Raw genomic sequence first — 144,179 nt, 5'->3', positions numbered from 1 at the left:
ATCCTCCAACTTTCCTCTTTTCCTTCAATATTGAGTTGGCCCATCTGGGTCTTATGTCTTTCTGTATAAACTTCAGAATCAGTTTGTCGATATCCACAGAAAATTTGTGAGAATTTGATTTGAATAATGTTGAATCTATAGATTAAGTTGAAGAGAACTAGGTTTTGACAATGTTTCCTCTTCCTATCCATGAATTTCCCCTAAAACCTCACTTTTCTGGTGGATCAAAGAAAGTTGTTGATTTTTTAGTTTTTTAGCTTTGCTCTTAGGACTTCTAAGCTTCTTACATTTAAACCAGAAACCAAAAGCCAGAAGCTCTCAGTAGTCCTTTAAAAGGCTAATGTATTTATTTCTAAGCACAAAATAAAAAATTCAAAATAGCAAAGCATTACAGAAATACTGTGGAGATATTGTGGGTTTGGTTCTGGATCATTGCAATTAAGCGAATACCACAAAAAAGTGACTCAAATGAGTTTTTGGTTTCCCAGCACATATACAAATTATGTTAATAGTATTAAGTGTAAGTCTATTAAATGGGCAATAGTACTATGTGTAGAAAACTATGTACACACCTTAGTTTAAAAATGACTCTGTTGCTAAAAAAATGTTAACCACCCTCTGAGATATATCAGTGAGCCCTCATCACTGATCACAGATAACTATAATGAAAGAATTTGAAATATTGTGAGAATTACCAAAATGTGACATAAAGACACAGTGAGGAAATGTTATTGAAAAAAAGAAATGTTACCAACAGACTTGCTTGATGCAGGGTTGCCACAAAATTTCAATTGTAAAAAACTTCAGCTTGGGGGGGAAAAAAAAACAACACAGTATCTTTATTGTGAAGAACAATAAAACAGAACACAACAAAACAAACGTGGCTGTTTTATAAATTTTGCCAAACATATTTTTCAGATTAAATTAAAGTTGAGGAGACCAGCCAAAGTGTGGTGGAAAACTATAGGCTGTTTTAGAAAACCTGTAGGAATTAGCTATACAGAATCAATCTTCTCCATGAATTTTGTAATTTAATCAATACTAGCGACTGTGGTGATCGTGGTGATCGTTGGGTAAACTTTAAATGATGACCTAATTACTTTCAAATAGTTTCAGGTTAACTGAAATAAAAATATGTTGAAAACAATATGTCAGTGAAAAAACAAAAACAAAAACCTCTCGAAAAGAAGTCATTTAGGGGAAAGTGTCTTAACTTACCTCTTATTTTTATTTTTGTTTTTGCTCTTGCCAAAGAAGATACCATCATGAATCCTCTTCATGCCTGAATTAATAGAAAATTAATACTCAAGGCTCTCAAATACACCTTTTATGATAGGCAGTACATAAAGCATATTTCAAGATGATATTGAAAGCTATGGAAATTCCTAGAGCAGTGCTTTTCAGATTCATAGATTTTAACTTATATATTATCTATCACAGAAAATTTCTGGAAGAATTAGCACCCAATTATTACTGGAACTCTGTACTAGGTAAGTCTCTAAAGGTCACCTATTCCACTGTTCTACTCTATTAGCCTCTAAGTAAAATAATAAAGACAGATGTAAGTAATATTTGTTTTCAAAGAGCTCTAGAATTTTCAAAGAAAATTCTCCAGCCTTTTTCAGTACCACATACCTGATTTTGACAATCCTTGCCAGCAAGAAGGTTTATCAAATACCTAAACTAAATCATTACTATGATATTAATGCAATTCTTTTGCCTACTTCCACGGTGGCAGGGGTGTGTGGGGGGGCTATCCCTACAAGAATCTTTGACAACCAAAGAGAACTTTAATGTCAGCTTCACTTATTAATTTGCTCAGGCAAGAGCTTTGAGGAATCAGGTTATCTTTGACTCAAATACTGACTCTCCCACTCTTCTGCTAATGGAACCATGAACAAGTGATCTGGTGTTTCAGAGACTCAATTTCCTCACCTGTAAATGGGGATAATAATTCCAAAGTTAGCAGATTGTTGTGAGGAAGTAAGACAAAACATATGTAAACTGCTGAGGTGATGTCTGGCACATGGGAAGCACTCCTACATGCAGTAGCTTCTGTGGCTGTGTTTATAACATTGTTTGATTAAACCATTCATCCATTAAAATTGGCAAACACTTATGTACCTTCAATGTTACAGTCATTCTGGTAACTATTATTGTCCAGTGCTGCTGAATTGGGCTAAGTTAACATAATCTGTTATTTATTTTGTTAAAAAAAAAAAATTGTTCCTGGTCCTGTAACAGTATCTACTCTACCCCTTAGGAGTATGCCAATTTATGTTCACAAATTTGTTTTCGTCTGTTGCCTTAATTCGGAATTGGAGCTTCTTGCTCAACTTAAACACTATTTTATTTCCCTTCTTTTACACTAACTGCATTGTGTCAGTTTATTTTGTTGGGAAAAAAACGCATGCTTTGAATTCAGATTGACTTGGTTTCCAGTCTTCGTACTAGTACTTATTACTGAGAAACCTGGATTATTGTGCAGCCTCCTGAAGACAGTTTCCTCAGCCTTTGGAGACATAATGCCAATTGCAGCAAATGGCCCTGAGACATAAATACATAAGGTAATGTTACCTAGTTTAGTGCCAACTTGGCTCTCAGTATATGGTAGTTATTCTTATTCAATGAAATAACTGAAAATCAGGCAACAATTTTAATCTGAATGTGTGATTTCTTCTATATTTTAAATTTTTCATTAGAGTTTTATTTTGACAGTTCTCATAACTTTTTAAAATCATTTTTGCTAAAGAAATTGCCTATTAAGAGAGCAGCATACTACATAATCTTAGTATTCTATTCTTTGTCAGATGAAGACTTTGTGAAAAACAGTTGAGAAAAATTTTAAATGGAAATCAGGTGTTAAAAGTTTAATTAGAAAAATTCATCCCTTATAGATGGGCTAATGTAGGCTATGGCAAGCTGCTTAATTGTTGATTCTAGGGCTATTTTTACATTGTCAATATTCTATTTAGTAATCTTGGGGGAAATAGCATCAAAAGCAGACAAAGAAAAATGTTTCACTTTCCTGCAGCTGATTCCCGTGATTGCCTGACGTTTAGTTACATTTGGGCATCTGTCTCAGGAACTCCCATTGTCTGGAACCATATGCAAACTGAAGTGTGCATTGGGGTATAGACATGAGAACAGAATTTACACTTGGATATGCCATTCGACAGCAGCGGGAGAAGCTGGACAAGGCTGGGATACTTCATACAGTTCATTTAATGAACTGTTACTTTATTATTTTGTAAAGCTTCTGTAATGCACATTTATGATATAAAAAGTGCCTTGCATACTGCTTCATCGGAAGGGGACCTCATTTAGATTAACCTGTGACTTCAACAGCAGGTGGTAGAATGAACCAACTGCTTCAATTACTGCTTTTGCGCATGACTTTCATGTGTTGCTAAGATTATCAGAGGAACCTGATTACATCCCCTTAGACACTATTGTTGGCACGATGATTAAGCTGTTATTTTTTTTTTTTTTTTTTTTTAAGACTGGAACCTAAAAAGCTTTTTGGCATGAGGCAAAAGCACTGTGTATAGAGATCAGTAAGATAGTGTGTATCATTGCCCTGTAGCTTATCTCCACATATACAGCTCCCTGGTGGATCCCTATGATAAACATTATTGGAACAATTAGCTGCTGCTGACACAGAATCCAGACACAATAGCCATGGCCAGCAGCACAGAGCCAAAAATTATGGAGCCAAAAACCATAAAAAGCAACACCAAGCTAGTCTCCCCATTCAACTGCTGTCATAAAACCCTCCCAGTGCTATGTTTGCATAGCTGGCTTCACCGATATGGCACTGTTAACACAAAAGAAGAAGCTGCAGCACTTGTCTTTGTTTAGCTGAAATTACAAGTCATTGAATTAGTATGTCATCTTTATTGTGCTGTCATGCAGCGGAGGTGAGGAAGGCTCTGTAATGGATGGGAGAGTTTGATGGCCTGAAAGACAGGCTCACAGATGGTTGTCGATATAAAACAGTTTTCCCCCCTTTAAAAAAAAAAAAGGAAGAAAAGAAGGGGGGGAAGCAAAAAGCCTGCTTGGAACGGATCTTTGGTGATTTGTGTGCAATACCAAGGAATATTCATACCAGTATCATCTGTAAGAACTTTGGTGGTCTACAGTATATGACAAAGGCATAAATGCAGACATTCCTAAGGAATGCAGTGCCTATTTAAATAAAAGTGATGCAAATGTTTTAGCTTCTTCTAAGCTGGTAATTATTTTGGGGTGGGGTGTTGTTTGTCTCATAATATTTCTAAACAATTATACATGATTACAGATGAATGGGAAGAGTTAACAGTGTTGTAGAAATTTTAAATACAATGAGTGAGAATTTTGGCCATTCCTATTAAATGATATTTAAAGTTCTGTATTTGTATGGTTAAATATATTTTGTTAGGGATATTATGCTGTCTAATAATGAGAGAGAGTTTAGGCTGAATGTAGCTTAAAATATCTTTAATTTAGTAATTTCTTGCTTTTTCTCTATATTTTAGTTTTATTCACAGCACATCATTTGACAGTTATACTATATATACCTACTTAAGATCAGTGAAATAACAAACTAAATTTCAACTTTAAAGGTAGAACATTCTGTCCTTTTTGTCACAGTTATGAAAAAGTTTGATCCAGTCTAAAAGGCACTGTTCTGAATCTAATTCTTTAACAAAGAACGCATTCTTCACCAGTATTTCATTTCATGTGGGACTATAATCTGCCAAATATCCAGGGCAATGTTTTTTTCTTTAATTTTAATTTTTTATTTTTTATAAACATATATTTTTATTCCCAGGGGTACAGGTCTGTGAATCTCCAGGTTTACACACTTTACAGCACTCACAATAGCAGGGCAATGTTTTAATTGAGGAGCAAACTAGTTACACCTGAGTGTGTAGAATTTTTAATGCATCGGTAGTTATTTTTGGTTGTTTGTCTTTTATTTATTTTTTCCTCTTGTGGGCAAGAAGAACCAGAGAAAAACTTAAGATCTGATTTTCCGTGATAAAATTGAGACAGACATGGCTATATACAAAAACTTCTAATGGGGGAGCACCTGGGTGGCTAAGTTAGCCGTGTCTGACTCTTGATTTCGGCTCAGGTCATGATCTCAGGTTCGTGAGATCATGCCCCACCTTGGCATCCAGGCTCAACACAGAGTCTGCTTAAAAGTCTCTCTCTCGGGACGCCTGGGTGGCTCAGTTGGTTGGGCGGCTGCCTTCGGCTCAGGTCATGATCCCAGCGTCCTGGGATCGAGTCCCACATCGGGCTCCTTGCTCCGCAGGGAGCCTGCTTCTCCCTCTGACTCTGCCTGTGCTCTCTCTCACTCTCTCTCTCTTACAAATAAATAAATAAAATCTTTAAAAAAAAAAAAAAAAAGTCTCTCTCTCTTTCTCCCTCTCCCTTCACCCTTCCCTGCCCTAAAGAAACAAATAAATAAAATCTTAAAAAAAAAAAAAAACATTCCAATGGGAATAATGCAAATGTAAATATACATTTTTTTATTGGTAAAATTTTTTTTAAATAAACATATATTTTTATCCCCAGGGGTACAGGTCTGTGAATCACCAGGTTTACACACTTCACAGCACTCACCAAAGCACATACCCTCCCCAATGTCCATAATCCCACCTCCTTCTCCCAAACCACCTCCCCCCAGCAACCCTCAGTTTGTTTTGTGAGATTAAGAGTCACTTATGGTTTGTCTCCCTCCCAATCCCATCTTGTTTCATTTATTCTTCTCCTACCCACTTAAGCCCCCATGTTGCATCACCACTTCCTCATATCAGGGAAATCATATGATAGTTGTCTTTCTCTGCTTGACTTATATACATTTTAAAAATACACTTAATCACATGTAAGAAAACTCTGAAAGCTGAAAGTCAAGAATAGCTTAATGGCAAATATTAGATCTGTTCATGAATGTGCATATCTTTCTTGAAATTGAAAAAAAAAAACACCTTCCTGAATATGTCTAAAATAGTATTTACATCTTCCAAATAAGGAGAAATAAGGAATTAAATGCCTAGTTGGGGCTCTACATTTATCTATCTATTCAGCAACATTATTATACTTATTGACTTCTAGTTAGTGCTTATTTTATCCTTATTTGAAGATTCTGATGCTGACTCTTGCAGTTTGTTAGGAAAACCACGTTTTCTGGAAAATATTATTTGTATGTGTGGATTTTTGTGAGAGTTAGAGGTATGGCCTAAGATTATGGACTTCACAATTAATCAGATCTGGATTTGAATCTAGTCTTTGCCACTTGTTAGCTGTATTACCTTGAACAGAATATAAAAACCCCTGGCATGTCACATTCTCATTTCTAAATATGAGTGAGGATGACTGAGCAAGGAGTGGTGATGGAGGCAGCAAACATCAAACATGAGCAGCAGGAGACCACAGCTTGGAAATGAGCCTTCATGGCTACAAGGTTACAAGGTGCAACTCACTGTCCTCTAGTGTCCAAATGTTACCAGTATAAGGGCTAGGACCAACAGACTCAGATACTGGAACAGGAACCAAACATGGGGGGCTTGGGCACAGAAAAATATAAGTTCAGAGCAGAACCAACAGAATGACAGCCTGATGGTACCTATAAAATCTAACGAGAGAATCTGCCCGAGCCGGGTGAATTCTAGTGCCCAGAGACTGGGTTGAGGATTAGGAGGTCCCAGCTCTTGGTAGAAGTGAATTTTGTAGCCCAAAATGAAGCAAATCATTAGAGTTATGATCGTCTGCAATTTAATATGACTGAACTAGGGCAAGGGAAGTATTGAAAGGGGTGAAGGAAGGAAGAGTATGAGGCATGAACAATTAATTGAAGAACTAAGATTTCTCCTTTGTGGAGGAAAAGATTAAGGAAAGAAGAAGTTGGGACAATCAGGGATGAGCTGCTCAATCTTGTATCGTTAGAGCTACCTATTTTGTTACCCAAATAGGGAAAGTGTTTCCGGGCAACCACTAAAAAGCTCTAGAGCTTCCCACTTTAGGTCCTCTATACTAAAGATTATTTGGTTCAGATGTAGTGGCTAAAATAGTTTCCTATGTGGTGTGAAATTTTAGGGATTCCTATTACTCCTTCTATTGTTCAAACATCTCCAACTGTTCTAAAATCTCTCAAATTCTTCTATGAGTTGTGTAAAAACTTTTAGTCAACAATTAGGCTTATATTATAACCCAAGTGTCCATTAATAGATAAATGAATAAAGGAGATGTGGTATATTTATATATACATACAGATCTACAATGGAATATTACTCAGCCATAAAAAAGAATGAAGCTTGGTCATTTATCAGATTTATGGATGGACCTAGAGGATATTATGCTAAGTAAAAGAAGTCAGACAGAAGAGGCAAATACCATATGATTTCACTTATATGTGAAATCTAAAAAACACAACAAATGAAGACACATACAAAAAAACAAGCAGACTCTTCAATACAGAGGACAAACTGGTGGTTGCCAGAGGGAAGGTGATAGTGGAGGGGGTGAAATAAGTAAAGCGGACTAAGAGATTCAGTCTTCCAGTTATAAAACAGTAAGTAAAGAGATGAAAACAGCAGGGGGAATATAGTCAATAATATTGTAATAACTTTGTATGGTGGCAGATGGTAGCTACATTCACTGTGGTCAATTGTATGCGTGTATGTACTGAGTAAGTATAGAACTGTCAAATCAATATGTTGTACATGTGAAACTAATACAACATTGTATGTCAATTATACTTTAATAGTAATAAAGAAATGAGGCAGGGACCCCTGGGTGGCTCTGTCAGTTAAGTGTATGTCTTCAGCTCAGGTCATAGTCCCAGGGTCCTACGATAGAGTCCGGCAAGGAGATCCTTGCTCAGTGGGGAACCTGCTTCTCCCTCTGCCTGTGGCTCCCACTGCTTGTGCTCTCTATTTCTCTCTCTCTCTCTCCGACAAATAAATAAAAATAAAATCTTTAATAAAATTAAAAAAATAAAGAAATAAGGTATACCTAAAACCTAAGAAATAATAAAAATGACCACAGAGAAAATCATTTTCTTTTTAATTCACAGTTTACAAATCTAGTGAGACAATATTTATGAAAGGCATGAGATCGGAAGAGGCCAGTGTCCATGAGAGTAATTAGCAACATCTCATTTAATCTGTACAAAAGAGGGAATGAGATTAGAAGTTAGTGACATGTTCACTTGAATTTGCATAAAAATGCGAATGACAGAGATCAGACCACTACATGTGAATTGGTGTTCAGCCAAAGAAGATTATATGGAAAGTAAGGGGCATCTGAGCAGAGGGAAGTGAGAAAGAGGGAAAATGCAGGCATGAGGCCCAGAAGAATGAAGATAAATTAGTTTTCAGTTGTAGCAAAAAGACCAAATTACCTGGTGCTTATAGATGTCCAAAACATTTTATTATGTACCCTTTTTTCCTCTCTTCTTTGATTTCATCCTTCCCATAAATTTTTAATTCATTTCCTGGTTGAGGACAAGAATAAAGCCAATGAACAAAAAAGCATACCTATTCATTATATTCAAAGGGGAATATTTTTTAAATGTCACACATACACATATTTATATTCAGCTGTTCTAGAGTTATCCTAGACTAGTGTTCCAATGTTTAGGGCACAGGTTCACATATTTTGTAACATAAGCTGATTTCAGCTGAAACATCTTTTTTTTTTCTTGCAGCCTGCAACTTGTTCTTTTCGAATAAATGTCACTTACCATGTTTAAACTGCCTTTTGGTTCTCTGTTCTTCCCCTTTTTTCTGGGCTCTGCATTTTGCTTCACTGTGTGATTAAATGAGAATCAGATGATAATTTGAAATGATCACAGTGTTATAACCTTGTCAAAATCAACCAGAACATATTTGGCGATTATTTTAACAAACAATACTACATAAATAATTTCATCATTTGTAATTGTTATTTTTATTCAACCAATGTGTAAACAGTAACTGAATACATCCTAGCCCGTTGTAAAATTGAATTCAGGTTATCTGGCTTGGCTTGTGTATATGTCCCCCTAATTCTACCTTTTTCCTTCTTTTTCATCTCTGTATTTTCTCCCTCTGGATATTGTTACAGCCTCCTGTGGGTTCATCCCTATGCAGATAAAAGCTTGCAAATCTAGCCCAGAGTATTCTCTGTCTTCAGCCTCACTTTTATCATCGAATATTGGATTAATAATAGTCACATAAAATTCAGATTTTCTCTAAATCAGAAGTCACTAATTTATTTCTCATTCCCTCTGTGTAAGCGATGACACCATAATTTTCCTACAGGATAATATACTGGAGTAGAAAGTTACTGAAAACTAACTTTTTAATTGGGGAATACACTAGCACTGTCACTTCACATGGTCTATTAGATTCTTTGCTAGTGTCTCACACTCGGTATAGCCAGAACACCTCCTCCATCATCTCTCTCAAACCAGTACCTCTTTCTGCTTTAAGTCATCAGTCACGGGGCTTCAGAGTCTCTATTTATACCTCCTTCTTCAGTTATTTGCTATGTTCCCTAGAATCTAACTGTACAGTGTCAGTAACTTCTCCCCGCTGTTTTCTCTCACACTGTTAGTCTCCTGAATGGGACCTAAAAATTTTTTTTAAGATTTTATTTATTCATTCATTCATTCATTCTTAGAGAGAGAATGAGAGAGAGAGAGAGAGAGAGAGAAGCAGGGAGAGGGGCAGAGGGAGATGGAAAGAGAGAATCTCAAACAGACTCATACTGACCACAGAGCCCCACGCAGAGCTCAATGTCAAAACCCTGAGATCACAAACTGAGCTGCAACCGAGTCACACCCTTAACTGGAAGAGTCACCCACGCACCCCACTGAATGGGGCCTTCAGACTTTCTTGGCACCCCCACCAAAAATTAGCCTTCTGAGGAGTCACCCCACCTTTCATTTCTCATCCTTCTCTCCTTTACAATAATTTTCCTACACATCATATGTCTGTTCTTCCCAAAGGTTCCAAAGACTCTTATCCCTGATATACAGGGTATGTTTGTTCTTAGCCTGGAGCCTAGGGTCTTCTGTGTAATGGCCAGTTTCATTTCCTGCAGATTCTTTGAACAGAGCCTCTATTTCACAACCTACCTGCTTTTCTTGAAATCATGTCACCCAATAAAATCCACTTCAAATGCCATCTCCTGCCTCTGATTCTCCTACCCCTGTGCCATCTTTTCTACTGTGAACTTTACCCCCTTGGATTTTCTAACTATTCCGTGGTGCTAATTATATTACAGATACTTGGAGATTATCAGAGCCCTTCTTTCTTCACCATGTTTGCTCCCATTCAAGTGTAAGCTCTCTCTGGGCCAGATCTGGTCAAATTGTCTTTACATTTCCAGGACCTATCACTGCAGTTCCTATACCCAGTATTCAAGAGTAATTATTGTTTTTGAAAGGAAGCACCTACTTGAAGTTTATGTCCCTTGCTGTTTGTCTTCACAGATGCATCTCCCCAAACATACAGAATTATAATATATGGAATTCCAAGGATCCCAGTCAGCTGACTTAAATTGTGTGCTGTGTGACTTTCTGAGGTGATGAAATGAATGAATCCTTATAATCCTGGCTTGATCGTTGGGACTTGCATTCTGTGTACTATTCTTTAGATTTACATTTTGGGACCCGGGCTGGTATTTGTGAGAATAGTTTAAAACGGTAGTGTTAATAAACTTCCCAGTTAACAGGTGAGTTTTCAGTATCTACCCACTCTGGTATAATTCCTGAATTATAACGATAGTTTCACATTTTACACTAGAGGAATTAGAAAAATACTTCATGGCTTTGACATCAACAAAATCTGAGTTTTGTATGACTGTTCTTTCATCAAGGGCGAAGGGCACAAAGAGTAACTCTGAAGTGATGCTCACAAGTACCTTTGTTTATAGGGCTTCCATCCAATCTTCCAGATTCGCAGGAGCGGGGGGAGGGGCAGGGTATTTACAGCACGGCAAAGGCCTTCTTCACCCCCTGACTTCACGCTCAGCTAAACTTGGAAATGCAATTGGTTTATTTTGTATAAATAAGCAAGAATGCTGGAAGAAACTAAATATCTTCATAAAACAAAACATTATGATACCAGAAACCCTTAGGAATAGCACTAATGCTTTTAAATGAAGGTTTTATTTGTCTCAGAGCTGCAAAAAGGAGTCACTAATGAGATGTCATTTAAATTCTAACACCTGTTTAATGGCACTTTTTTCTCTATCCCCAAAGAGTAACTGTTTATGAATGTTTGCAGTTTTCCAAGTGTATCTACAAGAATTGTTTTTTCATAAACAATGTGATGCCTTTTTCCTCATATGCTACAGTCACATTACAACATATGATGAAAATTGTTGGTTGTGGCATATTCGTATTACATAGGTTTCAAAGGTAGTGTTATTTTATATATGGAAACGTAAAATTTTATAATTCATGTAGTGAATATTTTATCAGAAACTTCATGTTTCTCAGATTTATGAGTATATACTGGTACAAGAAAAATAAAATCTCTAGTTGTATTCTTTACTTAAATTTAAATAACATGTGAAAAGACATTGCTAAAAAATGTTTGCCCCTATATTCTCTGTTATGAAAAGAAAATATATTTATAAATAAACATACATGCACATAGGTATCGGAGAGTTACAAAGAAGAAATGCTTGTTGATTTTTTTCTCAGGTGATAAATAACTGAAAAAGTTGGAAATGAAACTGTGCCATTTCTTTTGTGATTTTATTTTTCTCATGTAAACAATTTCTTATTCATGAAAGAAATCTCCAATAACTGGATTGCCATTTTTTTTTCCTATGATTTCTCTAGAACTTGCTAGTGAGGAGTAACAGACACTCTATGGATAAATATGTGAAATATCATTTATGCTTGGAAATATTTAGGATTTCCTAAATATTTAGGATCTCTCTCATTTAATATCTTTAGGATCTTTCTCATTTGGTATTTATAGCATTTTATATAGGTCACTTTCATGTTTAACCTCCTTTGCTAAAACTACTTGTACCTCAGGAAAATAAATGACTTCTAAGTTTATTTTAAATAAATTACCTCTATCTTGAGAAATTCAAGTGTAATTAATTTCTCTGGATAACAGAGACCTCAGGCCGTGGATTTTTACCAAGATGATTATATGAACTCTCAAAACTGCTGGCTTTTAGGCAAGCTTCAGGGAACTCATATTTTAAGGAATGTATATTTCTGAGCTGATGTGAGCCATAGTTTTGTCCTGTTAGCATGCCGGAAGTGCGACAGAGCCATCCTTGTTTGTGTCAGGAAAGCAGGAGCTGGTCTTGAGGAAAGGTGAGACCAGGGCCTGTGGTCTAAACCTCCCTCACAACTCTTTGGGATTTCAGCTTAATGCACTAGGCTTACTTACTGCAAAAGAGAATGGCTGAGCCATAAAATGTTCAAAGTGTGGACTTGAACAGTTCTATAAAACCTAAATGTTCTGCACATTAAAGGAGGAGAGAAGAAAATTGTTGCAGATGTGATTGGATTTCTCATTATGGAGAAAACTATTCTAAATTTCTTCCTCATGATCATTATTCCTTAGATTTCTTAGTACCAAATCATTTCTTTTCCTCCTCTTTCATGACTCCCCCTTCCATGAGATCCTTGACAATTTAAGGTACTCTTCTGAGTGAACAGAAGGGCTAAATTTTTTCAGGTTTTAGTATGCTTTCCTTTTCTCTCTCTCTCCCCAGTATGTATGTATATATAAATATATATTTATATTTATGCTTTCCATTTCCCGCTCCCCAGTATATAGATTTGTATGTATATAGATACAGTATACATGCACCTATATATGCTTATATATATTTGCATATGTGGGTAGATACACAGTATATATATATACACACTGTAAGCACATATATATACGTGTGTATACAAAAGCACATATATATATGTGATGCACAAGCACATATATATGCTTACAGTGTATACGCTAGCACACATATAGTATGTAAATTTATGTTTATGTACACTGTGTACACTTATGTATATAACATTTATGTAGTGTATATATATATATACTTAAGTGTGTATATATGTGTGTATATATATGTTATGTATATAACATTTATGTAGTGTATATATATATGCTTAAGTGTGTTTATATATATATATATATAAAACACTGAAGAATTAGAGAGTTTTACGATTGCTTCTGGTTTATATAATTTTTATTTATAGTGGGAATTCAGCGCTTAATCAGTGTGTTCTCTAATTATGCACTGGATTTATTCACAATCGGTTAACATATACCTTGCTCTGAGCTGAGGGAAATAAGCATATTCTTTTTTCTATGCAGTTCCTTCCTGGCTTATGAAAGCCAAATATCTATTCTGTATGGAGAGATGAATCAGCAATCCATATAATATCTATTCATCATACATATTTCACAAGGAGGATATTGTGGTGACTGCAAAGTTCTTACAAAAATAATATGGAAATCCGGAACTTGATGTGGAGTGTCAGAGAGCCTCTTACTATTATTTACCTTATCAGCTTTTGCTTTCTGAAATCAATGGAAGGGCATCAAGTTCAGCTAATCCATATTTCTGAGTATGAAATTGAATTTATAGTCTGTAGTATGTTGACTACCGCTCGCATTTAAGGCATAATTGATTTTTATTGAAAAGCCAGCAGGCACATCAAAAATTTCCACAAACCACAAGGATGTTAAATTTTACCCTGTTTAGATAATAGTGTGGCTTTATTTATCCTTTAAAATGAAGCTTTTATATTTATATCAGCAAATGCTATGGAAGTGTGACTGATACCTTATGAAACCATCAATCCATGGTTCCATAGAGCTGTACTGCACAGAAATAAGCAACTTAAGATTTCTAAGGTAAATGTCTATGGTTGGCTTGTTTTAAGAATAAATGGATAAATGGAATAATAAATCTAGCACTATATCATGTCATGTGGTGAAGTTATTTTTTTCCATTGAAACAACTGCTTGTACCATTATTTCTTTTCCCTCAAATTCCTCTGCATCTCATTTTTCCCTCTGATTTATGGATTGCATTTTTGTATCTGGGTTAATTCTTTATACATGTGAAATGTAATTTCCAAGGGGAAAAAAAAAAAACTAGTCTTTCTATTTTTAAGTTAAGTAGTCAACTTTAGCATGCGTGATACTTCATGAAGCAAGTTTCACTCAAATGTCCCCAATCAATGTGTTAAGTCCATTTATTTTTAACTAAAAGTTATCATCAGAAGACTTTTGAGTACTCCTGCCACCGAATATAGAAACTTGGTGTTATTTGCATGGTGGAATTTAAAAAACCAAGCTTTGACTCACCTTAGCAAAAACAAAACAAAATAAAAACAGAAAGATCCTGGTACCATTATCTGTTTTAGTCCTCCTTCTGTAATCCTACAGCAATTGTTCTCACTGGGAGAAAATATTGTACCTTAAAGAGAAATTTGGGGATTTTGTGAGTGAATGAGGCTTTTTAAAAAATTGGATGGAGTGGCGTTGGGACTGGCTTGGGTGGAGCCCAAGATTGCTAGACATTTACAGTTTGCAGGGGGGTCCAGCATATTATAAAACTGTTCCTTCTTTGCAAGACTTTTGAGTCTCCTATCAGATATTATTGTAGTTAAAAAAACTAATTATCTGCAATTAAAACCCATTTGTATTTTACATGTACCGCTGAAAGATTTTTTTTACATTTTTAAAATATACATGGAATTTTCCAGAAGCCAAACTATCATGTCAATTAAGAGAAAAATGTTAGTTTGAATTTTACCAGTTGTTGGTCACAATTTACCAATTAGTGGCAATTCTATAGTGTCTGCTGCATCAATACACAAATCTTGTTTCAGTTTGCATTGGTAGCTGATTCGCTTACAAATTTACAAGTTTCTCTGCATAGGTATTGCACTCAATTTCTTCCTGTCTTCATTATGTAGCAATTACCTTTCAAAATATGTATTATTGTGTGATGAAGAACTTTCCTTTTTATTTCTCTTTTATTCTATAGTTGCTGTACTGTATTGATTTTTTTAAAGTGATGTACTTAGAGTGGCCATAATATCTATGAATTTTATTTTAGTATGGTAAATGGGCTACAAAATATTTGTTATAAAAAGGAGTTTCTAAGTCTGCTAGGGTTGAAAACAATTGCCTTATGGCATCAAGGCAACGAATGCATCTGTTGGAAAATTTTCAAGGATAAATCTAGAGATTATTTTAATAGAACAATTATTTCCAATGAGGAAAATAGTATCTCAGGGATTTTTAAATATGCGGTGATAAGCCCTTAGTGCCTACCTTCTTATGTGTATGGATGAAGAGTGTTCAAAACAATTTGTCATATGCACAGAAATACAAAAGATGAAACCTAAAGAGATTATACATTAGTCTCTTAAGAGTAAAACTGACGGAGAGAAGCAGTATACCTTTCACAGAGGCTGATATTTTCAAAGCAATGTGTGACAGGTACAGGGACAAATCCCGTTAATAAGTAAGAGGATTTGTGCTTGGCTCTGTCACATGCCACTTTGAAAACCTACCCTCAAACTGTCTATAAATTTTCATGCCCATCTCTTTCTCCTTGCTTTTTCCAAAGCGTCTGATTTTTTTGTGCACCATTTTTTCCTGCTTTATCTCATGGTATCCTTTAATAATTTCTCAGAGGTTGGTATATGTACTATGATTTTGTGGCTACTCTACTGTTAACAAAATAATATTTGCTGTAGCTCTTCACTTTCACTGTCCCTTTTGTTGCTTTGTTATGAGACATTTTTATATCACTTATGACTTCTAAATATGAAAAAAATCTTCCTTATTTAAATTAAGGAGAAGAGGAACATTTATCACATTTTTAGTTTTTCCTCTTAATATGTAGTTTTCTTTTTTAAGGAAAAAGAATATTTTTAAAATTAGTGTTATGCAATATGAATAGTGCACTATCTGAAAAGAAAAAGTTATTCATTTCTTTTAGTTACAAGTTTTTTAAAAAATCAATTACTATGCCTGGAGATATATAACTTTTTACAAAGTAACTTCAAAACAAACTTCAATCCTAATGATTACCTCTGCTTTTCGATATTGGCCTTGGTGCCTCATTGCATGTGAGAATGCTGATGGAGGTAGAGATACACAGTATTTGGTAACATATCTGTTGGTCTATAATTTGGTGCTGGGTGATGCTACACCCTTTTATTCTCACCAAAGATTATTTACTTTCTGGCAGTACATATTTGATAATTTGCTATTGAAATAAAATAATTCTATGGAACTTTTCTTCTCTAAAATATTTAACTCTAAATATGAATCCAGAAATTTTGCTGGTAGGAGTTAGTTATTCAAATTTCAGTATTATCTTAAGATGAAAAGTTTCTGAAGAAAAATTTATTTACGAAAAGTGTTTTAAAAGTGGGAAATTCCAGAGGTGCCTGGGTGACTCAGTCCGATGAGCAACCGACTCTTGATTTTGGCTCAGGTCATGATCTCAGGGTCACGGAATGGAGGCCTGTACTGGCTCCGCATTCTGAGTAGAATCTGCTTGAGATTCTCTCTCCCTCTCCCTCTGCCCTCCCCCCTGCTCATGCAGTCTCAATAAAAGATAATACACACACACACACACACACACACACACACACAAGTGAGTATTTCTAAACAAAAATCATCGCTCTATGGCTTGTCTTTTTCTCACTCAAGAATGATGCTTTAGAACCTATTGAAATGAACATGTTTTCTAGAGGACTAGCAACATACAGCTGACACCATTTTTATGTTCATCTTTAAGTGCAAACTTAGGCTGTCCTTCTGTAATACCGAATAGCTGATGAAAAGTAGAGAACTAAGCTGATATGCCAGATGGTTTGTCTACATTAATATAACATCTGGATATTTTTTAAACATTTAGATGATTGGCTGAGCTTTCCATGTTACATCTGTACATTTTTGGCACTGTGTTGCTCAGTGCATGTGTGTGTATGTGTTTGGAGAAAAGATGCCACCACTCATATGAAACAATCTAGAAAAGAGAGCAATGGGCTTTACATTTCTTTACCTCTCTCTGAACATTCAAATCTGGACTCAAGGACCAACTAGCTCAAGTTCAAATTACAGAAAATTTCTGAGAGTCAATGACAAAGTATGAAAGACAGGATTTTGTGGTATTCAACTCAGTAATGTCAGTAGATAGACACAAGTCACTGTGAGACAGAGGCTACCTGGCTAGGTACAGAACTTACCGGTTGGCAAGGCAAAAAGTCAAGATAATATGTTTCTAATTTTAGCACTTTTTCCCTTAGAGATGAGTTCAAATAAAACAAATGCAGAGTTGAGCCCTCAACATAAAATGGCACTTATTTCTGTGAAACCATAATCTTAGAATGCCAAGCAAGCATGTCCATACTGGAGTGATTATTCATCTAATGAATAACAAACTCTTATATTTACAAGGACTTTTGATTTTTTTTAAGCTCTTTTATAACCATGGTCTTATCATCCCCATTTGTTAATAAAAACCTTCCTTGAATACAAGTCTTCTCATTCTTGATTTGGTGTAATTTCCAGTTATCCATGAATGGAAAACAAAATGGAAAGGGAAGGAACATTTGTGAAGCAAATATAGTCTGAGATACACTATATTGGGGAGATTGCAAATGCATCTTTTTATTTGTCACCATTTCTTCTGGGGTAGGAAATACAAAAGCAGAATTTGCTTTATCTCTGAAAAGTTGGGTTTGAATCCTGCCTTTGATACACAGAAGCTAGCTGTGTGTCTTAGTCATGTTATTTATTATAATTTCTGAGCCTTGAGTTCCTTGTGCATGACATGGGAATACTAATGACTTAATATACTTGTCATGAAAATTATGAGATAAAGTATGCTGAGTGTGGGCTAAATACAAAACATAGCCCATGGATAATGCTCAATAAATGTCGTTTGACATTTTGCAGATGAAGAAACAGGCTTAAAAAGTTGGAACTAGAATGTCCTTTAAGAAGGGACCAAATCTATGCCTGTCTCCAAGGCTTCTTATCCTGTACTCTTTCTTATATTGCTTATTTATAGAAACGATAGTTTCCACAGTTCTGTTGCTTTTATAAGATTCATCCCAAGATAGCAACGTAAATTATATAGTAATTTCACATGTCTTTATTACTCATCTTGAAGTGTTATCAAAATGAAATAGATGAATGCATAGCGATGGTAATATTGATGACATATTATGGTTCCTATGAAAACCAACATAAACATTCCCGTTACTTTTACGAGGCTTTATTAGCAACAACAACAGTCCTGAAGGGTGGTAGGGTCTAGCCTTCACTCTGCCACTACCTCTCTGTATGACTGCAAGCTATGGCGTTAGTTGTGCAAATATTTACTATGAACCCGCACTGGGGAACAGGATTCTGGGACAACCCAAATACAGATCTTGCCCTTAAGAAAAATATCAGACAAGCCATAACATATGCAATGGAGTCTAACAAGTTAGGAGTGCACATGTGTTGTGATTTGGGAACATGAGTGAATGTAAAATTCTGATTAAGGTAATCCTAGAAGTTCGTGGAGAAAGTACCATTAAGAGGACCTCAAGGATGGGTAGGATTTTGTGAGCCTAGATGAGCAGACAGCCCAGAAGTGGAGAAGCACAGGAATGTATTTGGGAAGCAACTCTACATTTTGGTCAGCACATTGGGCACATTTAGATGACACTCAAGTTACATGTTTGGTTCCCTCAAGTCCTAGAATGCTATGTTAAGGAGTGTGAATTCTAAGCTTTGTCAGTGAGGTAATCCTGAGATGTTTGCCTATGACATTATATGATGGGAGCTGAACAATGAGAAGTTAGGTAGGGATTAGGGGAAAATGGATTATATGATGAAACAGACTCAAGGAAGCTGATAAAGAAACTAAAACATGTCATGTTTCATGAATCTGCAAGACATCTTCTCTATGTCTAAGTTTACTTATCAGTAATATCAGTGGGCTGGACTTGATTTATTTTATAGACCTGTTCCAGCTTTTGTTTTCTAAGTCAAATTTCCTAATTTGTGTTCTGTCAAATGCTGTTTCTCCTAGATAACAATGTGTGCTGTGTTAATGCAAAGAAGAAGAATTTGAACAAATTTAGGAAACACTGAGTAAAATAGTAATAAGATGTTTTTGAAAGGACTTCTCAAAGCCTTATTCTATTAATATCTGTTAATGTTCATTGTACATTTCCAAAATGGAGAGTATATGGATATTGTTTTCCAAGATTATGTGACCATGGAGTCCTTCTCGCTTACATGTTTTGCTGTCAGAGTTTATGACACAGATTTATTTTAATGCCTGACCCATTAGGCACATTAGAGTCTCTACTTAAATCATAATAGGACTTGGTTCTCTGTTTTAAAAGAAACCTTAGTGACTCAGGTGGTACAAGAATGTCAGTGGGAATTATTTTCTCCTTGACACTTTCAGAGCTGTGTAGGGCAGACAAACATGTAAGGCATGCATTCAGGTCACCCCACATTATTTGAAGATAGAATAGTTGTTTCTTCAACTACCCAAGAAGTTGGCTGTTTCTTACAGTGAGCTATCATGGTACCTAAACTCTGGAGTAAAAGAATTTTTCCTGGGAGTTCCTGGTTGGCTCAGTCAGTTAAGCATCCAACTCTTGATTGGGGGTTGTGAGATAGAACCCTGCAGGCTCTGTGCTAGGCAGGGAGCCTGCTTAAGATTCTCTCTCTCCCTCTCCCCCTGCCTCTCCCACCAAAAAATATTTTCTCCTCTATCTGGAAAGATAATTCTCTGACTTATCACGCACCTTTTTGGGAGGGGGAAACATACAGAGTAGTGAGAAGGAAAGTCTCAACTGACCAGACAGTTGATGAGTGCCATTAACCCCTGGCTCTCAGTGGGTTGGTAGACCTCATGACCAGAATGCTCACACATCTATCAAAGAAAGCTTGAAATTATCTCCTCAGAAGAGAAGAGTTTTAAGGAGAGTCTTAAGTAAGATATGACACTTGTCAGAGGAAAATAAGAAAATTGTTCCAGATGGTTGAGATTGTGAGAAGAAGGTGAAGAGGTCAAAGGAGGCAATGACTGAGAGAGAAGGAAGAGGAGTGGTGAAAATCCTTGGGGGCTTGGACAGGTAGCTTAAACTTCATCTGAATGACAATGAGATTCCAGGAAGGAAACTCAAAAAGAAATTCTAAGTACTTTAGAATGCAAAGCCAATGTTTTAGAGATATCATTCAGAAATGACTAGGAGTTGTCAGGTTTGGAGAAGCTCATAATAAAATGGCATAACATTTAAGAGGAGAAGAGATCTAAGTGCATTGTACACTGGTTGGTTGCTTTCCCCCCTTTCGCCAGAGTCTGTTTACACCTTGCTGCTGAATGTACTAACAGTTCCCTCTGCTGTCTACTAGCAAGATGGTGATAGTGCAGTCAACACTGCCTGATTTTGTGTTAGCTATTTTAACCATCTTAAGGAAATACTGAAATGAGGCATATGCTTTTTCCATTAATGACTCTTCAGACTTGGAAGCATGACAAGTTTTCAGTTTATTGGTTTTTAAAAAATCAAAATATATCTCTTCAGCAACTGAAAGTATTTAATTCTACCTAAACCTTATCTTCCTCAAATGAGCTAAAATAAAACAAAACCAGAGATCTGGTCTATTTCTGCTCCCACAAAATATTGGAAAGTGGAAAACTTGGGATGTCGAGCTAGGGCATCTCAAGCAAGCTAAGCACCATTGCACCATGGTCATGTGCATATCCTGGGTGCAAGTTGTTCTGGCCATTTGGCCTTGGCCCAATTATGTATCCTTCCTCTTCCTTGGTTTATTCATGTTTAAAAGCAATATTTGCACTATGGAGTTATAGTTACGATTAAAAAATATAGTATATGTAGAGACCTTGGTATAGTTCTGGGATCATGGTAAGGTTCAAATTCTGCTACTTTAGCCCTTGGATTTCTTTCATTCATTTATTTATCCCAAAAGAAATTTATTGATTAGTTTCTAAATGCTAGGGATACAAAAGTTCTTGCTGTTATGGAAATTACATTCCAGTTGGAGAAGATGGATAATAACTAAGCAAGGAACATACAGAATATAGGCTATTGATAAATGCAGTGGCATTAGGAGTCAAATTAATAGGTTTTTAAAATCATTGTTCATTTTCTTGGATAGTAAAAACTATGCACAGTGATTAATTTATCTACAGGTGTATGGATACATTACTGAATGAATATGAAGGCAGATGCCTTACAGTCAGGGTATAGCAGTATGATCATATAATTTACGATTCAATCCAGGACTCTTTTGAGAGTGAAAGGGAAGCTTGGGTGCCATATAGGCACAACAGATGCAAACTGGGACTGTCTTGTGCAAACTAGGGAACTGTAATTATACCAGTAATCAGGGACTGGAGCAGGGATATTTCAGGCAGGTGATGTTGATACCAGCATCACCTGCCTGAAGTAATGTGGCAAAAATGACATAGTCCAAGCAGTAAACATCTGGATAGGGTAAGATTGATAGTGTCCAAAAGCTGAACAGGATTCAGAAATAGAGTGGCTCAGTGTCAACTGAGATGTTCTTGTCCTGATGGAAGGAAGCTGCTTCCATCTTGGGCTGGTCAGCTGCAAGCCAGGCACCTCCCAACCTAATACAGGTCCTTGTGGGCTCTGGAGCCTGGCTTCTGTTGGTCAGGTAGCTGTCCTTTATGGAAAAGGAGCCTCCAAGAGCTCGCAGTGAGCCTATCCTAATTCACGAAGAGAATAATCTTGTGCCCTTTGAGATTTAGTGACTAGCAGGAAGTTGTTCAGACTCCTAGGAGACAGGGTGAGGTGACCTTGGGGCTCTCTGGGTGGTCCCTGTTGAGGTCCTGTCCTTCCAAAGGCCCCGTGTCCCTTCTCATGAGCTTCTTACCACCTTTTAAACCCCTATCTACCTTGGATTAGGGAGACACCCCTGATAATTCAGTCCTCTGAATAGAGATGAGAAGGAAAACTTTATTTGAGTCTCACAGGAAAAAACAAACAAACAAACAAACAAAAAACAGTTGAAAGTTTCAAATAAGTGAGTGAATCATGACAGACTCTTGGGTCCTTTTCTCTTTGCCTTAAGTCAGGTACTTGTTGTCAATTATTGCTAAAAGTCATCATATCTGCAAAGTGTATAGTATTTTAAATTGTCAAAATGCTTTATGTTTTTAAAATCTACTTTTGATGATGATAATGACCTTGTCAGATATGTTGTTAAGTATCGTCATCATGCTTTTCTGTTTTTACTGATAGCTCTGTTTTATAGGCATTGGGTAGTACAAGATTACACAGGAAAGTTAAAAGAGCCTGGTCTAAAATTTTGGACTGTTCTGATCCCTAGAGGTTTCTCTACTTTTAACAAGCACTCCTGTATTTAACCATACTTTAAGAAACTGCTTGCACAATAGTTTTCAAAGTATTGTTTATGTTTGCAATCTTTTTGTCATCTATTCTTTCTTCAGCAAAGCACCAGTCATTCCTTCTTTCTTCCTCCTCCACTTATCTATCTGCCCAACACGTAAAGATCGAATGCCTTTAGAGAAATGGTACATGTATGTAATTCAAAGAACTTCCACACAGAAGATACTTCTGGCAATTATATATTTTATATTCTTTGGTAAAAATCATAATTACTACAATGACAGTAGCAATATTTGTACTCTTCTAACCACTATACATCTATCATATTATTTAATGTTTACAGTATATCTATGAATCAGGTATGATCACAACCTTCACTACAGAAATGAGAGAGGTTCGGGACACCTGGGTGGCTCAGTGGGTTAAAGCCTCTGCCTTTGGCTCAGGTCATGATCCCAGGGTCCTGGGATGGAGCCCCACATCAGGCTCTCTGCTTAGTGGGAGCCTGCTTCCCCCCTCTCTCTGCCTGCCTCTCTGCCTACTTGTGATCTCTGTCTGTCAAATAAATAAATAAAATCTTTAAGAAAAAAAATGATGGCGGTTAAGAAACTTTTGGGAATTTGAACCTCGCTCTCCTCTGATTATCTCATAACTATTTATTGTTGCCTAATAACTGTTGCATAGTAAAATAATGCAGAATACCATGGAGAGGAGTATGGACCTGAATCAGAGATGAATGGTTTCACATTAATTTCTGGTTCTATAACTGACCAGCAGCATAGTTTGGACATTCCCTTAGTACCATCAGCTTCTACATCTTTAACTGCAACCTAGCAAAATAGTGGTTGGTTTGGGTCATTGTGGGGACTAATGTCATGTATCTCTTAATTAATTACAGTTGACTGGTGAACAACATGGGTTGGAACTGCATGTATCCACTTATATGTGGGTTTTTCCCCCATAAATACAGTATGATGCCCTAAATGTATTTTCTCTTCCTTATGATTTTCTTAATAACATTTCCTTTTCTCTAGCTTACTTCATTCTAATAATGCAGTTTATAACACATATATCACATAAAATATGTGTTAATTGACCCTTGTGTTTTTGGTAAAGCTTCTGGTCTATAATAGGTTATTAGTAATTAAGTTATGGGGGAGTCAAAAGCTATATGTGAGTTTTCTACAGTGTGGGGATTCAGTGCCCCTAATTTCAGCATTGTTCAAGAGTCTTCTGTGATTCATCTGATTTTTTTTTTCACCACCTTTTATGTTCCAGCCACCATTTTCGTGTTGAGGAAAACATAGGTGAACAGACTGCTCATCCCCAAGCAAAAGAGAGAAACAAAAAAAAAAAAAAAGAAATGTAAGCAAGCAGGAAAAGTAAATTACATCAATGGACTAAGGAGATCAAGAATAGAAGGGTCATTGTTGGATTATCAATTCTTTGGGTATAGTGATTGCATCTGCCCTGTTTCATCACCATATTCCCAGTGCCTGTAATATTATGAACACTTGATAAATACTAATTGAATGAATATACAAATAAAAGAAGAAAAAAACAGTAGAAGTGTCTTTAGAGACAGCTTCTTTAACAAAGTAAGCTATGAGTTAAGCTCTGAAATATAAGAAGAGTTGGCCATGTCACGCAGAGGAGAAAAACACTTTCTGGGTGAAAGTCATGGGCGAAAGTCCAGAAGTGAGAAGGGAAGTTTACCTTTCCCTATCTTGGCACCAAATGGAGAGAAAAATGTCCTGAGAGAATGAGTAATCCCTGACGTGGGGTCCCAAGCTAGAATACCAGCCAAGAAAATTTGCTCTGGAAGGACACTTCCTTAACCCAGACCACACAGAATAGGCACAGAAAAAGCCCTACGGATGAGAACACTTTTTAAAATTACACAACAACATGTACTGTACTCTGAAGAAGAATTCACTCGTGAAACACACAGAAAAATGAGAATCACAACAAATTCAAACAATATTATCAACTGATGATACACTAATACGCATGTTTCAAATAATTAATGATATGGAATGAGACTCAAATAAAGCTATACACCAATAGGAAGTAAATATTGTAATATAGATTCGAATACCTTTTACACCATTTTTGTGAATTACTGTTAAACTTATACTAATGTCGCCAGGCTTGCAGCCATTTATCAACAGGAACAATTCAAAACATAAAGCTCTGACTTTACGAATTGGACTTCACGGTAGTTGTCCATTTTCAAACGTCAGTAGTATACGTTCCTTCCCTAAATTTCCAGTTTTGTACTGCTCTATCTCACGTGCAACCTGGTTCTTTCCCGTGCATGTCCCAGCATACACGCTGGTTTATATTAGGATTCTTTAAACATATAAAGGCAAAAGTAGAGGCAGAGGCCTATGATTGATTGTACATTTAAATAAATGCACTACAGATTGAGACAAATGTGCCAAACGTGTGTGTTTCAATCACTGTATCGTCACACAATTGAATAAACACACATGTACAATACAATGTTTAATTGAGTGAAGCAAGTACATTTATTTTAGTGATTGCACCATTGCATATTCAAGCGAATGTACTGAGTTCACTCTGGTGAGCTCAAGTTTGGTACACATACACAAGTTTTAAGTCTTTCACTCAGTTTGATAGATTGCAGATACCCATATACTTCCAAGTGATTGACACGTGTGTTTATATCACAAAATTCGCTTTTAATGGATTTGAGGAAATTTGAAAAGAAATCTAAGGAGAAAACAAACTTAAAAATCTCAAAACATTTCTTCCTCTTAAAATGTCACTCTGGTCTCTCCGTGAGGAGGAAATAGAATATTTCCTCTGTGCCCGAGTAGCTTTTCTATGACGATTGCATCGGGAAATTGCAGTTCCAATTCTTTAGGCATCAAGCATTTGAGTCATTTTGCTTTAGGACTGTTTGCACAGCTTTGGTCAAATTCAGTATTATCTCGTGCATGCACGCACATCTGAGGTTCCAATCTGGGCTATTAGGTCTAAAGACCTAAATGAAGCTTGCTAGATTCTTCCATACTTCCATGCTCTTTTACATAGATGCTCTTTTTCAGAAGTGCTGCCATGCACTGATTTCTATGTCATTTCCATTAGTAGCATCTCACAAGGAAGAAAAAGAAAACGGACGCTAAATAGTCGTGTTTCCTTTACTCTGTCAGCGTTCTAACATCTGTTTCCTTTGCCAGGTGTGAGGGACAGGTGGTCATGAATGCTCAGGACCAGGTACCCAAAAGCAAGTTGTTCAAGTAACAAGTTTTATGGCTTGATCTTTTTATCGTGAATGTATTGGCTTTAATTTTAATTATCTTTCTTTAATAGGTACTTTAAAAAAAAATTCCTGTTCTTAGCATCTTTTCACATTGAGGGTTTATCGACTGGAGAGATTCTCCAGTAGATATTCCTAACCATAAAAGTTTTTACAATGTTAGGGTCGGGTAATGTTTCCAAGAGTGAGTTCTGCAAATCTGATTCCAAATAATGTTACTTGGGTAAAACATACTTCCCCAAATATGTTTGGAAAACCTATGCATGCTAACAATATTAGCTAACTTTGATTTTTTTTACTCTTTGCCTGTGTTAACTGGTTTTAGAGCCTGCTTTTTCCTGCACTTTTCAGATGAGGAAACAGAATTTAAAATGTAAAATAATGTCCTCATGTGTTTCCTAGTTAAGGATGTACAAAATTCATTAACTAAGAAGTCCTGTCACAAATTAACCTGGTTAATTTTATTTAGCCCAATTTCTACCAAACTTAAACATGAGGAAACAATTTGAATGTAAAATCTTTGAACATCCCACAGGATACACTTTAGGACACTCTAGACTGGAAAATGTAAATAAATGAGATTTACTACCTTTGTAAGTGTTAGCAACAACAACAACAAAAAATGCCTGCTGTGCCCAAACATAAAACAGTATGATTTTTAAAATAAATTTGCTAATTAGTTAGTTAAACGGAAGATCATTTTGATGAAAAATCAGCCCAATTGGTTGCTTGATGATGGCTATTTTTTAAATGGTTATTCGCATCTTTCCTTTAACGCAGAAGGTCATTGCTGGATTATTCCAACATAATCCATTGAAAAATGAACAATTAAGTCAACCAACCAGTCATGATGCCTTGTGACTGATTTTTCTTTCCACTAAAGTGAATGAATGGAATAGTTAGTTTACCTTCAAAACATTTAATGTTATTTTTCTTGCCAGTGATTCTCATACTGTTGTAGATTTGCATTAGAAGAAAGTTTGTGTTTGCTTATTATCCACAAATAATTTTGTCCAAAGGAGACTATTTAACCACTAGATAAGTTTTCATGACTGGGAGAAAAATCACTGTGCTTGCTTTTAAGTAAGTAGTGAGAAAAAAAAAAATTAAGCTTAAAAGCTTAATTTTTTTTTTTCTCACCTTCTTGGTGCAGCATCTTCTTTTTCTTGTCCACACAACAGAGAACATATATGATAATAAGACATACATAAGTTTTTATGCATTTTATATCAATTAGATAAAAGCAAGCTAGAAGAGCATAACCCCTTAATGAACAACACTTAAAGGTATAAAAATATGTACATATTTTTCCATATGTACATATGACAGAGAGCATATCTGAGATAAGCCAAAGAAATACGGCTAAATAACATCACAAACTTTTAGAGAGAACGAAATTAGCCTTCAGCCTGCTTGTCCTGCGATGTTTTTATTGCCATTTTACCCATCCTCTGCTTAGCTTCTGCTAAGATGTTGGGGAGATGATGAAAGCTGAAAAGTAAATAGATGCTTCAAAAAATGCAAACAAATGGGTGCTTTCTTAGCAAAGAATCACGGAAAATCAGCCTTTCCTCTGAAGCTAATCCCTCGACAGCTAAAACTGTGAATTTCCCCCCTCAACATGCACACAGATGGGTTGCCCCTGTGGATGACAGATGAGTTGTGTTTGGCGGGATTAATGCGCATTATCATGTTAATGGGTGCTTAGGTGAGGTCTGAGCCAGTCGCAGGCCTGGGCAGAATTACCGGGGTTTACAGAACTGTGTGTGCTCATGCTCCTCTTCTCTCTCTTCTCCTTACTAATAATTAACTTGTAATGTTTAACATTTTTAGCCCACCAAATGATCCACAGCCTACTGCCTTCTTAAGTACTTGGAGCATTTATAGATCCAGCATCATGTGCTCTGTCCTTTGACATGCAAAACGCAGGCAGTCCTGCCTGATTTGTCCTTCTATTGCCTTTGTGCGTTCAGATCCCTCATAATCCGGGGTCTACTTTGTTGCAATCGCTTTTGAAATCTGACATATTGATCAAGAGTTACCCTTAGTAACTACTGCACATATATCAACTGTTGTTGAGCGTGTCGGGTCTCATTTGATGGCAAGATGATCCTGGACCCAACTGGAGGGGCTGCTGCAGTTCTCACGGGGGTTGCTTCTGGTAATCTTAGCTGGCCAGAAAGGTATGTTGTGGCATCATCGCTAACGCACCAGAATTTCATAGCCTCAGTGCAGGATGACTATGTAAGTGTAGAGGCAGTGGAGATAACACCACGGAGAGAAAATTACATATTTTCAATATCCTATAATGGCCTGCATTTTTAAATGAAGACAAAAATCACTAAGCATTAATGTCAGACTTTTATGTTCCTTTCAAATTGTCTAAAAAATGGTGGGGTGTTTTTCCGTTTAGTTTAATTCTGCAGACTCCTTTTCCATGAAGTGTATTGATCTTACCCAATAACATGAGCAAACTTATACCAGTCTCTGCTTTAAAAAATACCATTGCAGAAAATGATCTCCGTATCCCAGAGATGTCCATCACACCCTAGAGTGAGGGGTATTTATTTAACAGTCTAGGTAGTTCCTTGAAATTCACCCAAAATCTTTTTTTTTTTTAAAGATTTTATTTATTTATTTATTTGACAGACAGAGATCACAAAGAGTCAAAGAGGAAGGGATAGAGAGAGAGAGGAGGAGGAAGTAGGCTCCCCGCCAAACAGAGAGTCTGATTCAGGGCTCGATCCCAGGACCCTGGGATCATGACCTGAGCCAAAGGCAGATGCTTTAACCCACTGAGCCACCCAGGTGCCCCTCACCCAAAATCTTTTAGACAGAATTTCTGCCTCACTCTTAAGTGAGAAACATGGGATGAAGGGGGAAATATTTCACATGATATTGGCTTTGTGTATTAATTAAACCCAATAGCTCACCAACAGAGTGAGATCAACAAGTAGGTGCAGCACATGTCCCTGTTTGCTAGAGGGAACACAGGGTTACTCCTGTTGTCACAGAGCGGCTGTCAGCAGTTCCCCTCTTTTATTCCCAAAAGTTCCTATTTGCCCGATAGACCTATAAACCAAAGTAATGGATTTCTAAATGAGGCTGTCCCATATTCAGAGTGTACCAGAGAAGGAGGCTATCACTTGGCAGGAAGTTCCCCACTGCCACAAAGCATATCAGAACCACTGAGTCTAAGGGGGACTCTGAGACACAGGATTTCCTCCTGAGGAGAACTGAAGGCTGAAACGCCCATACCCAGATAGCTTGTGTTTTTTCAAGAAACTTTTTCAACTTTCCTTTCCCCAAATAATCAAGAATGTTAGATACACAATCAATCAATACATAATTTCAATTTTTTGAAATCAGCAATTTTTGTCTCCAATAGCTTATTTTAAATAAAATGAAAATAGAAATTAATTCAGTACAAAATCCTTAGTTATCTGAGTTGGTGCAATTTTGGCTACACGCATTGTCACATTAATCAGTTAATTCTCACACCAACTTTATGGGTTAGGTGTTAATATAATCATTTTATACATGAGGAAACTGAGATCAGAGAGGTCAAGTAGGGTAGGATACCCACAGCTAAGCAGTGGAGGATATGCTAAATATGCAAATATTAGATTCTGAAAGGCTCAATCTTAACCCTTATGATGTATTAACTTATATAAACACAACCTACATATACATTTCCTTAAAGTCTCAAACATGTTGTTCATTTTGATATGATTCTGAAAATATGTTTGGTGTCAAAATATGTTCACACTAACAGAAATACCGAACTGTTTCATCAGTACCTTTGATTCCTTTTATTTATTTTTTTGTGGGTTTTTTTTTTTTTTTTTGCTATTTTCATTTTATTGTTTCCTCATCTGTTCTTATGTGTGGCTGAATTTAAATAACTGACAGAACTATAATATTCATGCTGAATGACCGATTAGCACATTTCACAAACACCTCTGCAATTCAGACACAAGAAAGCCAGACTGGGAAAGATTCTTTATTAGAAAATAAAAAGAATTTAATAGATCAACAAGTAAATCTTGAGTGCTATGAATAACAGGCATCTGTTTTTTTGAGAATAACTACAGGCTATGTATCAGAAATAATCTTTGGTAATTTTCCCAGGGTTTGACGTTACTCTGCAAAAAGCAAAAGCTACTGAAAACATATGAACAGAATAAAAAGCATTCCTCTTAATTAATTAAAACATTAATTAATGATCATTAATGTCTTACTCTAGTTTCTCCACTTAAAACCTTGATATTAATATTAACTTCTGTCCCACATCATAAGTTTCTGAGGAGGATAAATGTGGCATTACTATAAAGGTGCATTTAACTCAAGGTAATCCTTAAGGACTCAAGTAGGGGACTCACCATTTCATAAATTTTTACCAAAACGCCATGAAAAAAAATGTCCCTGGTCTAGCTGTACCTCTTTAATACCATTCCAGGGTCAAAACCTGGTTTTAATATTGTTAGTTTTTAATGTTCATACTTTTTAGTAAATGTTAATTCATGAGAATCTTTCACACCTCAAGAACATAGACTTAATTTTCATGACCTAAAGGTGAAATGCTTTTTCATAATAGCTGAATATGGAGTGTAAATTTCATAGAAATTGAAAAGTGAATTTCAGTATTTGTGTTTTCAAAAGGTTCCTTAACCTCAGATTACAGCCTTTGTGGTCGGTTTTCTAACAGAATATATACATGTGTTGTTGAAAAAACTTTTTTAATCTTCTGAAAGATTAATTAATTCAAATTCATTCAAGTTTATTAAGCTACACAGTATTATTCCTTGTGGAGCTGAGCTTTTCACCCTCTCACACATCGATGTCTAAAGAAGGGAAGGGGGGAGTAAAGTCTGCAATTTTTTAAAAAGTCTTATCCCATTTTGGTGAACAAATGTTACCACTGCTGCCCTTAGACCCCATGAAAATGTGTGGCTTCCTCTAGGTCTTCCTCAGATGAGCTGAAGCAGAGGACAGCTTCAGGCCTGCTGAGTTTTGTACTTCTGTGAACATCCTTCAAGGCAGGGAGGTGAGCTCTGTGCCCTGAAAGACTGTCCAGATTAGGTGGGTGAAGGTCTTTGGGAATAAATCCTGAGCAGCGAGGATCCTCCGTCCACATATATAATCTTTTCCTTTCATCATCCGAAGCCTGTCAATGCCTATTGCCAAGGAATTAGAAGAAAAAGAAAGGCTTACTCTGCAAAATTTCTATACAGGAAAATGTGTGAAATGAAAATTATTTGAAGTGATGCACCCATTATGCATTCTTGAGTCAGACGATATGCAAAAAGACACTCCTCCCCGCATACTCAGTGCTTCAGCGAGATCTGAATTTAGCCTTTTGATGAGGGCACCCTTCCAATCTGTTTACCTCCTGCGATACCCTGAGTAAATAATTACCATAACAATACAGCTGGCATTGCAGGGGTTAACTCACTTTCTCCAGGCCTTTCTCAGAGCTCTCCTCTTTGGAGTGATGGCTTATTTGTGTGCTCTGAAGGCTATGTACCTCTGTTCTGGATGGACCGGAGCGGATGAGACACTGAGCTCTGAGGCACGCACAGAGGGGGCCCGGAGAGGTCCCTCTGGGAGGTACCTCCTTTAGGTGATGCTCTTGGAGAACAGAATTTGTCGCTTCAAGGAAAATTATTTCTACCAAATCATTTCAAATGTGTTGTTTAGTTAAGTTCTCTTCCCTTTCCTCCTTTTCAGATGTAATGGTGTCATTTTATCTCCACCCAGGAACTTGTGTCAACAGCTCCCTCCACGGACCATTCACTAGAGTTGCAATGTCACACAGTGTCAGAATCCTGTGTGTGTGTGTGTGTGTGTGTGTGTGTATGTGTGTGTGTGTGTGTGTGTTTTCTTTTTTTAAATCTAGAGATGATGCTTTAAAAAAAAAAAAAAAAAAAAAAAACTTCTACGGATCTCTTTTTTCCTTTGATGTCTGTCCTTAGCTGAGCTCTTTGCGGGTCATACTGAGTCCTTACAATTCCCAGTCACATGTGCTTGGGCAGGCCTGGCCCTCCCTCCCACTCCCCTTGTGCCCGTTGGGATTCTCTTTGTTACCATTTTAGTACTCTGTTTAAATATATTTCTCAGCTCCCGTGTCCCTTAAGATTAGAACTCTAAAACTTTTATTTTCTCTAAAATTTGATTCTGATGTGGAAGAATCTTAGTAGCATGCACTTGTGTGTGTGTTCATGGGGGAGGGGAGAGGGACGCTTGTGTGTGTGTGTGTGTGTGTGTGTGTGTGTGCCTCTTCAATTTTTGTTTGTTTTTTTAAACATTTGGGACCAGAGTTGAGTATTTCCTACTTAAAACCTGTTGCTCCTATAGGCATCAATACTTGAAGCCTGACCGTGATTGTAAGATTATATGATGACAATGTATGGACAGGCCTCCTGCACTGAGCCTTTAGCAGAACAGGTTCAAGATTGTTTTCATTTGTTGCCTGTTGAGCAAAGCCACAGGGAAATGTCAAAGTAGTACTCAATGACATGTTATACCACTTTTAAGCAAAGGGTAATTTTTAATTTTTTATCGTCGGTACAGTTGCCTCTGTGTGTTTGTGTCTTTATGTCCTGTGGTTTTACTTCCTTCTCCTGTACAGTGACCCTTTGATTGTCAGATCTTTTCTTGCTTTGTGACTTGGATGGAATGGATTACTTATCTGTTAGGGTTCTCTCACCAGATTTTCCTTAAGCCTTGAGATCTTCCCTCATTTCCTTTGTCCCAGCCCTGAATCAGAATGGGAGTGTCTCTGCAGGAGGGGAGGGGTTGGGAAAGAGACTTAGCCAAAGGAAAATCTGCCTTCAGAAAAGATGTTCTTTCTTAGGGGCTCAGATCTTGGTGGAAGTATTGAAAGTCTAGAGAATCTTGTCCTCCCTTCTACCAGCCTAAACCCCTACCACGTGAGAGATTCAATACTGTCATGTTATCCACTGGAGAAGTTTACTAATAAAATTCTATCCCTGCTTTACTCAGGGTAAGTTTACGTGTTGCCACAATGACATACTTTATTCTGGTTTTATTATTAAACTGTCTCTGCAATTCATTTGAAATGGAGCCATCGCAATCGAAAACGAACAAAGCTTTAGTGGAAGATGGTGAAATTTTTATACAAAATGAATTTCTCCCAGGACGGATTGTTAGGAGTTTGGAAGGCCTGGTGACAAATCAGGTTGGGTACAACTAGGACACAACTGAACGGCATTTATGGTTATCATGTGTACCGCTTTGTTATTGTCTGTTTATTGTATTCATAATGGATGAATAATGTAGAAGGGCTGTGCGGTTTATCAAGTGATGACCAGTGGCGTATTGCATCTTGTTTAGAGGGAGTCAGTCCCCTTGCCTTGGTGGGAATGGGGAGTTTAACAAGGCACTTGCCATCATTTCCTTAACAGGGATAATAAACAGAACAATTCTGCATAAAAGCTCATATCAGCTTCTTTCATGCCTTTTCTTTTCAGAAGGCTGCCTAAGGGTTTAAGCAATTTACTGGTCTGACCCGCATCCTTTCTCTGCAGTCTGCCGTTCTTTTGTTTAACATTAGTATGTGGGCAAACAGCATTCTGAGCTGTGCAGAGCTTATCAGCCCGCGTTCAGTCGACCGGAACCCCATTCTATGTATCTAAGCGGGGCCACATTTAATACTTCACAGTGGGAGCATCTGCAGTTTCCAAAAATGACTTGTTTATCAGATAAACTCTGTCCTTATGCTGACAGATGTGGTGGATGGTGGATCTTCAGTATCATACTTCTCTAATATCGGGCATGTACAAAAGAGGGTATGCTGAGGGACGATGAGACCCACAGACCAGAGTCCTGACAGGAATTGTTTATGTAGCCACCGGACGACTGAGCTCAAGATTCACTTGCTGGATGTGGGAAAAGGAAGGCAACTCTTCGTTTCTCTTTTGGAATTGAATACGTAACGAATTCCCACATTACCTGATGTATTAAGGAGAGGAAAGACGTTTTCACTGTTAACATAATGTTTTATGATTTCATTGGTAAACACTGTAAGGCGCCTTAGTGCCATGGTCTGATAAAAGCCAGGAGCCTGAGGGGGCTGGCTGAAATATTGATCATCGCGTACCCAGTGGTACCAGAGAGTTGGGAAATTAGAAGAAGTGGGCTTAGGAGACTTATCTGCCATTAACCCAAGCTAATGCTAATATAGTCTGTTAACTCAGAATGATCTTTTCCTTAACATTCTTATTAAAATATTATGAAATTATTTTAAACATATCAAGGAATTGTAAAACCTTGCTTCTAAAACACACGACTCCAATTTTTTGAGATTTGGTACTACGGGCCTATAGTGTTGCAGGATCATTTTGAAAGCGCTGCAGGAGCTTTAGGTATCTATGCACACATATATGCGTATATGCAAATACTTCGTTTATTAACAAAAAGTTATCATGTATGCCTTTTAATAACAAAATCGTTTCCTGACATTGTATTCTTCTTCAAGAGAATGAATTAAATGATGTGCATTTGAAAGAATTGAAAAATACTCCCCAGAGAAGTCCGGTTATGACAGATTGATCTGGACCTCACACTGACACTAGAGATTTCTAAAGTAGCATCTAAAGTGATGTTCAGTTTAACGCAGGTATGGACAACCTGGAGCCTTCCCACCAGGACTGTTGTCACAGAACAAGTGCTGATTTTAAGTGATTAGGTTTGATCCTTAATGCAATTCACATTGCTTGTGGTACGCTTATAATTTAGCACATATGTTACATTTTTACTCCTACCTATAATTACTCTTCATATTAAAGCATTTTCCCTCTAATTATTTCACTAGTCTCAGCCCCCTTCACCTCTCGGCTCTCTGCTAATTAAATACCTTTAAACATGTCTTTGTTATTAACTGTAAAGTGTTGCCATGACCATCTGATAAGATAATTATTTGGAAAACCAATTTAAAATGAAAAACTAAACTTCAGTATTTTCATATTGGGATAAAGGCAACACATTAAGAGCAAAAAAGGTGAGATGCACCTTTGAAGCCTATGTGGTCAAATCATAGGCAAGGTACGCCGTCATTCTTAACAAAAGTGTAATTACTCTGACGCCCAAGTCAATACAGTTCTAGGAAAGAGGATGACGTATTTTTGTATTTTCTCCATATTTGCCTATAGGGCTCAATACCCTTTTTAGGTCTGGTTAAACACATCCATGCACTGTCTTTATACGGGCAGCCTTATCAGAGAAGCAGCCATTAAGAAATACATTCACTATCAGACTAGAAGACATTTGTGTGCCTTCCCCTACTCTCACTAATGTGCGCTAGCCAACTGTTCATGCAGAAATTGTAACTGTTAATGAGGGTTAAAAGGAAATTTTAAATTAGGTGTCATCTTTGGAATAAGGTACTTCAACAGTCATATTCTGTCTACTATTTATTTTCTTATCTCGCCTCTTGCTCCGAACACAGCAGACCACTAACAAAATAATAATTATTATTACAGTATTTTTCAAACCAAACACACGCAGCACCCCCTCTCCCGGCCCCGCACATTTCCTGGGTCTAGCATTTCTGATTGCGCACTGTTTTTCCTAACACTAAATCCCGGGTGTCATATGCCTTGCATGGCTGCAGACTTTGGCCTTTTCACCTGCTGTTTGGGTTGGCTTTAGATGCAAAGGGAGGAATATGAAAAAGAGGAAGGGGGAGGGAGGGAAGTTTGGAAGACTGAAGCTAAAAAAAAAAATGGCAAATGTTTTTAGCGCCTTCATCTAGACATGTGTCCCCTCACTCTGTGACATGGCTGCTCCAATGTTGCCATGGTGAGGATTTCTAATCATCCCTACACATGACAGGCTCCTATTTGTCTGCACTCCCTTGGGTGTAAATTTCTAGGCTTAAAAAAAAATCCATGTGAGCGTATCATCCGCCGTGCAGATGTTTCACTGCTTTAGAATATCAGGCAGCTGCTTGTGCCACCGTAGACAGCTAATTGGAGACTGCATCGTAGGAACAGAGGCGTAATTATGGCATAAATACACATCCTCTGGTGCATCATTGTATCTCTATTAACAGAAAATTTTAAACAGTGCTCAGAGTGTAATTAGTGTAGTTGATAAAGTTGTAAAACATGTAAATAAGGGAAATAGCAGGTACGTGGCCAATCCACTATCCAGCACTAGGGGATGCAGATTATTGCCTATTTAGAAATAATTAGCAAAGCTGCATTAGCAGAGCCTGTGTCCAACAGAAGCAAGGCAAACATTTATTCTGGTAACAGCTCTTTCTGTGCTAGCCATGAAAATCTACTAATATTGGTAATTTAGCCCTCATTACCAGAGGATAAAGCATGAAAAGAGCTCAGACATGAAATATGACAAGTAATATTAATTTTTATTCCAGAGGAAAGGATGCTTCCTTGGGTTGCATGCTGATTTCTCGGCAGGGTCTCAGCAGTGCGCGTGGAGGAGGCAGTGGGTAGCTGGTAGTTGAGAATTCAGGATACGGAGCTGACTCCCTGCTGGAGGTATACCCTGGGGTGGCTATGACAGTGGCTGATGAGGCATGCCACTGTTAGTGCCCAGCCAAACCTCAGGTCACAGTTCAAAACAAGCACTCAGCCATTAAACTTCAGTCCTTATGGGCCTGTGAGGGCTTATGTCCTCATTCGGGCGCTCTCCCACCTCCCGGCCCCTTTTCTCCCTTCCCCTCCGACATTTCTTTTTTCTTCCCTGGAATGATTTTGCAGAGCTATCCAGGCAATCAGATTGATTTTTGTGCTTGTACCGCCCTTTGCAACATGCTTCTGATAATGAGCTGCTGTTGTTGAAGTGGAGAGTGTGGGAGGGGTGGTTTCAGCCGCGCCTTCGCCACGTCGGGAGCCCGGGATGAGAAATGATCCTTTGGCTCATATACATTGAAGACTGTGTCACTGGAGAATCTCACCCTGTGACCAGGAATCATGAATGGCAAAAATTTGGAGCTTGTTTTACAAATACACTTCCTAATGAAGAAAAATGCAAAAGCACTGCTAGTTTCCGAAGCCTCAATTCATTTTCCAGACAGTAGGATGAAAAGGCAGAATGTTTGGGGAAGAGCCACCTTTTTTGCATTAATCTCTTGCTGTTAGCTGGTTCTTTGTTTTACTCTTGAAATGTGAAAAAATGGCAGGAGTGAAAAACCAAGCCTAGGCAACTCACCGTGTTCGGTGGCATGTCTATTCTTTACTATTATTGCCTTCTTTCCCTTCTGCACAGGTACTGCTTCTTTTTAAGTGCTCCTGGGCACACACATGTGAAGAGTCAATTTCCTGAATTTTAGGTTGAACTGCTAGGAAGAAGTTATTAGCCGATAGCAAACAAAATTTCCACTCCGTCCGAGTTTCACAGTATGTTCAGAATGCCACGCCAATACTGCCTTAAAAACAACAACAAAAAAAGGAGATTGGGTATTTTGGAATTTGTTAAAATGGAAATGGTATGTTCTTAATCACACTGAAATAAAGAGACGGTCCACCGGCCCCCCTCCTTCTTCGATTTGAAAACTGAGACTCTAAAAGCCAGCTTCCCATGTAATAGACACTGAGAGTTGTCTCCTACCCTGGGCACTCTGACAATGACGGTGGTGTTGTTTGGCACCATTAACACCACCTACCTGTTTGTCCCTACTATTTCAGATCGTCTTAATAGGGTAATGGTAACAGCTCACCAAGAAGTACTCTCACTGTTCTAGGGCATGTAAAAAGTGACTAAGACCAGAGTCATCAATGTGTTTTCAATCCCACGAGCCATACGAATGCTGATCGCTGTCTGTGGGGCATGGTTACACACCAAATGCAAATGTGCAAGTTTACCATACATGTGGACTGTCTCTATCAATATCCACAAACACACACCGTTATTCTTTTTTTTTTTTTTTTTTTTTTTTTTAAAGATTTTATTTATTTGTCAGAGAGAGCGAGCGAGAGAGCGAGCACAGGCAGACAGAGTGGAAGGCAGAGTCAGACGGAGAAGCAGGCTCCCTGCGGAGCAAGGAGCCCGATATGGGACTCGACCCCAGGACGCTGGGATCATGACCTGAGCCGAAGGCAGCTGCTTAACCAACTGAGCCACCCAGGCGTCCCCACACACCGTTATTCTACAACAGATTCTGAATTGTGAGGCTGCATTTCATTCTCTCTTGTTTTCCCACTTCTGAACCAAAAGCTGGAAGCCTGACCAGGCATTAAAGCCCTCTGTCTTCATGAGCTGCAAATTGGCCCTGGAATTGGAATCAGATGATCTGAATTAAAGTCCTGGTTTGAAAAGTTACCTTGAGCCAGGTAACTTCCTTGGCCTCCGTTTCCTCAACTGTGAAATTTAAAATATCTTTTTTGTCTTCTTTATAGAGTTGTCATGAGAACCAAATTATGTAATACCTATAGAAGTATTCTGCAGACTGTAAATACGACAGAAATTGCTATTTAAATTATTTATCCCATTAGTATTAACACAATTTACTCACTAGACCAAGTTATTATTGTATCATTCCTTCAATCACGCTTGGACATTTGCCTAACTTTTAAAATGAAGCACAAATAAGCTCGGATAACGTCATAAAATTAATCTCTGATTGTGTCGGTACAGTGCCAAAACTGCTGATTCGCAAATGAAATCGTAGTCAACCAACCAGATGTTTCTTCCACAGAATGCCAAATTGCCACTTTAACTGATTTTTATCCAAGAAACTTACTGTGTGTATGGGAATTGTAGGAACACTGCATTCATCATTTTCATGTCAATTCCCTGTAAATAATCTTGCCCCGATCCTGTATACCTTGCAAAGTGCACGACTCCTCATTTACTGGAGACACTGTTCTCGGTTTGGTTAAGTGAACGACTCTTTGAGAGACCGCCTACAGGAAAGTTGTGCCCAAGTGAGTCTTCCCAGGGGACGGGGCAGAGGCGCCTGATGCTCAGCTGCCCTTGTTAAGAGAAATCCCGCCTAGAACAAAGCACCGATTTGAATGATCACAGTTGTTTTAACCCCTAGTTTCCTAATTCACTCTGTTGGCTTCTGGTGTTTGACAAACAGTTTCCGTTTGGAGACATTATGCTGTTCCTCTCTCTCTAGCGCGATGCCCACTGCCTCTGCTAAATTGGCACCGTAACAGCAACCGTTGCCAAGATCTACGCAAGGGCAGGAGGGACTGAAAGGGAACATGAAGCAAAATGATCCCTTAATTCAAGTGGATTATTGTTACCTTTCTTCACGTATTCCTGCTCTCCTCCCTTATTGTCCTCCTTTCAAAAGAGAGGTAATAGGTTCCAAATCAGACCACAAAGAGGATCTTCAGAATCAAGTTACATTGGAGCACAAGGATTGGGGCTGATGGGAATATGGATTTGCAAGGTGCCAGAGTCTGATCTAATTTACATCCATTTCCTGATTTCCAGTCCTTTGGCATCTATTAAAATAGGGTTTCAGTGTAGAGTTCTCATATAACATATATTCCCTATATGTTCTTTTATATTTAATTCAGAACATACAATTTTATATATTTTCTTCTGTGCAAAATCATATGTATGTATGAATGGTGAGTTCTATGTGCCAAGTATTTAGACTAGTTTTATAATTTCTCTGATGCTTCTCTAAGCAGCTTGCTCCAAAGGGGCCTGTAACTCATAATCACAGGGCCTGTTCGTGAATATATTTCTCTGGGTCAGAAATTTTGCCAGCTCTGACAGGCACCCTGGACAGCTTTTCAGAAATCTCCTGGTTATTACTCATCCATTAGAAAGGAAAAAATGATATTTTGCATCAGTAGTTGTTTCTCGCTCTCTTTTTTCCTTTTAAATTACAGAAATAAAGTGCCCATTGTAAATCGTTCATGCTGGCGGACAATATTGCATGCAGATCAGGCAGACAGCCTATTGGATAGAAATGGTACGGGGGTAGGGGAGGCCTTTGTGAATGAGTAGACACAACTGGTTCTGAAATGGTTTCGGTTAGGTCAAAAGTAGCTCATTCTTGGGCAGGAAGGCGAGCTGCTCATCCTTTAGGGTGCAGAAAGGCTAACCCATATACTTACAGAGTTTCTTCTTAAGATATTTTAATAATAAAAACGTGCATTTCTTCTTTTTCTACTTACATTTTCTGTGATCCAGCTTAGGATAAACAGATCTCGAAAAAAACAGAAGTTATAATAATAGTTGATAGCCTAAATGAGATTTTTAAAAAAATTCCCCCCGACTTGAAAAGTAGAATTGAGAACATTTAGGATTCAGAGAAAGAGAGAGAGAGAGAGATATTAGTGTATTTAATCTCATTGTTCTTAACATTAGGGAGAATTTAAAGTTCCTTCTTTGTACTTCCACATTAACTTTAGCATTAACAACAGGGCTGCCTCTACCCTACCTCAGAAGGTCCATGCATGGGAAAACATGGAAATGGAGAATATAGCATCAGAATGACAGGCTTCTTCCAAGAAACTAACCAAACAGCAGTATGAATTCTTTTGGTGGAAGATCAAAATTCCTTGTCAATTTCTTCTTAAAGAATAATCAGAGGGGCTGGGAGGTGCAGTCACTTAAGCGACTGACTCTTGATTTCAGTTCAGGTCACGATCTCGGTGTTGTGGGATGGAGCCCCAACCCCACATTGGAAATCCACGCTCAGCAGAGTCTGCCTGAGATTCTCTCTCCCCTCTCCCTCTGCCCTTCTGCTCCGCAACCCCAGCCCACTTGCTCTTTCTCTTAACTAAATAAATAAAATCTTAAAATAAGAATAATCAGAATCCCAAACATCATTGCATCTATTAAGATGGGGAAAACTTTCAAAATCCTCAATTCCCTACTTATAAATGGAGAAATATGTAAATCTGGAAGAAAGATGAATAATAGACAGGCAAAATATCAGCGTGTATCATGTAAAATACCATATGTTCTCTTTGTTTTATGTTTGTCTTGCTTTCATCTTTATTTTTTCTGAATTAGTTTATTACATAGGCCCCTTCCTTTTTGTTTTTCTTTCTCTCTCTCTCTTTCTTTCTTTTCCCCTTTTTTTCTAAGAGGCGAAGCTGCTCTAATAAAGAGACTGAGCATTCTTCAAGATTCTCAAAGCATTCTAGTTTGTAATCAGACCTCCCGGGGTTACAGGGCTTCAGTTGCTCTGGGCACATTCTGGTTTGTGAAGGTGATAACTGAATTATTCAACACTAAGCAAAGTGTTATTGACTACAGAACTAGTACTTGATGACTGCAGAGGCAAAACACTGATCAAAATTTCTGTGATCATGGATTTATTGAGCATTTATTTTGTGCCAGGCACTACGGACAGCCCACAAGTAATGAAGTAGTGAAATGGGCTGCACAGACAGCCAGAACTCACAGGAGCGGGACCATTCCAGTCATTTCCAATATTCAACTGACCAGTTTCATGTCTGAAATCTCATACCTTGTGGGTTGTCTTGAAAGAGCCTAGACAAGGCCAAGAATGGCATCCTCTGTGTGCTTCTTCACCTCTAGCTGTTTTGAAAGACCCTGGTGCTAATGTTTCTCTAGCAAAACCACTTTGCTGTCTTCAAAACTATTCATGAACTGTTTCTTTTTTAGTTTATTGAATAACTTCATGAGGCTAGAGAACATATAAAAAATCCCCTTTGTGAATTTTCTTTTGAAAAGGATAAGAGAGGGAGTTGTAGGTTACTGTTAAAGAAATCCAGTTATTTCACTGCTGCTTTTGGTATAATTTGGGAAGTGTTATTATTTATGTTTTTTTTTCCTCTTTTTACTACAGCTTCATTGGGGAGGGGGTGAACGTGTGTGTGTGTGTGTGTGTGTGTGTGTGTGTGTGTGTGTGTGTGTGTGACTGTGTGAAATATCAGACTGGAGAATGGCAAGCGAAGGCATGTTTTTTTATAAATGTAGAATGCAAAGTTTTAATGTATGGCAAATAGCTAGCTAGCTAGGTTACAAGTAGAAAATAAAGAGTGAGAGACATGGATGCCTAGGGATTGTAGATAATTATTTTGACAATGAAAAAAATGAAAGACAGGAAAGAAAAATGAGCACTGGGTAAGCTAACCAAGAACTAGGTAAGCTAACCAAGATCCTTGATATATGAAGAATATATATACATATATATGTGTGTGTGTGAGTGTGTGTGTATGTGTGTGTGTGTCATTAATCAAATGATATATATATCAAAGTGTCATTAATGTGTTATACATTATATAATAATATATATTATTAATATATATTAATTAATGTCAAATGTCACTTTGTCAAAGTGTCATTAATATGTTAATGAAACTTTGTTTATATTTTTATTTTCTTCATATACAACATTTACATTCCCTTTCTTCTTCTTTTTTTGCTTCCTTTCTTTTACCATATAGTTTTTCCTCTAGATAGGAACAGATGAAGAGGAAATAATGTTCTTCTTATATGATTGACCTGTTAGTAGATATGAAATAACAGAAAAATAAAAATAAGGCCTGTACTGTTAAAAGAATATGAAAGACCATGCCCTCTTAAACCATTAAGTATTTAGTTATGTGTATGAGGTTGCAGATAACATCTCATCTTAAATTTAAACTTGTAGATGAGAGCCACCAGTTTGCATGGCTATATGATCATTTCAAGGATATTACCACTTTCTAAAACATTCTGGATATCTTCTCTTGCAATTTTCAATAAAGTTAGTTTGTTGTTCAAGTCATATGAGAAGATCAGCCTGTTTCTTATTCAAATTAACTTTATCAACACTTTTATTAACTACTTCATTCACTTCATTTTATTCTGAATAGTTTCTATACCCAAACATCAAAGTATGAAATTGAAATAATAACTCCAGCAAGGGAGAAAAAAAAAAAAAAACCTCACCAGATAACTCCATAATAGTGTTTCTGCCTACATTTTTGGACTTCATACTTTTATTTGTTTAGTTAATTCCAAAATATTTTGTTTAACTCTGTTTTACTGTAAAACACAAAACAGAGAGAGGAAACATATGTATATCTGAAGTTTAAATAGTTTCTATTAAATTGAGGGCCTTAAGGCAACATTTTTTACATAAGAGAATAAAAATTTAAACCAGAATTGAATTAATGAATTGCAATATTCCTGAATACATTAACTAGAATTAGATCCTTATCTATGAAGAATGTGTAAATGCTTCTATTATAAGGTGTAAATGGTTTGGGTGACCAGTGTTTTGGTACCTGAGGCTAAAATCATCACTGAGCATCCTAGACTTCAGAAGCTGAGTTTATAGGCAAATTTCCGTGAATATTTTGGTAGAACTAGAGTACCGACCATATGGAGGTTACCTGTGGGCTTTGGATGGTGCCTGGCACAAAACAAACATTCAGTAAATCTGAACAGTAACAGAAATTTTGGTCAGTGCTTTGCCTGTGGAGTTTTCAGTTTGCATTATTTGAAAACTAAGCAAGGTGCCCATCTCACACAGACCAATGTTTTCTAATTTGGCAAATGTCTCTTTGATTCAATATATCTGTTTATCCCTCAGTAATTTATGGTGAGAATCTGAGAGCTATACTGTTGTTAGTGGTGATCACAGATTGGCAAGGACAGATAATGCCAGTTGAATTGGAACATATTTGACCTCATGCATACCAGAACCAAATTTTAATAAAGATTATTGCTATTTCATTCCATCACTTTTATTTTTCACTTCAACTGCTGAACCCCTTGGTATATTTGGACTATGGATATCATTATTTTATTAGACTGTCTTGTAGCATATATCTGCTGTAACTTTTGAACAGTTTTATTTTCTGCAGGTTTGGGCTCTGCTCTATGGCAAAGTTTTATTCCTGGTGTAAGTTAGCATTTATGCAACTGGGTCACTTGTTATTTTTTTCAATGAGCCTCTTCAGGGCCATTTTTTTTTCATCAGTCTCAAAATACATTACTCACCCTATAAATACTTTTCCCATCATGTCTTTGTGCATAATAGCTTGATGAAGTCCACTTTATTATTTGGATCAAGATCTATAATTTCTTTGTTCTCTTTCTCTGGTCTGCTGGATGAGTGGAATATTTGCTTCATACATGAGTATGGACATAAGCAACATATTTAAGGTGTTTTCTTTCCCACCTAACATACATATCTCCCAGTGATTTCAACAGGAACCTGAAAAGGGCATAAAGAGATGAAAATCTGATGCTAATTTTGGAAAGTAAAATTCACTGTTTTCTTTGGATGAGTTTTCATTATGCAGTTTTAAATTTATCTTTTTTATAGATTTCCATCTCTATTCACCAAAGGTAGAAGTATCACAAACTGTCTCTCAGAGAGAGAAATAGGGACAAAGATTGTTTTCAAGTCCCAGACTAATCATTTTTACTTAATAATTGCTAAAAACAAGCTTGAAAAGAAAATGCTTCCTTTAAATTAGCTGCCACTGTGCAAATTAAATTAGTTCAATAAGTAATCTGATGGTGGCCTGCTATATCATGTAGCTAATTAATATATTATGATTTGAAGAATTATTTTTATATTAAATGTATACATAATACACATTTTATGGGTGATTTTTACAAAGCAATTTTTAACCAGCAGTAGTTGCTGGGTGCCTGCTTATAGTTAAATTTGGAAAATAAGCTTGATAAAGATTAGTCATTTGGGCCAACTTCTATCAATATAAACTGAACCATTTAAAAACAGTTTACTTCTCTTTTAAAATCATGCATTATGTGTTAAAATTACATTTTATTTTACTAAATGTTAACAGCGCAAGTTTGTGATTCTACTTTAATATTATCATCTGAAAGTTAAAATGACAATGAAAATCAACCTTCATGATTATTCGCCAGGAATGAAGAAATGTGATGGTTATTGCGTTCATCACAACAAGGAAATTAACACTGTTATTAAAAAGGCATTTAAAATAGCTAGGTTTAGGAGCACTTGGGTGACGCAGCCTGTTAAGCGTCTGCATCCAGACACCTGAGTGGCTCAGTTAGTTAAGTTTCCACATTTGGTTCAGGTCATGATCCCAGAGTCCTGGGACCAAGACCCATATCAGGCTCCCCTTATCAGGGAGTCTGCTTCTCTCTCTGCTTGTGTTCTTGCTCTCTCTCTCTCTCTCTGTCTCTCAAATAAATAAATAAAATCTTGAAAAAAATAAAGTAGGTAGGTTGAGAGTATCTCACTAATGCTTGACTGTCTAAGTCAAAATGAGTCCTATGATTAGAAAATGATTTATAGGAAAAAAAACCCCACCTAGATCTATTTCAATATACATGATTTTGTTTTTTTAATATACGTGATTTTAAGTCACTTACAATTACAAACCACTTACACATGTATGTTTGTATAAATATACAAATACTTGTATATATATATATGTATATAATATGATGTAAGTATATGTACAAGTATGAAGTATATCTATATGTATAAATAAGTACATGGATAAATATGAAATAAAATTAGTATGTACAATCCTTCTTATGAAGAAAAAGAAATCATTTTGGAAATAGAATAGTGTTTTAGATATTATTGAATACATGCTCCAAATGTTAACAAATTCAATGAATAACAATTTTGCATTGCATATTATTTAGATGTTGCTTGGAAATACACTCACCAAAAGTCTCTTTTTTTGGAGGGGAACATACTATGACAAATAGGTTAGGAAAACTTTGCAAAAAATTCAAGTGTCTTCAAAATAAATGCTCTTTGAAGGAGATACTGCTATTAGTCCTGGTTATCTGAATATGGAAACTGAGTCTTTGAGATTTAAAGCAACCTGGCCAAGTTCACAGAGCAAGTGAGAGAGGCAACAATGTGAATCCTGTGCTATGCTTCTGCTGGGGCTCTTGGGAGAGGAGTGGGGGTTGTGATTTACAAAGTCTTGCTTATAGTATTTCAAATTAGAGGTGGAGAGAGAATGAAGGCAAGCCTAACCAATTCTAAAAATGTTTTGGTTTTGTTTTCATTTGGTAGCAATTTGGTGTATGCCTTGTCTCCTCCATTGCTTCTGCCTTCAACAATGAACTCCACAGTGTTGCGAGGCATTTATTATGACCCACAGCCAGAGAGTCCCTTCTTGCTTCAAAGAAACCAAAGGCTGCCTGTACTGCATCACTTTGGGGGGTTGCTAAGACTGTATGTTTTTCTAATGCTTCACATTAAGTAATTTTGCTCAATAGTTCTTAAAATTCTGTTAAATACTGTTAAACCAGTGTCCTACAAAAGTGCAATGAGTATTAGAGAGAGATGCATTGTCCCTCATTCTGGGACATGGGTATATGTGTTACATAGGCCAATATGGAACCCACCATTCATTCTAGAACTGGAAGGAATTCTACAGATTGGCTGGTTATCCTGACGTCATGAGCATCACTCCAGACAATAGCTAATCAATACCTCTTCTACAGTGGACAACATTTGGTCAGTGTAAGTTAAAGACAAAAAATTCTGGACTGATTAAAAAAGCCTGGTGTTTTAATTTCCTTTAATGTTTCAAAAATTGACAGAATTATTGACAGACTTAAAAATATTAAGGGAAATTCATTTAATCTTCTAGATATATGATGACTTATTTTGAAGGAAGTATCTGGGACCTCAGTCTGTAATTGTTCATTTTCCATTCACTCATGCAGTATTTGGTCTATGTCTGAAGCTGGGAATAATGCAAACATAACAATTCAGATAATCTCCATCCACCAAGAGCTCATAGATAGGCACACTACAGTTATATAGCTAAATGCAATCAAAATCTGTTTTTCCAAACTTACCTATCTGTAATAAAAGAAAAATGAAGTAAAAAAAAAAAAAAAAAAAGAGAGAGAGAGAGATTGTGAGGGCCCAAACCATAATGGAAGCAACTGAAATTTACTTGAAACAACTGAAATTTAAAATTATGTATGAATACTAGAAATAGTGAAAAATCAAAATCAAGAGTTTTGGTCAACTGACTGTACAGGGATTGAAAAGGTAGGTCCAATAACAAAACAGAAGAGAACAGACTAAGTGGAACAAAGTTCACTCTATTGCTACAGGTTAACCCAAAAGGAAATACTCAAACCCTGAGTAACCTACCACAATGGTTTAACACTTTTCTATTATAAAAACTCTCTCCTTTGTGTACCATGCTTTTCATGTGTTTAAACAAAAGAGAGAAAAGAAAAAACAAATTGCATTTTCTTTTCTAAGCTTGATTTGATTATTCTAGAAATTTAGTTCTTCAAACTCAAAATTCTTGCTATTTTTTATGCTTTTCAAATACTTCTTCCTCTTTTATATGGATGAGTTACTAACTAGTGACTTAGTCAAATTAAATAAATATTCAAGTGCCACAGGTGCATCTAGTAGAAATGATTAGGCATTTGGGTGGTAAATTAAACCTTCATGATTTATAAAATATTTCCAGGTTGCCATCCTATAACTTTTCCTGCCTTCTTCTCTCCCAAAACATGGGCATATAAAGGCAGGTACTCTTATCCCAGAATAACCTAATTTAATTCATAAAAAATCATTAGTTCAGTAAATTATCGAAGAGCTGCTAAAATACACTATACCACCTCCGCACATTGTCTAGTTCTGCCAAATCCTAGGTTTCTGAGTGCTGGTCAGTCCATTACCTAGGTTAAGGTGTCTGTGTGTCTAGAACCTCTTTCCATTAGGCCACCATGGCTTTGAAGCAGCCACACACTTGTTTGCTCTTCTGCTATTCTTATACGGGCCGCAGCCTGCCAAATTGTTGCTAGTATGTTTAGCTTTATGTTTAGTTTACTTATTCTGAAGCCCTTAGCTCAAATGTGGCTAAACAATCTTCAGTTTCACCAGTAGGTGGGGGAACATTTCTTTTTGCTTATTGTCAACCTTTTTTTTTTTTTTTTTTTTTTCCCCTTGGAGGGAAGTGTAACATTTTTTCCTGTGGCTTTTCCCATAATCCCACTGATGTGCTCTGGACTTCTAGTTACTGGTTCCTAGAGTGTAACCATGAGGATGTCATGGAGGAAGATAGTTTGGGAAATAAGTTCAGTTTCAGACCTATTGACTAAATTAAAGAATATAAATCAAAAAAATTTTTAAAAATCAATTTATTTGAAAATGGTCTTTACAGTTGGTAATTAAGAGAAATTATAAACTTTGAGAAATGTCTTTGCTTAAGAAGTCAGGATAAAGATAGAAGGCAGATTTCATACGTAAATATTTTAAGTGATGAAATAATTGCATATAGTCTGCACTTTAATTTCTTTGGATGGAACAGAACCACATAGAATCACATAGGTTAGAATCTGTTCTGTTTCTAAAAATTAACGGGAAAAGAAATTACTCAACTCTTTGAGTAATCTACTGTAATTTTTTAAGAATTTTTCTATTAATGAAAGTCTTTTTATCTACAGTGCTTCAATTTATCCTATCTTTTCTATTTCTGATACAAAGATAGGGCATATTACTCATCATTTTCCACTTGCAAAGGAAAAACACTTATCATTTTCTTCTGTTGGTCAAACACTCTCCCCTCCCCTACTTGCAAGAATCACTAGCTAGAGTTAGTCAAGAAATTTAAATATTTAACGATAAAGACTTTTAAGTTGCAAGCCGTGGAAACTAAATTGTCAGAAAAGGGCATTGCAGGATGGGTATTGGGTGGCTCACAGCAGTTACACAGGAGTCAAGATGACAGTGATTCATCTGAAGATTAAAGTGTGCATTAGTGCCTTGGAGCTTTGGCACATGTGCTAAGTAGATGGATGTGGCTGCCACACTTCCGTCTTCTTGGAAGATCCTTTGGGTCCCATTGTGCCCCTATCACAGCTCACACCATCCGAGAGTTTGCAAAACCACATACATATTCTCATGTTGAAAAGCAAAGAGGAATTAAAAAAATATAAGGGAAGGTAAATGTCCACCAAACACATAGAAGATGTAGCCCATTTTTAAAATCACTTGCCTCCAAGAAATGATGACTTTGATCTAATTGAAAATTAGAACTATTTTACCCCATTTAACTGTTTTTATGGATCAAGTCTGGAAAAATATTGGCATATATTGAGTAAACTTAAGATATACAATGCAGTATGTATACACAAGAGTTATGATTTAAAATATAAAATCAGAAAATCTGAAGAGAAACACAGATAACATGTTTCACTATTAAACGATCTCCACTAAGAGTTTATTATAGCAATTAGTAGTCTTCATCTACATGCTAATGGGTCAAGTAAAATTCCCATGAGTTGTTTTCACGACCTTGTCTCACAAATTTTGCTGGACAAAAGAAGTTTAGTAAGCAAAAAGTAGCTCAGTTTTAAAATCATTGAGGAGGTGGAACTATAGAAGAAATATATCCATTATATTAGAAACAGTGAATAACCATGAAAATGCTGATAAACCACACAATTGAAATTTATCTAAAAATATGTGGTGCTATTTAATTTATTACCATGTATTATGCATCTCGCTCAAGTTCCACTTCAAAGAACATCTAAGTGTGTCAGTTCAAGTATACCCATTTTAAAATATACTGAGGCTCAAAGGTATTAACACATTTTATTCTCCAGTCTGGGACATTGTCATTGTGACCCCTGTATACTGCTGTTAAACACAGAGGATTTACTTTGAAGCTTTCATTTAAGGAATTGAGTTATTATCCTTTGCTTGACCTTTGTCCATGGCATATTTATCATGAAGCCCTGTAAAACTATAATGTGTGAGAAAAGTGAGAAAAGGAAGTAATATATTTGTGATTTATAAAGAAAGGAGGAATGGGTATAAATCAGACTTTTAAAATCCATTCCTAGGTACCTCTTTACATAATCCATTTATAATCTCAAAATCCCTCCTTAAAATGATTTTTGTACATTTTTAAAACAATCATTAGCAAAAGTAACTTGAAATCCATCATGATCTGTGACTTCTAGTTTCCATTGCCAGGTATTGTTTATATTTATTACTGGGAAGAAATAAGGGAAACAACATTATTTGTAAAAGTACAGAAAGAAAGAGTTTTCAAGCTGTTCCCTTAATGAACTAGAAATAGTAACCCTGTCAAATTTAATATAAAAATAGTGTTATAAGCCTATGGCATCTATTTATTACTGGAGAACAAAAGCCTTCATCCATTTCCTTTAGAGAATGACATTTTTGTAATTCGCTGCCCATTTCATTTGCTCCAAAGGCCTTCGTGGGGTGACAAATATCCCACAGAAATGGCTACTGATACTTGATAGGATAATGTGCAGCCCCTCAGGACAAGGGCAAAGGCAGCAAACTTATCATCCTTTAGTTTAGCTTAGCATGGGTCAGTAACAGCGCCAGAGGTGACAGAAGATGTTAAAGTGTGGGAAGCAAGAGCTGAAAGCTGTAGGAGGGGAGGTTTTATAGTTGATCCTTTCTTTTGCCAAGAAGCTACGGAGACAGCTTGAATCACATTGTTGATTTGGTTCACTGCACGCCACACTAACTGTTTCTGGAAAAGAAGAGCAAGGGGGAGAAAACTCTAACACTTATGGGTCATTCTCACCAACAGCATGTGGCATTTCAACATATCCTATAGGAGGAGGAAATGCATATTTAATATTTCAGCTTCAAGTTCATATTTTAAGAATGCATTTTCCTGTTGGAAGGTCTGTGGTGAATAATCAGTAGGACATCACCATTATATCAACCTGATCATTTTGCGGAGAAAAAATCATTAGCGGTGTTGTCTTTCATCTGGGAATTTTCACAATATTGTTATTTGCATCAGAATAAGCAGAAGACTACTGGTGTGATTCTTCTTAAGGAATCTAACTTATAGGTGTTCCCAAAATGTAGTACTTTTAATTTACCCTCAACATTTGTCCGTTAGAGACAACTGACTGGCATGAAATCTGAATATACATACTTTATTCCCAAGAAAATTAAATCAGCATAGAAAGTCTCCCTCAGAATGTTGTCAAAGAATGATATGCATCAGCTGGTGTATTACTGCTGATTCTATTAAAAGATCATGTGAGCAAATGCTCCTAAACACATCCCAATTTGAAAAAGAAGAAAGTGTAAAGAGGCACAAGTTCTTCATTAGGCAGGTATCTGTCGTCATGGCTGTCATCGCACACAATGACATTCTCAGAAATGTGATGGTTATGCTGTGATGTCTCTAATGGCACATCTGGTAAAATGATTCCTGTTTTGCAATATTAAGAAATTACTTTTTTATGTTATGTATGATTTGAATTAATTTGTTTTAAAAATTAAATTATACCATGCAAAAATTCCTCAAGGACTGATACAAGAAAGAACAGAAAATGGCGACCTTGTCTCACAAGCAAGAAGCCAACTCCACCTAAGCGACTAACAGCTTTGATGAGCATTTTGAACCATGAACCTCCCTAGGAACTGTCAGAGCCTTTTTGAGACATTTATTTTTCTGAGCAAAAAAAAAAAAAAAGGCCCACTTGTGAATCTTGTCTTGCTAATATAGATAATGAGACACTTGTTATCAACACAAAATGATGAATATTAAGACTTTAATAGAGTAAAGATATTTTTAATTGAGTAAAATCCTTTGCAGTTTGATATAAACATAAAGAATGCTACAAAGTGTGGAGTATTTTCTAGCAGACTGTTTTTATTCCAAGCATATCTGGAAAATTACATAATTCTGAATTGCAGGAAGATGAAAACAAACGGATGCCTACTTTGAAATAAGTATGTTAAATAGTTCACATACTTTATCTCTGAAAACCTGGTTGTGTTCTCCTAATAGCACTATTGCCGGCTAAAATTTATACAGTACTTTTTCCATTGAGTTGGAAATTGTTCCCTTTTCAGGGAGAGGCTCATGTTTATTTCCAATGCAGAAGAACTTGTTTTAGTTTTGAAGGTAAATTGAACAAGTGATTGCTTTCATATATCATGTAATTCCTTACATGTTGATGGCTGTAACTTTTCTACTTAACACATTTTATTCCTTACCATGCCTGTCACTGGTTTAAGCAATCTGTGGGTAATTGATTTCTTCTGTAAAACAGATAACATTTGCTTAAAGCTCTTCTGATAGCTTTACAGCCTCTGCATTAGGAGAAGCACTTCCGTCACCACTGGCATTCTTATAAAATATAATTATTACATATCCATCAAAGACTAGAAGGAAAGGCAGTGCAGGTATTTCCAGCATTCAGTGTCGTGGCAGTCACTCTGCTGCTAGTCCTCCTCAGACCACTGCTCACCTTGTTTGCCACCTTAGTCATATGACCTGCCCTTCCTACACTTCCTTGTTTATTTCAACTAACAAATCTTAGTCTTTATCAAATGCTAAACTATGTCCAATCCATTCGGTTTCCTAATGAAAAACAAAAGTATCTTTAATGTGACTAGTGACTATTGCTTCACTATGATTCACACTTTTATTTCTAACTTCAGAAAAGCAAATATGCAGTAAGTCTCCTAAATAAACAATATGATGCACATGATTTGATTACAAGTTAATTCAAATAGTAAGAATTCTTTTTGATTTCTTTCTCTTTCTCTTTCTTCCTTCCTTCCTTCCTTCCTTCCTTCCTTCCTCCCTTCCTCCCATTTTTCTTTACTTTTTTTTCTTCTTTTCTTTTTTTTTCTTTCTTCTGTTTTGTTGTTTTGCTTTCTCAAGCCCCGAACCAATTATCTAATACAGCTCTTATCTTAAGATAAAAGAGGGGACATTTGTGACCCTTTGTATCTGTAACATAGGAGAGCAAACCTAACAATTTTTTATTTATCAGTGTGTGTTTTTTTAAAGATTTTATTTATTTATTTGACAGACAGAGATCACAAGTAGGCAGAGAGGCAGGTAGAGAGAGAGGGGGAAGCAGGGTCCCTGCTGAGCAGAGACCCCGATGCGGGGCTCAATCCCAGGACTCTGAGATCATGACCTGAGCCGAAGGCAGAGGCTTTAACCCACTGAACCACCCAGGCACCCCCAGTGTGTTTCTATATGAGTGGATGTGACAGAAGAATACAGAGAAGAATGGAGCTATAGTTATAATGTTCAAAGAAAAATTATTTGCTTATCTAATGATCTAGTTGATATGACTTGATCTTTCCTTTCCTTTTTTCCTTTTTTCCCTTTAAAAAAAATCTTTATACAATAGAAAACTGAAGATTTTGAAATACCAACTGTCAGTTCACCACAAGCTGAGTATGTGAATAAGGAGATAAACCAGATAAACCAGATAACCAGAAGGGGATAGTTCAGTTTGAGCTGATGGAAAGTAATCTGTTACTGGATGCTGTATTAAGTTTAATATCTATAATAAATATTTAGGAGATGTATATAACAGAAAAATAAATAAATAATCCACCAACCAAAAAAGCAAGCAAATGCTTTATGTTTTTCTATCACAATTAAATCTAACTGGTGTTCTTTACTTTGAAATGCAAGTCCTGTATAATGGGTACAAATTTAGCATTTTTCAATCTCTTATATTTTTCTTTCTTCTTATTTGAATCATTTCTGCATAGCTCATATGTTAAACACAGCTCTACCTTTGGCGTCTGTTTTCCACACTGAATTTTGTGGTTTTAAAATAGAAACTGCCTATATGGGAATTTCTTATGAATAATTCTCAGACTTGTTTTTTTTTTTTTTTTAATTTCTGTTATTTCCAATTCATTTTTTTACAATTCAAAGCCAGAAGTAACACGGACCCCTCCGTGGTCCAGAAAGCTGTAATTTTGGTTTTCTGTGCTCAGGTTTCTCTGGTCCCCTTTCGACTTTGTTGCCCATTTTGCTGAACACACCTATAACTTTAGTCACAGTTTCTTGGCTGCCCTTTTTTCTGTCATTCCATTCCAGCACTGTTCCAGCCAGACCCATCACATGTGATCACAGAGAATTCCATCTTGTCACTTTGCCCCAGTGTAATCTCTGTGGAAGCCCCACATCTTCCAGGAAGTCTTTATATAGTGATCAGAGGAGAGCTGACACATTCTTCAACCCCATACTCCTGCTCATCTCCTACTCAAACTTTTTATGACATCCACATTGGCACTTTTCTTTAGATGAATTTGTGGTCATATTTTAACATCTACTACTTTTCTGTTATGGTGTCATACAACACTGATCGACTCAGGTTAGTGTCAGCATGTCTGATTTTAAACTCCTCGAGGTTAGAATCTCTTTTTCTTATCCAGTGACTACTTTAGCATTACATGTAAATTGTAAGCAATACATATATTTTAATTATGTTGTTAAAGGGCATTTTTAACTGTAAGAGAGAATAAGCATTCAGTGCTATCATGCCATTCTTTCAAAAAGTAGAATATTAGTAAAAGATTCAAGCCACAGATCATCATTTATTTTTTTTCCTTGATTGATTTCAGGACTCCAAGACATTTGCAAGTTTTACTATTTACTTTGTTGATAAAGTACATGTGTTCAGTGCACATAGTTGCAGTCAACCTTCTCTGTATTATGTTCCTTTCTTTCTTTCAACTCACTCCTTATGGCCCAGACTGTTCAGATGATGGAGGAGAAAAATCAATCTTCAAAGTTTTATGTTGGCAATCAAAATGTTTCATCTTAACAGTTACTGTTGCCTAAGTTTTTAGTAATATTTCTGAAATAGTTTAAACTCTTCAGGAAGATCTGTGGCATATATTTGGACTGTAAGTTTTTTAGAGGAAATATGTCTTAATTTTTACACTGACTGTGTGTAGAAGTCCCAGGCATAGCCCCAGGCCAAGAGATGTCTTTACAAAAATGATGTAGAAAAAGTTGTTATTTCAAATCACTAGTTCTAAATCACATCATTATGATTAACTAGTCTTTAATAAACCAACAATAGATTAAATTGGGTTTACTTTTTTAAGACTAAGAGAAGTCTCAGTCAGAAATGATTATACAGGGTGGCTTAGTGGGTTAAGGCCTCTGCCTTTGGCTCAGGTCATGATCTCAGCGTCCTGGGATCGAGCCCCGCATCGGTCTCTCTGCTCAGCGGGGAGCCTGCTGCCTTCTCTCTCTCTGCCTGCCCTCTGCCTGCTTGTGATCTCTCTCTGTCAAATGAATAAATAAAATCTTTAAAAAAAAAAAAGAAATGATTATACGGTATTACTAATATTATTGAAAAGTCAAAGCAGAAAATCTTGACATTTGCACTGACTTGTAAGAGGTAACCCAATGTGATGGAAAGGAAGATTTATATTAGTGATTTATTCTTAGGAAAGTGCTTTTAAGTGCAAGTATAATATTAAATGCTTTTCTTAAGTCCCTAAGTGAGCTCTTCCAACTGACCTATGAGTTGGAGTCGTTTGACCTTAGAGCATTCGAGTGAACTGTTTAATTTCCTTTCTACTTAAAGATAATGTTGAGACTGGTGTTAATACTCCTATTTTAATTGAAATTTACTTATTCTGTGTAGGAGTGGTACACAGATCCCTAAATATTTTTTTTTTTAATCTGAAAGAATAAAAAGGTCTATAAACTTAAGAATACCTGCATGTTTATCTACTACAACTTTTTTCAAGTGCAGGCCTTCGGGGTCCTTGTTTAAATACTTGTATTTCTGCAATATATGTTTCCCAAGAATGTGAAATGATACCAGTTTTAGGCAGAAATGTTTAGCAGTGTAATGCTGATTCCCTTGAGCCCTCCCAGCCCCTCAGCACAGTTTGGGAATCAGGAGTATTGTATTAGCAGGCAGACAACTATAGCAATTTAGCTGATGTGCCTGAGAGCTGCCCACTTTCTTGGCTGTAGATCTCAGCCATTTGGTCTTTTCTGCAATTTCACCTGTGGCCACAGGGGTTACCAAGCTGACTGCTTTATTTGTGACAAGCCAGGAAGGAGGAATTTAACATGGGAGAATAGTGTGCTAGGCACTGGGGACAAGGCAGGTGCCCACAAGGTCATGGCTGCAGCCAGGAGGATCTTTGTAGCTAATATATATGTGTGAGTCAAAATGTGTTAGATTATTTCATTACATTCTTATCTTTTTTTTTTTTTTTTGTATTTTCCCTATTTCTTATACCCTTAAAACTTGAGAAACACTCCTCGAATTCTGATTGTTCATCTGTAATACCAGTGTCTGAAACATAGTAAGCACTCAATAAATGTTTGCTGTATGAGTGAAGATGTATGTAAAAGTCCTAAGTACTTAAACATTACTGCAATTGTAGATAACATGGACCTTTGTGGCCATTAGAATCCAATGGAAAACACCCGAATGCCACATAAAATCACAACTTTATGTAGACACCTTTTGGAAAATGTAGCAATATTTCAGAAAGAAAGAAATCTGAGTCTCATATTTTACCTATGTTTTTGCAATGCTCAAACACAGAATAAAAACATTTAACATTGTGAGTTACTCTAGTCCTGGTTAAAATATTTCAGTGCACTAAGCAGGGTTTTCTCTCAGGAAGAGACAAAACTTAGGAGGAAATGAGAATTAATAGAGAATGATAAACTTTGAAGGATTAAAAATGTTTTTTGAAGTCATTCTTAGGAGGAATTCTAAACCATTTCATAGAGGATCCTACACGGAACTGGGATCCGTGTAGAGCAATGAGATAACTGGAGTAGAAGAGAGTTTTGCCATCCCTGGGAAACCAGTGGTCCTTATTTTCTTCTGAGGGCCTCTCCAAGTTTCCATGTTATTCAAAACCTAAGATTATTATATTTCTCTCTTTTTTTTAAAGGATGATTTTATTTTATTTTATTTTATTAAGATTTTATTCATTTATTTGACAGAGAAAGAAAGAGATTACGAGCAGGAAGAGCAGTAGGCACAGAGAGAGGGGGAAGCAGGCTCCTCACTGAGCAGAGAGCCCGGGTGGGGCTCCATCCCAGGACCTGAGATCATGACCTGAGCCGAAGGCAGAGGCTTAACCCACTGAGTCACCCAGGCGCCCCTAGGTTTATTATATTTCAATGAAGTTTTCCTTACCTTTAAGTGACAGCCACAATTATAGAAGAAAGTAGATTTACTTTTTTGTGTGGGTAGTAGGCAAGATTTATTTAACAATGGGAAAATGTATGGGCCAGTGTCAGAGAACAGAACGTTTACATATTAGACAAGTTTGCAAAATTCTTACTCTCCATGCATTATTTTTGAAAAAAAAAAAATCAAAACACACATTTATGTACACGACTCTCAAATTCCCTATATTCTTTATAATAGTGTATATAAATTTTAATAGTAGACGATGGTTCCAAAGAAGTGCAACCAAGTCATACCCCAAATATGACTTTGATTCTAGTAAGAAGACTTTTTATTAATGATGTGGCTGGAGAAAAAAATAAGCAGTAGTATTCCTACATTTGTGCTCAGGTTTATAAGCTATTAGGGAACTTCATTGCACTAAATAAGACTGAAGACAGATTACTTAATGAGTTCAGTCAGATATTGATAAGCCATTAAACCCCAAACCATTATTTATTTTTTCTTATTATTCTCTAATCCATAATTTTTTTTATGTTTTTCATTTCTGACAGGTATCTGAATATTGTAGGCTTAAAATGAGACATTCTAAGGTAAATTTGCTTATAGGATGTAAAGTTTGAGATGTTTCTTCTTGGAAAAAACTTCATGATTTAAATCATCTTGGGAGGCAACTGGCTATGGCCATGAAAGGTGTTATGAAATTTGCTCATAGGAAACAAAATTCTACAACACATAAAGTTAACAAGTATTCAAAAAAGACAGTCTTGTTTTGTGCATAGTCTCCTGGCAAAGACTCAGGAGACATAGAAAGACACAGTAAAAAACAATATGAAGATGCATGGGAAGTTCTTGGGTAAAATTATGCAAACATTTCTATATTCCTTCAAAGACATCAAAATTATCTCTAAAAAATCTGGTGGTGTAAAAATGATGTCATTCATCCAAACTCCTTCTTTCCAGTGGTGGAGAAAATGATGTAGTTTACCACTGAACAGATTTCATCTGTCCCACCCTTATTATCCATTAATGAGAGAGAGAAATGAGAGTGTAAGATATGAGGAATAGAGACAAACAGGGCAGTCTACAGACATTTAGAAGCTTAGTAAGAAGCCCCATCAAATCCAGCCTAAATCATTTTGACCTTCAGCCATCCTATAACCTGATGAGCATGGAAAATTGGTTTGCTATTTTAGGACACTAAGGAGTTTAGGAGTGGTTTGTTACACCGCACTACGATGGAAATAGTTGACCAATTCATATGCTATTGGTAATCTTTAAAGGAACTGATCAAGTACAATTTGTCCATATGGACTTATTGAAAAGTATTGACTTGCTGATTTCACAACTGTAGAAAAGGGACTTATTCTGACTAAATCACATAAATTCTAAAACAACTTTGTACCAGTATATGCAAAATTAGCCATTAAGATATAAGTAAGATGTACTGAAATCTGGCTCTAAGAATAACCCATAGAGTAATAAATAAGCAAATAATGATGATTTTAATAATTTTACTTTTATGTAAGCACTATTAATAATTTCTTTTTTGCTGAAATTACATAGATGTTTAAGGTTGAAATCTTTTCTCTGAAATGTTATCTGAATAGTCTAATCCACACAAATTTTTTTCATTCTTTCATAATCTGATATTATCTAATATAGAGATTAATAAATCTCCAGCAAGGACTCTGTTCTTCAATGTCCTTCTCTTTCAAAAAGTGTTAAGGGAATTGCTACATTCTAAAGTTTGACTCTGTAGTAATGTTTGTATTTAACTCTGAAGAGAAGATACGGGTCTAGAAATAAATGCAAACACTGGTGGGGGGGAATCATAATTCCTATTTTAAATGCTCAAGTAAAGATGTTCTTTATTAGTAGAAGATTAAAAGATTTTTCCACCCTGTACAAATGTGAGATGGTCAGCTATATAGGCAAATGTCTTGGTTAGAGTCCTTAAGCTATAATTTGTGGGGGTTAATATTCTTTTATCTATCCACTTGGATTACTCAGAGTCTAGGTTGTTTTCAATGAATATGTACAACTTCTTGTGCAATTTTTATAAAAATTTTGTTTGACAGTAATTTTAGTCACAAATGATTGAATAAAGACTACATAGTCTAGCCAGTCCTCTCCATTAAGGGTATCTTTGGATCAAGCTAGTACATAAGAAAGCTATAAACAATAAAAAGCCTGTTTTAGTTCTTTATATAACTAATTTTATTGGCTTGTGTTTGTGTTTATATTTAACCTAGTGAGCTAAAAGAGCCATTTTGGGTTCTGGAACAGAGTGATACAATGAAAGCAGTACTTTGTTAAGACGAGTCTGTAATGCCCCGGCCCCATATCCCTTCATATAATTAATTGCCCTAGAAAGTAAAATGTTAAAGTGAAATAAAAACTAGTTAAAAAATATTTATGTAAACTTTCACTTCTGGTCAAAATAGAGTCATAGGGATTAGAATTACCCTCCTGTGGCAACATTTAAAACTGGAAAAACATGTTTAAAACAATGTTTTTTAAGACACTGGACAGCAGTCAACAAAGGACCCTGATTTCTGAAAGATGGGAAACAGATGAGATGAGATAGTGATGCCCCAGGTAACTGCCATGAGAGAGTTTCCAGGAAAAAGGAAACATAGGCAGAGTCTGCTAGCTTTCCTGAAATGAGGAGGTGGAATGGGAGTCCAGGGGAATCAAGGTTGTTAGCATTCACATAACAAAATTCAGAAAAGGAGAGAACTGCTGGTAGAGAAAACCCCAGAGATCTGCAGAGGGCTCCTCTTAAGTAGTAGATCAGTGTATGCATGTGAGGAAAATACCCCTGCCCCGGGAAATAACCACACAAAAGGACTAGAAGAGATGATGTCCAACACTTATAAGCACTGGCAACATTGTCATTTTCACCAGCTAGATTAGAAAAACTCGTAACTGGGCAGAGTACTCCAAAGAATCTTACCTCACTAGCTGGGAATAATTCATCCTAGATAAACACTCTCTGGTTCTGAAATAGCAATCTTATGCAAAGCCAAAATGACTGGAACTTTTTCTAAAAATTAACTGCCTCCCAAAGAAAAGCTTAAGAATATTTTTAGGAATACAAACTTATCTACCACCCAACAATGTAAAAGATACAATATCTCAAAACCAATGAAAGGTTAATCAGCATGTAAAGAAGCAGGAAATTATAACCCACAATGTGGAAAAGAAAAATCAATCAAGACCAGCCCAGAATTGACACAGATGGTAAACAAAGACTTGAAAAGTTATCCTGTTTCACATACTCTGTATATTACAAATTTAAGTAGAGACATGGAAGACTGTAAAAAATTATTAAATTAATTACTAGATATGAAAACCACAATTTTTGACAAAAACACACTGAAATGGAGAACAGAAGATTAGACATTGAAAAAGAATAGATTAGTGAACTTCAAGCCATAAAAGTGTCACCATTTGGAATAAAACAGAGGAAGAAATAATAATAATAATAAAAAGAAAAGTGCATCAGTGAGTTATAGGACAACTTTATATATGGACTTGTATATATGTATACTTGGAATAACTGAAGGAAATATAAAAGCTATAAACCTACAAATCTGAGATTCAGCAAAATTTTCTGAGATTCCAGTAATACCTAAGCATAAGAAACAAAAAAGAAACTACACCAGGGCATAACATAATTAAATTGATAAAAATGGTGATAATGAGAAAATGGTTAAACCAGCCTGAGAAAAAGGACACATGATACACAGGAGAATGAAGACAAGGAGGACAATATATTTCTTATTGGGAAAAATGAGAACATTGATAAACATCTTTTAAAGTATTAAAAAAATAGCAACCTAGATTTTAATACCCAATAGAAAACCTCTCAAAACTTAAATTGAAATAAAAGCTTTTTTAGACTTACAAAAGCAGAAAGAATTAATCACTAGCTAACCCACACTTTAAAAAATGTTAAATATGCTTTTTTTTTTTTTCAGGCAGAAGGAAAATTATGTGAGAAAGAAATACTGATCAGGGCGCCTGGGTGGCTCAGTGGGTTAAGCCTCTGCCTTCAGCTCAGGTTATGATCTCAGCGTCCTGAGATGGAGCCCCGCATCAGGCTCTCTTCTCAGTGGGGAGCCTGCTTCCTTCTCTCTCTGCCTGCCTCTCTGCCTACTTGTGATCTCTCTGTCAAATAAATAAATAAAATCTTTAAAAAAAAAAAAGAAATACTGATCTATACAAAGGAATAAAGAACATTAGAAAATGTAACTAATGTGTAAATATAAAATACTTTTATCTTATTTTTCTTTAAAAATATATAGCTGTTTAAAAGATACAATTTCACTGTCATGTGGAGATTATACATACATATATATATATATATATATGTATGTATGTATAAGTAGATTGTATAGCAATAATAGAATGAAGACCAGGAAGGGAAAACTGAAGTACACTGTTGTCAGGTTCTTACATATATGAAGTGGAATAATATTACTTGAAGATAGGCTGTATAAGTTAATTGAATGTACCACTGTATAGGCAACAATATGGATGAATTGAAAAATAATTATGCCAGTAAAGGAATTTAGACAAAAAAAGACTACATGATGTATGATTCCCTGTATATAAAACTCTAGATAATGTAAACTAATCTATAGTGATAGCAGAAAAGTGGTTGCCCAGGATGGCAGTTGTGGGCGTGGTACTGGGAAAAGCACACTACAGCGGGAACAGAAGAAACTTCTTTGGAATGATGAATATGTTCCTTATATCAATTTTGGTAATGTTTTCACAGTTTTATACATATATCAAAACAAAATTGTGTATATGAAGTACATATAATTTGTTGTATAAAGAATATACCTTAATAAAACTTCCAAAAATATAAGTATTAAAGAACTGCCAAATGTTTTGGAATTTTTTTGATCTAGTAAAGATAACTCAGCAAGCATAAGATACTCTTCAGCTAATAGCATTACTGAAATAATTAATGTATGTCAGGAAAGAATCTACACTGAGTTTGAAGTGTCTATCAGTATTTTTTTTTCAATAAAAAGAGAATCCATGATCCAAAGGAAATTATAAAATTTAAATATTTCCAGAACTTTTCCTGTAATAGAATTCTTTTCCATTCAAATTTTATGTTAGAACTAATTTTCAAATGTCATTGTATTCAAGTTCTGAGATAAAGTTTGTCTTTAATGAAAATTTTATCATTCATCATAAAGATGAAATTGTTTGTCTTCTAAGAATATTTTTTCAACATCATAAGTTCAATTTTCAAATATATTTATTTTCTTATATAGTATTAAGACTAGATACCGGAAATGCCTGGGTGGCTCTGTCAGCTAAGCACCTGCCTTAGGCTCAGATCAGGATCTCAGGGTTCTGGGATGGACCCCCACATTGGGCATCCTGAAGAGCCTACTCTTCTCCCTCTGCTCCTCCCCCATTCATGCTCTCTCTCTCAAATCATTCTAGAATAAGTGAATTAAATCTTTAAAAAAAAAAAAGACTAGATACTAAAACTTAACATAGGCAATTAATGCTAGTGATATAATTCTCAGGCATAGTTGATAGATAAGTAAATACTGGAACTTGGCAAAAGTATTTACTGTACTTAACTGATTTAACAACTATGCTTCCAAATAGTTATTGAATAAATTATCAAGGTATGCAAAGATTTAGCTCTAAGAATGTTCACTAAATTGTTAGTTACAACAGTAAAAAAAAAAAAAGGATAGAGCTTTAGTGTTCAATAACAAAGATTACTTAATAAATAGGGGCACACTAAAATAACAAAGTATGAAGCCATAATAAATGACATTTAATGGTCTAAAACATACTTATAAAAAGTGAGAATGAGAAAGTGCCATTTTCACGACAATTTATTTGTATAGAATGGTGCAGTTTTATATTTTTAAAGTCTGTATTTATAGCAATAAATACATATATATGCAATCATAGAGTTAATCCTATGTTTCAGTTAGTTATTACTGTGAAACAAATCACCTTAAAATGTTATGGCTTAAAGCATTTCTTTCCACATTTGTGTCTGTTGGAAAGGACCACATGAGATCGTCTGTGGAGAGAGTGTAGATAGAAGAGATATCCGAGGCATATCAATGCCTAGTATTTGGTAGGAGAAGAATCAAGCCAAGGACACTGAAAAGGACCAACTAGTGAGGTAACAAGTTAATCAACAAAGCATGGAGTCTTCTTGAAATCCAAGTGGAAAAAGTGTTTTAAAAAAGGAGAGATCATGGGGAGCCTGGGTGGCTCAGTGGGTTAAAGCCTCTGCCTTCAGCTCAGGTCATGATCTCAGGGTCCTGGGATTTAGTCCCGCATTGGGCTCTCTGATCAGCAGGGAGCCTGCTTCCCCCTCTCTCTTCCTGCCTCTCTGCCTACTTGTGATCTCTGTCAAATAAATAAATAAAATATTAAAAAAAAAAAGATAAAGAAAGAAAAAAGGGGAGATAACTATCAAGTGACAGGAGAGACACAGAAAGAGAGAGAGGGAAAGAAAAAAAGAAAGAAAAATCAAAGAAGAAAAGAAAGAAAAATCAAAGAAGAGAAAAGAAAGGAAAACAAGAAAAAGAACCTTGATATCAGATTTTAGAACACAGAGATCTTTGGTGACTGTCAAAAGCTGTTCCGTAGAGCAGATCCAAGAAAGAATGGTAAGGTAGGAAGTGGAGGCAGTGAGAATAACCAATTCTTTAGTTTTATCAAAAAGCATGTGTGCTTTATGTGTTTGGATACAAGGAATTAACCAATTTTCTGAGGTCATCAAAATGCAAAAATCAGTGATTTTGACTGAATGTTTGTGCCCCACCCCTTCCAAATTCATATATTGAAATCCTACCTCCCAAATATGGTGGTATTAGGAGGTAAGGCCTTTGAGAAGTAATTAGTGATGAGGGTGATGCCCTCATGGGTGAGATTAGTGTCTTTCTAGAAGGGATCCCAGAGAGCCATGAAGCTCTCTTTCTAAAGCTCTCACAGAGAGCAGATGGTAGTCCACAACCGGGAAGTAGAGCTCTTACCAGAACCTGACCATGCTGGCACCCTGACCACAGACTCCTAACCTCCAGAACCTGGAGCTATACATTTCCATTGTCTAGAGGCCACTATCTATGGTGCCTTGTTACAGCAGCCTGAACTAAGCCTGAACTAAAAACACTCAGGTTTTTCAATTTTTATGAAGAGGACACCTCATATTTAACTTAATTTGTTAATTTATTTATTGCTAAAGGTAGACAATTACCTGCTTGGCATTTTGCACCCAAATTAGCAAATATTTTGTGTTCAGGCCAGTGAGTTCCCCTTACATAGATGTTCAATTAATGCATTATTTAGCACTCAGCCTCACATATGATCCCATCTTAGGTGACCTTTTTCAGTTTCCAGTGCTCTGAGATTCTAAAGAGAAGGAATGCTCTCTTTTTGGCTCTACTTCCTCTTCTTCACATTCCCTAGGAAATATTGTCCTTTGTTTCCTTTTTTCTACCTGCTTCATATCTTCTAGAAATGTATTATGATTACTGAGGTCTTCACCTTTTCCTTCTTTAATTTTAATAGATTTCAGGAAAGAGGGGAAGTAAATGCATTTATTTAAATTTCTACTTGTAACCAGAAGTGTGTGTGTGTGTGTGTGTGTGTGTGTGTGTGTGGCAGGAAGGAGTTGAGAAGGAACTATTTCATTAGGATCTTAACCTTCCCGCATAAAAATATAATGCTGCTTGCTTTGGGAAGACAAAAGCAATTTTAACCACATTGAATTAATCATTCTTTGAATAAAGTATGTTGCTTTAAAAAAATTGAGCTTATAGTATAGACATATAAGCAAAAGAGAAAAACAGTTAAAGTTTCATAACAATACACAATGAAGTTTCTCTTGGAAAGTGTTCAAATCAACTATAACATATACAATGTATCTTTTGATGTGAGGCAGAGATATATTATGGGCCCCAAGAATTATTTCAGAAACAATCAAAGCAGTACATGGAATGTCAAGGAATTTTGGAGTTGTTCTGGAAGGAGCGTAAGACTTCATTTCACGGGGAAATCAAGAAGTAATGCAAAGGAAATTGATGTTATGCTAGATAGTTCTCTACCTTAAGTATTACATGACTCTTGAAAAAAGAATGGAAGGAAAAAATACAAGTGACCAGTCTGTTTTATCAACTGAGAAATTCAGAATGTATATCCATATGTTGTAGTGGATGCCATAAATGACAGCTTAAAATCGTTTATATAGAGAGAGAGCTAGATAGATGGATATATATCTGTATTATGTATGATAGCATTTTAATGGCATATATATAGTATATATAACCCATATATATATGGATCTCAAAAACTGTATTTCTATAAACTGTAATAATTTCTGTATAAATTTAAAAAATCTTTGTCACCTGTGAAATTTGTATTAAAATAACAGCATTCAGTACTAACTTTTGCTCCGTTGACAATGACTGATAAGTTTGGTTAAGAAAGAAAAAGTCATGTAAATTTTGTAGTAAATGAAAGTAATTCAGAGTAGTTAGAAGTAATTTTTATCATAATGATAACAGCTTCAGCAAACATAAAAGTATTATGAAGTTTACTTTTGACTTAGCACTTAACTTGAGAAGAGCTATCTGATAAAGAAAAAAAAAAAGACTAAGTTCCAGAATTCTTACCTTATTTCATAGAGAGTTTTTCATTTTAATGTAAGTGGAACAGCAGACATAGGAAACTGTGAATAACAAGTTATACGTGAAGAAAGAAAAAGTTAGATATCTTTTTTGTTGTTGTTTTCTGCTCATATTGATGAAGACCTAAAATGGATGATTCCCCAAATTTTACCTGTTCTGATTGACAGAAAAATATTAACATTGAAAACCTTTGATAATGATGATTCAACTCAAAATGAACTATGCTAAACTTTTAAAATTCTGAATTCTGGAAAACTCTCATTTCAGGAAATACAAGAACCACCAAAAAAGAACAATTTTATAAGCCTAAAAAAATAGCTATATTTTGACACTGATGATTCAGAATTTATGACAGTCCTGACAGACCAAAGTTTTATCTTTGGGTTTTTGCAGAAGAACAAAATAAGGAAATATAAATAAAACAATAACCTGATTAAGGGACTTTCAAAAGCTGTCTGTTCTCTACACTGCTATAGAAGCACCTGTGGCTAATTATTTTGCGTATTTTTAAAGAGAGAATCTCCTAAGGATTTTATATATGAGAGAGTTAGAATCATTGAATATGAAAACTAGAGGACACTGGGGAGATTACCCTCACTTGAAGACTTCAGAGGCATTACTTCCAGCTTCTCAAACAATTCATTGACATTTTTAGCCATTCAGAAGTCCTTTATAATGATGTTAGTTATAAGAGTAAAATGAATTTTCTTGGGAACATGTTTAACCTTGGTCAGACATCTGTTGTAGTGAACATAATGTAAATGGATAAAGTGGACAGAGAGGACACTGGGAAATCTGGTAAGAGGTAGGTGGGCGAAAGCGACCAGATGTGGAGCAGCTGGAGGGAGAGTTGTGAAAAGGGAAACTGGAGCAGAGGTGGCAAGGAACAGGCAGAGTGGGAGATTTCACCGAGTGTTGATGTGGAATGTGAGTTTGATCTTCCCTAAGATTTTAAAAAGTGGAAGGAAGATTGGAAAACAGTTTTTCCTACCTTTTGGTAGTCTGAACTTTGTCCAGTCTCCCTTCTTAGGTTGCGTACATTTTTATAGAAACACAAAAATACTGGGGCATCTGGGTGACTCAGTCAGTTAAGCATCTGCATTCAGCTCAGGTCATGATCCCAGGGTCATATCTCCCTTCTCATCAGGGAGCCTGCTTCTCCCTCTCTTCCCTGCTTGTGCTCTCTGTTACTATCTTTGTCTCTCCCTCTCAAATAAATAAATAAAAATAAAAAAAGAAACACAGAAATACTTAGACTCTCTCTCCCATTAGTAATGTCATTCAACCACAGTTTGAACAACCAGAAGGACATAAATATCACTATACAGGTTTTTTTTTTTTTAAATGTGTTGTTGTATGATCACACTATACCAAGTTCACTTCTTTGCTGTGTGTCTTTAAGATAGTGATTTCACTAGTTTGCTGCATTTCCTTTTTTTTTTTTTTTTCCTGCATTTCCTTTTGATGTTAAGTAAGGACCTGGTGCTTACTCATTAAAACTCCAACTTAATGATATATAAGGATATCACTGAGGCCCTCAAAAAAATGGACAAAATAAGATAAAATGTTCAAGGTTTTTATTAGGAGAAATATCTGTGTGAAAGAAAACAGGAAAGGAGCTAGGTAAAGCTGGGATGGTGATAAAACCACAAGCAAATCTGGCCCTGAGTGAAGGGAGGAGAGAGGATACATTGGTTAGTAGTGTCCTAGACAGACCTATAGTCTTAAGAGAGGTTTGACAAGGCTGACAGAGGGTGCCCTCAAAACAGGGTTGCCTATCAGAAGTGTCCCATGTCTCCCAGGAATCAGTCTCCCTTCATATTTCTGCCACTGTCAGTCATCTGCTGGGATGAGCACAAGGAGCACTGTGACCTCAGCATAAATGAGGTTTTGGATTTCAGAGCATAACAGCTGGGCTCAATGGTTAGTTATACTCCTGGCAGTGGTGGGTCTGCAAAATTCCTTCTCATGGCCACCATACTGTGCTCTTGCTTCATTCAGATCTACTTCCTCATACAGGTCCAGGAGTAGCTCCTCTGTGGGTTCCATGGGTTTTTCTTCTGGAGAAAAATGAGGAAGAGGGAGGTTAGTGGGATGAACTAAAGCCCCCATCACTACAGGTATTCCCTGGGCTGTAACCATGACTCCTCCATCTTCTTTTAAATTTTCTTTATCCTCAGTGATTCCCTCAGCAAGTCCTGGTGGTTTGCCAGGTGGTATGAACCAAACCTTTCCTGAAATATCTGAATCCTTGGTTATCATGTCCTTCACATTACAGATTGCTTCCCACATTTATAGTGGGGTAAGGGAGTACTAGGATCCAAATAGATCACCTGGGCTCTATACTCATTCCTCCTGCCCCTGTTGTACAAGCAGCCTTCTCTCATTCTGCTAATCAAAGTCAATTACCTCTGTTAGTATGGTGACGCCTGTTTTCTCCTGTTGGTTCCCTGATGGTAGCCATTAACATATAGCTTGATCGAACTCTTAGTTATTCCCTAGAAGAGCTCAAGAATTGTGAGGAGAGGAAGCACAAATCTTTCCATGAGTCATTAATGCCCACTCTTTTGGACCCATGTATCTTTCCTATTGGAAACAAAGACCACATAGGCGTCTCTGGCTTGATAAATATACTTCATCCTTTCAGAGTGTTTCCTCAGTACTGGCACCTTAGTCATACACTGAGTAGGCTATTTTGACATTCTGTGAGGCTGGCCACTCTGAGTTGTGCAGTATATATTATTATTAATGGACCTTATAGTCATGGGTCCACTCCTGTACTTCATTTGCTGTGAAATAGTTCCATAAATTAGATCCTATATGTATAAGATTCCATGCCTACAGATCAGGTGTTCTATTAGCCACTGGAAAGCAGCACTGACTAAAGTTCTGCATGCAGAAGAAATAAAGCTATGCCAAGAATAACTATCTATCCTTGTTAAGTCAAACCAGAGTATAAATGGAGCAATGTAGTAAGCTAACCAACTGAATTCTTCAGGGAATAGTGCCATATCAGAAACTCAGTATTGACCTCTGTTGTTGGCAAGTTGGACATCCTGAAATAGCACTAGTTAGATCACGCTGTGGTAAGTAGGAGTTCATGTTATTGGACTCATATGCAGCTTTTATCTCTGCCATCATGGCCACTTCACTTGGTGCCCCTCATGCCCATCAGAGTGGCTGATAATGAAGACTGGTTCATGTCAACTGCATGAATCATTTTATCTACCTGGTCATTCAGTGCCTTTTCCATAGTGGATGGTTTCAGGCAGATAATGTGTAATACAAAAATCTTCATACCTTGTGCTGACTCCTATAGTACCATCAATATGTCTTTACACTCAAACCACTTTGTCTCTGATATTCTTGTTCTTTTTCTTCCAAACTCTAATGGTGAGGCTATTGACCATTGCCCAGAAATTTGTAAGTATTCTTACCTAAGGTTACTTCTCTTTGCACACAGAAAAGATGGCCAAGAACACTGCCTACAACTCTGCCATTGGGAGATTTTGTTTTCCACTCCACTGATTTTGAAGACAAACCTTCAATGTGGCTGTAATATAGCCACTGTCCATATTTTACTAGTACCCACATGCTGAGGCAATCCATCCACAAATCAAGTTCAGACTTTTGCCTGCTCATTTAGTTGGTAATATGGGAACTTCCACACAACCACAGATACAAGCTAGGGGAAGGACACTAGTATAACTGTGTTGGGTGACATGTGGTTTGGACTACTTTCTCATGACCAGTGAACTGTGTCTGAACCTGTCCCATTCACCTGCCAAGGAGTGGTTTAGCCAGTCCCAGATCCCCATCTCACTGTTCATTTTCTTGGATCAATTTCGATACTACTTGTCTGGTTCTTCCAAGAAGTAGAAGTCAAGATGGGATGGAACGTGCAACTGTTTAGTTAGAGAAAACATTTCTTTGAGATAAAATGGTAAAGGAACTACCTAAGGCTGGTAAGTACTCAGACTGTAATGTGACTGGGAGAGAAGAAGGAAAATGTCCTTGATGATAATGCTGTCTAAGGAAATTTTGGTGGCTTCAGGGAATCTTCAAGCTAAAGGCAGCCATCAGAGGAGTTCCCTGTCTCCCAGGAATGAGCATCACTTAATATCTCAGCTATGCTCCATCACTGACCAGAAGTAGCCTATGGGAAGTGTGACCTCAGTGAAAATGCCACAGTGGGTTTCACAGTACAGCTCCCAGGGCCCTTGGTCAGTTACACTTCTCATTGTAGGAAGTATATGAGGCATATTTTCATGGCTCTCACACAAAGATAGAGGTTTACATCTAAGGTCTTTTTTCATCCCCCCCCCTCCATTTTTTTCCTACTTGGTTATAATTTATAAGCTTAGTAACTGTTTTCTGATTATTTTCCCTAATAAAAATAACTGGAGGCAGCAAGGTATTCCCTGTTCAAAAGGACTTTGGTTAAATTACTACCATACTATAGCATGGCTTCAGAACAAGTTAGATGACATCTCTGGTTTGCAATTTCCTCACTTAAAAAATTGTGAAGTTGCAAGATTGCATGGAGAATGAATGAAATCAAGTCTGCAACCTGAGGCATTATTTACTCATTTATTTATCATTTCTCTTCATTTTGCCCCTCCCCCAACTCCATGTGCCTTCTACTGGAATGTATAGATCTGTAAGTCCATTGGGAATTTCTGAATTGTTCACTGTTCTATTACCAGGACCAGAATGATGGCTTCCAGAGAGTATGCACTTAAACAATATTTGTTGAGTGAATTAACCAACGTGTTTAGCTCGGTATTTGAGTTAACATGGGAAATTTATCATCTCACCCCAAAACAAGTACATTTTCTTCTGGTGTATTATATTGTTTCCTAATTACAGACAAGAATAAGTTTTCTGATTAAAAAAAAAAAAAAATCAGGAAAATGGTGTAAAAAACTGCCATGATAGCCAGAGAATTCTGAGACCACTTGAAAAACTTGGATGTGAATAAATCACAGAAAATAATTTTTAGAGTTTTATTCTATAATTTGATAAGTTTATAATTTTAGACTATAGCTGAATATTGGGATTATTGTTGACATAGAAGGATTATTTCAAATACACATTTTTAAATTTCCTCCACTACTTAACAGATGCTTCCTATATTCTAGGCACTGTGCTAGACTTATAAACTTACACACATTCAGAAGTTTACTTGGCTTTCTAAATATTTGTGGCAAGCTTTCTTAACTAATAAACTAGAGAAAGACAAGTCATTATTAGAATTCCATTCTTGATACAGAACTTTCCTTTATCTGATACAAGTATATGTTATTGTGCCTGGCCTTCCAGCATGCCCAAGGCCCTGGTTTTTCAAAGACTGTGAACTTTCTTTCAGTAGTATATCCGTGCACAAGTTCCTATCAAGTTTGTACTCTAATATAGAGTTGGAGCAGAAAGAAAATCAGACTAACATTGTAGATTGTGAAACCCACCGAGCAGGGACCATGTCTAATTCTGTGTCCAGTACTTGATTTTTAAATGAAAGAAAAATGAAACAATTTTTTTTTTCTGACCATTGGAGTTTCTCATTTGAGGAAAAATAATGCTTTCACCAGTTTTATAGACTACACAGTAGGATTTGGAGACTTAATTTAAAACATATAAGTTTTTGTGTAATAACTATTCACTTCAGATTCCTGATTGGTTTAATAAGTTTAATACTTTCTCTTAAATATGTGACAGATATTAACAAAAATTTTATTCATCTTTAAAATGAAGAATCGACAAATGTACTTTAGAATTAGTAACTATATTTTATTAATTTAAAACCTTATTGGAGCCTATTTAAAAATGAAAAAAGTTTTAAAAAATTCTTACTCAATAGCAGTATGTATATTATTATAGTGAATCTATAAGATGTTCCCACTGTTAAACCTTATCCTCAGGAGAGGTTGGAAGATGGCAGCAGAGTAGGAAGACACTGGGCTTCCCTCATCCCAAGAATACAACTAGATAACTATCAAAGCATCCTAAATACCCCAGAAATTGACCTAAAGCCTGGAAGAATAAACTCAACAACTAAAGGTAGAGAAGAGGCCACACTGAAGTTGATAGGAAGTGTGGAGACTGGGCTTAGGAGAGAAATAGCTTGTGGCTCCCATGGTGGGAAGGGAGCTGGGGTCATGGAAAAGGCAAGAGACAGAGTAACACATAAGGGAACACATGCAGAAGATAAACTCCCATAGCAATTGGCTTGAAAAGTGAGAGTGACTGAAATTTGTGAGTTCTTGCAACTAGCAGGGCTTAAAGCCTGATGTTATAAAGGTCAGTGGGTATGGTTAGGATAGAGCCCAGAGGACATTGGGGCTACTTTTGGAGAAAAGGCAGGCAAATAGCCTGTGAACATACAGTGTGGCAACAGTGATCTGAAGAGTGCCTAGGGCACACAGTGGGAGGTTAGTTGCTCAACTGGGAGTTCCAGAGAGACAACATTCACAGATAGACCCCTTAAAACAAAGGAAATGGCTGGTACTATTTCCTTCTCTTGCTCTTCAACAGAACCACAGAGCTACCTGCAGGAACCAGCTCAGTGCCAACAGTTGCTACCAAACTTGCTTATACCAAGCCTGTCCCCCACCACACACTGTGTTTCAGTGGAACTGCTTCCCAGTCATACTTGCCTCAGTCCCTGCACATTTGGCCCCTTCCCCCAGAATACTGGCTCAACCCCTGCCTACAGCACATCTCCTGATGCGGGAGTTTTGCACAGCCTTGATTCCCATGGCAGTGGTGATAGATCTCAGTTCACATGCAAACCAGGCCAGGGACCAAACACTATAGAACCAAATACAATAGGCAAAGAGAGCCTCTCCAGAGGCCTAGCCTGAAAAATAAAGTTGCCAAGACATAACAGCAGAGTGCACACAGCATACATTGGAGACACTACCAGAAGTGTAAAACACTGGTGAATAGGAGACATTACATGTGATGGTACTACAGGACCTATTCTTCATAAGGCCATTACCTTCAAGAACAGGAGATATAGCTGACTTTCCTGACACAGAGAAACAGGCACAGAGACTTAGACAAAATGAAAGACAGAGAAATTCATCCCAAATGAAAGAATAGAACAAGACTGTGGGCAGATATCTAAGCAAAACAGATACAAGTAACATGTCTGATGGAGTATTTAAAGGAATGATCATAAGGATACTCACTTTACTTGAGAAAAGAGTGAAGGACATCAATGAGACTCTTAACACAGATTTAAAAAAAAAAAAACAAATAGAGATGAAGAGTGTAATAAATGAGATTAGAAACACAGTTGATGCAATGAACAGCAAGCTGAAAGTAGCAGAGGAATTAATTAGTGACCTAGAAGACTAAGTAGTAGAAAGTAATCAAGCCAAACAAAAGAGAGAAAATAGAATTATGCAGAACAAGAATGGGCCTAGGGAACTCAGTGACTCCAACATACATAATAATAATCATGTTATAGGAGTCCTAGAAGAAGAGCAAGAAAAGGGAGCAGAAAATTTATTTGAAGAAATAATAGCTGAAAATTTCCCTAATCTGAGAAAGAAACAGATATCCAGATCCAGGAGGCACAGAGAACTCCCATCAGAATCAACAAAGGCATCCACACCAAGACCTATTGTATTTAAATTGGCATAGTACAGTGATAAAGAAAAATTTTAAAAGCAGCAAAACAAAAGAAGACAGGAACTTACAAGGGAAAATCGATAAGGCTAGCAGGAGATTTTCCAGCAGAAACTTTCTAAACCAGAAAGGAGGGTATGATATATTCACAGTGCTGAATGGGAAGAATCTTCAGCCAAGAATACTCTATCCAGTAAGGCTATAATTCAGAATAAAAGAAGAGATAAAGAGTTTCCTAGACAAACAAAAACTAAAGGAGTTCATAACCACTAAACCAGATTTGCAAGATACATTAAAGGGGACTCTTGGAGAAACTCTCCTTGAAAAGGAGAGACCAAAAGTGACAGTATAAAGGTGGGAAAAACAAAAGCAATAAAAATGAATATTTCTGTAAAAATCAGTCAAGGAACTCGCAAAATAAAAGGAAGTAAAATATAACATATACCTGAAAGGTAGGGAGGAGAGGAGTAAAGAATTGGTTAAAACTTAAATGACCCTGAATTTAATATAGACTGTTATATTCAAAAGATGTTATATACAAATCTTATAGTAACCACAAATCAAAAACCAGTAATAGATATACAAAGAATAAAGAGAAAAAATCCAAATATACCACTAAAGAAAATCAGCAAACCAGGAAAGAGTGGGAGACAAGAAAGGGTCAGAGAAAATGTTCAGAAATAACCACGAAACAAATAATAAAATGACAGTAAGTACCTATCTATCAATAACTACTTTGAATTCTAATGGTATAAGTGCTTCAATCAAAAGACAGGGTTGTTGACAGAGTGTATAATAAAACAAGATAACTTTATATGCTACCTACAAGAGACTTAGAGTTAAAGACTCTTACAGATAGAAAGTGAGGGGATGAAAAAACATCTATCATGCAAATGGATGTCAAAAGAAAGCTGGAGAAGTAACCCTTATTTTGGACAAAGTAGAATTTAAAACAAAGATGGTAACAAGAGACAAAGAAGGACATGATATAATAATAAATGGGATAATCCAACAAGAAGATATAACAATTATAAATATTTATGTACATAACATAGGAATACCAAAATACATAAAACATGAAATAACAAATATAAAAGAAAAAATCATTAATAATACAATACTTTAACACCCCACTTACACCAGTGGACAAATTAGCAAAACAGAAAATTAGCAAGGAAACCATGCATTGAATGACACACTGTACCAAATAGATTTAACACAAATATTCAGAACATTCCATCCTAAGACAGCAAAATATACATTTTTTTTCAAGTGCCTATAAAACATTCTCCAGAAGAGACCACATATTAGCTCATAAAACAAGTCTCAACAAATTCAAGGTGGAAGTCAGGCCATGCAACTTTTTTGACCACAATGTTATATTAGAAGTCAACCACAAGAAAAAATCTGGAAAGACGACAAATACATGGAGGTTAAATAATATGCTACTAAACAATGAATGGGTCAACCAGAAAATAAAAGAAGAAATAAGAAGAACCTGGAAAAAAAAATGAAAATGAAAACACAACAATTCAAAACCTTTGGGATGCAACAAAAACTGCTTTAAGAAGGAAGATTTTGGTAATACAGACCTACCTCAAAAAGCAAGAAAAATATCAATTAACCTATAGTTCCTAAAGGAACTATTAAAAAAACAACAACAAAAACAAAAACAAACAAAGAAAACCTAAAATCAGCAGAAAGAAGAAAATAATAAAGATTAGAGAAGAAATAAATGATATAGAAACTAAAACAAACAAGCAAACTACAGAAGAAATCAAAGAAACCAGAGCTGGTTCATTGAAAAAAAGTCAATAAAGTTGATAAATCTCTAGCCAGACTTTCCAAGAAAAAAAGAGAAAGGCCTCAAATAAAACCACAAATTAAAGAGAAGAAATAATAACCAAACTACAGAAATATAAACAATTATAAGAGAATATTATGAGAAACTATATGCCAAAAAATTAGACAACCTGGAAGAAATGAATAAATTCCTACAAACATATAAACTACCAAAACTGAAACAGGAATAGAAAACTTGAACAGTTAGTAATCTTCAAAGACAGTGAATCAGTAATCAAAAAACTCCCAGCGAACAAAAGTCCAGAATCTGATGGCTTCACAGGTGAAGTATACCAAACATGTAAAGAAGAGTTAATACCTCTTCTTCTCAAACTATACCAAAAATAGAAACCGAAGGAAAACTGCCAGATCATTCTATAAGGTCAGCATTATCGATACATCTGATAAACACTACTGGCCAAAGTTCATAAAGAACTTACAAAACTCTTCATCCTAAAAACAAATAATCTAATTAAAATGGGCAGAAGAGATGAACAGACATTTCTCCAAAGAAGACAGGGATATGGCCAACCATCACAAGATAATATACACATCATTACTGATCATCAGGGTAATATAAATCACAAGTACAATGAGATATTACCTCACACTTGTCAGATGGCAAAAATCAACAACACAAGAAAAAACAGGTTTAGCTAGGATGTGAAGGAGAACACTTGTGCACTGTTACTGTGAGTGCAAACTTGTGCACCCATCATGGAAAACAGCATGGTGGTTTTTCAAAAAAATTAAAAATAGAATTACCCTACTATCCAGGAATCACACTACTGGTAATTCCCTATGGCAATGCATGAGATATTGAGTCCTTCCACTTCCTCACCAACACTTGATATCATAAATCTTTTTATTTTTAGCCATTCTAGGGTATATATAATGACATTCCATACTGATACATGCAACAACATGGACAGATCCTAAGAAATTTAGCTGAGTAAAATAATTATGTACAAAATAAACACACTGTACAACTCACCTGTATGAAAGAGGCAAATTTGAAGGAAGGTGACTGAAAGCAGCTCAGTATTTGCTTGATGCTGGGGATAGGGCTAAGAATTACCTGCAAAGCAGCATAACAGGAAGAAACTTTTGAGGATCATGGACATAGTCTATGTTTTTATTAGAATAGTAGCATTGGTATATATATTTGTTAGAATTCCTCACAATGTACACTTAAAATTGGTGCATTAAATTGTGTGTAAATCATAAATCTATAAATTGATACATTAAGAACCATGTTAAACCTGCTTTTGATTATTAGCAAAATATTGTGAACGTATCTGCTTGCTATTAAGAATACAAAGTATTTTGGGTTGCCTGGGTGGCTCAGTGGGTTAAGCGTCCACCTTCGGGTGAGGTCATGATCTCAGGGTCCTGGGATCAAGCCCCACATCGGGTTCTCTGCCTGGCAGGGGCCCTGCTTCTCCCCACCTCTCTCTGCCTGCTTCTCTGCCTACTTGTGATCTCTGTCAAATAAATAAATAAATAAAATCCTTAAAAAAAAAAAAAGAATACAAAGTATTTTAAGAATGTGAAAGAAGGGTGCGCATATTCCATAAAATCTGACGTTGTGTCTTCCAGCAAACATGACTATAGAAGCTGTCTGAATGTCCTGCATTTTGTTCAATTCAGTCACATCTTTACATCTAGGGGGTAAAATTCTGATCAGTTGGTCAATTGGGTCTGGTTCATATATTTCTAATTTACCAAAATCTGAATATTTGCTCATGATTAATAAATAAATGCATGTTCTTATAAAAAGCAACACAAGGTAAAATAGCATCCATCATTCCATCACCTAAAGGAATGATTATAGTTTGGAGTATTCCTTTATTTTTAGTGCAATTTTTACATGTCTCAGATAATATGGTAAGCGGTATTTTGTGAATATGTTTTTTACTCAATATGAAATCCTTAACATTTCCCCAAGTCATTAAACATTCCATAAACATCATTTTAATAACTGCATAATAGCTCATCTTATGCCTGTACCATAATTAATTATTACTCTCTTAATGGCATTTAACTTTTTTTTCTAAACAGCAGTCACACTGCCTAGCTCACTGAAAGTTCAACAAAAAATTGTGTTGAATGAATGAATGAGTCATAAACAGTGTTGTGAAGAACACTGTTATCATGGGTGATCAGACCAAAACCATACCATATATAAGTTTTCAAAAGTTAAATAAGACACATTTTAAAATAATTGTGTTTTAGAGAGTTATAATTCAGTTTTTAAAGATTTTTATTTATTAGTTTGAAAGAAAAAGAGAGCCAGTGAGAGAGAGTAGGGTTGGGGGGAAGGGGCAGAGGGAGAAGCAGGCTCCTGGTTGAGCAGGGAGCTCCATGCCTCATAGGGCTCTTAACTGACTAAGCCACCCAGGAGCCCCTAAGTTCATTTTTAACTGGCCATTTCTTTTAATAGTGTACCAGTATGATCAATTAAAGGTAAAACTCTGCCTGTTTCTTTCTTTCTCTTAAAACCCAAACCAAAACAAAAAACAGCCTAATGGTAGTCTTATCTCTAAGGACATTTTTAGATGGTCTCTGATTCAACTACACTTATTTAAGTCCATTTTCTGAATTCAAGGTTTCTTGCCTTGCTTATAGCTTCTGCTACTATGCTTTGACATTACTGCCTTTTTGCATACAGAAGGACCAGTTTGGTCTTTCTGTAAATTCATTTTCACTTGTGCTCTGCCCTACATTAGTCAGCCCTCATTTATTTTCCCAATGCAGCAGCAAGCATGAGGCTGCAGTCTCTTTTTGTGTTGATTCCTCTGCTCTATTTCTCAAAGTCAAACTTTCTCATTGCTGGAAAGGGCAAGTCTTGGGCCCTATTGAACACATTTCAGGTCTTGCTAATCAAGCTGGATATCAAGGCAAGAGTGCTGGCTGATCATCTGTCTCCTTGGCTAGAAAATTGCCTGTTGCTGTCCCCCTCCTTCTGCCTCTTCTCACTCTGATCTTAGCCTTTCCTGAGCAGGGATAGGCTATTGAGCCTGATGCAATGCTACGAAGCTAGAAAAAATATTTTCTTGAATTATTGCTGCTAAGATATTAATTCTTGGAAGGTTCTTAATTTCTTCATAGTCTTTTCTAATTTTTACATTTCTAGTTCTCTTTCTTCATAATTTGGGGGTAGTTGCTTAACATTATTTAAAATATTGTTATTTATTTTCAAAACACTGCTTTCCTGGGAGAGAAGTCACTTTTTTTTTTTTAGACTTATTTATTTATTTGAGAGAGAGGGAAGGCATGCACATAGGTGTCAATAGGGGGAGGGGCAGAGGGAAAGAATCTCAAGCAGATTCCTGCTGAATGAAGAGCTCAGATCCAAGCAGGGCTAGATCCCAGGACCTGTGAGATCATGACCTAAGCCAAAAGGGTGAGTCGAATATTCAACCAACTGAGCCATCTGGGAACCCCAAGAAGTCACTTTTAAAATACTAATTAGATAATTAAATTGTGTCATGTACCTTATGTAATTCATGCCCAGGACTTAAATCCATATTCATATAACCCAAATAACCAGACTAGTATATTCTCTTGATAGTTTAGTTATCATAAAAATAAATGTAGATGAAGTCCCAAAAGTTCATTTTTGCTTTTGTTTTTCTTGCCTTTGGAGGAATGTCTTGAAAGAAGTTGCTGTGGCTGATGTCACAGAGGTTACTGCCTATGCTCTCCTCTAGGATTTTGATGGATTTATGTCTCAACACAGATGGGCCTGGAGGAGATTATGCTGAGTAAAATAAGTCAAGAAGAGAAAGTAAATTATCATATAGTTTTACTTATTTGTGGAACATAAGGAATAGCATGGAGGACATTAGGAGAAGGACGGGGAAAATGAAGGAGGGGAAATCAGAGGGGAGAGGAACCCTCTCCGCTCCCCCTCTGAGAGAGACTATGGACTCTGGGAATCGAACTGAGGGTTTTAGAGGGATGAAGGGTGGGGCATGGGTTAGCCTAGTGATAGTTATTAAGGAGGCCATGTATTGTAGGGAGCACTGGGTGTTATACACAAACAATGAATCCTGGAACACTACATCAAAAACTAATGATGTACTGTTTGGTGACTAACATAGCATAATAAAAAAAAAATAAAGATGTAACCATCAGCACGCTGAAAAAAAATCTATATGCCACATACAGCCTGCCTGGCTTTTCCAAAGATAAGTCTGAAAAAAGGGAAATAAAATAGTTGGAGCAACTCAAATGATTAAGTGACAGCGTCTCCATATTTCATATGCTTCAAGGAACATTTGTTCTTTCACTTCTTTGAGTAGAGTTCAATAACTTTCTGTTTCACTGAAAATCTAGAATTTTTATGCAGTTTAATAAAGTTCTCTTTTACAAGAGAAAAGTGGCTCACTGTTTCCCTCTAGGAGATATATTAAAATTTACAAAAATCTGAATATAGGTAAACAAGAAATAGACCAGACATCACAATGAGTAAACTTTCTCTCTGAATCAATCCAATTTCACACTGTGTTAAAATGATCAGTTCTTTCCCTAATTGTATGCTAGTAATAAAAGTAAACAATCTCTGAAGAAAGTAGCATCAATCAGAACTTCCAGTTATCTCTTTAACTTCTCATGTAACATCTTTAAAAAATTATCAGGCTCACAAAGGTTAAGAATTAACTGAAAATCTGAGGAAAAAACAGAAAATAGTAACTAATCTATAGGAAACCAAGATATGGTGGTATCAGACAAAAATTCAGCACAGAACTTGGAATTACAGTAATCTAATAAAAATTCTAAAAATGGATAATACAATAAATGTAATTAAGATTGGGAGGGAGACAAACCATAAGTGACTCTTAATCTCACAAAACAAACTGAGGGTTGCCGGGGGGAGGGGGTTGGGGAGAAGGGGGTGGGATTATGGACATTGGGGAGGGTATGTGATTTGGTGAGTGCTGTGAAGTGTGTAAACCTGGTGATTCACAGACCTGGGGATAAAAATATATGTATATAAAAAATATATGTTTATAAAAAATAAAAAATTAAAAAAAAAAAAAAAAAAAAAAAAAAAAAGAATGCAAAATATGGTCTTAACAGTAGAATAGATGCAGATTAAGAGAGAATTAACAATTTGGAAGAGAATGCAATAGACAATATTCCAGACTGAAGCAAGGAAAAATTAAGGATAGACAATAAGGTGAAAACATAAAAGATATGCAAAACGTGGCTAAATGGTCTAACATATATGTAGTTGAAGTTATAGGAAAAGGGGAAAAGAATGGGGCAGAACCCATTTTTCTGCAGTAATTGAAGATAGATGGGTTTAGAATTTTCCAAACTAGGTAGAAAAAAATTGCAGCAGACATTCACAAAGCTTTGTGAATTTCAGACAGAATTAATGAGCAAACCAAACCAAACCAAAACAAAACCACCTAAAAACAAGGACTTCAGAGAAAACTGCTGAAAACCCAAGACAAAGAGACAATCTTTAAAGTAGCCAGAGTAAAATGATTTCTTTCAAAAGAGCCCCAGAAAGACAAATGAAGAAATAAACCAAGAAAGACTTGGAATTGAAGAAAAATGTGATCTAGACTTGAAGACTGAAGAGTATCCCCAGGTTGTTGCTAAAGAGCTTATCGCAGAACATGAACTGTGCCCCTGACTCAGAAATTAACTTGCCCAGATTGGGCAATAAAGACAGAATGTTGAAAAATTCCTTGTAGTTGTCTTCTGTAGGTCACAAATGACAATGGGAGATGCCTCAATAGAATTGGGCTTTCTTATTTCCCTGGGGACATAGCAAGATAGTTGGTAGAGGCCAAAGAAATAGGGATGCATATCCAGCAGAGAGACAGTAGAAGCAATATTTACCACAACGAGAAAAAAATTCTGAATGCTTTAAGGCTCAAATATTTTACAAGGTCATTTGCTGGCATGTGACAGTGAATAAAGCTGTGATATCTTGAAACCCAATTTAAAGCTTTTTGGCTAATCAATACGGTCTTCAATTTTGAAACACATTTCTCTCCATTACAAATGAGGTGAGAGATACTGTATAAGTGACAAGTCAAAAAGTATGGCACAATTCCCTTGGCAGCTGCCCATTTCCTTGACTCCATTACTATGCACTTCATGAGGGCCTGTCAATGTTGCTAGCTGAGGAAGGGTCAACAGTTTGGGGAAAACAGGTGTTGCTCAGACCATTTTACTTGACAGTAGTGAACACTGAGGTCACTGACCCAGTGGAAGGAAAAGAGGCCCAACAACAGTGGCAAGCTGTACATGTGACATTCTCTGTACATGTGACATTCTTTGCCGTCTTTTTTTACATTCATTTCCTTTTTGATTCATAGTGAATCTTTTCTTTTTCAACAACATAAGGAATGTTTCTGGGCCCTAGAAGAACTCACGTCTAAAGATACTGGATTTTTTAAATTTCAAGACAGGTTGAAAAGTTATCTGAGGCCAGGGTTTGGGTGATTGGGTGATAAATTCTGACTTCTCTCAAGAGGTATAAGTAAAATAGAGCATACAGAAGAATTACACAATTTTTTTTTTTTTGGTTTAACATGATTTGACTTTAATTTTCCTATATGCATCAAGTGGGCACAATGTTTTATTTATTCATTTGACTTCTCTTTTAGTTTTCTCTTTTTATTTTCTTATGATTTCTATTTCTCTATTTCTCTTCCTCTCTCTCACAATCTTTCATACACTGGCTTGCTTATACACATACACACACACTCACAAGCACATTTCCCTCTTTAAATAAAGGAGGAGGTCTTATCTAATATTTTGAGATTTTTATTTCATGAGTATTTTTAAGGAATGAAAGTTGGGTATGTTTTGAAATATTCTTTGAAAGATAGCTGTAAGGCATCTTTCTACTTGATGCATACCACACAAAATGAAAATATTATTTTTTTATTTTTTAAAAACTCCTTTAAAAGTAACAATCCTCTATCAAGATGCTATCAGATGGTATTAAGTGACATTAAGTATTTTTTGCAAAGTAGTGTTAAAAAAAAGTACATATTTCAGTATATACTCCAAATAATATTTTATAGCTTAGGTAGTATTCAGCTTTCTAATATTCTAGAGTATTTATGAAGACAACTGGGAATTACCTTACTAAGTATTCAATTTAAAACCATTATAGCATATTATATTACTGGGTAATACCAGCATAAGTGAAAAAAAAAGGTTAAAGAATATATCAAAATACAAACTAGAATTGAAGAAATACCATGATGTGCTGTGATGGAATCATAATGTTATGAATATCTGTTGGTATGTTCCAGCAATTTAAAAGAATTTTTTTTTAATAAATGGAATAGACATATTTAATCAACATCTGTCAGATTCAGACTTGAACAGCTAAGGGAAAAACCAAAGGCAACGATGGCAGGGGTTTCGTATTTATAAGGAAATATTATATGGATCAATTTGTAAGCTTGCTTCTTTTTTGATAAAAGGAGAAATACCAATTGTTTGAAAAAAAAAAAAAGCTTTACTTTTACATTTGACATTTAGTTTGCACATGTTTCTTTGTTTTACTTTTCAGGCTCAAGTTTCCTACATAATTAAGAATTTGCAGCTTAAGCACTGCCAAAAACCACATCTGCACTGAAATCAATTATCTGTGTTTGGTAAGTGGGGCAGAAAACATTTGATAAATATTTTTTATCTGTAATAAATTCCAATATGCATGCTTTATCTATGACTTCATTGAAGACTCAAGAGAATTCTAAGTATCTCTTAGGATTTTTTTGCCCAAACTACCTTGTATTTTGGTAAGATGAAGAACTTGCTCTTACCAATATATTTAATCTATTGTACCTAAAACCAAGAAGTTTAATATGCTGCTATTCTTAAATAAAAATACAGGCCTTTGTATAATCCATTTGAATCTGGTAGGGTTTTTTTGTTTGTTTGTTTGTTTTTTAAAAGACAGCTTTTTTTTTTTAAGATTTTATTTATTTACTTGACAGAGATCACAAGTAGGCAGAGAGGCAGGCAGAGAGAGAGGGGGAAGCAGGCTTCCCGCTGAGCAGAGAGCCTGATGCAGAGCTGGATCGCAGGACCCTGGGATCATGACCTGAGCCGAAGGCAGAGGCTTTAACCCACTGAGCCACCCAGGTGCCCCGAATCTGGTAGTTTAAATTTTCATCAAAGTCAAGCTCAAAGCAAAATAATTCCAATTGATCATATTAAAAAATTAAATCTTACTTGTCTTAGTCTATTTGGGCAACCATAACAATGCCATTGACTGGGTAGAATATTAACAACAGAAAGTATATTAAGTATTTGTTATAGTATTAGAGGCTGGGAATTCCAAGATCAAGGTGCTGGCAGATTCATTGTCTGGTGAGGGCCCACATTCTGATTTATAGACAGTTGTCTTTTTTGCTATGTCCTTACATGGAAGAAGGGGCGACAGAGCTCTCTAGAGTCAGTCTCTCTCTCTCTTTTTTTCTAGAGTCTCTTTTATAAAACCATGAATCCTATTCATGAGAGCTTCTCCCTCATGATCTAATCATCTCCACAAGGCCTTCTTTCAACACTGTACTGGGGACTGGTTTCAACATACAAATTTGTCGTGGGAGGGTGAGGGGGAGACACAAACGTTCGCCCTATAGTATCACTATTCATTGCTATTTCTTTCATCATTTTATCTAATAAAGATTAGTAATTTAGATGCCCAGGATGTCTTAACTTCAATAGACCATCTTATCTTTGAGTGTCAGAATTTTCCAAACACCTAAGCATTCTCTTACTATATTTGGCCCTTGACGTCAGTTTTCTCTTTGGTATTTTGTGTTAACAATTTTTTTCTAAAGATTGACTAATACGTATAAAAAATAGACTGCAATTTTAATCTTTGATAATATGGCCACAAAATATAAAATTCATGAGTATTATTGTCATTGGTTAAATCATTTACAAAAATGATGGCAAATAGTAACAGTACAAAAGCATTTAGAGTAATTGTGGAAAAAATAATCCAGGGTATAGAAACAAAGTATAAGAAAACAAAAGACTGAGAAAGTGAAAAGACAATAAAATGCAAAAGAGTTAATAGTGGATACTAACCCATTCGATGAATATTTGTTGAACAGCTAATATGTTCTAGATGCTGATCTATTTCCATGATTTGCCACTAATCACTTTGCATTGACAGATTTTATACTAGATATTTTTCTGATACCAAAGAATGGCCATTTATTATAGAAAATACCGATATAGAAAAATGTCTAAAAATAAAATTGAATAACTCTTTAATAATATCCTTGAGTATGAAACATTGCTAACATTTAATATATTGTCTTTTCTGTCTATATATTATTTTTATTGAACTGCAAATCTTCTAAATATTGAGCATATATTCTGATTTTAAGTTAGCTTTATTTTTTATTATTTTCCCATTATATTAAAATCTAAAATATTTTACATGTTTCTCTGTGTTTCAACAAATGTATGTGCCAAAATATTTGTAATCCTTCCCTTACTCTTGGGCATTTAGGTTGCTTACAGTGTTCTGTTTATTAGGTGATGTTATAATCAATATTCTCATTCATAAAGTTTTGATTTTCTTCACCACATATGTCCACAAAATAAATCCCCCAAAATATACTATAAGTATAAAATCTATATCTAGCTGAATTATATCAATTTAAATGTCTACCAGGACTTCAAGGTTATGCCTAATTCTTGGTTTCCCTCTCTAATTTTTATCATCTAACACCTTAATCCTTGTGTAATAATTTTGGATTATGATATGAGGTATGAATGCTGATTAATACAGATATTCTCACAAGTAAATTTTGCAGGTGAATGTTAGGACCATTTTTCCATTTTGCTATAAAAAATAGGAAAATAGTCTATTACAATAAATAGGATATCAATTTCAGGATATAAGTATCAATATCAGCTTCAATCTAAATTAATAGTAAGAAAGAATTAATACCATTTAAAATTATATATCTAAAGGCAACTTAATTTTTTTAAAGATTTTATTTATTTGATAGAGATAAAGTGAGAGAGAGCATGAGAGGGGAAAAGGTCAGAGGGAGAAGCAGACTTGCTGTGGAGCCAGGAGCCTGATGTGGGACTCAATTCTGGGACTCCGGGATCACAACCAGAGCCGAAGGCAGGTGCTTAACCAACTGAGCAACCCAGGCACCTCTAAGAGCAACTTATTTCTCTTTATTCAAGTAATATAAAAATTACAGTAACATAAAATTTTAAAACTATAATATAGTAATAAACCATACATTTTATATGATATACCATAGAGTATAACATATATTTTAAATTACTATATATAATATATTTAATATAAGGCCTAAAATTTAGTAATAAAATTTATTTATTTATTTATTTATTAAGATTTTATTTATTTATTTGACAGAGATCACAAGTAGGCAGAGAGGCAGGCAGAGGGGGAGGGGGAAGATAGCTCCCTGGTGAGCAGAGAGCCCAATGTGGGGCATGATCACAGGACCCTGAGAGCATGACCTGAGCCGAAGGAAGAGGCTTAACCCACTGAGCCACCCAGGCACCCCATAAACTAAATAATTTTTTAGGTGATCTCACGTTTTGTTTTAAATTATTTATTAGTGTTTTATTATTTTGTTGATGTTGCAATTATATTTTACATAAATTTTATAACTGATTATTAAAGGTATTAAGAGAGATTAAAGAGGAAAATAGTACAATGTTAAAAGATTAGACTTTTAATTCAAATATGCCCAATTTTTGGATACTGACTTTAGAAAAATTCATATTTCTGGTGAAATTATATACCATCCCAAGAATTCTATTATCCACATATGAGGGTGGGAGAAAGATACTTGAAGAGATACAAGATATATTGAAGTTTCACTAAGATAGCCATGCACTGCTTCTGTGGAAATCACTTAAAAATTCTAAGGAAGATGAGGCATCTGGGTGGCTCAGTTGGTTGAGCATCTGACTCTTGATTTCAGCTCAGCTCATGACCTCAGGGATGTGAGATGGAGCCCCATGTCAAGCTCTCCTTGTCCTACTCCACTACCCCTCCTCCTTGCTCACCCACACTCTTGCTCTTTCTCTCTCTAAAATAAACAAGTCTATAAATATATAAATAAAATCTTAAAAAAAAAAAACTCTAAATAAGATGAACAGTATATAAATCTCAAGAAGGAGGTGACAAAGATGGGAAACACTGGGATCAATAAAACTTATACTGTTTTATCCAAATGGTAAATTAACTGTCTGGGAATATGTAATATAAATACTAAATTAAAATCCTTGAAAAGGACAGATATTCTATAGAGGAAATTATAATAACAATATCAAATTTAAAATATGTAACTATCTCAACAAAACATCGAAATTAGGGTTGGAGTTTAGAATAAGCTGAGGAAGGAAGTAAGGAAGTAAAATTTTTCCAAATGTCTCCTCTTTGTGTGAAAGGGAAAAGGAGGGAGGAGTGGGAGGAATGGATCTTATTCCTCTGAGCTAATGTTACTGTGGTGCAAGATAAGTCTTAGGTAAAAGAATGTAAAGCATTTTGATGTACACAAGAGCACATCTGAGTGGGGAAAATATCTAGGATATACTTTTCTAATCATGATAGAGAAAAATATGCCTGATTCTATAAATAGGAAAGGAGGATAATATCAATAACATGACAAATTGTAGTATTACTTTCAAATTTACAAGGATAAAATGAATGAGAACAGTATGACCAAATGAGAAATAAAGAAAATTTAGAATATAATAAATATGTAATTAGATCAAAGCAGCAAAGTCAAATTTATAAAGCAACACTAAATATAAATGGAGTAAGTTTTTTTTTTTATTAGAGAACAGAGACTGTCAGGATGAGTTCAATGAGCAGGAGAATATAAGACACATAATAAGGCAATGCATTAAATTCAATTTAAAGAAGTTATGGGAAAGAAACACGAGGCAAAAGTAAAGAAGGTAAAATGTCAGTGGTTGTATCAGACATATCTCAATCAGTGTTAAAAGGCTGAAAATGAGAAAGATATTAAGAAATGGTAACATTATTTATAAAGAAAATATTCCAGGATCTTGTATTTGACAAGGCACAAAATAGCTGAATCTGTTTACAAAGAGATATTTTAATTATCCTCTATCAGGTTTGGAGAGATATACAAATAAATATATCTCATAAAAATAAACTGAATATGAAATCAATACCATTGCATTTTAGCTATACATAGGAGTTTATATCTCTTGCAAAGGGAAGATACTTATTTTGGATGTATTAAAGAATTTGCAAAAATCTGTCCATATGGCCACAAGAAAAGCTCACAATATTTAAAACAAAATTTTTGTTACAGGTTTTACTCATTGATTATTACCAAATAAAGCATAATAAAAAATTTAAAAAGTTATTTGTGGAAAATATATAACTATCAAATCAATGGAAATTAAGAAAAAAATGGAAATTAAGATATCTCTAGAAAGCCAAACAAGAAAAAAAAAAATCACTTCATGATAAAATTGTAAGGGCAGGGGCACCTGGGTGGCTCAGTGGGTTAAGCCGCTGCCTTCGGCTCAGGTCATGATCTCAGGGTCCTGGGATCGAGTCCCGCATCGGGCTCTCTGCTCAGCAGGGAGCCTGCTTCCCTCTCTCTCTCTCTCTGCCTGCCTCTCCGTCTACTTGTAATTTCTCTCTGTCAAATAAATAAATAAAATTTTAAAAAAAAAATTGTAAGGGCATAGCAAAAGTGCTACCCAGAGGAAAATGCACTATTCATGTCTTAGTGAATAAAAAATATAAATTATTTTATGAATTTAGAAAAAATAGAATAGTGCAAAATAAAGTAGAAAAACATACTAAAATTAAAAATTGAAATTAAGAGGGGCATCTGAGTGGTTAAGGGAATTGAGTGGCCGACTCTTGATTTTGGCTCAGGTCCTGGGACTGAGCCTTGTGTCAGAATCTGTGCTCAGTGGGGAGTCTGCTTCAGGATTCTCTCTCCCTCTGACCTTCCCCCGCTACTCTTGGCTCTCTCTCAAATAAATTAGTCTTTAGAAAAATAAAAAATAATAAAAATGGATACTAATAAAATAGAATATAGAGAATAGTAAAATTTAAATTGAGATGATTTAATATTGATAATATACAGATGGTTCCTGATTTAGGATGGTTTGACTTATGATTTTTCAACTTTATCATTGTGAGAAAGCAATAGCATTCAGTTAGAAACCATACTTTAAAATTTGGATTTGCATCATTTCCAGGGCCAGTAATGTGTGCTGCTGGGCAGCAGCAATGAGCCACAACTCCCAGTAAGGCACATGAGCATGAAGGTAAACAAATGATATACTCAAAGAATGCTGTGCCCTAACAGTCATTTTTTTTTCACTCTAAGTACAGTTTTCTTTCTTGGTTTTTTTTTTTTTTTTGATTACAGTTTTTAATATATTACATAAGATATTCAATACCTTATTATAAAATAGGCTTTCTTTTAGGGGATTTTGCCCAATTGTTGGCTAATGTAAATGTTCCAAGCATATTTAAGGTAGGCTAGGCTAAGCTATGATGGTCTGTGCATTAGGTAAATTAAATGCATTTTCAACTTATGATGGGTTTATCAAGATGTAACCCCACTGTAAGTTGAGGAAGACCTATAATGGGAGAGACCTCATGAGATTTATTAAGAATAAAATGGAGTAAAAGGAAAAAAGAAAAAAGTAAAAGAAGAAATAATTAAAAGTATTGCATAGATATAAAATTATGAGATAATACCATGTATATATTCATGGAAATATATGACAGAAAAGATGATTAATGTCCCTGAAAATAGCAAATTTCCAAGAAAATACTCAAAATACTAGAAAAGAGTTTAGAAAGATAATTAAAGATTTACATTTGGAAATTATAACAAGTACTTTAATTTCTGTTAACATCATGGACTACATACTGTGCAAAATATTTACACTTCAAAGCAAACAAAAAAAAATCTGTCCTTTAAAAGATACTCTAAATAAAGTAGAAGCCAATACATAGACGTGGAATAAATATATGTAATACACGTATCTGTAAAGATCTGAATCCTTAATATGTAAAATGCGCTTGAAATCAGTAACAAAAAGATAATCCTTCAAAATGAAAGGATTTTACCTTTTATGGAGAGTTTTTAAAAAATGAGCAAACCGTTCACAAAATAGGACATGTAAACTACTAAGAATGTGGATAGTTGATCAAAATTTTTTTCCCATGAGGAAAGTGCTCAATGGGACATTTCTTCACATTCATTAGAATAGTAGAAAGTTAAAATGAGTAATGTCAATTCTTAGCAAAGTTTCAGAACAATAGGTGCTTTCTAAATTGCTTGTGGGAGTGTAAAATGGTAGAAGTGCCTAGGAAAGCTATTTGACAATTCCAATTCTATGTATTTACCTAAGTGAACTAAAAACATGTATTCATAAAATAATTGTACAAGGATATATATAGCAGCTTTATTCACGATATCTAAAACCTGAAATCAACAAAATGGCTCATAATATATGAATTTGTAAATAAACTCTGATATAATCACAGAGTGGATTACTACTCAGCAAAATAAAAGCAACAAATGGCTGAAACTTCCAAAAATATAGATAAATCTCAACTTTTAAAAATTTTTTATTTTTATTTGCTAAGAAGAAGCTACATACAAATCCCAGACATAAAAGAGAATACTTTCGGTATGATGTCATTTACATGAAGATCAGGAACATACAAGATTAGTTTATGGTATTAATAATCATAACAATGACTGTCGCTAGAAAGAATAATGAGAGATCTTTCTGAGGAAATGGCAATGTTCTGTAAGTTGATTAAGGTTGTGGTTTCATGGATATATACATTTGTCAACCAGGACACATGTAAAGTAGTATTCATCAAATAATTATTTGTAAAACAAATTACAAATAATTATTTGTAAATAATCATTATTATTCATGACAAAAATTAGAAATATGCTAAATATCCATCAGTAGAGAATGATTAAATAATGCCTAAAGAAATTGTAATATAATACTATAGTGCAGTACTATAATTTAGTATAAAATTAAAGAATTACAGATATGCACAACAATATGAATGACTTTCAGAAATAAATGACTGAAAAAACTACACAGCAGAAAAATGCATGGAGCATTATTCCTGTTAAGTAAAAATTGAATCCATGATGAATTAAACAATATATCTTAAGCATAAATACAGACATCATAAAGCTATGAAGTAGAGCCATAAAAAAAAAAAATAAACACCCAAATTTGGGAAGGCAGTAACCTCTCAGTTGGAAGAAAGCAGTTATACATTTAAAGGAATGCAGGGGTTTTCAAATGTTTTGGCTATGTTTACAATTTTTTAGCTTGCCAGTGGGTCCATGGCTATTTATATTCTTTTATATGTGTGAAATATTTAATAATTTATAAATTGGGGTAAAAAAATTGTTTTATGACTGAATTTTATTCAAACCCCAGGAATGTAATTCTATTGTGATTAAAATTGTTACAAAATATAAACAGCTATAGAAATCTACCCTAAAGCTGATAAGGAAAGTATAAATTAGAAAACTATGAACCATCTCCTTTATTAGTCTTGAGCTACTGTGGTAAAAATGTCAATTCTTCAAATATTGGTTATTTAATGAAATTTCAAGAATCCAAACAGAATTATTATGAGAAGTAGATAAAATGATTTAAATTGTATATGGAAGATTAAATAAACAAGAGTCAAAATAGGAAGCTATAATCAATAAACTGGACCACTATAATACAACATGTACAAAATAAAGTCAAAATGGGTTTAAAAAAATTCTATATAAGTATTTTAGAGGTTACATATTCAACCTGGGTTTTTGTGGGAAGCCTTCTTAAAGAATGGAAATCCAGTTGCCAGAAAAGAATAAATAGGCGTGTTTGATAATATAAAAATGGAAACTTTGTATGGCAAAACATCACATTTTTTCCCAAAACTTGAGATGCAATACAATGGTAGAATAAGAGAATTGAGGATCTTGTATTGTTTCTAATCCTGCTCTCTAGTATATTATATATTGAGTGAATTATTTAATTACTAAATTAGATGAGTACTTTAAATTCAAATGAAGTCATCATTCATTTAAGGTAATCAACAAATATGTTTCAGGTACCTTTTACATTCTAGCCCTGTTTTATAATTGCTGGGGAAACAGCAGTGAATAGAACCAAAGAAAAACCTGCCTGCATGGAGCTCACATTCTAAATAAGTAAAATATATAATGAACAAAATAATAAGAAAATTGTATGTTAAAGAAAATAATATGTAGGGGAGCCTGGGTGACTCAGTTGGTTAAGTGTCTGCCTTTGGCTCAGGTCATGATCTCAGGGTTCTGGGATTGAGTCCCTCATCAGGCTCCCTGCTCAGTGGGGAGCCTGCCTGTCCCTTTCTTCCTTGCTTATGCTCTCTCTCACTCTTTCTGTTAAATACATAAATAAAATATTTTTTAAAAAGAAAATAATATGTAAATTTGTAATATGTTAGATAATGATAAAAGCAGTGAAGAAAAACCAGAGTAAGATGTAGAGAGTATGCTGTATGTGTGTGTGTGTGTGTGTGTGTGCGTGTGCGTGTATGTGTGTGAGTGTGTGTATGTATGTATAATTTTAGACAGGGTAGAAATTGTTCCCTGAAAGTGACAGGTGAATAAAGACCTGAAGGAAGGAAGAAAGTAAGCCATGTGAATATTCAAGTGAAGAATATTAGAGGCAAAAAAAAAAAAAGAATATTAGAGGCAGACAAAAGAGCAAGTTCAAAGGCAGTGAGTTGGGAACATGCTCTATTTGTTGCAGGAGCCACAGAGAGGCCAAAGTACTTATAATGTAATGAGCTGGGTTGGGGGCAATGGAAAAGGAGGGATAGGTGATAAAAGACAAAGACGTAACTGGGAACCAGATCAAAACTATCCACAGAAATAGAAGAAAAGTCAGAATATATAGTCATAAAAGCAGATTGCCAGAATTAAGAAGAAATCTCGATAAGCTTGTGGAAATTCTTTTGCATAGGTTTCTGTTTTCTCAGTAAAATAGAGAGTAGAGTGGTTGCTGAGAATGAACATGAGGGAGGAAATACTGGAGATTTGTAAGAGGAGAAGGTATGAGTAAGTCATCATTCTAGATGATGGAGAGAGTGAATGGAACTATATAACCACTGAGCACTCAGAACCCACTTGAGATTTGTGATTAGAAATGAGTTCGGGGGCTGCCTGGGTGGCTCAGTGGGTTAAGCCTCTGCCTTCATCTCAGGTCATGATCTCAGGGTCCTGGGATCGAGTCCCACATCGGGCTCTCTGCTAGGCAGGGAGCCTGCTTCCTCCTCCCTCTCTCTCTCTCTCTTTCTCTGCCTGCCTCTCTGCCTACTTGTGCTCTCTCTCTGTCAAATAAATAAAATATTAAAAAAAAAAAAAAGAAAGAAAAAATGAGTTCGGAAAGCTGTGTGTGTGTGTGTGTGTGTGTGTGTGTGTGTGTGTGTTTCTCCAGCCACACTCAGTACAAATATATGTGCCAGAAGAGACAGGGTTGGATTTAGCCAGGTTGGTTTTTCTGCCAGTGGGATTTGAACAATGAATTGAAAAGGAACAGAGGAGTGGGAGTGTATGTGAGGGAGTAAATATAACTAATTGAGGAAGTTAGCTGTGTAAACAGGAAAGTGGGGGCTTGAGGGTGACGAAGACCATAAATATCTGGTAGGCTCAATAGTTTATAGGTCTTCTGGGGATAAGGGTTGTTGAACACGGGATTTAAAGAGTGAGTTAAAAACATTAGGTGTGGTCGTTATAGATTTACACAATTAGCATGGGGTTATAGAAGAAAATAACTGCACTTCTCCCAAGGTTTAAAGATAAAAAATAATATCTATTTGAGATTCATGAAAGTTCCAATTCAGTCATTCGTTTTAGACAGAGGTTTGAAGAGAAACTTTGTACAATATTAAGTTGTACTATTTGATATGAAGCTCCTAAAAGAAAACCTTGCCAAATGTATTATTAATCTTCTATAGTTCTGTTTTTCATCTTTTTTTTTTTTCTAAAATGTTTTGGAAGCCATTGATATCATTTCTTGAGAGTGATATCATTTTATCACCTCTGAGTATAAGGTTATTTTGTATGTCCTAAGAATACCCCTTTCAAGCTTCAAATATCCATTTGTTCATATACATATAATCTCTGTTTGTGTCTATGTCTATGTCTTATATATGTGTGTCTTTATGGTTGATAATCTCTTTTTTAAAAAAGATTTTATTTATTTATTTATTTATTTGACAGACAGAGATCACAAGTAAGCAGAGAGGCAGGCAGAGAGAGAGAGAGGGAAGCAGGCTCCCTGCTGAGCAGAGAGCCAGATGCAGGGCTTGATCCCAGGACCTTGAGATTATGACCTGAGCCAGAGGCAGGGGCTTTAACCCACTGAGCCACACAGGCACCCCAATAATCCCTTTTTAACACTGATTCCCAAGCTTCATGTTCATATACTTTAAAAACATTAAAAAAAATTTAAATTCCATAAAATAACCTTTCCTACTCTCGTCTACTTACCATTTTTCTGCCATGTTCACTTGCTATTCCTTGCATGGTAAGGTTTCAATACCAAGACTTCAGCCCTAACCTAACATTTATTTTTGGCTGTTGAAGACAGCATGTAGGTCTTCTGTTTTAGGGAACTTGAATAAGAAGTCACTCCGTTATGCTATAAATGTTTGCAGAAATATAGATTTCTGTAAGCATAGTTGAGATTATTTTTTCTATAACGTTTTAATTTGAATTAAATTCCTATTTCCTCTATGCACATAACCTCTAAAAAATCTCTTTAGAATTTTAAAGTTTTGCAGGGAGGAGGGAACTCCGATCATTTGGTTTAGCATTTTGCATAATCTGTGCGAGACAATAAATGTTCTATTTGTTGCATCCTCTATTTTCTCACAAGACAGTCATGAAATATATTAGCATTTTAAAAATTCTAGGAGGTCCTGTAGCAAATAAATCTGACCAAATTCAATACTATTTTTCTTATAGTTAATATCAAAATTACTACGTGTCTTTGTTTTTTGCTGAACACCTATTGACATCCCATTAAACAAATTCTTCTCAAAACCGTTTAAGAAATACTGTTCTCTCTATAGATGAATAAGCAGAGACATTGTAGATTGATAGTTTTTTCTAAAGTTATATGATTATCAGAAAGGTCTAATTTGAATTCCCAATTAAGTCCTTCTTTCTTCCTGCATTTGCCTCCTAGCACTTTCTTATCTCCAGTACTGTACTCAGGCACAGCGAGGCAAAAGGAAAAATCTATAACACTTATCCTATCTTTATTTAAAATGCTGATATGTTGGTTTTTAATTTATTTACATAATTTAAAAATATCTATTAAAATTTATGTATCTTGATTACTAAGCTTTTTGTGCTTGAGTTCCCCATTCACCTAACCAGGTTCTAGACTGGATTATCCCACCAAAACTAAATGTATCTCTAGTTTTGCAACATCCAAACCATTCCATATTACAAATTATTTAAAAGTACGATGGGGGTGCCTGCACAGCTTAGTTGGTTGTGGTGTCTGACTCTTGAACAGCTCAGGTCTTGATCTCAAGGTCGTGGGTTCAAGGCCCAACATTGGTCTCTATACTGGGCATGCAGCCTACTTAAAAATTAAAAAAAATTTAAAAATTAGTCATGTTCCCACCTCAAAACTCAATCTTTGGTTATTATCATTCTTCACATTTGTAAATAGAAACACACCTACTATTTTCTGTCTTTTTGCTCCTGGAAATAAGAGTATCCTTCCAATTTTTTGCATATTGATTTATATATAACATGTAGATTGTTCACACTTTCTGAAAGTCTGAGATTTTAATTAGCTGATAATTAGCACCCCAGATCTTACATTAACCAGTTCCTATGTGCAAGAGGATAAACTTAAGGCTGAGATTACATCTACTAGTTCTACTTAATAAAAATTTCTCTCCACCAGCTCAGTGGACTCAAATACAGCAGGTCCCAAAGTGTGTTTCAGAGAAGAGGATGTTAATATGTTTGGGGTTGGGGGAGGTGGATATAGTAATACAATTATTTGGATAGATAAAGATCTAAAGGAAGCTACAGGAGTCTTTATTTCAGGACTTCTCAGAGCCTTTAATATACTAATGTTCTTCAGGAATATGAAAAAAAGAAACCTTACATAATGCAGTATTTTCTAAATATATCTGAGTAGAGAATCTTTATATATATGCCTGAATTTATGTGAGCTTTTGCATAGAACATCTGTCACAGCCCTATTGCTTCACAGAACATGTTTGGAAAGCACATCTCAAAGAGGCTAGTCAAGCTTAGATTTTGTTTAATAGAAAGATTTGTCAGATGATGTGTAATTCAATGTTCAGTGGTTCCACTTTGTTCTCCACTAGTAGTTGATTCACTTGTCCCGAAAACCAGCCAGGACTCTCCTTGCACAGGAGCCAAATATTTAAAATTAATTGTTTTACTAAGTGGAAATTTATGAGAATAGACTTTATTTTTCTGATCAACACATCCACCTTTTCACAGCTGAATATTTTTCTAACTCTTGGGAACCTGATCTTCACCTCATGAAAGAGTTCACCTCATGAAAGAGTTCCCCTAATCAGTCATATTTGTGACAACTGATATGTTTCTCCCTATTGGCTCAGGTAACTGACCTGTTTCCTTTGAAAGAAATTTGGCAAATTTGGAAAATCCGTACCACCTTCCTTGTTATACCTCTGTTGTTTTCCACATACAATGTACCCTTTCTCATCTGGCCATCCATGAGGTCTGAAAGACCTCTTATTTTGCTGTTTTTTTCCTTATTCTCAGAGATGCTGACAAAAAGATTTCCTTATGCCCCGAGCCAATTATTAATTGGAAAAAGTTAGTAGTGATCTACTGACAATTTTTTTTAAAGATTTTTTAAATTTATTTATCAGAGAGAGAGAGGGGGAGAGAGCGAGCACAGGCAGACAGAGTGGCAGGCAGAGGCAGAGGCAGAGGGAGAAGGAGGCTCCCTGCGGAGCAAGGAGCCCGATGTGGGACTCGATCCCAGGACGCTGGGATCATGACCTGAGCTGAAGGCAGCTGCTTAACCAACTGAGCCACCCAGGCGTCCCAATCTGCTGAAAATTTAATGTGAAATCTAAACATGGTATTCCTGAACATGTGTTTAAGAATAATTTTATAATTTGAGAAATGACTTCTGATAATAGTACTTTCAACTGCAGACAAAGATCCAATACTGACCACAATTTAAAATAATCGCCTGCTACCTGCCTCTCCATTTCTTTTGCTTTAGGTGCGGACACTGATAACATGTCAAGGTATGGTAATGAAACATCGTCTTTCAATAACAGCACAACTGCCCGTAACACACGTACACTTACTGACCTAAGTTAGTTCCCACCTCTGAGCATCCCATCCATAGCGCTTTCACTGGCCATGCACGTGGCCCCTATTTGGATTAGAAAGGAATTTTCTCATCTTTAGCAGCACCACTTGGAGAGTTTGAGTTTTCCAACGCAAAGTAGGTAATTGTTGTTTATAAAATATTATGATGGTCCAGAGTCTATAGCGACTAAAAACACTGCAGTGTTCGCTGCAAGGCATGAGGAGACAGTGACACAGCTCATTTCCTCAGCCGAGCTCTCTTTGCCGCCTTGTACAACACTTATTTCAAAGCACGCCACAGCTTAGAACTGTCGTGATCCCCATTAATATAAAATCATTGACCCCTGCTCCCGCTGGTGCGACTAAATTACATTCTGCTGCTCAGCGGCAGCCGCACATGGGGCCAGTGCTTTTAGTCATCGCCAGGTGCCTTGATGCCAGTGCAGCCCCTCCTACGCCCAGGGTTTGCCTTTAATGAGGATTAGGCACCTTCAAAGATCTAGGAGGACCCACTCCCAGGATGGAAGCTTTTCTAATGGCATCTGGGCTTATCGGAGGCAGTAATTTAGTATCTCAGAGGAGACTGAAGAGAGATTCATTTCTCGCCTCTAAGAAATTGCAAGAATGTGTGGTTTTGAGATTGGCTTTTTTTTTTTTTTTTTTTGTACCCTCCCCTCTCCACCAGCACAAATCCAAGAGCATTATGCCTAACAATATCGTGTTTTTGAAAAACCTACAGGGTAGATGTGGTAAAACAATACCCCAAATGATGGCATATCCCAGCTGGGGAAATTCCTCTTTTCTGTTATATTAAGTGATGTGCTAGTGATGGGACTAAACCCACTCACAGAGGCCCCACAATCATTTCATCTTTGTATTTCCGGGTGGTGGAATTTCCTTACAAAAGAATTGATAACCTGATCTGGAATGTGGGCTGTCTTCTCATTGTGTGGTCTCCCTTTGCCTCAGCTCCTGACCCTCTCTAGCCTGCCCTTCCATGTGCTTCCCTTGCTCTTTGAGAATGACGGCATCAGGGATTCTAAACCTTCCCACGGTGGGTGTGGAATTTGCAAGAATGTTCTCTGTGCTACCACAGTCACTCCTGCCTTGACTGTTAAGAGGCAAAGCTGGGGAGTTAGGGGATGAAACATAGAAAATAGTCCTCAAACGCAGCAAACATACTTTGGATCATCAAAGTCCTCCCTTGCAAAAATCGCAGAAAAATGAAGAAAGTAATTAAAGAGCACTCACACATGTGGTATTAAAATAAGTGTGATTATGTGAATGTATATACATATTTTCACACAATTATTTGCAGTGTGTTTAGATAAGTTCTTTTTATAGCAAACTGTTACTCATAAAAACCTCAGAAATAGTGTAGCACCAGAATAAAATCTGGTATTCCAAGTATTATTTTGGAAAAATCGGATGTTTTTGTCTGGCGAGGGAAGGAAGCTATGTATTAAAGTAAAGCTGGTGAGTTTAATCCAGTAGAATCTGAACTCTGATGAATCAGTTGATTTTCTCTCTGTTTTATTTGTTGTGAGACAAAATGATGAAAGTTTCCCAATCTAGCAAATGTCAACATCTGATTTTTAGTTTTTAAGTATGTTTTGGTAAGAAATGGTGCCTTCACTCAGTCAACGTGCACACTGAAGCCATTCAGCAGTTTAAAATGGGACAAAATGTAGTCAGCACTGTGTTGGTCATACTAATCATATATGGAGACTTTGTCTGAATTTTCTACTCTGATTCCTATCAGAAGAAGCAAATTAAATTTTATGGCCATAGGGAGTCTCTGAAGAGAGTTCTCACTAACTGCAGAGAGGTTAAATGGTCTACACTATTTAATTACAAAATTTATAAATACTATTTATTGATAAAAATCCATTTTAAATAAAAATGCACAAAGGCCAACAATAATAAGGAAAAATGTGAACATTTCTGAGGGGTGAATTTACCTCTGTGATACATAAATATATATAAGTAATATGAAGAAAAATAAGCCTGTTCACTCTACTTTTGAAAAGAATTGTTTTTGGTTTCCGAAATTATTTTTTCCCCGAGGTTTAATTGTACTTCATGAAATTCAGTATCTGGATTAGCAACTTGCTTCTGAAAGCTGATACCCAAACAGAGGGCTTTCTTTCCAGAAGGGTGTCCTAACCCCAGTCACACGTCTGCTAATTTGGCCTTTCTCTTAATCTCAGAAGAACTTGCTGAACAGAAGTGAAACTATGCACGTGCTAATGGCTCACGCTCTGCAAACTCCCCTCTCTCCCCGAGAGTGTCTGGTGTGCAAAGCTGAGCTGGAACAAAGATACACTAATTATTCCCCATTAATTTGTCTGCTTGAATGGTCCTAAATACCAGAGTGATTAATTAGCACAAGGCAGCCGGGGCAGGATGTCACACCCTTCTCTGCGTTTAAGTGTCGGCAAGGTTGTGCTCAAGTGTTGACAACAGCATATCTTTAATTTTCTCCAAGAAGAAAAGTTTAGTCAGTACAATTAATTTGAGCTTGGCTGGCTTGCAGGAATAAATGTAACATGTGGAATGATATTACTGCTGTATAGGCATTTTTTTTTCTTTTTTTTTGCCTCCTTAGGGTACAGTAAAACTTTTTTTGGCAACTCAGTTATTGAATAGTGTATTTCTATAATTGTTTCAATTTGGCTTAATTACTTTTGTGCATTTTGCAGCAAAAATCATGGATCATAAAATAGTAAGAAATTATTATTCATAACAGGCTGGGATGGCTATAGATGAGTGCGTAGATAAGAATTAGAAAGAGATAAAGAATGGCATTAAATGTGGTATCCTTTTAACTATGCGATTTTCTCTCGTGAATTGAAATATATATCAATGCTATCAAAAATAATTTGAGACCACTTAACCCCTGGAAGATACGAATCAATTTATTCAAAAAGATGCAACAGGGAAGTTTATTTGGCCTGATTTGAGGGGAGGCAGGTTTTGCTGAGAATTTAAGCTTTCTGAATGGCTTGATTAGTCTTCCGACTAGCAATATATATAAATCAGTTGTAAAGAAAAAAACAGCATAACAAGTGATGTTTAACACTTTCATTATATTCCTTTCTTTTTTGTAATTTTGTTTCTTGGACTGTTTTCTTCAGAAAAAAATTAACTCCATTCTAAAACAATTATATACTGTTCAGAAAAATAAAATGAATCAAACAAAGTAGCTGCTGCATATACTATTCTCCCTCATTTTAACATCAAACTACAAACATAATTCTGGAATAGAAACAAAATACTATATAATTGGGAAGTAGTGTGTTTCATTTGTTGCATTATATTTCCTTGCTGTTACTGAAATTTTCAGTTAATTCATTTTGCTATGGGCATGCTGTTTTGTTTTGTTTTGTTTTCAAACAGTGGAAAGAGAAAAAAAAAAAAAATCAGAGTGCTATGCAGCCGGCAGCATGGATGTTCTCATCTTTTCTTTCTGTCTTCCTTGCGCTTTATACAGGCCCAAAAGGCTATTCAGCAGCAGGGGTGGGAGCACCGAGGGAGGGAAGGGGTCACCTCTCCCGTCTCTCCATGTATCTCATTGTTCCGCACTTGTCAATGTATTTCCCACACACCATCTCTGGCCACTCTGAGCCTCATCCCGGCGGCTGGTTCCATGACCTCCACGACATTATCCTCTCTTCCTCCACTCCCGGCATCTATACTTTTGTTTTCTTTTTTACTTTTTCCCAGACCGTGGTTGCTAGAAGACCAACACTCTGGCTATATAGGGTTGTAGGAAATATTTGTTGGAACAACTAAGCACAAAACAAAAGTTTCTCAGCGCAGGGATCCTGGGCTCCAACAGCACCTTATTCTTCCCCCATATCCTTATGCCTTCCTTCTCTTCTTTCATCTCCAATTTCTCCACAAGTTTTCTCAGTGTTTATTCGCTTTTCATTGAAGTAGCATGTGTCGTGAAAAAAGCACAGTCTCTGGGCTGGAATCTCAGTTTTACTACTCATTAATTGTGCAATTTAAAGCAAAAAAAAAAAAAAAAAATCACTTAACCTTTTGAGCCTCATTTGCAAAATAGGATTATTAATATTTGCTTCACGGAGATGTAATTGAAATAAGAAATCTGATTCCACATCCTCTCGTTTAGCAGTCTCGTACTCTAGGTAAAGCAAAGGTAACTATTTTCTTGGTGTTTCATAGTTTATTCAATATTTGCCATACTTGCCACATCTAAGGCAGAGCATAAAATTATTGGCAGTATTTATACTCAGTTGAAATGATGTAAGTTCCATTCATGGGTTTTACTACTTTGCTGCTGCTTCAAGAGCAGAGAATCCTGGGAACAGTTGGAATGGTGTTGGGCCTCTTTAGATCAAATGGGAAAAGTGCTTTCACTGAAATTTCTCACTTTAACTTTGAGATGTGTTTGTATCTTTGAAGAGAAAAGAACTACTAAAAAGCTAAATACCATCAATTTCTGCTTCCCACATCTAAAGATGGGATCTGGTTCCCTTCTTCTTGAATCTTGCCTGGATTTTGTGACTTGCCTTTTCCTATAGAATGTTATAGAGTGAGGTCCTAGTATTTTCAAACTAGGTCATAAGCAGCTTTTCAGTTTCCCCTGGATTGCTTGGGACACTTGTGCTTATGATACTTCCTCCAAGAACCTGTAAGAAGCTACATGAGAGAGCTACTTGGAGAGGCCACATGTTGATTCACTGGTCAGTAGCTCTAGCTGAGCTCCCATGAGACATCCAGCAGGAACTGACCACCATTTTGGATGTTTAGCCCAATCCAACCTTCAGGTACCACTAGCACCAGTCACCACATGTTTATAACCCCATAAGAAAGCCCAGTTGAAAAATCACCCAGATTTTTCTGTGTTCACTTAATTCACAGACATGTGAGAGATGATATTAAATGTTGCTTTAAGCCACTAAGACTGGGAATGATTTGCTATATAGACAGACCAATGAAACAATAACAAAACTGCATATTAGCATAATTTAAACATGGTATATCATAGTGGCAAAGCAAGATAATATTCACAGCTAGAACTTGAATAATTGAGGGAGGAATTGTATTTCTATCAGCTGACTTCATTCATTCATTCATTCATTCAACCATCCATCCATCACTTGGCTACCATGAGCCAAAGTTTTTGTTTGATACATACACTGCAGAATTTTATAAACAGAAGTTTATGAAAAAAGTTTATAAACATTAATGCTCTGATGTACATTGGTTTAGAAATGTGCTTCACCAGAATAATGTTTATAAATAAAGGAACAGGTTAAAAATGTACATCTTTTAAAAGCCATTATAGATCATTTTAAGAAATGAGGTAAGATACCAGATGTTGCTCTGTAATGATTTATCCTTAACTCTAAATTACTCTGCTTCCTAAGGACAAAATATCTCCGAACAGAGGTTATAGTTTTGTCTGTGTTTATAAATATAGAATGTAAGAAGTAGAATGGAAAACTCTGAGTGGCTGTTAAGACAATGGCACTTATTTCCCCCACAATCCCTTGATAAAATCATCCTAATAGTGATGGCATGAGTCTTGATCTTTCAGAAAGATCAGAGCGAATACCATCTTACGTCCTATGGACAACACTGGTAACACAATTCTCTCTCCTATCTTTTGGGAGAGACAGATGAAAACAATTTAATTTATGGACTTGACTTTTCCAGAAAATACATATTTTTTCTTCTGCTTCTTGCCTTTGGCCTTCTTTGACAGTTCCATCTGCTTTTCTTTATCACCTTTGTGGTCTTGTTCCCTGCTGGACCTTAAGTTACAAAGCTCAAAGAGGGAAATAGTTTATCAAAACAGCTCGTGTATCTTATAAAGTGAAAGTGACATAGGGTGGAATGTTCAGTATTTGGACACCAAGCAGCTTGTAATATCTAAAGGAATGACACACCTCCCCTCCTCTTGTTTCACTTTAACAAGAACTGTATACTTAGATCTCAGAAAAGGAAGAGAGATAGAAGGTGATTTTGCTTTGTAAAAATAAATAAATAAAATTGTAAAAGCCCATGCTGAAAGAAGCAGTGAGCAGTGTACATGATAACTGTGCTAAGCATAACCAGCCAGATCTCTTGAACACTGACATTCAGGCATTCCTTCCCCATTGTCTCCCAACTGTTAACATTGTTACAATGTAAAGGAGAGCATAACCCCAGTGAAAAGACATTTTCCCTCTTCCAAGAGAGGATAGTTTTGAAAAGCATTTCTTTTCTTCTGTCCACCGAGAGGCTTTCTGACAATGTTTTAGTGTCGACCCTCACATTGAAAGTACTATTTGTGAACTTTAATTCACCTGTAGCATCTAAATGTAAAGTCTTAGTTTTCATATTAGAGACTCTCAAATATCAGTCCAAGGTTTGATGCCAGGAAGTTGCATTGAAATCACCTGGAGAGTATCTTCAAAATCCAGACCTGTGACAGACCGCATGTTACAGGAGTGGGACCTGTAAGTTTGTACATGTTCTCATCTACCATCAGGAGTAGCCATGCCCAAGCTTTGTTCTGTGGAACTACAGTCCCTTGAGATGCTCTATGAAAAGAACATTCTGTCTTAGAGATTCATAATCCATGTGATCATATTAAAGTTTTAAAGATATTTGATCTGGCATAACTGAGTCTTTCCAGACTTACTGAACCTTCAAAACATTTAAAAATTTTTTTTAATTTTTTATTATTTTTTAATTTAATTTTATTTTTTCAGTGTTCCAAGATTCATTGTTTATGCACCACACCCAATGCTCCAAGCAATACATGCCCTCCTGGGGCACCTGGGTGGCTCAGTGGGTTAAAGCCTCTGCCTTCGGCTCCGGTCATGATCCCAGGGTCTTGAGATTGAGCCCCACATCGAGCTCTCTTCTCAGCAGGGAGCATGCTTCCTCCTCTCTCTCTGCCTGCCTCTCTGCCTACTTGTGATCTCTGTCAAATAAATAAATAAAATCTTAAAAAAAAAATACGTGCCCTCCTTAGTACTCACCATCACGCTCATCTAATCCTCCCCCATTTCCCCTCCAAAACCCTCTGTTTCTCAGAGTCCAGTCTTTCATGGTTCGTCGCCCACCCACCTCTGATTTCCCCCAATTCACTTTTCCTTTCCTTCTCCTAATGTCTTCCATGTTATGGTTCCTGGAGCACACTTTGAAAAAATGGAGTTTGGAGGAATGCTGTGATGTCCCTTCCATGAAAATTAAGCAAAACAAAACTTCCTTTGTTTTGCAGATTTTTTTTCTCATATACTCTTGTAATACTTTCTGTAAGCTCAACATTTCTTCCCTCTTTCCAATTGCTCACCATCTGTTGTTAACTTGTATATGTTTTCTAATAACATTTGAAAATTAGAAGCTACCTTAAAATTGTAAGTGTGCCTGAAATGCCCGTTTTTTTTTTTTTTTCCCAAGGACTTCAAAGACATAATTCTAAGAATTACAAAAGTATAATGAAAATATTCTGCTATGGAGTCACTGGAGCAACTCTCCATTCCCTGGCTTGGATTTTAATGAGTTATGGTCATGAATTTTCTTTCACTGGACTCCAGGCTATTTGAGGGAAAAGACTATATCTGGCTCACCTTGCCATGTTCAAAAATCTTTGCTGAATTGTGTTGATTATTGAAATCAGATTTCTTTTGGCTTGTGGTATCAATACAGAGGTGCTGCTCAATGTTCTGATTCAGTAGTTGACTGACTTTGTCAGGTCTCTGTGCTTTTATTTTCTTTAAGATAATTGATATTTCATGTCGAATTTGTATTTTGGAAGCATCACTAACAAACATTAGCTCATCATGCCCTTTGGCACCAAAACCCAATCTGTCATCTTTTTTATAAGCTCGTTGAGGACAGGGTTTATGTATCTTTCTTGTAAACCTGCAATACTGTTTTGTACAGCAGCATTCAAGAAGTAGTTGTGGAGTGGAAATAAATAACCAAAAGGAAAATACGTTGAACAACCTGTGACCATGATGACTTCCTCAATATAATGTTGTTCTAAAAATCAAAATCCCAGATTTGATGTTTATGGCAACATATGTAGCAACCTGGAGCTGCTTTTTCTGCACTAAATGGATTTCCCGTTTGCTTTTTCGGACCCTTGCTCTTGTTCCTGTCCCTATCCCAAACTCTGAATATTCAGTTTATGCAGTTAAAAGTTAAATTTCAAAGATAATGAATTTCAAAGTGGGTGTTTTATTAACTGCAGCAATAAACAAGCGAGAGTTACATTACACGGTAACAAAAGTTCTTCAGCTTCCATGGGCCCTTGTGTTCCCAGATGAAGAGCCAAATGGAAATGTTTAATAAAACATGTGTGAGACTGCACAATGGAACAGTCCTTACATTTTACATCAAGCTGCATCAGGGTCACGGGAGGTGTTTTATTAGCACAGTCAACAATAATATCGTGATTTTTATTAGGAGGAAAAGATAGTGAGAGACTACTAATTATTTTTCAGCCTGAGGGACATTTTTTCTTGAAATGACTGTTAATTTGATCATTGTCGTGCAGTTCACAGATTTACATGAACTTATTTCACTGTGACACATGGTTAAGAACCAGACTAAGATTGTTGCTTTATTAATGGTTTTCAGTAAATGTATTCAAAAGTGCTAACTGTGTGGGTGTAGGGATGATATTGATAGCACTTGGAAGGTTGAATCCTTTTGGAAGTAGCTAGCCTGAAGCCCTTTTCACATGATATTTTCTTTGTTCATGCAGTGAGATGTTAAGCCTACAAGAATGAAATAAAATCCCAGTGAAATAAGAATGGTGTTGTCTCAGATATTACCAAAGTGGCTTTTCTACAAATGTTTCCTTTCTTGTTTTCCCCTTTCCACAAATAGGGCAGGCTTTAAAGATATGAAAAAGCCAGTGGCTTCTCAAAACACTTGCTTTGGCATAATCAACAAAATACTGCACAATGTTTTTGTTGTTAAATGTTATAGACTAGGCATAATCTACTAACACTTGAACTAAGAATTCTTGCAGAGTGTACTTCCACAGCTAATTTATTATGATTTTCTTTTTGATCTGTATGCATTATGCTAAACTGAAAGCGAGAATCTTGAGCTAGTAGTGACCAGGTTCATTTTATTTTCTCTATCTTTTTATTTTTCTACAAATGTCATTAATCTGGTGAAGAGTTTTACAAAAATCTTCCACTCTCCTTACAGAAAGACATTCCACACAAGACATATTTTTAATGGTGGAAGTAGTCTTCAAAAAGGGCAAAAATTTAATATGTAGAAGGAGAGAACCTCTGATTCATTCTGCAGGGTTTGCTATTTAATTTAAAATTGACTTGTTCTAAATAATTTAATGCATTTAGGAAAAAATCTTGAATTGGACTCAGAAAATTGGCAGTTTTCTTGACATAAGAATTTTATTAATTTGAAGAAAAATCCATTTCTTAAGGTGACAAATTTTTAAAGTGATATTACATATATAAAAGTGATTTGTAAGTTATACAGTATATCAATATTTTAAGTTATTATCATTATTAAATGAACTATTAATAGGTTGGCCATAACACCACTCACTATCTTTATATTATACATCTTTAAATGTTCAAAAAGTATAGAAAACTTGGCAGATATCATCCACACAACAGAGTGATCTTATAAGAGGTAGAATGAGTATGTATGCCAATTAAAAAATTAATGTTTATCCCATGGCAAATGTATATAATTCGTATTTTAAGGACAAGCTCATTGTTTAAACTGCTTGATATATCTGCTCCTAACTCTTATAAAAGGGAAATGAATTTGATAAAAAATGGATTGATACATGAATTTAATTTTGTTATAAGTGAAGGAAAAATATAGCAGAGTATTCAAATATTGTCATTGGCCAAAAATAATTAAGTAGTAGTATGAGGAAATAATTCTGATTATATCTTTGTCTTTATTTAAAAGGGAAAAATTATTCCCCCAAATACAGTTTATATGTTTGAATTGATGAGCAAATTTTCTTTCAATATGTTTTAATCCTTTGGGGAAAGTACCTATATGAATAAGACAATTTTCCATGTGTTTATCACCAACCATTAGCAAGTCTTCTTTTAAGAAAGCATATTAACAATGTCAGTTCGTAACATGGGAAACTTCCTAGAATTCAAAAACACAATTACAGACTTTTGGGGACTTCAGAGACCTTGAAAATCATTGACTTCGTTTGTAGACTTGTTCAGGTATATTATAGCAGCAATGCAAGCTTATTTATTTATTGTGCTTTCCCACAACACACTTTCAGCAATGGCAGAGCTTCACCTTGTTGCAATAGCTTGTGGTCATGGAGGCAATGATCTGCTCATACTTGAGTGATGTCAGTTTCCTCAAAAAGGGTAACCCCCAAATTCTGAGTCTCTGTAAGCCCCTGTGCACTGTAAGCCCCTGGGCCACATCTGGCCATGGATAGTTCCAGATGTAATTGATACTCTTATCCAGAAAGAATTTGATTGGAAATCACTTCAATTATCTCTGAGAAATCTCACAACAAATTAGATGTATATTAAGTGTAGAGGTTATCTAAAGGTCGCACAAAGATGTTTCAATCAAGAAAAGTCTATCTTGTGCACACTGATTAGGCTAACGTGTAGTCCTAATTATATGTGTCTCCTGTGTTATATTAGTGTAAAAGAGAACTTTAAGCTTGATGCTAACAAATGCTTTGTTAGTCAGGGCCATTTGTCACCAAGGCTGACTATTGCAAAAAGAAAAAACAAATATTGGCCAAATCTCTGAATCACATTATAGATTAAGACACTAACCAAAACCAAAACCAAATCCTTATTGCAAGATAAAAACTCATCACATTATAGTTTGTGTTTCTTCCACATTGTTTTTTATACATCTTTATCATTTACTCCATATATACAATTTAGAAACAAGATCCAAACTTGTTTCTTAGTCTTTTTATTTACAGAGGAGAGAATTAAAAAGTTTATCCTAAGAATCAAAGAAGCTATTTGGGCACCTGAATGGCTCAGTAGGTTAAGCATCCTACTCTTGATTTCAGCTCAGGTCAGGATCTCAGTGTCCTGAGATCTAGCCTGGATTTGACTCCCCACTTAGCAGAAAGACCACTTGAGATTCTCTCCTGCTCCCTTTCCTGGTGCCCCCCCCCCCTCATGCCCCTGTCCCTGTTCTCTCTCTCTCTCCCTAAAGTAAATAAATAAACCTTAAAAAAAAAAAAAAGAATTAAAGAAGCTAATACTACCAAAACATGTATGTAGGATTTTTTAAAAAGATTTTATTTAATTGAGAGAGAGAGCACAAACAGGAGGAGGGGCACAAGGAGAGGGAGGGGCAGACTCCCCGCTGAGCAGGGAGCTCAACAGGCTCCATCCCAGGATTCTGGGATCATGACCTGAGCTGAAGGCAGATGATTAACTGAGCCACCAAGGTGCCCCATATACATAGTTTTGATCCCCCCTTTATAATCACAACCATTCATGAGTAAAACCTGCAAATACTACCACTCTTCTAAAACAACTTCTTTTCTCTCTGACACTTACTTGCAAGAACTAAGAGATGATGCAAGACTTTCTGGCATGAAGTTGCAGAGTGATTTATCTTGAATATCTAGATGAACACAAGAAATAGTTGATAATAATAAGAATAATAACAATAATGGACAAAGCTTTTGCTTTGTACCAGGTCCTGTGCTCAGTAATTTACATGCATTGTTGTACTGCATGACACAGACAATGCAATGAAAGACTAGAAAGATGTTTCTTAAAAATCTGGAAACTGTAATTGCATTCAGTGTGGTGGTGGTTAATATTTTGACTGGCACATTTTTTTCTTTTGAACACGTGCAAACTTAGGCAACATATATTCAGAAAGTTTCTACTGAAGACTCAGTTGGCCATTAATTCAGTCTTCCTTTTTGAGGATTTCCTGCACTTGGATAAGAAGCAGTGAGAGCAGCTTTTGTAAATTGCTAGGGGAGGTAAGTTGACAGGCAATGAAGACGGGAACAAGAGTCTCCACTCCAGAAGAGTAGGTGGAAAGGAGAAGTGCTGGAGGGGACACAACAACAAAAAAGGCAGAAAAGAGCCAGAGGCTTTTTGGCGAAACAATCCGAGCACCAGGCATTACAGTGTACTGTACTCTGGGAGCATGTTCTCCCATTGCGATATCTACATTGACGTATCATTAAGATATATGATAATGTGTTATTTCAGCTATGCTGGAAGTCCTTTCTGCATTTCTTTAAGTTTTATTTCTGTAAGGCTTTATCAGTGATTTGTGGTCATTTGCCTGCCCCTATATGTGGAAAGCAGTAACTACGAAAGGTAGACTTGTTCAGGTATATCATAGCAGCAATACAAGTATGAGCAGCATTGCCTTGGGTATGAAGTATGTTGTTAAAAGATAAATAACTTTTATCAGTTTGGAATAAATAAAGGGTATACTTCCATCATTTCATTTAATGGCCCAATTCTGGCGAGTTCCTGTTATGTTAAAACTATACAGATAACATCTTGGGTTGCTTTAAAAAACTGATTTAGGAGGTTCTAGGTGCTATTCACACCTTTAGAAGTATCTTGGCAAAACATCAAAAAATTGTGCAGGACTCAGGGTATTTTTTGTGGAATATCTAGCATCCGTAGCTTCTCCTCAACAAAATGCCAAATGTGCCTCAATCAATGTGACCACCAAATATTGTTTCCATGAATTTCCATGATCACTCTTGGAATGACAATGAAATTTCTGACCTTTACAATCCAGGTACTCTGGCCTATTTGAAAAAATGACCACTGGTTCTGGCAAAAACAGAAGTTTTCCCTTCCATGTGCATTAAGATACCGCTTCCTTTAGTGATCCTAATTCCCTTTTAGCCAACTTTGTCCAAACAGTTGATATAGCTTTTGCAATGAAAAGCTCAGAAACAAAGCTTGTAATAAATTCACTGGCAGATATGGTATTTGGTTTTTTAAACAAACTTAATCATCCCAAGTCTCTATTCCCATACCCACCTACTTACCCCTCACTTTCTGCTGCATGAAGAATTATTTGTTACAAATCGGTGACAAAGCAAAGCAGACAACTTTAGTTATGTTTTACATGGAACATTCCAGGAGAAATCTGTTTTCAAATGTCTCTATGATAGCTAAATCCAGGGGTGTGACACAGTTCCCTCTGAGCATGAAGAGGTTCTGTATGCACATTTCCTTCCTCTGTTTGATTTGCTAGTTCTTTCTGAAGGCTTGCCGTTACATCATGGCAATTCCTAGTATCAGGTTAGTAGGGTTTCCTTACTCCAGGATAGCTTATCAGTCATTTACCTTGAATGGTGAAAACTCTATGGAAAGGAATGTCCTTGAGTAAGTATTCCTGTTAAATTCCTTGAAATAACCCTATCTTCTGGAAGTTTCTACTATAGTAAGTTTCTATTAAAAGCATTTTATAAAATTTTGCTTATTTAACAAATGCTTGTGGAGCTGGAGATAGGAGCCTTGAACTAAGGCACTTCTTAAATCCTTTTCTTGGTGGACCAAATAATAAAATATAATTTCAAGTTGAGTATTATAATAGCAATTACAACTAATAAATGATACACTAATTCATAACTATTAAATATTTATTTCTATTCATGTTATAATAGGGATAATACAATAATATAAAATGATATAATAGGGCAGGCAGGATGGACTCAAAATTTCCAGGGTACTGAGATGAGTCCTGGGTGACGGCTAGACAGCAAAACTCAAGCATCCCGTTTATTTTTGTTGGTCCGAAGAGTCTGGCTGAGACAGACTGATTTGAACATCCAGAACATTGCAAACAGATAGACTAGATACACTTCTATGAGCCTATAGCAAATATATTTTGAATAATTTATTTCCTGGTCACAAAAATTCCAGTGAAAAAGCAAAACTGACATCTTTCCTTGCCTTCATTATGACTCAGCATATCATAGCTCGGTCGGAGTGAAATCGAAGCATACAAACAAACAAAAACAAACACCTTGGCATTATGGGCTAAAATAAAACAAACAGAAGAGGAACCTCTGTCTAGCACTAGTCCTCTAAATCAATAGACTTTAGTCCTTTCCCCAAAGTGGCCAACTTCCCAGCAAACAAAATTAATCCTGACTTTACAGTACTGACACCAACAGATAGGTGAAGACCCTTGGAAATAAGATAATCTTTTGAGAAAACAACTGTTTTTCTTAAACTTTGGTAACCTTGCATTTGGGTGTCTGTGACCCTTTGCACATCTGCTTCAAACTGCTCAAGGAGAGAGTATTTCAGAAGACTCCCTTGTAAATGTTTTGCTTTTGCCAGTAAATATGGTTTTTGAAAACAGTCTTTTCTCTGAATTCTCCCTGGACACTAACTTTGTGACATACATTCAAAGAGAGAGTAATAACTTATAAACAAATAAGGAAAACAAAATTTGTCTACCCTTACTATGAATTCTACACTCCTTAAGGAGGACTAAGCATTTAAACCTATTTTCTAAAGTGCATTCAGTTTATTTAACGCTTTTGAAATGTGTCATAAAGTGTTCCTTTCTGTATAGTTAGGCAGCCACAGAAAATTATGTCAAATTCAGAAATTACATCATTTGCTTACTTATTCATTCAATAAACACCCGATACCTATTATGTGCCAGACACTATTTCAATCACCGAAGATGAAGGAATGAACAAAACAGACACAGTCCCTGTCCCGAGGGGGCTCACATTCTGACAAACTATTAATATATTATAAATTACATGTAATATTCAAGATAATTAGTTTTATACAGTGCAAAGATGGCTAAGGAATTGGGGACTCGGATTTCATTCAGAAATTATTATCCTCCTATTTTCATGTATTTTTGGAGAATTTTTATATCATTAATATTTACTGACCACTAAAGGAAAACTCTGAAGTAGAGGCTCCATGACTCAAAGAAGAAAAACCCTTAGTGTTCCCCTTTGAATGTGATGACCATTAAGATGGTTGATACTTACTTTAAAATCTTCACATGTTGAGAGAAGATTAAAAAATGGAACAGTCTGGCCCTAAAAGTCAATAACAAATTAGTTAATAAAATTTCATGAAAAAGTTTTAGAGTATCTCGATCCATTTCATTAAAACAAATGTTAATGCAGCTATTCAAAGTTATCTAGGAAATGACATGCTCACTGATTGAATTTGGTTCAACATTTATGCAGAGATCACTGTAAACGCCATTTCTACTTGTGGAGGTCTGAAAGAAAGGTAATATGATGATAGCCACAACTGGCATCATTATGGGATTCATGAGCCTTGTGAGGTGGGTATACTTAAAGTATGGCAGCAGTCTTCAGAAGGACTTAAGTTTCTGGAAAAAGCAAAGCAAAGTGATTATTACTGGCCTTCCTAAATGTCATGAATACAGAAATGAAACTGATTTAACTGCTCTCTGATGCGTGCTCCCAAGATCTCCGTCATACAGAGTATACATGTGCCCATGTGAAGATTCTCTTTGCTTGTTAGCCAACTAGAACTTCCAGCTCACATCATTCCTTTTGAAGTTATGGAACTCAGGATGCCATCTACAAGGTCATTAAAATGCTGTTCTGGATGCCATTTGTCTTAATGGCTTTTGTCATTTGTTTCTGATTCTTCTTTCCTATCCCAATAGGAAATCAGATGAGGGTGACTCTGTTATTCTGATGGAATGCTCAGTGAGATCAGAGCCGAGGTGTTGAAGATGCCAGTAGAGTCTGGGGGAGTTTGAGGTCTCCTGCAGGGCTTGTGAGGAGGGTGCTGGAGCTTACAGATTGTTGTGGATTGCATCCTGGATGGTTTGCTGAGTGCTTTGGAATGCCTGAGGTGAAAATTACAGCAATTTCATGAGTCTGACACACTTTTCCAGCTGATAGCACTAAAAACGTGAGTTGTTGCCTCCTCTGCCTTCCTTGTTTGCTTCTTTGAATGAAGATGGCAGAACTGCGCTGTATGAACTATTAACCATTATGTGGATTTTTATGAATTAAACTAATTTATCTTTTAAAAATCCATTTATCTTTTTCTTTCTCTGTGAGCAGCTTATACAATGGAGCAAATCCACCATATTTGTCAAAGTTATTAGAGCTCTGGGTTTTTAATTACTGGTTTGAACCCCCAGCCCTTCAGGCAAAATGCAGACTACATACTGAAAGGCAAAAGAAGTAAAGAGAAATAATGGATTATGCAGTGTACAAAGGGACAGCAGTGACCCATTCTCATCTAAGACAACATTCAAAGCAATGATAGTGGCTGTGGACCCCGTATCCCTTATATTTTGTTTTATTTTAGGGAAGGAGAGTTCTGATGTACTCAACCAGTACAATAATTGCAACCTCAGATGGCACATGGTCTTCAAAATTAAAATCGTGAAGAATGCAAAGTTGCATGCATAAATAATAGAATGTGTTCATGTACAAGCTAAAACTTTATCCTGTACTAAAATTGTAAGTGCATTTCTCCTTAGAATTAAATTATATGCCTGAAAAGAGGTGATCTTGCTCTCATTTTTATTACTTCTATCACATTACAGAATTGGATTTGTCAGCATTTACTGTTAAGAATTTGAAATTGTTTTTTCAACCTATATGAAATTTGAATTTTCTATTTTATAGAAAAAGAATAAATAAATTTTCTTTCCTAGAATTTTAGAATCTATGAAAAACTCAAAACAAGTATGAAGCACCTGTTACAAAATGAGTCAAATTTGCGGGTTCATTAAGCTATTCCTCCGGGCAGTTTCGTGCAATGCTCCACATCTTAGACCTCTCTGTAATTGTGAATTACATTTGTGATTCTCATATCAGAGTCTATATACTAGTTTGAATGCCTCCACTTGTCAAGGACTAATTATTTTTCCCCATTATGATTCTTCAACAATATAATAAGATAAAGAGTAAATGCTTTATCAGTGAATCTAAGCATAACTAGGAAAGGCCAAATGATATTTAAATTAACAAAAGAAAACATTTAATATCTAATATATTTAGTTATAAGTTACAAGGGAGTTGAATAAGCTTAATTCAGCTGTGAAAAATAATATAGATCTGTCCGAGTTCTCAAAATTTAGTATTTCTTATATGCATGGGTATGTCAAAGAAGTTTAATGAGTGCATATATTTACTTATAACAAATAAATGTTCTTACTCCTTTCTCCTAGGACTGTAGTTCTGCATCTCTTAACTCTAGTTTTGCTCTTTGCTTTCCCAGCAGTCTGCTATCCCTCAGCTCCTCCTTTCCATGTCCCTTCTCGATATCTTAATACTCCTAGGAATCTTAAGCAGCCCTTAGCAATCACATCCGAAATTTAAGAATGCAATCTAAACCTCATTATTCACATGTTGTCAAATAAGAGTGACCAGAAAGGAGGTTTGTGACTAAAATTGCCACTTGGTATAGCTCTTGATCCAGTCAAAACCCTTAATTCATAAAATCTCAGTACAAAGAACAAAATGCAACTTTGCAATTATTTGCATAGAAGTTACCACTTAAAATGAGCACCGATACCTGTGACATTTGGGCTGTCTAGACAAAGGTTGTTTACCCAAACTAAATCCATGAAAGGTATGTCTCACACTGTTAGCTAAATCCTACTAAAAATATTCATATTGAGTCCAGCCTGCCCTGGTGCCTAACTCCATGGCATAAATTAAGGTCCAGAGACAGTGTCTTAACTCTTTCAGATCATTAGAGTACTATTCATAAAGAGCGATTCAAGAGATCATTGAATTAATCCGAAATGCAAACATCTGTATGGTAAGGTTTATTTATCACTACAAGTTTCCATCTACATTGAAGACTTGAAATGTAACATTTGAAAAGAGAACCACAAAAGCTGGGCATCTGCTAAAACAAGGCAGAATAAGATTGTGCGTTATGTGTGTGGGATAGTTTGGGTAGAATAAAAAGTGCCTGAGGTTTAACCTATAGAAGTGGTTTCTAGATGAAACGTTGGTGATCACAGGAAAATAGTAACAGTAAGTAACATATAAGGAGTAAGCGGGACTTCACCTCTACTCCAAGTGAGAGCTTACTGTGTCTTCTAAATACTTAAGTTGACTTCCTTTAGGGAACTTTAAAATCAGACTTCAATTCGTGATTTTTCATTTCCTTTAGTTTTTGTTGTTGTTGTTGTTTGTTTGTTTGTTTTGTTTTTACCTTTTTTTCCTTTTTTTTTTTTTTTTGGTCTCAAGTTCCACAGACCATTTCCCTAGCTCTTATTTTTATAGTCATTGCACCTTATATAAACTATAACATAAGTCGTTATTTTATTTGAGAGTGTGGTCTAAAACAGATGGAGCCTAAAATTCTTCCACCAAAGTTAGGAAAGGCTGCGAATTATCAATAAATTTAGTACCAGAGGTATTAGAATTGGATTTGTCAGAATTTACTGAAAATTTACTTAAAATCTCACCGTTTGACAAAAACGTGATGAAGGCAGAATTAACTGGGCTTGAGAATCTACGTAATCTGATTGTTCTTTCATGGTCACTTTGACTTTCTTGTTGCTCAAGTCACTGGATTTATTTAAAATATGTTAACACTGCATTTCTTCCTCCTCACTCTGAACTTCTGCGGTTATCTGTTCAAATCAGAACATGAACTGGTGTACCCTCTTCCTCATCTATCCAGACCCAACCAGGAATAACAACTTCTGGAAAAATATTTGGGTAGAGTGATCGTAATCATTATTGGTTTGGTTTTTGTTAACCTTTATTTTTTGTTTAAGGAAGATTAAGTCAATCCACCTGGAGTTTAATACTGTATGTTACTATAGTAACTTTATAGCCTGTTTGGCTGTGACAAAGGGGCTTCATCTCGTCCATTTCATGCTCCTGTGTCGACCTACTCCCTCCCAGTGTTTTATTATATCTGTCTTTAAGGGTATCTGCGGGAGCCACAGCTGCTGTGCTTTTGTAACAGAAAGCAGCTTTCACTGTGTGAAATGCTCAGCACTAAGAGGTCTTACAGGCTGATAGCATTATTGAATTTCAAAGCAAAGACAAACAACATTAAATTGTTTAAAACTAATATTCATGTTTTCCTGCATATGGTGTATTTTTCTAGAAACGTCATATAATCTATTTTTCTAGAAAAAGTATATAATTGTTATCTAATGGCATTATGAATGAAGGCATAGGGGAAAAAATCTTAAGGTAATATAATTGAAAAAGCAAACCCAAAATATATTTGGGTCAGAAAATGCACCTATTTGGTGTACAGTCTTTTAAAGGGGAGATTTTTGTTCTAATCAAGTAATTTGATTGCATGATTTTAAAAATTATAGATCTCTAAATGTTGTTTACTGAGTAACTTCTGAATAGGCTCTTATAATCTCTGTAGAGGTGCAGATCCATCCAGTTCTGCAAAACTTTGCCCATTTATGTTCTATTCGTAAACCAACTCTGGTCTTGATCTCTTTTGATAGAATATCGTAGAATCCCCTAAGATAAAGCATCAGTGTTTGTAAGGGCAGAATTGAATATAATTTTAGTATACTCGGAAGTTACTTATATGAATGTACTGAAAGGATGCTTTTGATAATGGTTCTGTTTTACAGTTTCATCTCAATTTAGCCAAAGCACCTGCTCAAACTTGAAACTTCAAATTATTCCTCCTCTCAGAATGGTCCAGTATTTATTGGCCTCTGTTCCATAAAAGGCAACTTTGGTGAGATTCTCTTTCAGAATATCTATGCAGTGATTTTCCAGTTGTGTTAATTGTTGTGTTGGAAAAGTGGTGAAAGCTCAGTGTGATCTTGTTAACTTGCTAAGCATCTGGTCAGCAGGGTAGTTCAGTTCCAGCAAGGCTCTTGACTCCTTTGCCAAGGGTTATTGATACCTCACACACCCCAGCTGAGGCGGATTGTTTTAGTGGGGCTTCACATCCATGGCTAGCCTGTAGTTAGGGGAAAAAAAAAAAAAAAAAACCACACAACAACAACAAACAAGTGATTGACAGCCCACACCTCCTGGGCCCTTCTTACTACCAGACACAACATCTGCTATGCCCTGTGGAGCAGTGAACCAACACACACGAGAGAGAACTGTTTCTAGTATTGTCAGGGTGGATTTTGTTTAACCCTTTGTAGTTACTCTCTGGAGAGAAGTGTGAGATGGCTTTTCTTTGGGGGTAAGGATGGAAGTAAATGTAGATTTGGGGGAAGATTAGAATGGCTTGTTCTAAAAGGAATTGTAATTAATAAAACACTACCAAAAATGACAGAAAAAGGAAGTCTAGTGTAAATGTCTAGAAATAACCTCATTGTGGTGTTTTTTTAATTGTCAAATGAAAGATTTGTCATATTGTCTCCCCATGCTATGTCAGAATCAGGAAAACGGACTTGTGCAGAGTAATGAATTAGTAGCGAGTAGTTTTGATTTTGGTTTTCATTCACAGAGTATTCTCAAGCATATAAGATTTTTGTTCCATCTAGACTTATAAATATTATTCTCAAAAATTTGAAAGAGATGAGGAAGCCAGTGTATTTGTTAAGTAGATAAAAAAAAGTCATGCTATATCCATGCCAAGGTTTTTATAAGCCAAAATTATTGTATATCTAATATTCTGGGACTTCTGAAGTTCTAATACTGAAATATGGGAGTTTATATATCATTTTAGAAAACTTGTTTTTTCTTGCTGTTGCCAACTCAACTACCCTGCTGATAGAATATGAAATCCTGCACTTGATAATAAATATGGTTCATTAAAAATGCATCAAGAAGCTTTTGTAGACTGCGAGCAATGTATAGGAGCATTTAAAAGTTTCCCAAAGCGATTTCCAGGTTAGAATTGTTTTGACATTTTTTGAAGAGCTCATTTTTGTGTCTGGATATTTTTAAGATATCTTCTGTAACAATTTTTCACACCTTGGGCATATTAGTAAAAAATGTAAAGAATAGGAGACAATGTTGAGGTAAAATCATCTAATCTTATGTATGTGTTCGTTGATACTGACATGAATAAAAATTAGGACACAGAGCTTCTATATTAAAACAGTATAGGAATGGATCTAAGAGTAATTTAACACATTTCACTTGGGCCAGTATCTGTCAGACTAGCTCTCCATCATAATGCCATACATCAAGCTAATACTTAATAGCCATAATATCTCTGTTTACAGTGCTTTAAGGACAAGCTATGCTACAGTAGAGCCAGTAGCATTTTTATTATGTCTTCATTACAGCAATGTAATTAGCAATATTATTATTGTTATGCATTACTTTTGCCTCTTGTCAGCATCATGTTACTCCCACATAATTCACCCAATATCATGAAGACAAAGAAATTATTACTTGAGTGGTATGATATTATCATACTGCTATCCTCATAGTTATATTACTGAATGAGTGTGAACATATCTGTTATTTAAGATTCATTTGTTTTAAACAAACTTGACCTCATGTCAAAAGTTTTAGCTAAAGACAATTTTTCTAATAATCAAAATTTTAAGATACTGATATGCAGACAATTTAAGAAGTATTCTCTCCTTTTTTTCACTATTTTAAACTTTAATTATGTGCCATATTTGTGTGTGTGTTTACTAATTAATTCTGTTTCATTGATTTATTTATTTATTGCTATTCTAAGCCACAGAATTCTCATTATTATTGCTTTACATCTTAATGTGTACTTAGAAAATACTTTGTTTTGTTCTCTTTCTCTTTTTCTTTTTCTTGGCTATTTGTGCCCAACTTTCCATAAATATACAAAAAAGAAAAAGAAATATAGATGTAATAGTTTGGTTTTTTCATATGTGATCCAATTATATAGTCTCTGGGAAGAGGGAGAATTTAGCTCATTCACAGCCATTGTGATTAGCCATTATTCATGTCTACCATTTTACTTTGTGTGTTTCATCTATCATGTGTTCTGTATGTTTCCTTATCTTCTACTAGATTGAATTGGATTTGGTTCCTATTTTAATAGCTTTATGTTCTAGTTCTATTCTTTGAGTTAATGCTTAATTTTCAAAAACATAAATTTAAACATGTTTTTCTTAAAAGGTCAAGAGTTTATTATTATTTTTCTTCACCTTTGTCTTTCCCTGCCTCTTTCTGACCACCTTACCTTGCCCTTAATTCATTTGTACTTCTTATCTTGAATTTTATTTTCAGGTTAGTATTAAAAACATTTCTTCCTTCTTTTCTTTGCTTCCTTCTCCATTTCTCTTCTCTCCTTCCCTCTTCGTCCAATTTATACCAACTAGATTTTAGCAACCATTTAATTGATTAATTTGATGCTCATCATTCCTTCCAACTTCTTTCTTTCTTTTGGAGGAATATATTTTTGAATGTTTCCTTTTATTCATTGATATGTTCTCATTTTACTCTAGAGAGCTGATTTCTTTAAACATTTCCCCTCCTACATACTATTATATTCTCCTTTAGAAACCATTGATAAAGTATTTTTCTCCATTCTGCTTAATCTTTTCATTTGTTAATATTTTTATTGCATTTTGACCTAATTCTCTACCTTGACCATTTAGCTCACTAATTTGCTTTTTACCAATGTGAAATTGTAAGCCTATTTTTAAAATATATACTTATATTTTTCATGTTAAAAACTTTTAACTTTTATTTGTAATGATCTGTTTTTTTCCTCATGAATATTATTTTCTACCTTTTATTTTTACACATGTGAAATACACTTTGAAGTTATTTTCTGACTCTTGTTAATTCTGTTTCTTTGAAAAACAACTCATTTTCATTTTTGTTTTTTTTTTTCTCATAGGTCAATTACCCTCTGAGTTTATTTATTTATTTATTTATTTTAAGATTTTATTTATTTGACAGACAGAACACAAGTAGGCAGAGAGGCAGGGAGAGGCAGAGGGAGAAACAAGCTCTCTGCTGAGCAGAGAGCCAGACGTGGGGCTTGATCCCAGGACCCTGGGATTATGACCTGAGCCGAAGGCAACCGCTTAATTGACTGAGCCACTCAGGAGCTCTGAGTTTATTTTTTGGTAGTATTTCATCTGTATTTGATTTTCTGGCGCAGTGGTTTATTAGTTTTCTATGACTACTGTTAACAACTACAAATTAGTGGCTTAAAACAACATAGATATATTATCTTACAGTTCTACCATTCTGAAGTCTAAAAAGGGTCTCACTAGGTTAAAATGAATTGTTGGGAAGGCTGCTTTGTTTTTGAAGGCTTTAGAAAGAATTTGCTTGCTTGCTGTTTCTAGTTTCTAGAGGTCACCTGCGTTCTTTGGCTCTTGGCCCCCTCCCTCTTTCCATCTTCAAACAGTAATACTGGGCTAAGTCCTTTCTTACCTTCCATCTCTCTGGTTTTCTCTTCTGCTTCACTCTGCCTAACAATTTTTAGGGGCAAATCTGTATAATCAAGAATTATCTCCTTATTTTATTTTAAGGTCTGCTTCATTTCTATCTGCTACATCAATTCTCCTTTGTCTTATAATCTAGCATATTTATAGGCTCTAGCAATTAAGACGTGGGCATCTTTGAGGTGAGGGGTGTCTTTTATTCTGAGTATCACAGCCGACTAGAAAACATATTCAAGTGGGGTCAGCCACCTTTTGGAGTGGCCTTAGCTAATGAGACTGACCTTGATTGACCCTGTGAATTCTCATCTGTCTACTTTTTTGCAAAATCTGTCAGTATTAGGTCAACACTAAGTTTCTGTTTTTGTTGTTTTAAATGCAAACTATGTATCTATTTAATTTTCTTTCATGTTCTGGGTTTGAGGTAGAAATAGTAAATTCTAACAGGTGCTCAAATGTAACCATTAGAAGAATAAAGAGCAGAATTTATATGTATAAACCACTAGATTAGGAAACAATAAACAGTTTATTTAGAAAATACTGAGAAAAAGGAACAAGGAAAAATAAGAAAAAAGATACTAAATAAGACACAATCTGAGGACCAAATTTTGGGGTCATAAAAATATGTCAATATTCAAATTATTGATAAAGATTTTCAAAATGACTCAAAAATGATTAAAGAAAAGCATTTCTTTTGATAGCATTAAGAGGAAATCACCTAAAACAATGTAAGACACCTAGGTTGAGATAAAAGGATTCAAAATGCTTTATAGACATAAAAAGAAAAGCAAAGATCATAATAATAACAAAAATAGTTAAAATAAGTAAAAAGTGCTAAAAATAAAAAGATTTTTTTAAATGAGTAAGTTTATATGTTTTACTTAATAGAATTTCAGGATTTTATTTGCAATCTAATCAAGTTTGGTAATATTGCAATTTTTATATAAGAATGTATATTGAGTCTGTGCAAATTAAACTTTTCTTGTTTTATATTAAATCAGACTTTATGTTATGGAGTGAAAGAAATACAGAATTTAAAAAATCTTAATAACAAAGACTAGGATTAATATCATTCAAGATGATTTTAAAGTACAAAATTTAATATACATCTTACATAACCCATGTAAAACTAACAAAATTGATTTAGGTCACTACTAGAACCTCAAATTCTACAAAGCACATGCAGACCGCATTCTCTGACCCTACTCTAGTAAAAAAACAAAAACATTAATATAAAATATTTAAGCAAAAACCTCTCATAACATTTACTTTTTAAATTATCTATTATGAAACTCTTAAAGAAAGAAAAATATAATTAGCTCCTAAAAAAGAATAAAGATAGGAATATTTTTGTCATCACTTATGGAATATTGCCAAAGCTTACTCAAATGAATATACATAACTGTGAATATTTTATCAAATAAAAATATGGAAATGAATAATTTAAACATTGAACATTAGAAAACAAGTGCAAAACAAACATAAATAAAAAGTGTAACAAAGAACACCCATAATTAGAAAACCCTTGAAGTATAAAATTGGTCAGTCTAAGAACTTGTTTTATGCAAGGGAAATAGAATAGGAAGACTTTTAGATAGTCCAAAACCCAAAATTTTCAGTAAAAAAGAGAATATAATTTTAAAAATTAGCTTAAAAATTGTGAGTCTATGTGTATCCATATTTTCTAATTAACTTAAAATGTTGCTATAATAGACTGCTATTTAAAATATAAATGCCCAGGAGTGCCTGGGTGGCTCAGTGGGTTAAAGCCTCTGCCTTCAGCTCAGATCATGATCTCAGGGTCCTGGGATTGAGCCCCACATTGGGCTCTCTGCTTGGCAGGGAGCCTGCTTCCTCCTCTCTCTCTCTCTGCCTGCCTCTCTGCCTACTTGTGATCTCTCTGTCTGTCAAATAAATAAATAAAATCATTTAAAAAATAAATAAATTAAATAAAACATAAATGCCCCGAGGCACCTGGTGGCTCAGTCAGTTGAGTGCCTGGCTCTTGATTTCAGCTCAGGTCATGATCTAAGGTTGTGGGCTGGAGCCTCATGTTGGGCCCTGTGCTCAGTGGGGAGTCTGCTTGGGATTCTCTCTTTCCTTCTCTCTCTCACCCTTCCTCTCCACTCTCTCTCTCAAATAAAATTTAAAAATCTTTAATAAATAAATAAATAAATAACTATATTTAACTAAATAAAACACAAAAATCCTGAAGAGAACTGAATTTTTCAAATAACTACTTCGAACAATGTACCAAACTCCCTCAGTTTTTCAAATATGAGAATAACTATATTTTATTGTTAATATTATAGAAAAGCATGGAAGGATGATGTTTCATTAATAACACCAGAATTAATAAAAATTACACAAAAATGTAGATCTATATTGTTTATACAAATAATTTAAAATAATAAATCAAATAAGACCAGATCACAGAACTCCTATGTTAAAGATAACACATCACGTCCAACAAAGTTTATTTCTGAAATGTAATTTTTTGGAAATGTTACCAATTAATACAATGTAACAATCTTAATCTATAGTGAAAAGATATTTGACATCTTGAATATTTATTCCTGGATAAGTCAAAACAATGAAATAAAACATTAAAACAAGCAGAATAAAAAATAGAATAGACACTCCCTTAATATAATAAGGAATAATGAGAAACAAAAGTATTTACTATCTCTTATATCTGCTTTAAGCTACTAGCCAACACCATTTTTAATGGAAAGCATAAAAATCATTTCAATTAAGTATAGGTAGGAATTTCAAAAGTTCTTGCTATTTTTTTTTTTTGACATTTTGCTCTAGGTCAAGGTTTATATAATAATCCAATAAAGAAAGATAAACAACAACTAGACAGAGAGAGAGAGAAAGAGAGAGACAGCAAAAACAGAAAAAGAAAATATATTGTCATTATTTATATAGGATTTTGCAAAGCCAAAGCATTAACTAATAAATTGCATTAAAAATAGGTAAATTGAAAAGATCATCCTGAAAGCATATAAATACCAATAGATTTTCTACATCTAAGAAGAGAATTAAATGAGAGAACAAAAGATTACCTATTTAACAATAACCAAAACTATAAAATATCTGGAAATCAACTGAGGTATAAATGTGCATCTAAAAGGAAAAAAACAAAATCCTACCAATAGATATACAAATACTGATAAAAATGAATATACTTCCCAGGTTCTCATAGTGGAAGGCTGGATAATCAAAAGATATAAATTTTTCTGAAATTCATTTATACATTATGCAAATCTGACCATTCTTCAAATCTGACCATTTTTAGAAACTTACTGTGACTGAGATAGGAAAAAAGAATGGTACTACCCAATAACATGTTAGAAAATCACACAATTATGAAGAGGAATTTATGTGATATCAATATATACTGTCTAGCCACATTTATTTAAACAGCAGGAGTTGCTGGAAGAATCTACTATCCGTGGAAAAGAATCAGTCCAGATATGGATTCAAATGTGATCTCAGTAAAGGCTATTCCAATCACAGTATTTAATCCTGGTAATCACCCTCATTTTATTTTTTTATCATCTAATAAATTAAGTTCCTTGTTTAGTGTCTGATTCTAACCATTGAAATATAAAGATCTACAAGATTAAGTATTTTTGGTCATTATTCACTAATATATTCTGTGAAAATAAACAAAGGAAACCTCATTTAAAATGAAGTCAGGAAGCTCTGAAGGGAGTAGATTGCAAGCACTGACATGGAGACCCCAAACAGGAGTAAGTTTGCTTTACATGCCCCAGGATGATGAAGGAAGAATTTTTCCTTGCCCAGCAACAACCCAGCCAATGAGAAGCCATCACCAACCTAAAGTCTTCAAAATATTCCCTCCCTTCTTCCTCTTTTTCTCCATAAAAATAAGCCACTCTCTTCTGCTCTCTGGATTTGCCTATGGTTAACCATGGTCTGCTTGTCCCAAATTGCAATTCTCTGCAATTCCCAAGTAAATTCATTTTGCTAAAGCAAGTTATTTCTGCTTTAAGCTCAACAATTTAAATAGCACTTGGAGTATAATGAGTGCCTGACAAATATCTTATGAATTAAGTAATTGTTTCAAAATCAGTTGAGAAATAATAGGTTAATTCATAAGTAATGCTGGAACATCTGATTGACTGATTATTTTATTTTGAAAATTGAGATAGGGGGCCTCTGGGTGGCTCAGTGGGTTAAAGCCTCTGCCTTCAGCTCAGGTCATGATCCCAGGGTCCTGGGATCAAGCCCTGCATTGGGCTCTCTGCTCAGCAGGGAGCCTGCTTCCCCCCCTCTCTCTGCAAGCCTCTCTGCCTACTTGTGATCCCTGTCTGTCAAATAAATAAATAAAATCTTTAAAAATAAATAAATAAAAATTGAGATATGCCAAAATATAAGTACAAGCAGCTCATACTAAATACAATACTATTAATGGACTAAATAAGGGTGAGTTAAAATTAAATTTAAAACTATACCAAAGGAAAACCTTTTTAAGAATATACATAAAGAGCACCTGGGTGGCTCAGTGGGTTAAGCCTCTGCCTTCGGCTCAGGTCATGATCTCAGGGTCCTGGGATCGAGGCCCGCATCGGGCTCTCTGCTCAGCAGGGAGTCTGCTTCTCCCTCTCTCTGCCTGCCTCTCTGCCTACTTGTGATCTCTCTCTCTCTATTTCAAATAAATAAATAAAATCTTTTAAAAAAAAAAGAATATACATAAAATTTTGAATTTCTTTTACTGAAAAGAACTTATTTAGGTAGATCAGCTTTAGAACATAGTAATCAGTACTATTACTTGTGAAATTTTCCAGTAGTGATAGACCTGTGATTCTGATTATTTATATATTTTCCTAATATTTTAAGCTTTTTCAGGGAATTTTCTTACACTTTTGATCATTAAAATGCTATCTTATTAAAATTTACATGAAGTACTAGATAATATATTTGAAAAGCAAGAATAAATAATATAAGGATTTCTGTTTTAACCATAACAAAGCAACTAGTTCTAGAATTGACCCCTGAGGTAATAAAAGATAAATTGAATGAAAGATGTGCTAGAACAATGGTCAGACATTGGATAACACACAGCATAGGATTATGATTCATGACAGAAAGAAAATGTAAGAGATGAGATCGACAATTATTCCAGCTTTGTACCTCTCAGCACAGTCTGGGCACCATCTAGACCTATGTATGGAAAGATAGAGTCAAAACAAAGTAGTGCTTTCACTGAGCTGGAGAGACACAGATTGGAGTTTGGTGACCTGGGACTGCTAGTGTCTACAGAACAGAGTACTGAAGAAAAGTAAGCTGTCTATGCATAGAGTTCTAAAAATTCATATAAGGATTCCTTCACAAGTTTGTCTGAATAGAAAGCTGAGCTTGATTAGGATGAGATTCTACAAAGGCTGACAAGGAACACTTGCTGGAGAGCTGTGAATCAAATGGAACCTGAAGGTATCAAAGTGACAAAAGGCATAGGTTTTCTGACTAGATAAAGCACAACAACCTCTGTACAAATACAGGCACTTGGTGACAAATGGAGAAGCCATTCTGGAGAAGAAGGAGTACTATCGCCTTAAAGTCAGTGCTACTATAGACACAACATAACAAACACAGAAGACAAGACTCAGAAGAATCAAGCAGATCACAAAGCTTATCCCCACTGAATTTAAGTGCCTGCCAGTACAAGACAACACTTCCTAAAGGAAGACAACAAAATATGGACTTTTCACAATGTAGCATCCACAACGTGCAGCAAACAATGAAAATGATTAATAACACAAAGCAGCAAGAAAATGTGACCGTTGATCCAAGGGGGGGAGGGGAAGCAGTTGATTTTGAAATGACCCAGTTATTGAAATTAGGAAAAAAATAAAAATATACTAATATAATTGTTAGAAAGTCATAGCCAAAGCCTTAATTCAAGATGTTAAAAAAAAAAAATGGTCATAATAAATTAATGAGTAATCTCATTAAAGAGGTAGAAACTATAAAAAAAAATCAAATGGAAGCTCTTGACATCAAGTTCTATGAGTCTATTGAGTGAATTTAACAGCAACTTGAAGTTGGCAGAAGGAAAGATTAGCAATTTAAAAGAGGTCTGTAGAAGTTATCTAATCTGAGGAACAGAAAATTAAAATAAACAATATCTTCATGACCTAACAATGGCAAGAAATACTCAAAATTTTACATTTTATTGACCAAATATCTACCTGTAGATTCAAAAAGCTCCATCAATTTCAAGCAGAATAATGCATAGACAACATTAAAAACAAACAAACAAAACAAAAAAAAACCTGATTAAAAGATTGAAAATCTTGGAAACTGTCAAAGAAAATGACACATTACAGAAAGTGAAACAACCATCAAAAGATAGTAAACCTAATAAAAAGATGGCTGGCTTTTCAACAGAAAAACTAGAGAAAAAGTTAGCAGAACATCTTTCAACAACATAGTTATTAACTCAATTCTAAATGCAGTGATAAAATTTGGAAATATCTTTATTGGAAACATAGTTTTTAAATAATTTTATCAAAAATCATTTTGGCTGAGAAGCCTGGGGTCTCACAGCATCTCTCCTCAAGTTCAATAAGTTGCTAAAATGATTTACAGAATTCAGGAAAATGCTACATAAACTGTTAGAGTTTATTATAAAGAATACAAATGAATACTGTGAAGAGGTACTTGGAGCAAGTCTTCAAGGGTCAGAAGTATATGAGCCTCAGGCCCCATGGACTTGGGGTATGTAAAACTCCTGGCATGTAGATACATTTACCAACTCAGAAATTCCCCAAATCCTGTTGTTTGGAGGTTTTTATGAAGGTTTCATTATATAGGCATAATCGAACCCCTCTCTAGGGTTGAGGGTTGGGACTGAAGAGTTCCAAGCTTGGTCCTAATCAAGGCTTGGTCTTTTTGGTGACTAGCCCTCATCCTGAAGCTATCTAGATGCCTGCCAAGTGTCCCTTCATTAGAAGAAGAGATGCTGCTATCACCCTTATCACTCAGGAAATCCCAAGGGTTTTAGGATTTATGTGCTGGGGAATGGGGACAAAGGACAAATATTTTTCTTATCACACCACAAAAACTAATAAAAATGATAAAATATGAAAAATAAAATAAAAAATAAAAAACCCATTACAAAAAAAAAAAAACACAAAACAAATTACTGTTATCACACAAGAGAGAACTCACAACAGATTTTACAGACAATAAAAGACAATACAGACAAAAGAAGACTATGAGTGGCTTTATTCAGCAAATTTGACAACTTAGATGAAATGGATGAATTCCTGAAAAAACACAATTTTTAAAAATGAACACAAGATGAAATAAAAAATTGTAATAGCCACCTATCTAGTGAAAAAGTGGAGTTTATTATTTTAAAAATATAAATGAATAAACCTTTTCATGAAGAAAACTCAAGGCCTAAATGGTTTTACAGCCAAATTTCATCAAGAATTTTAGAAGTGCCAATTTTATAGAAAATTTTTCAGAAAGTAGAAATAGAACACTTTTAAACTAATTTTGAGGGAAGTAATACCCTAAATCTGACAATGACATTAACAACAACAACAACAAAAAAATTAACACCAATACCCCTCATGAATAAAGATGTAAAAATTCCTAACGAAATGTCAGCAAAATGAAGCCAGTAATATATAAAAAAGATCACACATCCTGAGTAAATGTGGTTTCTCCAAGGAATTCAAGGTTGTTTTAGCATTTGAAAATCAATTATTCTAATTCACTATGTTAATAGACTGATTAGAGATAGCTTGGAATCCTCTGAATAGGTTTGGAGAATGATTTTTATATAAGGCATATCTAAAATATCTACCACTAATATCATGCATAATGATGAAATAGTGAATGATTTCCCATAAAGTCAGGAATAGGTAAAAATGTGTGTTTTTACCAGTTCTATATTGTGCCAATAAGGTAAGAAAAAGAAAGTTTGGAAAGAAAAAGTAAAATGTATCTGTAATTACAAATAACATAATTGTTTACACAGAAAGTCACAAGGATGGGGCACCTGGGTGGCTCAGTCAGTTAAGCATCCAACTCTTGGTTGGACTCTTGGTTGGGTCATGGCTCAGGTCATAATCTCAGGGTCATGAGATTGAGCTCCACATTGGGCTTCATGCTCCCCACAGTGTCTGGTTGGATTCTCTCTCTCTCCTTCTCCCTTTCCCCGCTGTTCTCTCTCTCTCTTTCTCTCAAATAAATTAATTAATTAAATCATAAAAAAAGGAAGAAAGTCACAAGGAATTTATAAAACAACTATTTGAACCAGTAGGTGAATTTAGTTAGCAAAGTTGTGGGGTACAAGATTAATATACTAGCAGCATAGAAAATGAATTAAAAATCAATCCCATATATAATAGTGTGGAAAAGTATAAACATCTAGTAATACATTTAGCAAAATCTCACAAAACCTCAACACTGAAAATTACAAAACATTCCTGGAAGAAATTAAGAAAACTTTTGATTAATGGAAAGATACACTGTTTGTGGACTAGAGCATTCAAAATTGTTAAAATGCAAATATTCCACCTTCCTCTAATTGAACTGTAGAATCAACAGAATCTCAATGTAAATCACAATAGCCTTTTCTTATGGAAATATAAAAGACTCAAAATTTACTTGGAAATGTAAAATTGCCAGAATCACCAAAAAAATTTAGGGGGAAAAAGATGGAAGATTTACATTACCCAACTTAAAGATTTACTATAAAGCTACAGTAATTCAGATATCTTGATTTTTTTTTAAGGTTTTTGTTTATTTATTTGACAGACAGAGATCACAACTAGGTAGAGAGAGAGGGGGAAGCAGGCTCCCCGCTGAGCAGAGAGCCCAATGCGGGCCTTGATCCCAGGACCCTGAGATCATGCCTGAGCCGAAGGCAGAGGCTTTAACCCACTGAGCCACCCAGGTGCCCCAGATATCTTGATTTTGTTTAATGATAATAAATAGATCAATCAAGCAGATTGGAGAGTCTAAGAGCAGATGCACACTTACATGGCACAATTGCATTTCCAGAGAAGCACCAAAGTAATCATTAGAGAAAGTATATTCAATAAACAAAGCTGATCAACTGAATATATGGTAGACATGAAACTGAAATTTTACCCAACACCAAAATAGGAACTGATGTATCCTAATCTAAATGTTAAACTGAAGTCATATTTTTTCTTGTTACTGTTTTATCATTTTTTTTTTAACTCACAATGTTTCTAAAAGGCAAACAAAGATTATCTTGGCAAAATGAGGTAGGCAAATATTTCTTAGACATGACACAGTTTACAATTACTTTAAGAAAACAAAATGAACAAGAATGACTAAAATATCTGAGAAATATGAATTACAGCCATAAGCAGGATGCTACTATACAGACACTTAAAGTAATGAAACTGAAAACTGAAAGTACCAAACTGTAGGTGAAGAGTTCAAGTAATTGGGACCCACACAGCGCCACTGAGAATGTATATGGTACAACCCTTTAAGAAAAGAATGAACAGTTTCTTAGAAAGCTAAATGTACACCTACCCATGTGGTTCAGTAATTCCAAAACTAGGTATTTTCCAAAAGAAGTCGAAACACATGTCTATAAAAAGATGTTTTAAAGAATAATTGTGGCATTTTAGTCACACAAGGTGAAGGAGTCTAGAATAAGTCGCTGTGGCATAAGAATTATTTTGACCTGAAGACATTTGAGTTCCTGAAATCTCTTATCTGCCTAACATCAAAACATCCCAAAAGAACTCAAGTGTCATAACCCCTTCCCAGGAGCAACTCTAATCTTTTAATCTTCTCTTCTTGAGACAAGAATTTCCTAGCACCCCACCCAAGCAGCCTTTGTCACTAAACTATTTTATCTCTTACCTAATTTTTTTATTATTAACCTATAACAAAAGGGGTACAAGTCTGTGATTCATCAGTCTTACACAATACACAGCACTTCCCACAACACATACCCTCCCCATTGTCCATCACCCAGCCACCCCATCCCTCCCACCCCCCTCTACTCCAGCAAGGTTTCCTATTTATCTTTCCAAAAAGGCATCTATTTTTCCATAAATTTCCCTTTCTCTCTTCTAAGTAATTTGTTCTCCCAGATGTGCCCCCTGCCCCTCTCCATTTCGTCCTAATGCCATATAAGCCCCAAATTCCAACCTTCTTGAGTTACAACTTTTCGTATACTTCTTGTTCATCTGCTTTTGTTAGTTTAGTTCGCAAAACACCAAAGACTGGACCTGACAGAGTAAAAGAGAAGTTCTTAAATTTTTTAAAGTTTTATTCATTTAAGTAATCTCTACACCCAATGTGGGGCTCAAACTCGTGACCCTGAGATCAAGAGTCACATGCTCTTCCCACTGATCCAGCCACTATAACCCTGAAAATTTTTGCTTTAAAGATTTTTATTTATTTATTTGATAGGTGGAGATCACAAGTAGGCAGAGAAGCAGGCAGAGAGAGAGGAGGAAGCAGGCTCCCTGTTGAGCAGAGAGTCCCGTGCCGGGCTTGATCCCAGGACCCTAGGATCATGTCCTGAACCCAGGTCCCTGGGATCATGACCTGAGCTGAAGGCAGAGGCTTTAACCCACTGAGCCACCCAGGCACTCCACTGAAAAAAAATTTTTTTTAACTTTAAATTGATAAGGCAAATTGATGAAAAAAGCCCAAATGGATATTTGGAGAATGAATATATACACACGACCCTATACATACATATGTGCATACATATACATACATACATATATACACACACATATATATGTATTATATATGGGAATACCAATCAGCAATAAAATGCAAGAAAATTCCTAATATATGGAAAAACATGGAAAATCTTATTGACATAGCAAGTGGAAGAAGTCAAATATCAAAGAGTACATATAATATTATCCAACTATACTATATGATATAAATAATCTATATTTTTTAGGAGTGTAGTTTTCATTAGTATCCATTTTCAAAACTCATTAGATTTTATACTTCCATAGTGAATTTCACTATGTACAAATTTTATCTACAAATTAAAACAAATATTGAATTCTTTTCCTTAGGCTTGCTCTTTACCATCCTATGGATTAGTAATTTCAAAAGTATCTTCTGTGTATTCTAGGCATTCATGAATAAGTAAATATACTGAGGATAATGGAAGGAAGAATTTTTTGTTGCAGAAGCAAGTTACAAATATAGAAAAGGGGAAAAGTAGTTGTGCTCTGTGGCATTTGATTGAAATGAAAGAGCATCAATATAAAATAATTCCATATGTTTGCCATTTGCAACAACACGGATGGGCTAGAGAGTATAATGCTAAGTGAAATAAGTCAGTCAGAGAAAGACAAATACCATATGATTTCACTCATATGCAGAATTTAAGGACAAAGCAAACATGCAAGAGAGGAAAAGAGAGAGAGAGAGAAACAAATTAAAAAATAGACTCTTAATTATAGAGTACAAACTGATGGTTACCAGAGAGGAAAGGGGTAGAAAGATGGGTTAAATAGGTGTTGGGGATTAAGGAGCATACTTGTCCTGATGAGTGCTGGGTGATGTATGGAATTGTTGAATCACTGTATTGTACACCTGAAACTAATTCAATACTGTATATTAACTAACTGGAATTAAAATAAAAAGTTAAAAAAATAAAAAATTATTTTAAGAAATTCCATATATGCTTAAAATACATAATACACATGTATGAATATATATAACATATAACATGTATCTGTATTTATATACTTATCTCTGTAACATAAACACATACCTGTGTACTTACATTTGCTTGATCCATTAACTAATAATCAACATGGACAGCAATTAAGACAAACTTGTTTCCTAAATATCATTTTCCAGTAAAGAGAACTAGGGGCACTTAGAGAAATGGTTGAATCCCAGGGCTTTGGCAGAGAAAGTACAAAATACATATAAAATATCTTACAACACAATTAAGAGAATATTAAGAGGATATTGAGGATATGTCTAAAGGACACAGGAGCCAACTTGAAATGGCTCAAACTTGAAATGGCTCAAACTGGCTCAAACTGAGTATCATAATAAATCATAATAGTAAATAGAAATACTAGGAGGTTATAAATTATAAAATAAAATAAGAACCCATAAGTCTGTTGAAATGATAGATGATGATAGATGATAGATAGATAGATGATGATGATAGGTAGATAGATAGATAGATAGATAGATGGATGAATAAGGAAATTGCTTCCTTATAGTAGGACTCCGACTCATAATTATAAAAGAAAGGATGGACTTGTAAAATAATCAGTGGAAACTGAAATTATTGGGTAATTTTGATGGGGGACAGATTAGTTACATAGGCACAAAATATGTCACCACAAATTAGACTCAGAATTTCTCCATATAAATCATATATTAATTACAAAATAGAAAACAGTAACTGTATTGTGGGGAAACCTAATTATGTAACATAGTACAGCATTTACTGAATTCAAAGGTAACATCATTAATGTTGGGTCTTGTGACTCCAGTTACAATGCACTAAGAAAAACACAGTATCTGTGCTTTTCTTGCTGAATAAACAAAACCTAAATTTCATCACGAGGAAATACCAGATAATCTCAAATTAAGGAATATTTCACCAAAAAAACCCTAGTTTGTACTCTTCAAAATGTCAAGGTCAACAAATAAAAGAAAGGTGAGTAACTCTTCCAGATTGAAAGATTCTAAAGCTCCATACACTATGTGATACTGGATTATACCTATACTGGGGAGAGAAATAAGAATTCTTGTATCAGTTCATAAGTTCAAATATGAGTTATTAACTACATAATAGCACGAATTTTGATCATTTTACTGTAATTTAAGAGAATGTCTTTGTTCTTTAAAAGATGTACTGAAATATGTAGGGGTAACAGGTAACAATATCTTAAACTCTGTTTCAAACAGTTCAGAAAAAATATGCGTATGTACAGATGACAGAAAGAATCATAAAATAATTAGGGCAAAAAATAAGTTAGTAATTCAGGATAAAGAGATTATTGGAGTCTTAGAAACATTCTTACAATTTTTCTAGAAGTCTGAAATAATTTTGAAATACAAACTTAAAAATAATGCAAAATTCCTCATTTGCAAATTCATAAATACATTTTCTGTAATCTTAACTCTGCAAACACTATTTAGAAAGGAATATCAAAAATTACCCTAACTGACAACTGTATGTAAATTTTACAGGGACATTTTTAACACAAAAACATATATGCATATTATTTTGTGAAATATATTTTTATTTCACTCAAATATTTGTAGTTAAGAGGAATTCCCACATAATATGCACCTTATTTCTCCAGTAATTTGTGTGTAATATGATTATATTTTTAGACACTAATTCAGTATCATGTTGAAAATCTAGAAATTGATTAAACATCTTAGATTTCCTGCTTTTATATGATTTCCAAATTCAGACTATTTTATTCTACTTTTTCACTTGTATATTTTATTAGTTCATAAAATTGCATTTCTGTTGTTTTGTTCAATAATACATGCTGGTGGGTAATGAAATGTATTGAGCTTTAAAAACACAAGTTTTTGTCAAAAACTCAGAGGTCAGAGGAGAATACATGGGCCGAGCCATTTTGGACTGAACAGAACATTGAAATGACTTATTCTGATCATTTCACAATCTCTTTTCCTAGACCGCAACTTTCTTTAGTTGAGTCAAACTAAATAATGCATTGTTTATTAAGTATAGTCATTCATAAAAGAAGCATACAGTGTTGCACTTACTGAGTTTAATAAGGCATGGTGTATGAGTCAGGGGAGTATATTCATAAAAAATAATAGTAATAACTTCAAAAATGGAAGTTAGCAGATTTAAACACACCCATGTCTTTTTAAAGCAAACTCTAATTCATCACTTTTAATGTTAAGTAAATTAAAAGACATTTCAAAACAGCCATTTTGTCCCCCATTAATATATTTCTCTATAGTGTTTATAACTTGTAATTATGCCCATGAAGTTATTCTTAATTATTACAACATTAAAAATTACATGTGTCAGAGTTACTGTTTCCAAATAGACAGCTATCAAGGGCAGTGTTCCAAAGATATGACAGAGATATACAGATAATTAGCCCAGTTACTTATCATATCTGAATAAGGAAAGTCATAAAAAAAAATTATTCTTGACTATATGTGCTATCAGGATATAACTTGGCACTCTATTTTCTATACCTAACTCAATTAAATGTTACTGGTATATACATGATAGGTTTTCCTTTTTAGAGTTCAATTTTCTACTGTTTCTGTAAGAAAGTAATGACAGTGAAACCTTCATCTCTCACAAGTAATGTTTCTGATGATTAGGTTGACCTTCTTGGCTTAATTAATTCAAGATCTAAGCTATCTTCATTTATAAGCTATCTTCAATTATACAGGCTATAACTACTTTTATGTTGGGTTCTGTTTTACTTTTTATTTAAATTATATTATATTTGAATGGTAAAATGAGTATTTTCAACTGGAAGTGGGTATCTAAAATATTACCAATATATGCATTTTTTTCTAAAACATATTAATAATATACTTGTAAATATAATTGATATTATTAACATATTACTTTATTTCATATTTTCATACTCATGCTAATCCCATTCTTTTACTTGTATATGATGAAGCATAAGAAGTGGTCTGTTATAAGATAGGACCAGTATTTTCCCCATCTTTCACCTTTCTAGTTCTAGTGGTTAGTGTAAGGGCCTATTTAGCCAGAGCGATTCCATCCGGTTAAACAGTGATTTTATTGTTTATGCAGTAAAACTTAAACTGACGCTCCCCCCTTCCCCCCCCCCCAGGGGGGAACTTACCTAAAAGAAAGTCCGGGAAACCAGTAAAATATGGTCGACCAGTCCTGGATAACAGAGCCCAAATACAAGGGTGGGTCAGGTCAGGCGGAGATAACAGAGCCCGAAAGCAAGGATGAGTCAGGCCAGGTGGAGACATCCAATCAGTGGGGCGCACATCCAGTCTCCCTAGCTACCAAGGATTGTGGGCCTGGCCTTTTGGGCGCCTTTTGGGTGCCAATTCTGACCAAGGTGATAAGCTAGTTCAAATAGCTACTATGCAATGAATTGTAATTCAATTGGCCACCCGTGTGAGACCTAGCATGACTCTGCAGCTTTCTCTGTGTGTTACAATCTCATTGTAACACAGGTGGCCAGGCTCAACCACATGGTCTTTGCTCTATAAAACTTAGTCTGTGAGACTGGGAGGGGTCCTCCTCTCTATAAGAGGCAGCCCAGACCGGTCAGTTTGATTCTCGATTCTTGGTGCGAAATAAAGCTTTGCTTGACCTTCACTTTGTATCAGTCTGGCTCCTTTGAACACGGACCTATCATTGGGGGACCTATCAGTTAGGGCACAGCACTATCATCCATTTAGGGTCTTCTAAATTGGAAGTCTTTCTTTCTTTCCAACCTAGTTTTTGTAGTGCTGGGATGTGAAAGGATATCACCATTAATATTCAGAAAGGATTAAGTTCCAAAAATGAGGTATAAGGACCCACCAAAATGATTTCTTTAAAAAGGTGTAGTTGAAATGCCTCTTCATTTATTTAGGCAAATGGTCTTACTTTCTCACTAACTTCTTTCCAATCAAATGTTTAGTGCTTTGGAATAACAGTGGCACAGATATTTTGTTGGGGAACAGATGCTATGTTTCCATTTGGTAATGTGTCTATCAGAGAGCTTTTCATATCATTATTCAGAAGCTCCTGTTAGTTACCCTAGTGTAATAGGGAGTAAAGAAATGGGTAATGACTATTAATTGAGCATTTAAGCTGCACCATATTTGTGCGAAGCCCTTGACAAGCGCCACAATTATCATGTATATTAGGTATATAGTGCTTGATTTACATGCTCAAATTTGAAGAATGAGATCTTTCACATGCAAACTTTTGGGTAATAATAGCCAACATTTATAATTTACTAAATGCAAGGTAGATGCTATTAATAGCTTCACTCACTTCACAGCTGAAGAAACTAAATCACAGAAGAGTTTAAATGACTGAGTAAAAAGTGGAGCCAGGAATTTGTCTCCAGAAGTCATGCATATAACTTCCACATTCTATTATCTATTAGTTCCCTGAACTAGAAAGAGAAATAGGTGAATGGAGAGATAATCATTCTTACACGATGAGAGAGATACAATGTCTTTGTACTATTTAACATACTTCAATTATATTCTGTTAGCGTTTCTCAAGAATTTACTGTGTACCAGGGAATGCTCAAGAAAGAGCAACAAGGGAGATTTTCTTTGGGGCCCTCTAACATACTTCAACTTGATCAATGAATACATAATGGAGGCTTACCAGGAACAACCTGCTATCCTCATCCTACATGATTCAAAGATCTTTGCCTGCCAGAAGAGCTCATAATGTAGTTGGAGATAAATAAATACATATCATGTGTGGGGTAGGTAGAGTAGGACAGCAAAAAAGATGTGAATGATCAGGGAAAGCTATATAAGTCTCAAAGGAAAGAGAAACATTTTGAGTTGGGTGGTAAGGGAATACCAGATAAAAGAAACATCACATTGAAAGGCATAGAATTACAAATTAGCATGGTATGTTCTGAATATACCAGAGTATATGGTGGTAGATGGAAGAGGTTGAGTGATTATTAAATGAATCTGGAGAGAAGACTGGAACCAGGAAAAACAATTAGCACACATGGCCTGGTATTATTGATAAGCTATGTTAAGAAAGAATATTCTGTCTAAAACCATTGGTTGGGGGTGCCTGGGTGGCTCAGTGGGTTAAGCCTCTGCCTGCAGCTTGGGCCGTGATCCCAGGGTCCTGGGATCGAGCCCCACCTCGGCCTCTCTGCTCAGGGAGGAGTCTGCTTCCCTCTCTCTACCTGCCTCTCTGCCTACTTGTGATCTGTCTGTCAAATAAATAAACTCTTAAAAACACACACACAGTACAACCATTGGTTGGCAAATATCTGTTGATCCGCAGAAATAGCAAGAGTTGACCAGCAGGACATATCCAGTCCTGATCACTGGCTTCAGAAAAGACAAGTGATTTTTTAAGAAGCTTGAAGGGAAATCCACTTACTCCACCTCTGGAAATGAGCCCAAGTACTTTTACTTTTTTCAGTCTTTGTCCAATAAGGCACAACCACCACCTCTCCAGACCTAAGTTACAGACAACTCCAGTCAGCACCCTACACATGAGACTTTGGGCTTAAGATAGTGTTTCTTTGAATTTAATTTTTTTTTCTTGTTACTCTCATTCCCTTGAGGGCTTACAGATGTGACCCTAAATTGTAGTCTTGGCTGTGTCGGGGCTGTCACACATAACTTAGTAGACAAACACATGACTTTCAGACTTGAATTCCACATAACTATTTCACCAGTGTGTTAGGAACTCTGCTATCTCTTCTCAGAAATCACTGGCTCATTATTATTATCTCAATCACTACTAAACTTGCTTTAGATACAGAGTCTTGACAAAGTCCCTCAAATTTCTTCAGTATTTCAGTTTTAGTTGTCATCATCTGTCCTACTCTATTGTGTGAGCTTCATGGAATAAATTAGTGTGCCATTTTCTTGCTTTCCCTTGCTTCTAATATAAATCATCATGCCTCATATTGAATCCAAGATAGGAAAATTATACCATCTTGTTTTGTGGCTCTTGCAATCTCAAGGACATTGTGCAGTGATATATCTGTGTCTCCTTACAACAGTCAAAGATGTGGATGGAGCTTACTTGAGCAGATTTCACAACTGGAACAGACAAAACAGAGTATCACAAGGAGATCCTGTCAATCATGATATTGGCTAAAAATTTCTTTCTGCAAATATCAGAGCACATGGTAGTAGCTTGACTCACTGAAAAATAATATTTATCATGTACAATTTAACAACAACAACAAGATGGAAGCTACTGCCCTTAACTCTTACCAAAAGTTTATGGTACTTAATTCTGACCAAAATTAGAAGTAATGGAGGTGGCTATTTTACTTTAACATTTTATCTCAGTGTTTTCACATTTTTACTTCCCTAGCTCAGAAGTACAGATAAGTACACACTCCTGGGGGGAAATTCTCAACAAATCAGAGGTAGAAATCAGTGGTTAAATGAAACCTCCTTGTCTTCCTGTGGGACAATTCTGGAATATTCTGCATGGTTTCTTGTAATGTTCATGGCATGATTGAGCCCCAGTTACCCTTGGCACTAATCCACTTTTTCATACACATTTTACTGACTTCTGTTTATTGTCTCACTTCTCTCTTTCTTGTTCACTTCCTCTTGTGAACTTTGGGATCTCCTCTCAAATAAACCACTTGTCCCAAACCCTTACTTTATGTCTGTTCTTGAGAAACCAAACAAGATGAGTGGTTACTTTTAGAGTCAGTGATACTGGTATGGCAAAAGAAGGAGGTTTCTGTGGGTACTAAAAATGTTCCTTGTCTTAATTTGAGTAGAGTTAAACAAAACTTTTCAGTTTATAAAAATTCACTGAATGTGCATTGATAATTTGTTCAAATTTTAATAATTTGTTATAACTTTTTGTTATATTTGCTGTAATTCAATAAAGGGGTGTATACAAAGCAATAATAATATATTAAAATGTATGAGCAATGTTTAATTCAAATAATTATAGTCATATTGGGTGACTTTTGTTGTATTGCTTTTGGTTTTAGTATACTGAAATAACCTAGCATATAAAATGGCAATTTTTTGTTTATTTTATTATTTTGTTTTCCCTCAAATTTTTGTGAATTAAAAATAATATGCAGGATGCCTGAGTGGCTCAGTCAGTTAAGTGTCCCAGGGTCCTGGGATCGAGTCCCGCATCAGGATCCTTGGTCAGCAGAGATCCTGCTTCACCCTCTGCCTGCTGCTTCCCCTAGTTGTGTGCTCACTCTTTCTCTCTCTCTCTCTGTCTCTCTGACAAATAAATAAATAAAATCTTAAAAATATAAAAATGATATGTATGTATGTGTATATATTCATATATATTATTTTTAATAAATTTAATGTAATTACTTAATTTAATTAAAATTAAATGAATAGCACACTCACAGGCACATGCCCACACACACACACTTGACTATAGTTATGTATGGATAAGAAATTAAAGAGCTGTATGACTTAAAATTTATATCCACACTATTCATTTCAGGTTATATCAAATATTTAATACCAGCTATTCTTTGGGATTTGTTAGCATATCTTTTAAAACTTGCCTGCGGCAGTTACAAGAACGAATGTAAAAAGTGGTTTTGATTATCGTTTTGGATTGTCAACCTTGACAGTTTGGGTAGGATTTATAGGCATGAAGAAAGAATACACAGACACTCACACCACTGTACCTTTATCCTTTTCCTGGGGTAGATTCTTTCCCAAAATAACCAAAGAGCTTGTTATTTGTCAGAAGAATTACAGAGTAGAGCTCTATGGGAGTAACCTGGGGCACAGAAGTCTGAAAGCGGGAATCTACTGGAGATCAGTTTGGATCTACAGGTACAGACTAAGACATGTTTTAAAAATCTGCTTTTTTAAAAAAACAGACTTAAAACCCCATTTATATTATTTTACAGCCACAGTCGGGGAAAGTGTGACACTTGTAACATTCATCTCCTTATTATATTATTCAAAAGCATAACAAGAGTTTGAATTCAAAAACAGAAGGCAAAAATAAAATGGGTTAATATGTGACTTGCAGTTAAGGAAAAAGAAAACCAACTCACTAATATATTGTTTGGATGTAATCAGAGAGTGAATTTCGGGATCCAGATGGTTTAGGGAAGCTACTTAGGGCTACTGACCCCTCTAGGGAAAGACCTGTAAGAAACAGAACTATGAACTTTATGACTGTAGAAATCCAGAGGTGTCCCTGAAAGAACGTTTGAATTCTCTCATCTAATGCCTAGCTGATACTTTAATAATTCATTAAAATGGGGGTTCCAAAGGATTGGCTGTTGAAATGCCCACCATGTGCTCATGGGGGTCACTTTCTGACTAAGCTCTTCTCTGCTCTGATACTGAGGCATGAATAAAATATATTGGTAAGAGGATGTTGGTGCCAGAGTAATAGAACTGAAGAATGCTGCATTCAGGTCTTCCCTGAAACTTTAACGATTTGATTGGAAGCTGAATTTCAAGATTCTTTGTTACTAACACCCATGCATCATAATTGCTGAGGCATATTATCATCCATCCTTACATTGAGTCTGCATATAGCTTTACCTTGAAATCCGCATGTCTTTGTGAGGCATACATTTTTTTTTTTCATTTAAGTCCTTTTATTACAGTGGTGCCAGCTACTGCTGCTACCGTTAAATGCCTGTCAGCATTTCCATTATAAACCTTATTTTCAGGGGATTTATAACCTAGCCATTTTAATTCACATTCGGCTGAAAGTTGCCATCGAGATTCTCAACATACAGTAGGTGCTGTTTTCTTTTATCACCAAATTTTATTTGAATCTGTTTATCTGCCAGAGATTTAGCAATGTGTAAAACCATAACACTGAGATGGAAAAAAAGTAGAGATGTTTTGGTAGGTCTTTTCTAAAGTAAAGCCGTACACATGGAAAACTACCAAGGAGTTGTAAAATTGTCAGATTTTTGACAAGAAAAAGTCTTAATGGATAATTTGAAACCATTACTATTTGTAGTGTACTAATATTTTATACTCATAGTTTTTAAAATATATTTTACTGTGAACACCAACTCATATCATGAAAGAGTTATGGTCAATTCAGCACAGCATCCTGTTCACTATAATAGACTTACTGGCGTCATGAAATGTAATATAAAGCCATATCCCTTTTATAGTAAAATAAAAAATTTTAATGTGCAAATTTAACATCTAAGGTTTTTTTTAGAAATCCTGTCTAACTTTGCTTTTGTTCTTCATGAAGGAAACTACTTTAATTTTTTTTTTGAAATATAAAATATCTTTACATCATTTGGCTTCTCCAGTTCATTTTTATTGTTGAAATAAATGTATACTGATCATTTTTAAATACTCTAGAAATAATAATTCAGGTATTGTATAAGCACAGAAAAAAAAATTACTACAGGGGGCACCTGGGTGGCTCAGTGGGTTAAAGCCTCTGCCTTCGGCTCAGGTCGTGATCCCAGGGTCCTGGGATCGAGCCCCACATCGGGCTCTCTGCTCGGCAGAGAGCCTGCTTCTACCTCTCTCTCTGCCTGCCTCTCTGCCTACTTGTGATCTCTGTCTGTCAAATAAATAAATAAAATCTTAAAAAAAAAAAAAAAAAAAAAAAAAAATTACTACAGGTCTTTTGCTGCTGAATGCAATAAGAAAACACAAGAACAGAGCATCTAAACTTGTGGAGATTTTATGACAATGAATTCAAAAGGGTATGTCAAGACAGTGCCTATGATGAACACAGATAGCAATATAACTAAAAAACAAGCAAAAAACGAAGAAACATGCAAACCATGCAAACCACACAGTATAGGCCTAAACATATTTGGACCTCCTCCTCATACAGTAAGAACAATACATATTTATTTAAAAAAACACACACAAAACTGTAAGGATAGTGTAATTTTTGACCTTATTACAAAGTCATCACTTAGCATTTTTCTATGCACTACCTCACTTAAGAATCATAAGTTTTTGATATGGGAATTATTATGCTCAGTTTTCATATGAAGAAACTGAGGCTCGGCAAATTAAAGTTATGCGCTCAAAGTCAGACAGAATGAGATGACAGAGTCAAAACTTAACCCAACAATTCTTAAGTCTGTGACCCCTCAGCCAAAAGGTATAAAGATTGAATGCAGGGAAGATATATTCATTTTTCATATGCATGTGTGTGCAACTAAAATGTTAAAGTAAAAGCAAATTACACTTAACTGGCCCTCCACTTCTCTGTTTCTTTATGGCTATTAGACACTGGCTAGACATCTAGATGAAAGCATTTAGGCATTTGGCATGAGTCAGTGAACCAGCAGCCTGCTGCCCAGAATCCCATTCTCTACAGTGCTTTAATTCATAGAATGTGAAGCATGGAAACTTCTTCAACTGATGACTTTCAACATCTATAATTTCATTTTATTTTCTTAAAGAGATTTTATGTATTTATTTTAAAGAGAGAGAATGCATGTAGGGGGAGGAGCAGAGGGGGGAGGGAGAAAGATTCTCAAGCAGATTCTTCACTGAGTGTAGAGCCCGACATAGGGCTCAATCCCATGTCCTTGAGATCATGACCTGAGTGGAAATCAAGAATTCCATGCTCAACCGAGTGAGCCACTCAAGCACCCCTGTAATTTTCTTCTTGAATTTAAGATCCTCCTTCCCCCACATATCTGTCAGATTTCACACAGCTTTCAGTGACCCTTCTTAAAAATGATTGTAGGTTAAACCTAATAAAATGGGTTTCTGTCACCATTTTTCAAATCTGTGATCTAATCTTGGTCATTTTCAATATGGGAACTAAGTTTGATTACACTGTTTGGACCAAATTGCTTATCCTTCTAAGATTTTGACCATGTCCCTCCGTCTCCAGATTCAAAGCTTCATCTTTCATAGCCCATATAGCTCTATTAGAGCTCTGCCTCTATTTTACTGTTTTAGATACCAGACATCTTTGTTTTGGTTCTAAAATGGAATTCAGTGAATGCTGCAGTTCTGAACTTTATTGAATACTTTAGCTTTTAAAGTTTTCTATTTTCTCTAGATCAAAAGTTTCTTTCTTGGTATGAAGTAATTATATTGTGCTAGGACTTCCCTTGTTGGTACTCCCTTTAAGATGGGAAATGCAGGGTAAGTAAGCTGTTATGCAGAAAATTCTGTAATGTCAAACTTCTATAATTCTTCCTTCCTCTCTTTTCTTCTCGCCTCCATCTTGAACTCCTTTTCCACCTCGTCTTCTCCCTTCCTCTCCTCCTCTTCCTCTTCCTTCTGTTTATCCACTTTCTCCTTCTTTGCTCTTCCTGCTCCAAGTATAACTGAGAAGCTTTCAGTCAGGATTTTGTTACCCAGATGTTAGTAGGAAACAACCTGATAATTATTGGTTTGTGCAAAAGTTTGACTAAAAGTTCAACAGTGGAAGGTATATTTGCATTTTCTACCAAGGATTCCTATTAACTCCAGAAGACGTCTCATTGATTACATTTGTGGAGGCATATCAAATATATCAGTAAAGCCTTAGAGGGAAAGTGAGGAGATCCACTGGGACAGAGAAATGTATTAAAGAGAATTATTTTGGTTGAAAGTGCAGTAATTCAAGCCAACTTGAGAAAATCATGAATACTTATTAGTTCATGCAATCCTAGATGGATCCAGTAGCTCAACCATGTAATCAAGAATCTATCTCAATGCAAATCAGAACTACAATGAGATATCTCCTCACACCCATTAAGATGGTTCCTGTCAAAACAAATAAACGAACAAATAAAAACAACACAAAAAATAACAAGATGACCATGTGGAAAAATTGGAACCCTTGTATACTGTTAGCGGGATTGTAAAATTTTGTAATCGCTATGGAAAGCAGTGTGGTGATTCTTCAAAAAGTTATAATTAGAACTACCATGATCCAGCAATTCCCATTTCTTGATATATATCCAAAGGAATTGAAAGCAGAGTCTTGAAGAGATATTTGTATGTATCCATGTTCATAGTATTAGTCACAATAGTCAAGAGGCAAAAACATGGCCTATGTTTATTGATGATAAATCGATAAAGAAAATGTATCTACATACAGTGGAATACTATTCAGCCTGAAAAACAAAAGAAATCCTGTCACTTACTACAACACAGATGAAGCTTGAGGACATTAAGCTAAGTGAAATAAGCCAGTCACAGAAAGATTTCTGTTGTATGACTCTACTTATCCGAGGTACTTAAAATAGTCAAATTCATATAAACAGAAAGTAGAATGTTGATTACCAGGGGCTGGGAGGAGGGAGGAAAGTGGAATTATTGTTTAATGCTTTATAGAGTTTCAGTTTGCAAGATATAAAAGTCCTAGAGATCTTGTGAATATGTGAATATACTCAACACTGTATGTAAACAATGTGAATTATTTAATACTACTGGTATAGTTAAACATGTTTAAGGTGGTAAATTCTCTGTTATGTATTTTGCCACAATTAAAAATTTTTTACGTAATTTTTAAAAAGAGTTTAACTCTTACTGACTTCAGTTCTATGCAAGTCTCTTCCATTCAGTAACTATATAGGTGCTAGCCTTCCAATATACATGTTCTTTAAAGCTCATTGTTCTAGAAACAAACTGAACATCTTTCCTGATAACTTATGGAAAAGCTCAGGAGTGGAACTGATTGAGACACATGGAATGGGAGAGTGGGAGCTGATACAATCCTTCCAGAACTCCATGTAGCAACATTACTATGGGATGAGGAATGGTTCTTTCAAGGACTTAAATCTGCTCCTGAAGCCTGTCTTCAAGGGGACAATTCCACCACAGTAGGAAATAGGACCAAAGACTTGAGTTTTCTGAGATGTGAATGATCTTGCTTTTGATAGTCATTTCCCTATTTTTCCTTTCCAAAGTGCCATAGTTTTTAATGGTTTTTAGTTATCCCCTTTAACTTTCAAGAGAACATGAACATTTATTGAACAAATTGTTCTGAGTACTTGTTTGTGTCAGACACTGTACTGAGAGCTAGGAATTAGGGATTTGGTTTAAAACCCTGTGAAATGTATTCTGTTGGAGTATAAGAACAAGTAAATTAA

Source organism: Mustela lutreola, chromosome 6 (assembly GCF_030435805.1).
Source record: "Mustela lutreola isolate mMusLut2 chromosome 6, mMusLut2.pri, whole genome shotgun sequence".
Classification (NCBI taxonomy): domain Eukaryota; kingdom Metazoa; phylum Chordata; class Mammalia; order Carnivora; family Mustelidae; genus Mustela; species Mustela lutreola.
The sequence above is the reverse complement of the archived record's forward strand: the minus strand, read 5'-3'. Positions refer to the sequence as shown.